This window comes from Chiloscyllium punctatum, chromosome 5, assembly GCF_047496795.1.
Source record: "Chiloscyllium punctatum isolate Juve2018m chromosome 5, sChiPun1.3, whole genome shotgun sequence".
In the NCBI taxonomy this organism is placed as follows: Eukaryota; Metazoa; Chordata; class Chondrichthyes; order Orectolobiformes; family Hemiscylliidae; genus Chiloscyllium; species Chiloscyllium punctatum.
Genome location: NC_092743.1, coordinates 129621227 through 129724450, shown reverse-complemented (window position 1 = coordinate 129724450; position 103224 = coordinate 129621227). Strand labels below are relative to the sequence as shown.

Below are 103224 nucleotides of genomic sequence, written 5' to 3'. Positions count from 1 at the left end.
AAATTATCTTTTTCAGCCTACTGTAGTAGTTAATGACAGGGAAAGTGGACAACACACAAGGCTAAATTGAAGCATGCAGACTCAAGTATTAGACCTGGAAGTCCCTCTTTTATTGTTAGTATTGTTGACACGAGAGGAAGCTTGACCATCCGTGAGGAGAAATGGAGGAGAAGGAGATAGAGGATAGCAGTTCTTAAGTAGATACAGCCTGCAAAGGACTTGAGAAGGAGGAGAGACATCAGCAGGAAGTAGGCAGAAATAATCAAAAGCACTATCCTGCTGACATAGTCTGGCCTTGACTGAGAGCCGCTAATAACCCTGATAAGCTTCTTACCTTTGTGGTTGTACGAAATAGTAAGGCAATACAGCTCTATGGAGCATGGTGCAAAAAAAGCAGGCCAAGGCAATGTGTTGCTGAAAAGTGCAGCAGGTCAGGCATCATCCAAGGAGCAGGAGAATCGACGTTTCGGGCATGAGCCCTTCTTCAGGATGCTCCTTGAATGCTGCCTGACCTGCTGCGCTTTTCCAGCAACACATTTTCAGCTCTGATCTCCAGCATCTGCAGTCCTCACTTTCTCCTCCAAGGCAAAGTGAGGCAAGGATGCTGTGAAATTGCCAGGTATCTGTTCTGATGCCTGTGTTGAAAATGTGCAATATTTAAGTTGTTCAAAGCAGGTGGTACAATAGAAAGTTGCAAATTAATGAGGCAAAATCTGTATTTAATATGGCCATTAACTAATGTCCATTAGTGAAGGAAATCTGCCATGCTTACCTGGCTTGGCCTACATGTGACTCCATCTCCACAGCATTGTGGTTGACTTTCAACTGCCTTCTGAGCAATTAGAGATGGGCAATAAATACTGGCCTGGCCTAAGGTGTGTACATCCCATGAGTGAATAAAAAAAAGCAGTAATCATCCGTAATAGACAATTGTCCACTACCAACTGAGAATCTCACCTTTGTGCTTAGAACCTGCTTAAAAGATGCAGAGAGTTTCTCTTGACATTGAGGTTGGTCTCTCACTGTTCTTCTTGCATGATTCTGCCACTTCTTTTGCCATTGCCCACTTTTTTTAGACCCCTAGAAGATTCCGCTCATTGGCTGTACACATTCAGACAATGTCTTGAAGAACACATGACACGACCGGGTCTGGTTCTAAAACAGTGCTGCTTTACTTGTTGTGTGCCATCTGTCATCATACCTGGATGTGAATCATTTGTCACAGATGCATCGTCTGACACAATACCTTCAGTAACATCCATATGCAGTTTTATGTTATCTGTTACTTCCCAGGATTTGACCACTGCTGCTTACAATGTCATATGACATAAGCTGGACACAGGGATGTGATATTTTTCCCAGAACTCATGTACTTGCATGGTCATTTTGAACCCCTATACACACCTTAGTTCAAGTTGGGATGACTCCCTATATGCTCATTGGTCATGCTCAGGTATCATTTTTCCCTTCTTTCCAACAATACGTCATGAACATATGGTTGGATAATGAGACAGTACTTGGAAAGAACTAAGTGTATTTCTCCCAAATTTAGGAACTGCTGATGAGGGTAAACTGTTGCCTAGAGGAATAACACATACATTTAAAATAGCCAACCAAAATCTTGGAAGTCACTCTACATTCAATGATCATGGATTTTACTGTATAGACAGTATACTTGTTGAGTCGAGAGTGTGGTGCTGAAATAGCACAGCGGGTTAGGCAACATCCAAGGCGCAGGAGAATTGATATTTCGGACATAAGCCCTTCATCAGGAAGGGCTTATATCCGAAATGTTGATTTTCCTGCTCCTTGGATGCTGACTGACCTGCTATGATTTTCCAGCACCGCAATCTCGACTCTGATCTCCAGCATCCGCAGTCCTCACGTTCTCCTAGTGTACTTTGTGAGATCATTTGAGTGAGGGTAGTGAGGAGAGGAAATATTGTATGTTGATCATCCCATTTTCATTCTTGGAAGGGACCATTGCCAGACACGATTGAATTGGACAGCCAATGTGTCAACACCATTGATTTAAACTTAAAGTGATTTTTAAAAACTGGAAAAATGTTGTCAGGAACTTTGTCGTCATTGTCAGAAATATCAGAGAATTTTATTCTCCTTCACCCTTCATTGCCAAAGTGGTTTTACTGCCTGTCATTCTTTTTTAGCATATCCACTGATCTATAAACTACAGTTTGAATATTCTGATAGAATGACAAAGGTACGCCAATCTGTGCTGAGCCACAGGTTTTCAATATTTGTTTTGGAGCCTTATGCTCTGTATATACGTCAGTATATGAACCTGTGTTGCAATGTCATACTTTTTCTAGTTTTTCTCTTGCCTTCTTGCTGTTGCTTCCTTAAAAGGTGCATATTTGTGCCAGTGTGACATACCTGTGTCTTTTCAAAACTATTTTGCACAACTTTGTCAAACAAAATGGTGAAATTAACTGACATCTGGACACAGATAAGGTCAAGCATTTTGGGAGGAATAACAACAAAATGGACTCTTATTTAAATGGTGAAAATTTGCAGCATGCTGCTGTGCAGAGGGATCTAGGTGTACTTGTGCAAGAATCACAAAAAGTTGGTTTGGAGGTGCAGCAGGTAATTAAGAAGGCAAACGGAATATTGTCCTTCATTACTGGAGGGATGGAGTTTAAAAACAAGGAGGTTATGCTGCAGCTGTATAGGGTGCTGATGAGATAACACCAGGTGTATTGTGTACGGTTTTAGTCTCCTTATTTGAGAAACGATGTACTGGCACTGGAGTAGGTGCAGAGGAGGTTCACTAGGTTGATTCCAGAGTTAAAGGGGTTGGTTTATGAGGAAGGATTGAGTAGAAATGGGACTATACTCATAGGAATTTAGAAAAATGAGGAGGGATCTTATAAAAACATATACAATTATGAAAGGAATAGATAAGATAGAAGCAAGGAGGTTGTTTCCACTGGAAGGTGAAACTAGAACTAGATAGAGGATATAGCCTCGAAATAAGGGGGAGCAGATTTATGACTGAGTTAAGGAGGAACTTCTTCACCCAAGGTGTTGTGAATCTGTGGAATTCCCTGCCCAGTGAAGTAGTTGAGGCTTTCTCATTGAATGTTTTTAAGGCAAAGATAAGTAGATTTTTGAACAGTAAAGAAATTAGGGTTGATGATGAGCTGGTGGGTAAGTGGAGCTGAGTCCATAAAAAGATCAGGCATTGGAGCAGCCTTGCCGGGTAAGATGGCCTAACCCTGCTTCTATTTCTTTTGATCTTATGTTCTTTAGCAGATAAAGTGATTTTTATCTGTATCTTATTCCAGCATCATTTTCTAAGATTAAGACTGCTCTTCAACTCTTTTAAATTGTCATTACATTTTTAAGTCAGAGCTCTGATGAGCTTTTTGCAAAACGCTTTTTTTTAAAGGAAGAGACAACTGTGATATTCATTCAGTGCAAGTTTGCAGCCTCCACGTTTAGCTTCACACTTCAATTTTGCAATTAATTACAGCTCCAGTTCTGAACCTTTGTGTTATGATCAGTATCTGGGTGAGTGTAGAGATTGGAACCAGATAGACCTTGCTGACTATGAGATCATTGTTAGGGGTTGTTAACCTGGACCACCCAGCTGATCAATACACCTTTCATTCTTCTAAATTCCAATAAATATAAACCCAACCTATTCAGTCTCTCTTCATAAGCCAACCCCCTCAATTCCAGAATCAACCTAGTGAACCTCCTCTGTAACCCCTCTAGTGCCAGTACATCCTTTCTCAAGTAAGGATGCAGTACTCTACAGCTCCCTATACAGCTGCAACATAACCTCCCTGCTTTCAAATTCAATCCCTTTAGCAGTGAAGGACAAAATTCCATTTGCCTTCCTAATTACCTGTTGTACCTGCAAACCAACCTTCTGTGATTCATGCACAAGGACACCCAGGTCCCTCTGCACAGCAGCAGATGCTGACTGACCTGCTATGATTTCCCAGCACTGCAATCTCGACTCTGATCTCCAGCATCTGCAGTCCTCACATTCTCCTAGTGTACTTTGTGAGATCATTTGAGTGAGGGTAGTGAGGAGAGGAAATATTGCATGTTGATCATCCCATTTTCATTCTTGGAAGGGACCATTGCCAGACACAATTGAATTGGACAGCCAATGTGTCAACACCATTGATTTAAACTTAAAGTGATTTTTAAAAACTGGAAAAATGTTGTCAGGAACTTTGTCGTCATTGTCAGAAATATCAGAGGATTTTATTCTCCTTCACCCTTCGTTGCCAAAGTAGTTTTACTGCCTGTCATTCTTTTTTACCACAGCAGATGATGGAACTTGAATTCAACAAATTCTAAAAATAAGTGTCTAAAGATGACCATTGCTGATTGTCAGGAAACCCCCATCTGGTTCACTAATATTCTTTAGGGATGGAAACTACCATCCTTACTTGATCTGGCCTGCATGTGACTCCAGACTCACAGGAATGTGGCTGAATCTTAACTGCCTTCTGGGCATTAAATCCTGGCCTAGCTAGTGATGCCCTCATTCTGTGACTGAATTAAGGTTAACATGCCAGTTCAGATGGCAGTTAGGAAGGCAAGTTAATGTTAGCATTCATGTCAAGAGGGCTAGAGTACAAGAACAGATGTTATAAAATAATGAGAGTCATCAACAGGGCAAAAAGACAATATCTTTTCCCTGGGTGGGGAGAGTCCAGAACTGGGGGCATAAGTTTAGGGTGAGAGGGAAAAGATTTAAAAGGGACCTAAGGGGCAACGTCTTCATGCAAAGGGTGGTGCTTGAATGGAATGAGCTGCCAGAGGAAGTGGTGGAGGCTAGTACAACTAATAGACATCTGGATAGATACATGAGTAGGAAGGGTTTATAAGGATATGGGCCAAGTGCTGGCAAATGGGAGTAGATTAATTTAGGATATCTGGTCAGCATGGATGAGTTGGACTGAAGGGTCTGTTTCCATGCTGTACATCTCTATAACTCTACGTACTGCTGAAGCTGTATAAGTCTCTGGCCAGACCGCATTTAGAACGCTATGAGTTGTTTTGGTCTCCATATCTAAGGAAGGATGTGCTGACAAAGAAGGGGGTCCAGAGGAGGTTGACAAGAATGATCTCAGAGATGAAGAGCTTGTCATGTAAGGGGCAGCTGAGGATTCTGACTCTGCACTCAATGGTGTTTAGTGCGATGAGGAGGAATCTGATTGAAACTCACTGAATGCTGTAAAGCCTGGATTGAGTGGACATGGAGAAGATGTTTGCATGAATAGGAGAGATTAGGACCCAAGGGAACAGCCTCAGAGTGAAGGGAGAAACATTTGGAACTGAGATAAGGAGGAATTTCTTCAGTCAGAGGTTGGAAAATCTGTGGAACGCGATGTCACTGAAGGCTTTGGATGCCAAATCACTGAATGTATTTAAGACAATGTTTGACATTTTCTTGATTACTAAGGTGATCAAGGGTTATAGTGAGAAATCAGGAGAATGGGTTTGAGAAACATGTTCCAATGGTGGAGCAGGCTCAATGAGCTGACTGGCCTAGGTGTGCTTCGATATTTTATGGTCTTCTGGCAGGGCAAGTCACAGATATGTCATTTGCCCATACCGCTTTCTGTCACCTCACATTATGCCCACCTTTAAGGGATGTAGTTTACTGAAATACTTCATGCTTTTGCATTATAATTCTTTCTTAAAAAGTCTCTTGATTCGTTGACACTCTTTCAGGTGTGACATTCCATGACCTCTCACTTGAGTTGGGTGAAATCCAAACAGTAATTTCCAAAACAGCCATTTAATTTTAGTCACAACCATATCTTGCTTGAATGCATTTTTATTTTATTAAAAAGCAGCTCATCCTATCCATAAACAAGTCAGGTCCAATTTTCTGAAGAAAAGACTTTTCAAAATTGCCACACTGCTGTCACCTTTGCAGCCATCAGCATCTATTTACTGCCACTGACTGTCACAACTTGCTTTTGATGCTCAGTTACTGTCAATATCACAGCCAACATGAGTACTTTAGGGTTTTCTATGTCAGTCCACATGAAATATGCCACAGAGAATAGGGACCTTGTTGAGACAGATTTTTTGAAATTTATTAATAACACTAACTATTTACACAACTACAGTATGATAGAGTTACACACATGGTCTGGATTCTGTGCTTACTGATGATATTGTGCATTACACATATATAGTTGACTCTCTGAAGACACTGCATTGACTCCAAGACACAGAAAGAGTGTCTGAAGGTGAGACATGATGTAGCATAACTGTTCGAAAGTTGCAGGCTTGTCTGGTTTAGAATCTTAGCACAATATTGTGCTCTTGTACTCTTAGATGAAAAATGTGTTGCTGGAAAAGCGCAGCAGGTCAGGCAGCATCCAAGGAGCAGGAGAATCGACGTTTCGGGCATAAGCCCTTTTTCAGGAATGAGGAAGGTGTGTCAAGCAGGCTAAGATAAAAGGTAGGGAGGAGGGACTTGGGGGAGGGGCGTTGGGAATGCGATAGGTGGAAGGAAATTAAGGTGAGGGTGATAGGCCAGAGAGGGGGTGGGGGCAGAGAGGTCGGGAAGAAGATTGCAAGTCAAGAAGGCGGTGCTGGGTTCGAGGGTTGGGACTGAGATAAGGTGGGGGGATGGGAAATGAGGAAGCTGGAGATATCTAGGTGGAAGATGAGGCACTCTTCCTCCAGGCATCGTGTTGCCAGGGTTTGGAAATGGAGGAGGCCAAGGACCTGCATGTCCTTGGCAGAGTGGGAGGGGGAGTTAAAGTGTTTAGCCACGGGCGGTTGGGTTGGTTGGTGCGGGTGTCCCAGAGGTGTTCTCTGAAACGTTCCGCAAGTAGGCAGCCTATCTCCCCAATGTAGAGGAAGCCACATCGGATGCAGCGGATGCAGTAAATGATGTGTGTGGAGGTGGAGGTGAATTTATGACGGATATGAAAGCATCCCTTGGAGCCTTGGAGGGAAGTGAAGGGGGAGGTGTGGGCGCAAGTTTTGCATTTCTTGTGGTTGCAGGGGAAGGTGCCGGAAGTGGAGGTTGGGTTGGTGGGGGGTGTGGACCTGACGAGGGAGTTGCAGAGGGAGTGGTCTTTCTGGAACATTGATAGGGGAGGGGAAGGAAATATATCCTTGGTGATGGGGTCTGTTTGGAGGTGGCAGAAATGACGAAGGATGATATGATGTACTGGAGGTTGGTGGGGTGGTAGCTGAGGACCAGTGGGGTTCTGTCCTGCTGGCGATTGGATGGGCAGGGTTCAAGGGCGGAGGAGTGGGAAGTGGAGGAGATGCGGCGGAGGGCATCGTCAACCACGTCTGAGGGGAAATTGCGGTCTTTGAAGAAAGAGGCCATCTGGATTGTTCAGCATTGTAATTGGTCCTCCTGGGAGCAGATACGGCGGAGGCGAAGGAATTGGGAATATGGGATGGCGTTTTTACGGGGGCAGGGTGGGAGGAGGTGTAATCTAGGTAGCTGTGGGAGTCGGTTGGTTTATAGTAAATGTCCGTGTTGAGTCGGTCGCCTGAGATAGAAATGGAGAGGTCTAGGAAGGGAGGGAGGAGTCTGAGATGGTCCAGCTAAATTTGTACTCTTAGTTTTGCAACTCATTCAAGAGTTTGTAATTATTTGCTGGTGGTTGTGAGTCCTTATTCTCTTAGAGAAGACAATGTTAGTGATATCAGAGTGGCATGGATAATTTGCCCAGTGGAAGTGCATGCCCCTCATGCTGATAATATATAAAAATACAGACTTTTGTCATGAACAATGCTCAAAGATAAGCAAAGAGGTATTGGATGAGAAAGGTACTTGAGTGTTTGTATTGGCACGTGTTGAAATGAATTCCCTTGTTACCCAGATGCTGCGAGTAAGATGTAGCATTGGTAAGAGTGTGAGTAATGACTCTGAGTGGTAGGGAATGTGTACTTCAAAAGCACCAAGGTATACCTTATAATAAAATCAAAGAATGGCAGATGCCGGGAGGCCTGAAATAAAAATAGGAAGTGCTGGCAAAACGCAGGAGGTCTGGCAGCATCTGTAAAGAGAGAAACAGAGTAAGCATTTTCAGTTCAATATGACTTTTGGGAAGATAAAACTTAGTTCCCTTTGTGTTGTCATTAAACCTCTTCCAGCAGTGTGACAGCGCTTGGGGGTGAAGGTAGTACCAGCTGTCTATGCCACCTCTCTCCAGTGTATAGGCAGCACTCCTTAGAGGCTAAGAGTCTTACCTTTTAAACACTTCAATAGAATCTAATTCCTGCTTCTCAGTGGCAGTACATTTTATGTGGTTTGCACAATTGATCCATATCAGTGCTACATTACAAAGGATAACTCCATGAAGAAACTGTAGCAAGTGGATTCATATTGGTAGGCATTATTCCCATTCCTAGACTAAGCTCATGGAAGGGAAATCTAGACTATAGGTGCGTTGGAACTGTATTTCCAATTTCCAAACCAAAAAAAGTTTGTGGAACATATAATATTTGAAAGTACTTTGACAACTTTTAATTAGGGTACAAATCTTATCATATTGAATTACTGTGAAAATGGCTGGATTTGAATCTGCAGCATTAGATTCTATTGGGATTGTGCTATTTTTGTAGGAAAAGCTGGGGATTGTGTAGTATTATGGAACAATTCACCACAGCAAGCCATTACAAGGCAGTTATGTAAGAGACAATGGAGTCCCATGTCTCCTGTTATACCAATGACAGTTTGCCTGGTCAATGATGTTGTTATGGTTCAACCCATAACAGTTAACGTTTGAATGGTGCCATTGTATTTGGCAGCTCCTTCTTCTATAATCTTCTGATGAGAATGACATTGGTACTGCTGTCAAGTCCTAAGGCATTGCTATATCTACTAATAAGTTCTTGCCTGTTGGTCTAACACATTGTCTAGTCAGATCCCTCCATGTGTTTCAGACATTCTGGTAAATTCAAGGTTTTTTCCATCCTTGAGTTGATACATCAGAAAGCTTTTTATTTTCCTCGTTCTTTTCAGCATTGCATTGTATTACCTCTCTGTTGTCTTCCCTCTCTATGGTCTGCTGACTGGGTTAGTCTGGAAATCTTTCACCTTGCTGCTCTATATTGCTGTTGGATCCCTCTTCACGCTTTTCCTACATTTCTGTGGCATGTCATGAGAGAACCTTAAGGAGCAATAACCAGGCACTTCCTCAGTACAGGTGTAACACATCTCGAATCATAACACCCTGTATGTGAAGCATACGCTGTTCAACTGTGTGGGATACAAGTCTGATCACAAGGAGTCATGACCATGCCATTGGTCGTCACAGATTAATGGTTGTCGTCTCCATGCATGCGAAGTAATCTTAGGTAACTTTAAAAGGCTCATCTGTGACAAGAAATCACAAAAACAATTCAAGATCCTGTAGGCTACAGAAGGACATGGAGCTGATTTCCTCTCATTTTGAACTGTAATGAAAATCACCAACATGTCTTATATACAAATTTGATTTTTTTGGTTGTTATGGAGCAAGGGGACAATCTCTTAGTCTGTTTGTGCTGCATACATTGGAGTAAGGTCTCCGATGTCAAAGGTTCTTGCAAAGGTATTCCATGGTCACCCTGATCAGTTTCCTCCATTTCCTATTCTTAGCGTTTATTATGACAGTTGGGTTCAGATCGAACTCTTATAGATCCTGGTTTTTGTGTCAAGAAAATCAAGGTGTTCTTGACATTATTTTGTCCAAAGGAAATGTGCTTACTTTCAGAAATTCTTGGGATAAAGGGTAGCAAATCTAAAACAGGGTTGAGGAGAAACTATTTCTTTCAAAGGGCTGTGAATCTGTGGAATTTGCTACTCCAAAGTGCAGTAGGTGCTGGGTCAGTAAGTAAATTTATGGAGGGGGTTAGACAGCTTTTTAATTGGTATTGGGTTGAAGGGATATGGAGAAAAGGCAGGAAGATGGAGGTGAGGAGAATATCAGCCATGATCGAATGGAGGAGAAGACTCGATGGGCCGAATGGCCGAATCCTGCTCCTATACCTTACAAACTTATGAAAATTCATGAAATGTCATCAACTGGTTCAGATGAAATAATCTGACTCATGCAAAAAAAATGTGAATTAGTTTCTGTATTACTTACTTCCTCAAAACTTACTAATTTGGAAATAACCTGAAACATCTAACATTTGTTTTGTTTAAAATTTGTTCATGGGATACTGGCATTGCTGCTGAGGCCATCGTTTATTAACAATCCATGGTGAAGCACAAGGCCAACCTAGCAGCTCAGCAATCCAACCCAAAGTGGCATGTTGGCTCCAAATGAATGGAAAGGCAGAAAGCAGAGGGTGTTAGGACCAGGCCGTTTCTGTGGAGAAAGTGAGGTCTGCAGATGCTGGAGATCAGAATCAAGAGTGTAGTGCTGGAAAAGCACAGCAGGTCAGGCAGATCTGAGGAGCAGGAGAATCGATGTTTCGAGCAGAAGCCCTTCATCATTCCAGGAATGATAAAGGCCTTATGCCTGAACCGTCGATTCTCCTGCTCCTCGGATGCTGCTTAACCTGCTGTGCTTTTCCAGCACCACACTCTTGGCTCAGGGCTGTTTCTGTGACTGGAAATGTTTCTAGTGGGAGTTTGGAGGGAATTAGTGCTGAGGACTTGGCTCTTTGTGATGTACATTTATGTTTTGGTCTTAAATATAGGGTGTATGATCAAGAAGTTTGCAGGTGACATGAAAATCTAAGTAGTGGTAGGTAGTGAAGAGGGTAGCCATAAACTGTAGGAGGATATCAATGGAGAGGAAACATAGTTAACACTCAAATCCAGTGATCCTTCTTCAAAACTGGAATAGCAGTCCTGAAGAAAGGTCACTGGATTCAAAATACTAACTCTGCTTCCTCTCCAAGGTGCTGCCAAACCTTTTGTGTTTCTCCAGCAATTTCTGTTTATGTTTCAAATTTTCAACATTTGCAGTTTTTATTATTTTGGAACATTTCAATGGACTGGTCAGATGAGGAGAGCAGTGGAAAATGGAATTTTTCCTGGAATAGTGTGATGTAATGCACTTGGGGAGGACCAACAAGGCAAGGGGTTATATTATCAATTGTAGAACTCTGAAAAATATTGAAGAGCAGAGGTACCTTGGTGTGCATTTCCATAGATCCCTAAAGATAGAATAGCAGGTAGATAATGTGGTACAGAAGCTATATTGGACACATGCCTTTATGAGCCAAGAACATAAGAGCAGGGAGGTTATGCTGGAACTCTATAAAACACTGGTTAGGTCACAACTGGAGTGCTGTATACAGTCTAGTCCTCATAGGAAGGATGTGATTGGATTGGAGAGGTTGTAGAGCTGACTTACCAGGATGCTGCGTGAGCTCAAGGATTAGATTAGATTAGATTAGATTAGATTAGATTAGATTACTTACAGTGTGGAAACAGGCCCTTTGGCCCAACAAGTCCACACCGCCCTGCCGAAGCGCAACCCACCCATACCCCTACATCCACCCCTTACCTAACACTACGGGCAATTTAGCATAGCCAATTCACCTGACCTGCACATCTTTGGACTGTGGGAGGAAACCGGAGCACCCGGAGGAAACCCACGCAGACATGGGGAGAACGTGCAAACTCCACACAGTCAGTCGCCTGAGGCGGGGAATTGAACCCAGGTCTCTGGCGCTGTGAGGCAGCAGTGCTAACCACTGTGCCACCGTGCCGCCCAAAGCTCTGAGATCTAAGCTCTGAGGAAAGATTGCACAGGCTGGTTGTTTGGGAGGAGACCCGATGAATGTGTAGAAGATCACAAAGGGCATAGATATTGATGAGGATGCTTTTCACCCAGAGGATGGTGGGACTCTGAAACTCACTATTTGAAAGAGTGATTGAGTCAGAAACTCTCATAATATTTAAGCAATAGTGTGGCAATCACTTGTGTTGCCATAGCCTCTGGACCAGTTGGCTGGAAATGTTAGAAAGTGGGATTAGTATAATCAGATCTTTGTTGACTTTGTGTGGGGACAATGTGCTGAATGGCCTCTTTCTGTGTTGTAAATGTCTATCAAACTGTGAGTTTACTTAATCACCAAACATGCAGTACTTCCACTTGTCCTGCTGCCCCCTTTCCTGTTTTATTGTTGGGAAAACATTCCTGTGCAGTATAGCCAGCCTGATATACTCAATCACAATAGTATCTGGTCTTGTTCCTGAAAACAATCATTTCAAGAAGTAAATTGAATACAAACTCAGCAGTGCTGTGAAACGTTTTGAAATCTTTTAATATTTAGCAGATAGGTCCTTCATTTCAATGTATTTTTCATTGATCAAAATAATTTACTCAAACCTTAATGACAGGAAATAAATTATGAAGATTAAGAACAAAAGAACAAAGAAAACTTACAGCCCAGGAACAGGTCCTTCGGCCCTCCAAGCGACCATAGTTAGGCACGGATTTTCACCACTTGTTACTTCCATCTTTCAGACTTGCCATGTAGGAATTATGGAGAATGGAGGGGGTTTTCCATTAGACCGCCACTCCTTGAGTTTGGGCTTTGGATATTTTAGTACAATGGAGCCATTCTCCCTCTATAGTATCCACACCAGCAGTAGGGATACTGACCTGCAACAAGTATCCATACTGCTGGTTCCAGGAATGTCAATGTCAATTTCCTGGGCTGGTCTTGTTCTGAGGTGGTAGGGGCCCGGCATGAAATTGGAAAAGCCACCTGACAGCACAGAACCAACAAGACCTTGAGTGCAGACAGTATCCCTGCAGAAGTCTAGAATATAGTGGAGAACCACTCTTGACTCAAATAAATGACATCAACTCCCTCATCTGGAAAGAGGAAAGTGTACCAGCAGATCTTTCAGGTGTCATAATTGTGAGTATCTTCAGGAAAGGAGGTAAGAGCGATTGTGATAACTACAGAGTCGGGTCCCTGCTCCCACCACAGCAAGGTCATTTCAAGAATCCTCATCAATCACTGCTTCCAACTGGCTCTTCCCACAGGTTCGATGCCAATTTTCTCCATCAGGAGGCACAATGGACATTATCTTCATAGAAAGACATCTTCCGAAACACAGCAGAGACCAGCAGCACCTTCCAGAGATTACTCTCTTTGACCCCACAAAGACCTTTGCCTCTGTCAACTGGGAAGCATTATACATTGTTCACTTCATATTTGGTTGGCTACAGAGATTCATTGCTATCCTCTACCTGTTACACAACACCGTAGACGGAGTGATCTTCACCAAAGGATTTAGCGTGAACCCAATATGTGTGCAAACCAGAGTCAAGTCAGGCTGTACCATTACACCAAAAGCCTTCTCCTGGCTGTCATACTCCACTCCGTATCCATGAAACTTTCTATTGGAGTGAAGCTTATTCACTGGACTAGCAGGAAACTGTTGAAACTGCATCGCACAGTCTAGAGTCAAGATGAGCTTAACCTGGGTCATCGAGTTGCAGGATGCAGATGCATTTCCACTTCTGCACATGAAGAGACCAAGCTTCAAACTGTTGACTATGCATCCACAAAGGCATATGAAAGAGTTGATTTAATTTTGATTTTATTGTCACATGCATTTTATGGTAAGAATACAATAAAATACAGTGAAAAGACACTGATCTTCAGGAGCCATGTTTGCTGCTGAGCCCAGCTCATTGCTGTTGCTGTGATGCTCTTCCACCTCCAGTGCTAGGCCCAACCAACAATGAAGTTACCGGTCCTCACGCACTGTCTTTTGCCATTGGGTATACCTCGCTGAAGTTGCCTCTGCCGATGTAGCAGTTGCTGATTCCAGATCCTGTAATTGCTCTGGAAAAGTAAGTAGGAATTCAATCCCCTCTGCGCTGGGTCTGCTTGAGATCCGCATCCTGGGAGTGCTCAAGGTCCATGTCCTGGCTCCACTCGAGATCCATACGCTGTGTCCACTCGAGGATCATGCCCTAGGTCCACTCACGTTCCATGCACTGGTTCCACTTGAGGTCCATTCTCCTGGGTCCACAGGGGTTCCACGCCCTGGGTCCACTCGAGATCCACATCCTTGTGTCTGCTCGAATTCCACGCCCTGGGTCCACCCGAGATCCATGTCCCTGTGTCCACTCAAGTTCCACGTCTCTGTGTCCACTCAAGTTCCACACCCTGGGTCCACTCGAGATCCACGTCCCTGGGTCCATTCGAAACCTGAGGCCTGGGTCCACTCAAGATCAACACTCTTGGTCCACTCAAGGTCCACACCCCTGGGCCCACTCGAGATATGCGCTCCTGGGTCCACCTGAAATCCATGCCTCTGTGTGCAGTTGAGGTCCACATCCCTGGGTCCACTCAAGATTTAAACCCTGGGCTCTCGTCACCCCTGTTACTGTCCAAGCTTCAGGACAAGGTAAGTGCCTGACGAATGACTTCTAAGTCAAGTTCCCTGATACTTCATCACAGCAAGTGGTTACCAGGAAGGCAGATGAAAAACATCCTCAAAGCCTCCCTGAGAAAATGCAATGTCCCCACTGATTTATGTGAATCTCCTACCCAGGACCCCCCAACTTGGATAAGATGCATCCAGCATGTCCTCCTCTTCCTGCTGAACACACACTGCATACACATTCGTATTGATAAGAAGTAGGACTAGGTCATTCAGCCCTTCAAACCTGCCCTGACATTCAAGGTCATGGCTGTTCTGTTCCAGGTCAAAACTGCTCTTTTGTAACACCTCTTTATGGCCCTCAACACCCTGATATTTCTAAAATTTATCTACCTCCTTTTTCAATGCTTTCAGAGACCTAGACTCCACACCTTTCTAGAATATAGAATTAGTACACTCACTATCTTCTGGCAGAAGAAATTCCTTCAACTATAAATGAGTATCCCTTTATTCTGTAAATATGTCCCCTATTTCAAGACTTTGTCACATCTTCTCAACATCTACCTTGTCAGAGTCCTCAGAATCTTGTATGTTTCAATAAAATCACCCCTCATTCATCCAAATTCTAATAAATAAAGGGTTAATCTTTTTAGCCGTTTTTGAAAGGTCAATGTCTTAATCCCAGGAATCAACCTAGTGAATCTCTTTTGAACAACCTGCAATGCCAGTATATCCTACTTAAAATTTGGGGACCAAAATTGTACTCAGTATTTCAGGTGCAGTCTCACCATCACCTTGCACAATTGTGACAAGATTTCCCGGTTTATAAATTTCAATCCCCTAGCACAACGGGATCTTGATCAAATGGACCAATGGGTAAAGAAGTGGCAGATGGAATTTAATTTAGATAAATGTGAGGTGTTGCATTTTGTTCAGGCAAATCGGGGCAGGACATACATAGTAAATGGTAGGGCCTTGGGATGCAGGTGCACAGTTCCTTGAACATGGTATCAAAGATAGACAGGGTGGTGAAAAAGGCATTTAGCACGCTTGACTTCATTGGTCAGAACATTGAGTGTAGGATTTGGGACGTTATGTTGCAGCTGTACAGGACATTGGTGAAGCCAATTTCAGAATATTGCATGCATTTCTGGTTGTCCTGCTTTAGGAGGGATGTTATTAAATTAGAAAGGGCGCAGAAAAGATTTACAAGATGTTGCCAGGACTGGAGTTGTAAAGAGAAACTTCTTCTTCACCCAGAGAGTGGTAGATATATGGATTGTTCTGCCCCAGAAGGCAGTGGAGGCTAAGTCTCTGGATACTTTCAAGAAAGAGATGGATAGAGCTCTTAAAGATAGTGCAATCAAAGGTTACGTGGAAAAGGCAGAACAGAATACCGATTGTGGATGATCAGCCATGGTCATAAGGAATGGCGGTGCTGGCTTGAAGAGCAAAATTGACTACTCCTACACCTTTTGTCTATTGTTTATGGTCTATTGAGAGGCTCAATATGCTAGGACATTTTTTTGTCCTGGAGCATCAGAACCTGAGGGGTGTCCTTAATAGAGTGCTTTATAAAATAACGAGGGGCATAGACAAAGTGAATAGCAAATGTATTTTTCCAAGGATAGCGGAGTCCAGCATGAGAGGGCAGAAGTCTAATGTGAGAAGAGAAACATTTAAAAGACACCCAAGGGGCTACGTTTTCAACAGGGTGGTGCATGCATGGAATTCCAGAGGAAGTGGTAGAGGTGGTGCAATGATCCAAAAGACACTTAGACAGGTGTGTGAATAGAAAAGGTTTAAAGGGATATGGGACAAATGCAGGCAAATGGGACTAGTTCAGTTTGGGCTACCTGGTTGGCATGGACAAATTGCACCAAAGGGTCTGTTTCTGTGCTATATGACTCTATAACTCTAGCAATAAAGACCAAGATTCATTTTGTCTTCTGAATTACTTGTTGCACATGTATGCTAACACCCAGATCCCTCTGCACTGCCCATTCACTCAATCTACCTAGGTCACCTTGCAGATTCCTTACATTCTCATCACAACATCCCCTCCCACTTATTTTTTGTATTCTCAGCAAATTTGATACATGACACTCTACCCTCTCCTCCAAGTCATGTATATCAATAATAAGTCTGACTTTTCTAAGTCTGATCCATGTGACAATCCACTAGTTATGTCTTCCAACCTGAAAAAGATCCATTAATCCCAATACTCTGTCTTCTGTGTTAACCAATCCTCAATCTATGCTAATACATACCCCTAATAGCACAAGCTCCTGTCTTTTGCAATAAACTTTTACTGACACCTTATCAGATACCTTCTGAAAGTCCAAGCCCAAATCTTTATCAATTCTGCTTGTTATGTCCTTAAAGAACTTTAGCAAATTTGTTAAACATAATTTCCCCTTTCTCAAAACCTCATTGACTCTGTTTCATTGTGCTGAGCTTTCCAAATATCCCACTTTTTCTTGGGGACTCCAGCATTCCCCAATGACAGATGTTAGGCGAACTTGTCTATAGTTTCTTATTTTCTGTCTCCTTTCTTGAACAGGGGTCTCACATTAGCAGTTTTCCCAACCCACTGGACCCTTACCAAAATCCAGTCACTTCTGGAATGTTTCAGTTAATGCCTCCACTAGTTCTGCAGCCACTTTCTTTAAAATCCTTGGAACAAAACTTTGTCCTTCCTGATGGAGACTGTTACAAGTCCTTCCCTCCCATTAACACCTTGCTTATTTAGCATCTTCAGGATGTTTATCATGGTTTCTATCATAAAGACTGATGCAAAATATTGATTTAAATCATCTGCTATTTCCTTACTTCCTATTATCAAATCCTCCAGGGGTTTCTAACTTACTTCAATTACCCTTTTTTCCTTTTTACATACCCATAGAATATCTTGTTGTTTATTTTAATATATTGCTTTCCAATTTACTTGCAGAATTAATTTTCTCCCGCTTCATTAGTTTTTTAGCCTTTGACTGCTGGTTCATAAACAAAAAAATGACTAATCCTCTGGCCTAGTATTAGTTTTCTTCACTTTGTATGTCTCAATTTTTGATAGGATACTCTCCTTAACCAGTTTTATTAACTATGGGTGTTTCAACCTTCTCATCAAGTCCTTGACTGGAATAATATCTGCTTAAATATCTTTGACAGCTCATCTACTGACTTACTTCTTAGTCTATTTTACCGACTCACTTTAGATAACTCTTTCTTTATAACTCCATAAATGCCCTTATTTAAGTTTGGGACACAGGATAGCAAACCAATTTGCTCTCCCTCAAACTGAGTTTGAAATTCTACTATATTGTGATCATTACCCCTTAATGGATCAGGGGTGGCATGGTGGCTCAGTGCTGCCTCACAGCACCAGGGACCTGGGTTCAATTCCCACCCCAGGCAACTGTCTGTGTGGAGTTTGCACATTCTCCCTGTGTCTGTGTGGGTTTCATCCCACAGTTCAAAGATGTGCAAGTTAGGTGAATTGGCCATGCTAAATTGCCTGTAGTGTTAGGTGCATTAGTCAGAGAGGAATGGGTCTGGGTGGGTTGCTCTTCAGAGGGTCAGTGCGGACTTGTTGGGCTGTAGGACCTGTTTCCACACTATTGGGAATCTAACCTAACCTTTAACTAGAAGATCTCTTATTGACCTTGTCTTATTGCACATTACTAGGTATGAATACAGAAACAGAAATTGCTGGAGGAACTCAACAAGTCTGGCAGCACGTGTGGAGTGAAAGCAGAGTTGACATTTTGAGTCCAGTGACTCTTCTTAACAACAGTTTTTTAAATTCATTTTGTTTCTGTTTCTGTTTCAGATTTCCAGTATCCACAGTTCTTTGTTTTATTTCACTACATCTAAAATAGCCAGTTCTTAGGTAGGCTCTGCAACATACTGCTGTAAGAGAGAATCCTAGTCACTCTAGAAGTGCACCTTCCATGTTAGCCTTGCCCATCTAATTTCTCCAGTTAATACACAGATTGACTCCTATTCTTTTTTTTCCTCATGTTTCTTCTTGCTATCTCAGGATTAGGGCAATTTAGAGTGGGTTTCCAAGGAATAGGGTTCACATGACACTTACTTTCAATACAATATTACAAAGATGTTTGTAAAACAAAACTGGAAAAGATCCTTTTGGTTACTATGCAATTTTTGCAATAACTTCACAATCCTTAATGACTCAATCTCCTGGATGAGGCAAATATTGCTGTGGTAAACTCAATAATACACTGGGAATTTCCCCCAAATTTCAGAAGTCTATTCACCAAGGCCCTGCCCTTTGTGGACTATGACTTATTACCATTAGCAGAAATCACAAAATCTTATGACATGGATAACTGGAAATCTTCTGTTCAATCAGCAAGTGGTCAAGTCCCTTTTGAGAAAAGCTGTTGGGAATTCATACCAGTGAAATGTTTTTACCCTTTGTCCTGGAGATTGGAGATTGGCCATTCAAAATATTTTTCTGTTTCCAAAACACTTTCATCACAACATTCCGTTCCATTCCAAATAATCTGGAGATAATCATCCCTTCATTACTTTAAAAGTTGGATCATTTCAAAATTACACTGCTCTAAAATCAATATTGTCTACTTCTGGCTTTTCCCTCAACAAAAATCTATATGTTTATGTATCAATCAAAATACCTTTTTGCCTCTCTTTGAAGCCCTGACATCCTTCACAATGCATTCAAGGAAATGCTTCAAGTGTTAATGTACCAAAGTATTCCAGGAGTTAGGTGAAGTGTTCTTCGTCTCATATCCACTGGTCCTAGTTCTAGATGCATAAACCTTACCTAACTTCTCCACAGCCACTTCGCATTGATGGTTCACTTCCACCAAGTTGTCAGCTGTTCCACTCAAGTTTTTCTTTTAGTCTTTGCACAAACCGAAAAGCAGTAGCGATGCATTTACAATTTATCTAAATCAACCATTAATTTGATCCAAATATCTTAGGAACAAAGGAATTTAGTAACAAGTAGATTAGTTAACAAGTTCGACTCAGTGTCATTTTATTAACAGTGACTGTTATTTTACTGACATCATCTTTGGTGAATATCAGTCCCACATTAGACAAACTTACATAAAATAAGGATAGGAACGGGCAAACAGAGTTACCTCACCAATAGAAGATAGTTGTGATGCATATTGCATAGTGCGTGGACACTCCTTATTCTCTAGGTGTCATGTTTCCTTCTGGAAGTAGCAAAAAAAATGATTTGGAAAACTCTGGGGTAATTAGGCGCAAGAACATTTCCGGAAAATTTCTCTCTAGTTTTTTCATACATTTACTTTTTATTATATGTTGGCCTTCCTGGGATAGGAGTTATTCCGTCTCAAATTAAACACTGTATTTTTGAATGCAAGCTTACCTTTTGAGAACCAATACAGTAATTAATTATCTTTGTTAATTATACTAATCCCCTGAAATATGTGCAATAACCTTGTCCCATGATGCTTCAGTTCAAAACAGTTACACACTGAATGTTGTTGTGGTTCTGTTTGCCAAGCTGGGAATTTGTGTTGCAGACGTTTCGTCCCTGTCTAGGTGACTTCCTCAGTGCTTGGGAACCTCCTGTGAAGCGCTTCTGTGATGTTTCCTCTGGCAGAGTACAGCCAGGGAATTCCTAGAGGCATGGCACTCATCCACTGATTCAATCAACAAGCACATCGACCTGGACCCAATATACCGGCCACTGCAGTGGACAGCTGGAACTGACAACCGGAAGCGGCAGATACAAATCACTATAAATGCCAGAGGAAACATCACAGAAGCGCTTCACAGGAGGCTCCCAAGCACTGAGGATGTCACCTAGACAGGGGACGAAACGCTTGCAAGACAAATTCCCAGCTCGGTGAACAGAACCACAACAACGAGCACCCGAGCTACAAATCTTCTCCCAAACTGAATGTTCTCAGTTTTCAGAATCAGAATATCCTCCTTCTCAACCTCTTCCCTCGCCTGAGGTCTGGTGGCCCTCAGGTTAAACCACCACCAGTCACTTATCTCTAATGAGAGTTCAGCCCCTATGATCTGGTAAGACTGATGACACAACAATAATATTGTCATGTGTACTCTATTGTAGAATTACAGTGAAAAGCTTTTACAATGTCTGCCTCTTACGGCACCATCTTAGGTACAAATATCTAAGTACAAATCTTGGATACAAAAGAGGAAGAAAAAGTAGTTGCATTACTTTACTGAGTTTAAAACTTAAGTTAGAAATAAGACATCGTTAAAGGATTTACATTACAGTCAGGTAAAAAATTTCAAATAAACATTCCATCGTAGTAGCTCAGTCCAGCGCCACGGCACCTGATCTGACTACCCATGCTAATCTTGCTAATTCTCCCAGCTTCCCAGGAATAAATCATGGCCTACATTTAACAACTTGGTGTCCTAATGTCAAAATGTTGTGAGTCTTAATATAGTAAGTAATGAAGCAGGCGATCAAGGTTAATTGACCAATATTTGACTAGGGGACAAAAAGGGGAAACAAGCCCCTTCCCCCCTTCCTCACTTCTGATAGCTCGGATTGCCCTGAATGAAGTTTGCATATGTATTGTTCAACTGGAAGCAAGAGATGTTTTAATGGAAACAGGAGATGTTTTAATGGAAACAGGAGATGTTTTACTGGAGATAGTCAATAGATAAAAAAAAACCACAGGTGATTGATGATGGGGGACAAAACCGTTTAGTTATAGTTTTAGATGCTTTAGTAAATGTAGCGGAACGGGTCTGGGTGGGTTACTCTTCAGAGGGTCCGTGTGGACTTGTTGAGCCGAAGGGCCTGTTTCCATACTGTAAGGAATCTAATCTAATCTAATCTAATCTGCTCCAGCAGAAGAAATGGCTTGCTTAAACCATGCGGTTTGACTGTTCGCTTTAGAGGTTGATTGTTTCACTTATTTTAAAACCCAGCATTTATTTGTGGGAAAAAGATATACTGTAAAATTATTAGCTACAAAAGCAAATCTTTTTGTTCACATCTATAAAAGGAACACATTCATCATTAGGTGGAAACAATCATTCAATTAGATTAAAGATATTTGCCATCCATTGACATTACCCGGTGAGACTTTTGATTTGTTAAAACAATTTGACTGGCAAATACAGCAAATGTCATGTAAACTGCAATTTCAAACCCTCAAAAAGTTTCAGTTTGCAGTTTAACTGAGTGTGAGTCACGAAGATAAGAAAGCTGACAACCTCAGACAAGGTTGAACAACTTCTGGTCCCTCCTAAATTTGACAATAATTGAACTGGCTTTAATTCCTGGAACTGCTTCTTATATGAAGACTGTTAATCTGCACATTGTCTCATTTTTGTCATAGCAAAATGGTTAATAAACTTCGTGGAACCCATATCTATTAAGTCACTTGAATTTTTTAGATCATAGAATTCCTAAATGGAAGCAAGTATGGAAGCAAGTAATTCCGCCCAACAAGTCCACACTGACCATCCATGGAGCATCCCACCCAGGTCCACCCCCTCAATAACCCTACATGTATCATGACTAATTCACCTAGCCTGCCATCTGTGGACATTACAGGGCAATTTAGCATGGCCAATCCACACCTTTGGACCTTGGGTTAGAAACCAGAGCATCCAGAAGAAACCAACGCAGACACGGGGAGAATGTGCAAACTCCAACAGTCACCCGAGGTTAGAATCAAACCCAGATCCCTGCTGCTGTGAAGCAGCAGTATTAACCACTAAGCCATTGTGCCACTGCTAGAGTAGGAAACAATACAAAATGTACATTTTAAAAATACTGATCTCAAATGGATTAATGTGTTTACGAAATGATTAGTTGCTTATTTCTGCTTTTGACTTGATACATTCCAAGACTACACCAGATTCCTTTAGGATTTTGAAATTAGCTCATGAGATCATATGACCATAACATATTATTTGGTGAAATAACACCCCGTGCCAGTCTGTCCCCCTGCCCTCGATCTCTTTATTTCCAACTGCCGCTGGGACATTGACTGCCTCAACCTGTCCACCCCCTCACCCACTCCTACCTCTCAACCCTCGCAACGCGCAGCCCTCCACTCCCTCCGCTCCAACCCCAACCTCACCATCAAACCAATGGACAAGGAGGGGGCCCTGGTAGTTTGGCGCATTGACTGAAGCCAGGTGCCAACTTGCAGACACTTCCTCCTCCTGCCCTCTTGACAATGACGTCCCACAGATACCTGAACTACACTTCCTTATAGCCTGCCTCCTGTAAAAACACTATCCCTTATTCCCAATTCCTCTGCCTCCGCCGCATCTGCTCCCAGCAGGACCAGCTCCACCACAGAATACACCAGATGACCTCCTTCTTCAAAGACCACAATTTCCCCTCCTATGTGGTCAGTATGACCTCCAGGGTATATCCTCCACTTCCCACACCTCCACCCTTGAACCCCACCCTTCCAACTGCAACAAAGACAGAACCCCACCCCCGGTTCTCACCTTCTACCCCACCAACCTCCGGATACATCCTATCATCCTCCGCCGTTTCCACCACCTATAACCGGACCCCACCACCAGAGATATATTTCCCTCCACACTCCTATCTGCATTCCGTAAAGACCATTACATCTAAGGCTCTCCTGTCACTGCATGAATTGCAAGATCTGCGCCCACACCTCCCCCTTCACCTCCGTCCAAGGCCCCAAAGAAGCCTTCCACATCTATCATAGATTTACTGGCACTTCCACACATGTCTTTTGCTGCATCCATTACTCACAATGTGCTCTCTTCTACATTTGGAAGACAAGACACTTACTTGCAGAACACTTCAGAGAACATCTCCGGGACACATGCACAAAGCAACCCCACCACCTTGTGGCCGAACACTTTAACTCCCTCTCCCACTCCACCATGGACATGCAGGTGCTGGGCCTCCTCCATCGCCAAACGCTAACCACCCAACACCTGGAGGAAGAACATCTTTTGGCTTGGGACCCTCCAACCACATGGGATTAATGTGGATTTCACCAGTTTCCTCATTTCCCCTCCCCCCATCTTATCTCAGATCCAACCTTCTAACTCATCACTGCCCTCATGACCTCTTCATCTTCCTTCCCACCTATCCGCTCCACCCTCCTCGCCGACCTATTACCATTACCTCCACTTCATACACCTATCGCAATCTGAGCTATCTTCCCCCCAGCCTCACCTGCACCCCCCCCCCCACCCCCCACCCCCTCTCCCCCATTTATCTCTCTACCTCCTTGGCTCACAAGCCTTATTCCTGATGAAGGGCTTACGTCTGAAACATAGTTTCTCCTGCTCCTCGGATGCTGCTGACCTGCTGTGCTTTTCCAGCACCACACTTTCAACTCTTGCATTATTGGGAGCTGACCTCTTGTGTTGTGTGATCTCTGCCCCAGCCAGCACATGGTCAAGCACACTTGAGGGGTGTACAGTGACTTAACACTCAATACAAGTTGTACTTGTCCCATAGATATGCTAATGTTTCAAAAAAGAACGGCCTTAAATCCGATCAAGTTATTAAATTGTGTAATTCATGCATCGGCTACCTTCCCCCACCCTATCTCCACGGCCTATCTAGTTGAACTAAGTTTTCAGAATGAGTATACACACGTATTTCTATCACATTACATACTTAAAGTCAAATATCATAGAATTCCTACAGTGCAGAAGCAGGCAATTTGGACCATCAAGTCCACACTTGAAGAGCATCCTACCTAGAGCCACCCCAATCCTGTAACCCTTCATTTCTCATGGCTAAGCCACCTAACCTTCACATCCCTAGAGACTACAGGCAATTCAGCAAGGCCAATCCACCAAACCCACCTACCTTTGAACTGTGGAGGAAACCAGAGCACCCAGAGGAAACCCACCAGACATGGGGAAAATATGCAAACTCCACACAGACAATAGCTCAAGGGTGGAATCAAACTCAGGTCTCTGGCACTGTGAGGCAGCAGTGCTAACCACTGAGCCACTGTGCTGCCCTATAATCTGAGTCTATGCCTATCTGTCACACATAAAAGTTAAAAATCACACAACACCAGGTTATAGTCCAACAGGTTTAATTGGAAGCACACTAGCTTTTGGAGTGCCGCTCCTTCATCAGGTGATTGTGGAGGACACAATTCTAAGGCACAGAATTTATAGCAAAAGTTTACAGTGTGATGTCACTGAAATTATACATTGAAAAATACCCTGATTGTCTGTTAAGTCTTTCAAGGTATTTTTCAATGTATAATTTCAGTGACATCACACTGTAAATTTCTGTTATAAAGTCTGTGCGTTAGAATTGTGTCCTCCACAATCACCTGACGAAGGAGCGGCACTCTGAAAGCTAGTGTGCATCTAATTAAACCTGTTGGACTATAACCTGGTGTGTGATTTTTAACTTTGTACACCCCAGTCCAACACTGGCACCTCCAAATCATGACTGTCATTGTCATGACTGTCACTTCATTAAATATTTGTCATGACTGTCACTTCGTTAAATATTTCTGGATAACTAAGGTACTTGAAATTGAGAATTGTTAGCCTGGTATTCTCTCTTGAACTTTTCTCAAACTTCAATATCACTCACTGTGAGGGGTTCAAAACTGCTCATAGTGTTTGAAACGATAGCTAATTGTGATCTTGTGCAAGAATGAATTGTTACAGCTTACTTTGAAATATGAATGCAGTATTTTTTTGATTGGTCGAATTCTTGCTCCTTGGTCATGAAAGTTTAAATACTTATAAGAAATGCTGCCACATTTTCCTTTTACAACAGGCTTCAGTTCCCTTCCTTTCATGCTTAGCATTTTTCCAGTCCATATTCATTTCGCTAATATGAGTATTATTTGTCAAACTGGGGCCCATTTCAGTTGTATTGTTGCAATCATACCTTTGTTCAACTGTAAACTACATTACATTTGTTTAAATTATTAATAAAAATAACAATCATGAATGGTCTCCACACAGAAATTTACGGAATGTGGTTTATAATCAGGCTCAAATTAACCTACTCCCACTAATGAAATCTGTATTGTTAAATGTTTTCAAAAAACATTGGAGTTTGTCAAAAACATTTTGGAAATCAAGGTATACAACAGCAACAAGTCTACTATCATCCATTACTTTACTCAGTAAGTAAAAACTCAATTGAGATATAAGATTTTAAAAAGGCTTTATAGGTGCAAGTTGATTCTGTTGAAATAATGCTAGCAATTGCTAATACTCTCTGCAGTCTCCAAATAAGTAAAAAGCACATGCAAATAAGGCCTTCCAGTAACTTACAACAGTTGTGAAACCAGTTGGCCAATAATTTCCATGATTTTACTTTTTTTCCTGCTTTCAAATCCTTCATTTGGCTCCCAACCAGGAATGTCAATGCATCATTGCAGAGGAAGTTGGAGGAACAGCAAGTGTGGTGAGTTGCCTGGTGCAGTTGACTTCCTTCTTCTTGAAGAAGAATTTTAAGAAATGCACTCTTAATTTCATGGGATGCAGTCAAACCCAGGTATAACATAACAAAGGGACATGAACCAAGGAATGAATATGTGAGGCTTTTAGTAGGATTGATGCACTACGCTGAGAATAAATAATCTCATGCACTTGAATGCTGAGGTATAAAGTGGTCTGGAAGGAGAAAGTGAAGACTGCAGATGCTGAAGATCAGAGTCGAGAGTGCGGTGCTGGAAAAGCACAGTAGGTCAAGCAGCATCTGAGGAGCAGGAGAATCAATGTTTTAGGCATAAGCCCTTCATTGATTCTCCTGCTCCTTGGATGCTGCCTGATCTGCTGTGCTTTTCCAGCACCACACTCTTGACTATAAAGTGGTCTGCAGTATCTGCATTGTATTAATGGTAAGCACTTGCAACCTAAGAAGGCCAGTATGGTGGTAAGTGGCAGGAAGACATCTTAGAATTCATTAATGTAAAATCTTGTCTTGTCCCTTTTACTTTTGCTTGATCTGGTGATATCATTAAACATGCTGCAGCATGTAGTAATGAGGTCAAACAGTTGACAGTGACAAACCAGACAACTCCTTTCATTGTTTTGAGAAGAGACACAAGCAAGGTGTGGGGAAAAATATTTGTATGCACTCAGTGGACATGAACTGAAACTCATTGATTATGAATGCACTGGAATCAGAGGCAATTCATGATTTCAAGAGGAAACTTGAAGTACACTCTTCACTGGCCTCTCTGAACTTGCTGTGGGGATCAACAACTGACTCATGACCATCCCCCGATGCTCAACAACAATTGAGCCAAAGCGTGCACCTGATAAAAACTGAAATGACAATGAAAATGATGACAAGTATAATGAGGCCCTGCAAGAGGACATTTGCTAAAAGATTGAACCATTCACCCATCCAGCTCCACAGATCCCAATGGGAGCTAGTGTCACGGAGCTCGGAGGCAGCCTTCCGAATGTGATCGGCAAGGTTGGTAATGTTCTCACTGCAGTTGGGAATATAGGTGCAGCATTTGACACCAATGAGGGCACAAGTGGTAGATAGGATAGTGAAGAAGGCGTTTGGTATGCTTTCCTTTATTGGTCAGAGTATCGAGTACAGAAGTTGGGAGGTAATGTTGCAGCTGTACAGGACATTGGTTAGGCCACTGTTGGAATATTGCGTGCAATTCTGGTCTCCTTCCTAACAGAAAGATGTTATGAAACTTGAAAGGGTTCAGAAAACATTTACAAGGATGTTGCCAGGGTTGGAGGATTTGAGCTATAGGGAGAGGCTGAACTAGCTGGAGCTATTTTCCCTGGAGCGTGGGAGGCTGAGGGGTGACCTTATAGAGGTTTACAAAATTATGAGGGGCATGGATAGGATAAATAGGCAAAGTCTTTTCCCTGGGGTCAGGGAGTCCAGAACTAGAGGACATAGGTTTAGGGTGAGAGGGGAAAGGTATAAAAGAGACCTAAAGGGCAACTTTTTGACTCAGAGGGTGATCGGCGTGGACGGGTTGGACCGACAGGTCTGTTTCCATGCTGTATATCTCTATGACTCTATGTTGTCAAACATTACCAAGGAGGACAAGGTAATTCTTCTTGGAGACTTCAATGCCAGGGTTGGTCAAGACCACAATGGCACTATAGGAAGGGTAACGTCAACTCCAGTAGAATCCTTCTTCTTACAAAATGCATGGAGTACAAACCTCACCCTCACAAACATACTCTTTCATCAGAAAAACAAATTCAAAGCATTTTGAAGGCATTTCATTTATTATGTCATTGTTTGCTCTAGGGACTGTTGGGATGTGAATGTCATGACAGCTGTGATCAGCTTTGAAGACTGTTGCAGTTGATCACTGCCTTATCCACTGAGCAATGTCCATCAGATTACACAAAAACAGAAGCAGACCAAGATAAGATTCAATACTGAGAGCCTGGATGACACGGTCACTACATAACATCTACAGGCCTCACTTGCTAAAAACCTACCTTGGGAATACCCAGAGGACGTCGGAGAATACTGGAGTCTACTTAAATTAACCATTCTCAGTGCCTGCAATAACACCCTTGGGTACAAATCCAGAAACCATCAGGACTAGTTTGATGAGGATGAAGCAGAAATTGAACAGCTTATTGACTAACAGGATGACATCAACTGCAAGGCCACAAGAATAGCCTATTCCAAAGCTGATGTCCAGAAGAGGGTAAGGGACCTCAAAAACAAATGGTAGACAGATAAGGCCTTGGAAATTCAGCAATTTGCAGAACTGAGCAGAGGCTTCTTCAGTGCCACTGAGGCAGTATACATTCTAAGCTATCATGTTTGAAACCCCCACATCTAAAGAGGGACAAAAACTGCTCAAGAACAATGAGGCAATAAACACCTGCTGGAGAGAACCTTTCGAAGAACTCCTCGACCATAATACCAAAGTCAACCTGGAAATCATCAACTAATTTCCAACTTCTCAGAGTTCCATGCAAGGTGACATGGGAGAAACTCCCAGTGCGACAGAGGTACTAGATGCCAGAAGGAGTTGAAGAAACAACAAGGTCCCTCGTCCTGATGGGATTTCTGCAGAGAACCTCAATGAAAGTGGCCCACAGCTCCATGAACATAGACATGCTTTGCTCTTGAACACTTGGCTCAAAGAAGAGCTCCCCTCAGACCTCAGGGATGCTCTGATTGTGACCATATTCGAAAGTGACAAGACTGACTATGGGAATTACACTGGCAAAAGTACTTGCACATGTCCTTGCCATTTGATGTCTGCTGTTCTAAGGAAATACTCCCCGAGTCACAGGGTGGCTTCCACCTGCACAGAGGAACAACAGGCTCGATCTTCACAGCACATCATTTACAAGAAAAGTGTCAGAAACAAAAACAACTGGTTAACAAGGCTTTATTGACCTAACGAAGGCCTTTGACCCAGTTAGCGGCCAGTCTCTGCAACAGTTACTGTCACAATGCTGCTGCTCTAATATGTACATCAGGAATGCTAAGGCTGCTGCATGATGTGGATTAGAGACTGAGCCTTTCACTGTGGAGATGGTGCTCATGCAGGGCTGTATCATCGCACCCACCATGTTCACTAACTTCATTGCTGCCACCCTCCATCTCACTGGCCAAAACCTGCCCAAGTGAATTCAAATCATTTACTGTATGGATAATAGACTGTTCAACCTTAATGGTAGGATGAAGAGCTTATTTTCAAAATGTCAATTCTCCTGCTCCTTAGATGCTGCCTGACCGACTCTGTTCAACCTTAACAAGTTCAAGGCCAAGGGCAAGGTCTCCACCAGCTCCATCTTGGATATGCTGATGACATCATCACAGCATACTCTGCAGAAGATCTGAAATGCATCTTGGATACGTTTGCTAAGGCATCAAAGTCCCTTAACATAAAAAAGACCTTTAGCATTCCATCAACCATCAGCTAACACTGATAACATAAAAAAAGACTCTAGTACTAGATCAACCATCATCCAACAATCCCTCCACATCGCTGACAATAAAGGTCAACAACCATCCCCTTGAAAACGTGGATCACTTCCCATACCTCGACAGCCTTCTCTCCTCCAAAGCCAGCATCAATGCAGAAATATAACATTGTCTGAGCTGTGTCAGTGGAGCCTATGCCCGACTCTGAAAAAGGGTGTTTGATATCCATGACCTACAAGTCCAGGCTAAACTTCTGATCTACAAAGCCATTGTCCTTCCCAGACTGCCAAGTGGAGCTGAAATGTGGACTACCATCAGTAGGCACCTGAAAGCACTGGAACACCACCACCGGACATCTCTACAAAAAAATCCTGTGGATGACCTGGGAAGAGAAGTGCACTAACACCAGCGTCTTGAAGGAGGCCAGTATCATCACCACCATAATTCATCTTACTGCCCAACTCATGCCTCCCAAAACAGATCATGTACTCCCAGCTGAAGGAAGGTCAATGTTTCACTGGTGGCCAAAAGAAAGACATAAAAGATAACATCTAGACCATCCTCAAGAAATTCCATATCAACATCAACAACAGGGAGGACATGGCTAGAAACTGGAATCACTGGAGAATCGTCATCCAGCAGAAAGTTATACGCCAGGAAAACAATCTCCACTGTAATACTGAACAGAAGTGACTCTTGCGTAAGATCAGACAGAACATCAGAAAGGTCCACCCACCACCACTTCCAACCACTACTGCTATCCACTAATGCCCACGCTGCAACAGAATCTATGGATGCCAGATTGGCCTCTTCAGCAAATAAAATTAAGACTCACAAATAGATACCCTTATGGAGTGACAAAGTACTTGCACATATCCTTGCAAATAGATGTCTGCTGCTAATTGAGTGATCACCATAAAATAAGGTCACAACTCAACAGACCAATCAGCTTCTTGTTGCCAAAATATAATCCTTCAACTTTAACTTGTGTCTAAACCACACTTTAATTACTGCTTGAAATGAGCAGCTATGTAAATAATGCTTGTAATGAATGTCAGGTTACTTGGCTTGTAAAATATGTGCAATCCTTGGCTTTAAAGCAGAACTTTTCTCATTTCAGTCTACAATTTAAAATGCAGAGAAACACAAAGGGATGGTCTTTACTACCTTCATAAAGGCATTTAGAGTTGAGCAATAGATTGTGATGCACATATATTATGAACAAGTAATGAAACAAATTTATGAATCCCAGATAAAAGCTCAGAATTTATAGCGATAGTATAGTTAATGAAACTTTAATATTTATCATGGTACAACAGAAGCAGCATTAAGACAGAAGTTCATTGGCATTATGCTTCAGGAAAGTAAAATTGTTTTGCAACACCACTAAGTGGCTAAAAGCTGAAACTGCACATTAAATTAATATTGAAAAAGGTTTAAATCATTCAATGATCTATGCAATTAAGTAATATTGGAAATCCTACTACAGTGCCACCTAATGATACAACAGCAAATGGATATAGGTAAATGGGAATATTTTGATCTGAAAAATGTCCATAATTCATTTCTAAGATTTTTCAATCCAACATATCACAGACATATCAGGTTTAATAAATTATTAGTTGATTTTTCAATGCATATGTGTACCAGACATCAGAACTAGGTTTGGACAATGGAGAGCAATATGACAAGGAATTGATGACTAAAAATTATTTTAAGATCATAGATTTGATTCAATTTTTATATTTAACCAAAATTCAATTTTATGCCATCATTTGTAATGGAAATCAAGGTATCAAAAAATTGTCATATATAAGGCAGTTCACTATCACCTTCTTGAGCTTAACTAGGGATGGGCAATAAATGCTGACCAGCCAGCAATGTCCACATCCCACAAGTGAATAAAGAATTCATATGCAGCTGTCCAATAAATAGATGCAGGATCAGTGGACTAGCATGAACTGAATGTACGATACCTACTCTGCATCGTTGGTTACTGTTGTCCATAGATGCATGATGGACAGCCCAGTGCTCTCCCACTCCAGGTGAAGATGTGCAGGTGGGCCATGAAGGAGCTGCTGGATACAGAAAGTTCCCTTTCTCCTGCCCTTCTGATGGAGCTGCACCTAATGCCTCAAAACTCTTCTGATTGAAGTTGAACCTGTATAGATGTAAGTGGCGCATACTGAGATAATATCCTCAAGGGCACCATAACTGAAAGGTAAGCATCAAGTTCATCTCAGATGCTGGGACGCATACTCAAGCAGCTGGTCTCTGCATCTGCCTCAGTTACAGAGGGCATACCTTGTGGAAACTCTCGGAAGAGGGCAGAAAAACAGGATTAGTATCAATCTGCAGTTCATTAAGTGCATCCTGTAAGGCTTGTCAATTGAACAACTGTTAATAGGCATTTTCCAACCCATACATATGTTATTCTAGTAGTATTAGGACATCGCAGCAGCCTTAGTGGGACAAGTGGCTTAGGCCATTGGAAATGCACTTTTTGATAATGACTGGACACCAGGAGATGTGAATGTGCTGATGAAATATAGACAGTAGACAAAGATGCTGAATGGATAAATCCAGCCCAGGATCTTACAGCCTCAGTGTTCCTGAATCAAGGTGCAATGAGCTTCCCTGCCATCTGGTCAGTGTGAGGACGCCTCTGCATGAGTTCCAATGGTTTTGCCACACACTCTGCTGATTCTCATCCTCTTCTGAGGAGGAAGCAGAGTTCTCTTCCACATGCTCCTTCAGCTCCATCTTTGTCTGTACAGCAATGCAGACCACCATGATGTATGATGCCCTTGCAGGTGTGCTGGAACTGCATTTTTAGAAGTTTAGTGCCTCTTGTGGTGAGTTTCTCTCTTGAATCTGTTGTTGAGTTGTGTAATAAAATCAATAGCCATGCAGAATTATTGAATAGCTTCAGCATCAGAAAAGGATATTCAGCCCATCTGTCCACGCTGGCAAAAGTAAACTGGCTAGGCCCACTTTCCAGCCGTTTCCAGAAACCTTGCAATTTTGTGTCTTCAAAGAATTACTCAATTCCCTTTTGAAAAGCAGCATTTAATCTGCCTCTGCTACTGTGTTTTACACAAACTTCACTATGGTACATTCATCTTCCTCATGTAAGGTTAATATGTTGTAAATAATTGTGGCCCCAGCACTAATCTCTATGGTACTCCAATAGTTACAATTTACCATCCTGAAAGCGCCTCCTTATCCCTCTCTTTTCTATTCACTAACAAAGTTCTATTAATTACCCAATCTTCTACCCATACTAATATACTACTGGAGCACCTAGGACTCGTAGCCTAATGTTTCATACATTATCAAATCCATCAGTTTTTCTACTTCTGTATTCACAACGTAGTAAAATTAAAGTGTCAAAGACTGCAATAGTTACTTCGATGGTTCCTAACCAAACCTTTGAATAACCAATCCCAGACTTCAAGAAAAATTAATTTCCAAACACAATTTAAACAAAAGACGCAACCATTTATTAAATATACAAGAAATTTAGCAGAAAATTAAACAACATGGTAATCTAACTAATGCCTATGTTTTTCGCCCAAAGTATTTCTTTTCAACCCCAATTCATACAAAAACAAGACAAACACAGTTAAGGGATAAAGAAAATAACAAAACTGGCCACATTACTCAAACGGTTTTCATGATACAATGTTTCACAGGTATAAATACGGAATTCTTGGCTGCTTTTCCAGAACCACCAATCCGGGTTAGCTTCTAAGTTCACCCAAAGACAGTTACTCTTTGGGCTCCTGGAAGTTGGTGTGGGAGATTTAGGCAGGCAGCCTTTGAATCTTCATGCAGTGTTGGGAGCAGCCAAGTTCATCTCCCCTAGAAAACACAGTTAAAAAAATAACATCAATTCCATTTCCATCCCAATGAACTGATCTTCTCACCCTGAGGCCTCAATTACCAGTCAACAACTGCCATCTGCTTGAACATGTGATCTCTTCTCGACTTACCAAAACCAGTTCCCATTAAAAGCCAACTTTGCCAACTTCTGTTATCTGTTTACGTACACTTCCAGGTGTCATTGCTTCCGTTGGAATTCTTTTAAAATAAGAACCAGCCTGCAATTAGCCTCCAGGCCTGGCCTTACAAACAAAAGTTTGTTTGTACTGTCCTTTTGTTTTAACCACAAACTGCCCACGAGTCCTCTTTTTAGCTGACAATTTCCAGTTTGCAACTCCAAATCAAAGCTAATAAGAGAGTAAAAATAAAAGTAGTGAAAAATCAGCGGGGGTTCGACCACCACCTCCCACCAAGTCTTATGCTCTACCACTCTCACAATAGCCTGCGACAACTTCCCTCACTTGCTGTCACCCACCTTAAACCCCAACACCACTGTACATGCTCTGCTCTGCTGACTTACCTGCTCAGGACACTTCTGAGAAAGTTAAAATGCCACAGTGGGGTCAGTTTCATCCTTTACTTCTCTTTCAGGACACATTGGGGACTCAAGGGTTAAACATTCCATTACCAAAGGACTTACAGCAGTATCAACTGAAAGCCTATACTCTTACAATACAGACAGAAGATCTCAGTAGGGGGGAGGCTGACTGTATCTCGGAAATGGAGCCACACATGTGGATTTCCCTGTAGCCTCAGACAGAGGTATTTGTCCTTCCCAGACAAGACTGATAGCCTTAGCCATAACCCTGTTAAACAGTCTCCTGCTCCCATTGTCTTACTTCCCCTCGACATTAGCATAGGTATATGAATCCCCCATTGAGAACAGGCAAAATCCTGCTGTTTTAATTTCTTCCCATCAAAACATGATCATGAAGAATACAATAATCAGTCCCTGAAATCCATTCACAAGTTACCACAGGACATCGACATTCATCAGGTTTTGTAAATTCATAATTACCTATCTTAAACTATGTAATGACAATTGACCATGTGACTGATAAACCTTTTGTTTAATCCCTAGAAAAAAAATACTGTCTTTGCGTGCAGGGCAGAGATTCATGGAAAAGTGTCACCACAAGTAGACTCACGGCTACTTTGGGGACATTTTGAATCTCTTGCCAGCTGTCCGATAGTAAAGCATCTATCATTGTACAGAAACTTGTGTCATCTGGATTTGTAGAACAAAATATACTTCAACAGTTCCACCACAACTAACAGCTATATCGCCCACTTGGATCTCCTGTAATACCTGCCCCTCTCTCATTCTAGCAGAAAATTGCCCAAAATAGGGCAGAAAGAGGGATGGTGGATAGTGAATTGCTTGACATTAGGCTTCTCACTCCTCACATGGTGAGCATCTTGATTCTGACTGTCAGATTGGCTGATTGACTGTGTCCAAGCCCACGGACTGGTATTGGAAGCTGTCCTTGTCTTACTTAGCTGGGTCACCCTGAGCGAAGTCTATCTCTCCTGACTTGACTGATGGTTGTTGACAATCATGACAAGATTTTGTCATTGTTTTTATGCAAATTGGCATGTCAAAACACAGGAACAGTGAGCCTGCAAGCTCTGGTTGGGACAGCAAAGCAAAAGGCAAGGCAAGGCAATGTAAGACATGCGTATAGTTCTGGTCACTACATTACCAGAAGGCTGTGGATGTTTTGGAGAGGGTAAAGAAAAGATTTACCGGGATGTTGACCGGTATGGGGTTTTAACTATGAAGAAAAGTTGAATAGACTAGGTTTGCTTCCACTGGAACACAGGAGCTTATGGGGTGATTTGATTCAAATTTATAAGATTGTGAATGGGCTGAATAGATGGAAAGTGTAAGGCTTTTTCCCCACTGTGGAGAGGAGGGGACACAGGTTCAGTATGCAGATGGGAAAGCTTAAAAGAAATACATGAGGCAAGTTTTTCACATAAAGGGTGGAGAGTGCCTGGAATGCACTGTCAGAGAAGGTGGTGGAAGCAGACACGAAAGCAGCATTCAAGAAACATCTGAATGAATAAATGAACAGGAAGGCAATAGAGGGATATGGATTCTGTAAGTGAAGACAGTTTTAGTGAGAAAGGCAATATGTGACAGCACAAGCTTGGAGGGCCAAAGAGCCTGTTCCTGTGCTGTATTATTCTTTGTTCTCAGCAGCATGGATCCTGGTTGTTCAGTGAGCAAACAGCCTGGAGACAACCTGGTCCAGTCTATGAACTGGTTGCATGTCCTAGCTGCAACATTATAATAATAGGTGCTGGTGTACCACAGATGTGTAAAGGCATCGTCTAAGTAAACCAGAGGTGTGCCACAAGGGTTCTTAGAGGCTGGCATATATTGGAATTCAATGTCCATGTATGTGGGGTACAGGTTGCCAGAATCCCTGGAATGTGTCCTGACATGTTGATATCTAGTGCTCAACATGGAGGTTCTTCGTAGCAAGCAGTGAGCTGATTTTTGCCAAGTATCTATTCCAATTTCTATTTTGGGACTTTGTGATATCTTGCTTGTTTGGCACCATAGGATCGCTACAGTGTGGAAATAGGACATTTAGCCCAAGTACAGACCAACCCTCCAAAGATCATCCCACCCAGACTCATCCTCTCACCTTGTCCCTGTAACGCTGCATTTCCCATGGCTAACCCACCTAACATGCACATCCCTGGACACTATGGGTAATTTAGCACGGCTAATCCACCTAACCTGCACATCTTTGGACTTTGGGTGGAAACCGGAGCCCTGAAGGAAACCCATGTAGACAGTGAGAATGTGCAAACTCCACACAGACAGTCACCCAAGGCTGGAATTGTTCCCTGGCGTTGTGAGGCAGCAGTACTAACTACAGAGCCGCATTTAATAGGATATAATTGCCCTTAACTGGCAACTCACCACTGCCTAGCCAGAAACTCACCTTGCCACTCAAAAACAAAGATAGTTGCAAGATGCTGCTGATATCAAGTCATGCAATGCTGCCATAAATTGTGCTATGGCCCACTTTTCTTGGATTTCTATTAGATTCAACCCTCTGTCTCTGTGTTTAATTCCCAATTTTTTAGTTCCCTTATGAAAAGTCTGGCAAAAAATGAGCACCTCTTTGCAGATTCCCCCTTTTCTTGAATATAATGGATTGAATAGCTTCAATGAAAGGTTGTGCAGCTATCTCAACCATTTAGAGGAAGTGCCAAATCAATGTGAGGGGCCCATACACCTATGTCATAATGCCCTTCAATTGCCTGTTATGATTTTGAACATGGTGAAATGGTACTGTCACTGAGACAGAATTCCCTACCTAAAGTTATAATGGCCTCTTATGGTGCAATAACAGAGTTTCTCTATTTTTGAGCGAGGCATGCCTTGGTTCAAGTACACCTAATCCAGAAGCGTGTGATAACAATTTGATTAACCATTATCTTCAATTACCTGTTTAATCACTTTAACTACCTGACTACCACTCTGAGCAGGTGGCTTTCACACTGGAACCTCAAGGGAAAGCCAAGACGACACAATATTGCTGGAATTACCATGAGGCCGTAACAACACCCATTTAATGCCATTTCTCAGGACTGCTCTGTTGAACATCTCCTGTTTCTCTTTCTTTCCCTCACATTATTTTCTATGTTTCTAAGGGAATTTAATGTGTAGGCCTTTTGGTCCTTCCAGTCTGCACCACTTTTTAAACATGATCACAGCTGATCATGCAACTCCAATATCCCACTCCTGCTTTCTCTCTATATTCCTTGATAACCTTTATCTGCAAGGGCCACATCCAGCTCCCACTTAAACATACCTACTTAACTGGCCCCAACAACTTCCTGTGGGAGAAAATTCCACAGGTTCACAACTCTAAGTGAAGAAATTCTTCATCTCAGTCCTGAATGGCTTATCTCTTAATACTCATAGAGTCATCGAGTTCCACAGTATCAAGATAGGCCCTTTGGCCCAAACTGGTCTATACCAACCAAAATGTCCATTCACGCTAACCCCATTTCCCTGCACATGGCCTACACCTTCTAATTCTTTTCTATCTAGTATTTATCAATATTTAAAAGGCATTTTGATAATGTACCCTCCTCAACCACTTCCGCTGGCAACTCATTCCGTACGTGTACCCCCCCCCCCCACTGTGTAAAAAGGTTGCCCCTCAGATTCCCTTTTATTCTTTCCCCCTAATTTTATGCACTCACCATACATGATGGATCGTGTCCTTTTCGAGCTTTTGACATCGCTTGTCGACGCGTGGATACCTCTATCCAGCGAAACCACAGCCGGATGATCTTAAGGGAACGGTAAAATACTTTGTGAATCAGAATCTCAGCGAGGCAAGGGATGAGCTGGGCTTATCAACCGTTATGGCTTTTGTCCGAAACGTCGATTTCAAAGCTTCCTGGATGCTGCCTGAACTGCTGTGCTCTTCCAGCACCACTAATCCAGAATCTGGTTTCCAGCATCTGCAGTCATTGTTTTTACCTTATCAACCGTTAGACTAGGCGACCGCTCATCACTTGTTGTGTGAAGCGTGCTCTTTAATTTTTAACACCCCAATCTACCCACCACCTTTTAACTAAGTGATCTAAAACTCTATACTTTTATTAATAAAACGGTTAAAAACTGTCAAAATCATTAATTAAAACTCTAAAATACCTAAAACGTATTTTAAAAATATTAAATAATGTCAATAGGAGGAATTAAGAGTCCATAAAAATCCGTAAAAGTTCAAGGGTCAAAGACAAAACAAGAGTTGTGATATTCTGTGCAAAAGATTTAAATTTCAAGAACCCGAGGGCTTTCATCAACTCAGAGTTCTTTTCGAACCACTTCCCTTGGGCACCTATCACAAAACTGTAAAAGGGCATTGTTCCTCCACCAATGAGGTCCATTATCTCTTTTCCAAGATGTTTATACTTGTTTATCTTTTCTTCCCATGCCAATTCAAGCAAGTTGATCTGAAGGTCAGTTCTAATAGTTACATCCACAACAATGACCTGGTGTTCTTTCTTAAAAATTAGTTCCGGTATCCAAAGTTTCCCGGCAACATCTTTAATTCTCGGTTCTATATATACTGTCCACCCGTTCTTCCTTACATACTTAACTAATTCTTCCGCAATTCTATTATGCCTCTTGATCCTCATGTTTTTAACATAAGGGCACCACCCCGAGATATGCGCAAACGTTTCTGACGTATCATTACACCTTCTGCAATTCTTGATATTTCATGGCCTTCCATACGACATTAACACTCTTGTTGGATATAAATTTGTTCTCAAAATCGAATTGATAACTTTAGATGTCTTCATATATTGTACTTTAATCAACCAACCATTGGATATACTATCATTCTTATAATAATGAACCCCAGCCCCTTGACAGGGGAGAGCCATCCATCTCTGTATCTCAATACTTCTCCAGTTAGCATAGTTGGTACTGCTAAACTCTTCCATCTTATCTTCACTATCTTCCCGACAGTATCCTCTTCACCCAATCACCGATTAATATTCGGGTTCCAGATGTTTTCCATCACTTTAAGTTTACTCAATTTATACATTTTTGCTGCCACACTGTCACCTTTGAACCGAAATAATGCATGCAAGATTTTGTCCTGAGATTTCTGTAGCATCCCGTACTTCCTCATTGTCGAGATTGGAATAAAGGTAGACAGTCTATTTAAAGCAAGGCCACTATCACGGGACTTGGCATATAATACTCCATCCGTGATTGATTGCGGGAGGTGTAAAATTTCTTTAACTGCGCTTTTTATTTTATTACCTAATTTATAAAGTTAGTTAATAGAAACTTCAGATAAAACTAAATAATAATATAGTCTAGGAATAAAATATGTTTTTAAAATTTCTACTTTTTGAACTGGTTTTAAGGGGGATCTTTTTAAATTTCCTAACCATATATCTAATTGGCTTTCCCAGTTTGATTGGCTTACGCCAATCCACGGATCAATCTTAGCACCTAAATATTTATCCGTACTACCTCGCTCTATAAACTGTATGCTTCCTTCATTTAACTTCCAGTTAATTTTATCATTATATATAATTGTCTTATTTTTATATGTAAAGTAAAATTCTTTTGTTTTCTTTATATTAACCTCCATTCCCATATTTTTACAAAGTTTTTCTACAAGTTTAAGATTATAAACCATACCATCATATGATTGACTAACGCTATATCATCTGCGAACGCTAATGATGCGTAGTGATAGCTGTTCCTATCTATCCCTAAAAATATTCCTTTCTTCTTCTCTTCGATGGTACTTATCAGATGGTTTATTACAATATTAAAAAGAACCAGTGACAATGCATCACCTTGTTTAACCCCTCCTAAAATTTTAATTTTTCTAGTTTTACTTTTAAAACCTTCCACTTGAGTAAAATTATCATATAAATTTGTAACCAAATTAATAAATATTGACGGAAGTTGGAGTCTTTTAAGAGCTGTTATAATTAATTTGTGGCCCACTGTGTCAAATGCTTTTGCTAAATCCACGAAAACTACCGCTAAATCTCTCTTGTTCTTTTTAGCCCCATTAATAATATTTTCCAGGATTTTAATGCTTTCCTTGCAACCTGCTACACTGGCCATAAAGCCCTTTTGTCTTTTATTCAGAGTTATTACTTTACTTAGTCTACTGGCTATAATTTTAGTAAATATTCTGAGCATAATTGGCCCTATAGTTATTGGCCTCCAATTATTAAATATCCTTTAACCCTTCTTCATCGCTCACTTTTGGAATCAATACAGTTCTGCTTATTTTCATTTGATCCAGTATTATACTTGATTTCATCCAAATAGTATGTATTCTAGGAAGTACTGTATTATCTTTATTGAATATCTTAACTATCTCCTTCGTGTTACCCTATCTGGCCCTGCAGCGGTTTTTACGTCCATCGCCTTAATGGCATGATTCACGTCCTCTACTGTCACAGGACCAGTCAGAGTCTCACTCACCGACTCCTCCCCTTGCCTTTTATATTTGGCAAAACCTCTCAAGTTATTTTTATCATTAGAGTTAGTTAATCTTTCTTTATAGTAATCTTCTAATTCTTTATTACTTAGGGGGCATTCACATCTAACTGGAGTCCCCATTAGGGTTCTTGCCAGGTATTGTCTCTTAGTTTTATATAAGACCTGCATTTCTTTAAATTTACCTTTCTTTTTACTATACCTTCTCTTAGCCTTATTTTCCTTCCTCTTCATTCTTGGTCCGCTATTCCTTTGCTTCAAACCTATTCATTTAGTATGAGTCTCTTTCTAACCATCTCACCTTCCTTATTCGTTCCCAATTTATCCATTATCATACCCATTATATTCTCAAATTCCTTACTAATACCTTTATTCCTTCCCATATCATCCTCTACTACTTTAATTAGTTCTGTTCGTGACTTACTCTTATAGTCTACTTTATCCATAATATTATTACTCTCTAGATCACTCTTTTCATTTAATCTTTCTTTCTCTACTTCCCTATCTATCTCCCGATCACTATTATCCATTTCATCACTATCTCTCATATTAAGAACCAGTTCTTGATCTATACCTTTATCGTCATTGTGACTTTTACCTTTCTTTAATAACCTCCTTTTGTCCGAGATTTGTTTCGCCGTTTTAGAACCTAATTTCTCAGCTATAAAACTTTATTAATATTTTTGCAGCCACTAAATTCTGCTTTTAATTGTTGCAACAATTCCATCTCCTCATAAGACCATATTTCCCTCTTACTACCCTCCTTATATTCCATCTTATTCCTATTCTCTACCTTTCCTCTTCTCATTTCTTAAAATGGGGTGAGCATGTCTTTCATGTTGCCCCAATCCTCTGGCGGTCTTAAATTTTAAAGGACATAATTCACATTGGTATGGTTTCTCTACCTCTCCTTCCTTATTATTATTACTACTGGTATCATTACTATTATCATTATTATCATTCTTAGAACACTTAGGATAGTGGCATGCTACTGCTTGGTAATTCCCTTCCCACTCACATTTACTACATCTAACTCTAACTGATTTAATTCCCTTACATATCTTTAAATGCTTCCTAAACCTCCCCTTAGTATTATAGATCTTATTACAATAATTACAGTTAAAATTATCTACCTGGTATTTAATTATTACCTCTATTTTATCAGTTTCCCTAATTATTGGATGGATAATCCTACCTTCATACCTCTCCTCGCCTCTCTGATTCTCCATATCGACTAAAATCAAATGACCCATTAAAATTCGAATTAAAAATTATCCGGCTATTAAATGAACCCGACTGCAGAGGGACCTTCTCTACTAGTCGTTCTCTTCGAATTGCGTCCTGATCATTCTGGACGATATTAATGACTTCCTCGTGCCTGCCTGTGGACAGCCTTGCTGGAATAATCCTTGTAGTCTCTTCCATCTGCGTCGAGATGGATTGTCCAGTCCATTTTTGGCTTACACATTTTGTGCATGGTGCCGCCAATACCAACCATGCGGGGCAGTTATTTACCCGGTCTCCCACCCAACTGGAATTTTTGGTATTGGCCAGAATCGCCGCTGCCAAATTTTGTTTCTAATTTAACCGAATGGTCACCAGCCGTCTCGTATCTTTTCTGAGGTCGTATTCGCCGGCCTGGTCAGAGTACTGCTCAAACGACAGAGAGAAACAATAAAACTGCCAGTGGCGTATAGTACTGGTAAAACCAAGGATAAAATTGATGGTAAAACCACTAATAAAACCAGACTAAACAATTTTAAATTGCCTCCCTGTCAAAAGCTTCCTCTTACAGGCCGTTACCAGGGGGAACCACGAGGAGGTTCGACCTTACTTTGTAATCGATAAAGTACATACAAACGATCACAAAGGTGACTACGCAGGCACCAGTCGGAGACCAACAACCTTAAAAACACTGTAGTCACATCCCCCCAGTCTTCTAGTCCTCGATTCCCCAACCCTGGGAAAAGGACTAAGAGCATTCATCCTATCCATGCCTCTCATGATCTTATACACCTCAATCTCCTATGGTCAAAAGACAAAATGTCCTAGCGTGAACAACCTCTCCCTAGAATTCAGACCATTGAGTCCAAGCAACACCCTTGTAAATTTCTGCTGCACTCTTTCCAGTTTAGTAACATACTTCGTATAACAAGGTGACCAAAGCTGCACACAATACTCCAAGTGCAGCCTCACCAACGTCCTGGACAACTGCAACATAACTTGCAACTTCGATACTTAATGCCCTGACCGATGAAGGACAGCGTGTCAAAAGGCTTCTTCATTACCCCGTCTACCCTGTGACTCCACTTTCAGAGAACTGTGAACCTGAACTCCAAGATCCTTCCACTACACTCCTTAAGGCCCTACCATTCATGAAACTCCTACCTTGGTTTGACTGTCCAAAATGCAAGACTTTGGCACTTGCCTATATTAAACACCATTTGCCATTTCTCAGCCCACGTCCTCAGCTGATCAAGGTCCCGCTGCAATTTCTGACAACCTTCCTCACTGCCCACAGTACCACCTATTTTAGTCTCATCAGCAAATTTACTAAACATACCTTGTACATTCTCATCCAAACCATTGTTATCGATAACAAACAACAATAGGCCCAGCACTGACCCCTAAAGCACACCACTAGTCACAGACCTCCAGTCTGACAAGCGTCCTTCCACCATTACCCTCTGCTTCATATCATCAAGCCAATTTTGTATCCAATTTGCCAGCTCGCACTAGACTCCATGTGAACTCACCTTCCAGAGCATCCTACCATGTGGAACCTTATCAAAGGTCTTACTGAAACGCTTATAGACTATATCTGTCACCCTGCCCTCATTAACCTTCCCAGTCACTTTATCAAAGAACTCTAACAAATTTGTGAAGCATCATCTCTCACTCACAAAGCTATGCTGACTACTTCTAATCAAACAATGTCTTTTCAAATGCATGTATATCTTATCCCTCAGAATCTTCTTAAGTGACTTACCCACTACAAATGTTAAGCTTACTGGTCTATATTTTCTAAACTTTTCTTTGCAGCCATTTTTGAATAATGGCACAACATTTGCTCCCCTCCAGTCTTCCAGGACTTCACCCGTGGCTAACAATGATGAAGAAATATCATTCAGGGCTCCACAATTTCTTCTCTGGCCTCTTGCAATGTTCTTGAATATATCTGGTTAGGACCATGAGATTTATCCACCTTCATACACTCTAATACATCTGACACCTTCTCTGCCGTGATATGGACTATCCTCAAGACATCACCATTAACTTCCTCAAGTCTTCATGTCTTTCTCCATGGTAAACACAGAGGTGAAACATTCATTGAGAACCTTGCCTATCTATCTCCTGTGGTTCTACACATACAAGTCCACTTTGGTCCTCGAGAGGCCCTAATCTCTCTCTACTTATTCTTTTAATATACTTAATTACCTCTTTGGATTCACCCTAATCTTCACATCCAAGGTTATTCCGTGCCCCTTTCTCGTCCTCCTAATTTCCTTCTTCAGTAAACTCATATATTCCCTATGTGTCTCCAGAGATTCCCTTGGTTAGAGAGATGCTAGAATCCAAAGTAGACAAACAGGAGGCTGGAAGCACACAGCAAGCCAGGCAGCATCAGGAGGCAGAGACATCAACATTTTGGGTGGAACCCTCTTGAAGAAAGGTTATACCCGAAACGTTGACTTCTCCACCTCCTGATGCGGAGTCGAAAAGTGTGACACTGGGAAAACACAGGTCAGGCAGTATCTGAGATGCAGGAATGTTGACTCTCCTGCTGCCTGACCTGCTTTGCTTTTCCAGCGCTACACCTTTTGACTCTGACTCTCCAGCATCTGCAGTCCTCACTTTCTACCACCTCCTGATGCAGCCTGAAGTTGCTGCGTTCTTCCAGCCACCTGTTTGCCTGCCCCCTTATTCTTCAGCTGCAACCCCCTAAATTCTGGTCTTCCCCCAACATCGGGGCCATTCTCCCTGTATTTAGACTGCCCAGTCCCATCAGGATGTTTCCGTGAGATCCCACCGCCTCCAATTCTTCTAAGTTCCAGCAAATTGAAGCCCAGTCGAACCAGCCTTTCCTCAGACTAGGAGACAGTAAGGAGTGCAGATGCTGGAAACCAGGTGAGTGAAGCTGGAAGAGCACAGCGTCCGAGGAGCAGGGAGGTCAATGTTTCCGGTTTTCTTCACACCCAAACCCCAGGCTCGACTCAGCGTGGGGGGGCCCGGGGCTCGGGTGAGTGTTGGGGGGGGGGGGAGGGGCCGGGGCGAGGGCCCGGTCTCAATTTTGCCGAACCCCACTCTCACAACCTCCATCTTACCCCCTCAGGGCTCAGTGGCCGGGCTTTCGGCGTTGCCCAGCCGGGGGGGGGGGGGTGGGGTGGGGGGAGTGAAGTTTAACCGTGACCCCCCGCCGGGGTCAGTCAGGCGACGAGGAGGAGCGTCCGTCTCCAACCGTCAAACCGCCCGATGGGCGGGGCGTGGAGGGGGTGGGGCGAGGCGAGGCTGGCAGCCAATCAGGACGCTCGATGTTGCTGGGTGCGGACGCAGTTGGCGTTGCTAATGAGACGAAGATGGAGGCGGTGCCGGGGCAACAAGGTGAGAGAGAGAGAGAACCTCACACGGGGTGAGAGATCGACTGGTCGCGGGAATCTGCCCTCACCCAGGTGTAGGATATTCTCCCCTCTCCCCCCCTTTATGGGGTGGGGGGCTGACAGCCGCATCTCTCAGGGAGGGTGGTGGGTGCTGGAGGAGGAGGATGATACAGAGTCCCAGGGAGGGGAAAGCTCTCCGCTGTTTGACAATGCTACCCCCCCCCGCCACACCCCTTATCCCCATCCCCATCCCCACGGCTGCACTATATATATGTATATATATAATATATTATTCCCACAAATTTTATCTATGATCACCGCCAACGAGAATTTCATTTAATTTTTAAAGAACTTGCAGCTCTCAACTGCGATGATGTTCTCTCCCACCCCACCCCACCCTCCTCCGTCTTTCTTGTTGCATCGATTCATTTGATGACAATTGTACGGTCCGTGCGGCTTGCTGTTGGTTTTACTGGTGTACCTTATGATAAAAGTAATTGCACGGCTTAACGATGTATAAATTCACAAAAGCTATTGTCATCCAAGTCAAATTCTGCTGAATAAGTTTGAGTTACCGCGATGTCGGTTTGAGCGCCCGCACACTAATATTTGCTCCATTCATGAATTGTTATTGTAGAGAAAAAAAAACTGTTGTACAAGTTTTAATGTAAATGTATTGTCTGATTCTGAGAAAATAAAAAGGATGCACATGCTAGCACGACCTGTTTGTGGTTGCATGTCAGTTGGATGATGATGAATGGGAAGCTTTTGCATTTCAAAAGACTGAATGCTGCCTGACGAATCTATTTGTATGGAGTTGCAAATATTACCGTTCTTTCTTTCCGTCTGTGAGTCTGTTGTCATAAGTGCCATTAAAATTGAGGGTAGTGAGCACTTCCACTGGCATAACTGCCCAGTCCAGTAAGCAGCGTGGCTTGGTGAAATGGAGCAATCTGCAATCAGCTCTCGACAGAGTGAGAATCCTGGAGTACTGCTCTGTAGGCCAAGAAATTTGAGCCTTTGTCTGTGTGGAGTCCTTGAAATCCAGTTTATAAACCAAACCGTGTTTGAATCATAACTGACAATCAATTGAAGGAGCACCTGTGAATGTTGCATATATTCATCAAGCCCCTGTGACATTCATCATACTGCTCAGTCAGGGCCTGTTCCTGCCAGGCATTCTCGAATGACTTTGTCTGTGAAATCCAGAACTGCACTGGTTAAAACTTGCATTCTGTCTTGCTTGCACAATTGAATCCTGACTTAGATATATTGTGGCTGTTAGAAGGGGAGTGACCATTTCCAATTTTATACTTTGCTACTGGTTCACTCCAAGAGGTTAAAATTGAAGCAATATTATCTGTAAATGTATTGTATAATTAGTCTTTAGACTAGTTTCTCTCTCCTCTGCATCCGAGAATGATTATTTCCTGTTATTTTTTAGTAATTATTTATTTACCAGATTATTGCTGATAAGTATGTTGCTCCCATCAGTTTAATATGTTGATTTTTTTTCAAGTAATGTAATTTAGCAGTATGTTGGCATATTGCTTTCTCTACGCAGCTCTCAATCAATCTGTATATGCATATCTAAATTCACACACAAGGTTCAGTTTTGTCAGAAAACGGATTAGACAATAGACAGTAGGTGCTGGAGTAGCCATTCGGCCCTTCGAACCAGCACCACCATTCATTATGATCATGGCTGATCATCCACGATCAGTATCCCGTTCCTGCCTTATCCTCATAACCCTTGATTCCACTATCTTTAAGAGCTCTATCCATCTCTTTCTTGAAAGTATCCAGAGACTTGGCCTCCACTGCCTTCTGGGGCAGAGCAGTTCATATATGTCCTCTAGTCCTGGACTCACCCATCAGCGAAAACATGCTTCCTGCCTTCAGAGTGTCCAATCCTTTAAAAGTCTTCTACATCTCAATCAGATCCACTCTCATCCTTCTAAACTCAAGTGTATACAAGCCCAGTCGCTCCAATTTTTCAACATATGATAGTCCCGCCATTCCGGGAATTGACCTCGTAAACCTACGCTTCTCTCCCTCAATAGCCAGAATGTCCTTCCTCAAACTTGGAGACCAAAACTGCACACAATATTCCAGTTGCTGTCTCACCAGGACCCTGTACAGCTGCAGAAGGAGTTCTTTGCTCCTATGTTCAATTCCTCTTGTTATGAAGGCCAGCATGCCATTAGCTTTCTTAACTGCCTGCTGTACCTACATGCTTGCTCTCATTAACTGATGTACAAGAACACCTAGATCTCGTTGTACTTCCCTTTTACTTAACACAATTCCATTTAGATAGTAATCTGCCTTTCTGTTCTTGCCACCAAAGTGGATAACCACATATTTATCCACATTAAACTGCATCTGCCATGTATCCGTCCACTCACCTGTCCAAGTCGCCCTGTATTCTCATATCATCCTTTTCACATTTCACCCTGCCACCCAGCTTTGTGTCATCAGCAAATTTGCTAATATTACTTTTAATATCTTCATCTATATCATTAATGTGTATTGTAAATAGCTGCAGTCCCAGCACCGAAACTTGTGGTACCCCACTGGTTACCTCCTGCCATTACAAAAGGGACCCGTCTATCACTACTTTTTGCTTCCTGTCAGCCAGCCAATTTTAAATCCAAGTCAGTATTTTGCCCCCAATACCATGTGCGCTAATTTTGCTCACTGATCTTCTTTGTGGGACTTTATCAAAGGCTTTTTGAAAGTCCAGGTACACTACATCCACTGGCTCTCCCTTGTCCATCTTCATAGTTACATCCTCAAAAAATTCCAGAAGATTAGTCAAGCACGATTTCCCCTTCGTAAATCCATGCTGACTCTGACCTATCCTGTTACTGCTATCCAAATGAGTCATAATTTCATCTTTTATTATTGACTCCAGCATTTTTCCCACCACTGACATCAGGCTAACCGGTCTATAATTCCCTGTTTTCTGCTTCCCTCCTTTCTTGAAAACTGGGACAACATTAGCCACCCTCCAATCTCAGGAACTGATCCTGAATCGATAGAACATTGGAAAATGATTAGCAATGTGTTCATGATTTCTAGAGCCACTTTCTTAAGTACCCTGGGATGCAGACCATCAGATCCCGAGGACTTATAAGCCTTCAGACCTAACAGTCGATCCATCACCATTTCCTACCTAATATAAGTTCCCTTCAGGTTCATCCATTATCCTAGGTCCTTCAGCCACTATTACATCTGGGAGATTGCTTGTGTCTTCCCTAGTGAAGACTGATCCAAAGTACCTATTCAATTCTTCTGCCATTTCCTTGTTCCCCATAATAAATTCACTAGTTTCTGTCTTCAAGTGCCAAATTTTAGTCTTAATCTTTTTCTTTCTTTTCACATACCTAAAAATGCTTTTACTATCCTCCTTTATATTTTTAGCCAGTTTGCCTTCGTACCTCATTTTTTTCTCCGCATATTGACTTTTTAGTTATCCTCTGATGCTCTTTAAAGGTTTCCCAGTCAACCGCGGTTGCCCCTGCCTCCCCTTAGGATCTATCTTCCTCTTTAGATTGAACTGATCCTGCACCTTCTGCGTTATACCTGCCAGAAATACCTGCCATTGTTGTTCCACTGCCATCCCTGCTAGAGTATTGAACTATTTGGCCAGCTCCTCCTTCATAGCTCTATAGTTCCTTTTGTTTAACTGCAGTACTGACACTTCGATTCTCCCTTCTCCCTCTCAAATTGCAGATTAAAACTTATCATTCTAAAAGGCAGATTTCCAGCAGACTTCTTGGATTATTTCTTAAGTACTAAGATTTTGGTTTTGTACTGGTGTTTATTTATAACCTCTAAAACCCATATTCCAAACTAGGGCTGGATATCATAGTGCACACTTTATGCTATGCTGCTCCTTACCTTAACCCCACTTTGGAGTAGTCTTAAGTGTGTAGCTCAATTGCCCTTTTACAGTCAAACTTAGTGGATCAGCTAATTGTATAATTCTCAACCACAAATATTAAATTGAGGTAAATAGCAAGGAGGAAATCCTGAGATGAAAGGATGGTTAGATGGACAGAATATTGGCAAATAGAATTTAGTCCTAAAACGTGAGGTGATGTATTTTGGGAAGATTGACAAAGCAAAGGAGTGCATGATAAATGGTAGGGCTTGAGAGTACAGAGAATGCACGTCAACAGATCCTCGAAAGCAACTGGACAGTTGGTCTGGTGTTGCTTTTCCTTAGAGCGGAGAAGACTGAGGGGTAACTTAATTCAGTGACTTAATAAAGTAGAAAGGAAGAAATTTTTTCCTTTAGTAACTGATTTGATAAACTGGATGCATAGATTAAAGGTAAAGGGCAGGAGTTTTAAAGGGGATTTAAGGGAGAAATGTTTCATCCAGAGCATGATGGGTATCTGGAACTTACTGCCTGAAAGGATGATAGAGGGCTGCAAATGTAATACAATTTTAGAAATATTTTGATAATCAGTTGAAACACCATTTTGTACAAGGCTGTGGGCAAAATGCTCGAAAATGAGAAATGCTTGTCTGCTGTTGTGTAGACAATGGCTAAAGGCCATAGAGTTCTAAAACACTGTGACCCTTATGCCAATACGAAATACAAACTATAATCAATATATTTCAGAATATGTTGGGGAGATAACTTGATTTGATTAACTAGCGTTAATTTGAAGAGTTAGATTATCACGAGTTTCCAACAAAAAAAGTAATGGAGCATGTTGATGACATTTCCTGACTGAGGTAGGAATGGTCCAAAATCTATCTCAGTGTGAATATTCTTCAAAACCTTAACATTTGTGCCTTGAATCCACAGTTTGGCTTTTGCGATTAGTGTCAAAGCAATGGTCCTCACTGCTGACTTCTAAGAATGCTGGTAACAAGGAGGACTCTAGACTTTTTGACAGTCTTGTCAGAGTAAAGAGCGTAGTGCTAGCAAAGCACGGTAGGCCAGGAAGCATCTGAGGAGCAAGAGAATTGATGTTTCGGGCATAAGCTTCTGCTCCTCGGAGGCTACCTGACCTACTGTGTGTTTCCAGCACCACAATCTTGACTCTGAGCTCCAGCATCTGATTAGATTAGATTAGGTTAGATTACTTACAGTGTGGAAACAGGCCCTTCGGCCCAATAAGTCCATACTGACCCTCCGAAGAGCAACCCACTCATACCCATTCCCTAACACTACGGGCAATCTAGTTAAAGGTTAGATTAGATTCCCTACAGTGTGGAAACAGGCCCTCCAGCCCAACAAGTCTGCACCGACCCTCCAAAGAGCAACCTGTCCAGACCCATTCCCCTACATTCATCCCTGACTAATGCACCTAACACTACGGGCAATTTAGCATGGCCAATTCACCTAACCTGCACATCTTTGGACTGTGGGAGGAAACCCACGCAGACACTGGGAGAATGTGCAAACTCCACACAAACAGTTGCCTGAGGCAGGAATTGAACCCGGGTCTCTGGCGTTGTGAGGCAGCAGTGCTAACCACTGTGCCGCCCCTCCCTTTCTCCTAGACTTGTCAGAGTATGATGAAATTAAGCATGAGATATTTATAGCAATCTGTGACATAGAACAACAGTGATGCTATCAAGAAGGCTTATTAGCCAATTATCTTGTAGCGTCTCAGCCAGCAAACTGCGAAGTGAAAAGTTTGGGTTATAATCCACAGAAAACAAAATAAACAACATGCTGGATGTACTGGCATCATTGGTTCAAAGATTCAGTAGCAATTTCAAATGCCTCATAAGGATTCAAATCTAATTATGATAAATGTGATTACAAATTGCAAGTAGGACTTGATACTGTATTATAGTAAGATGCATTAACATAGGTATAGTGATTTGTAAGGGGATTAGAAATTATTTGGCCAGTTCAACATGAACTGCATTAAAAATCCTACAGTTAGCAGATAGAGTCAAAGTAATACTTCAAATACAGGAAGGAAAAGATAATGGGCCAACTCATCTTGTCTTTGAATTATCTTGGAACAAATATGTGTGTCAGGACTTTGTGGATATCCTGCAGCGACCTACATGAGAATTGCCTTTACTGTTAAAGTACAGATTTGAGATGGCCCAGGGAATCCCTTGTGGACTCAGACCTGTAAAGCCTCTCTCTTGGTTCGTCCCAGAGGTCGTACTCTTTGGAAGTCTGGAATAAAAACCTCTTACAGACAGACTAGTTTAATTTTAGTCATCCCCTTTATTCACTAATAGCATCACTATTACAACATAACACTGATACCTATAAGCTAAACTAACTAGGTTCTAATAACCTAGGAGAGTAGAGTACCAGCTTTTCAAGTGCCCCAGCAGGCTACTTCCATGTACTGATACAAAGTGGCTTCCCTTATACAAAAGTTTACAAAACATTGCATGTTCTTAGTTAGACAGATAACAGTGAAAGACAATAATTCGTAAGGAAGACAGGTCTGTGTGCACTTGACTGATCACTCCTACAGGCCTTGAGCTATCCATCAGGTGGGAAAAAGAAATCCAGCCAAGTTAGGGCGTCTGCTGGTGAGATAGGTTCCTATAAAGAAGTACCAGTCTAAATTAAGTGGGAAATGTCATAAGGTAACCTTGGACAGCTCGCATGTCTGATATCACTGTTTTGTGAAATGGCTCCTTATCAAGGAGGGCAAACCTTTGACCAAAAAATGGCTTCCCTGACAGATTGTGTCAGAATCTCTTCAATGTTAGGTTTAGAATAATTTTAAGTGGGGAGCAGATTCTTGCTCTTTAACTTAAGCACAGAATCATTCTGTACCTGAGGCTGAAATGTTACTGCAAGGTTGTATTTAAAATGATTAATTAGTCTCGAATTAAACATGCCTTCTTTTTAAGTTTGTGATTCAAATTCAAATAAGACATAAGATCTGATTAATTAGAATTAACAAGCAGTCTGTAAGGTATGTAAAAACAGCAAGTAAGTGAAAGTTTTATCAATATTTCCTTTTACAGAGTTTGCATTTCATAACCAGTAATGGCTACTCAAAATCATCAAAAAGTCTCAAAATGCAATTAAATTCAATCCAAAGCAGATAAGCACTAAGAGTTAATTTTCTACTGGATTCAACAGCCTCAGCAGCAAAATGGTCTTTCTCTCTCTAGTATCCTTTTAAACTCTCAAGTCAGGGTTTTGTAACAACAAAGATTTCTTTTCTGTCTGTGACTGCCCCACGTGCAAGGGGTAATAAGAATCCATTATAATTAGCAGCATCTAACCGTTAATTACAAAGTTTTTGATAGTACTGAGTTTTGTTTCAGTGTCAGAATCAAACACTGTCATTAATTTCACACTGGAATTGCTGTGAATGTTATCACTTGATGTCCTGTTCACACAGATTCACTGATGCTAAGGCAAATGTTCTTAATTGTCTTACAGCATCCTGTTATCACTTGGTGAGCCCAAGTGTCCCTATCTTTTGCATTCTTGAAGTTGCCCCCTTTTCTGAGCCTTCCTTCCTGTCTATTTTCTAGTGCAGTAAATGTGTTCTATAATTCAGGATTATATTTTGGTCTAAATGTTTAAAGACAAGTTTTAAGGCTGTAGACTTTCTCATTACTACTGCCCAACCTGACCTGAAGGACTCTGTCTCTAACTACATACCTGACTTGCACCTCCCTCTGTGATCAGAGCTGACTCCCCTCCATCCCCAGGCCCCCCAAACAAAGTACCTGCCAGGCTGTACCTAACTGCTCACTTTAACCCCCCACCAACTCTCTCACTGAACACAGCTTTCTGATTTCAGTTGTCTAAAAGCACAAACATTACATCTAATATTGATATTTTGGAATGTCTTTTTGGATGACAACAGCTGTCCAATTGAAGAGGAATAGCTGGGTCACTAGTGTACTTGTAAATAAATAATCATTTAAAATATTTTCATGATATTCTGTTTGTGAAGGTGGAGCAGCAGAATGTGATCTAGCATCTTGCAAAATTTGTGGACGAACATTTTTACCAGCAGTGCGGGTAAGTGTATAGTATCAAATTCACTCTTCTCTTTCCACACACCCACCACAGTTATATTGCCGAGAGATTATTGATATTTTGTTGTTTATTCAGGATTAAGAAATGGATGCCATCATCAATAGTAGGGGCATTCAGCAAAAACTTGCAATATCTCCTTTTAATGTAAGGTAACATCCCAAGGACCATTATGAAACAAATCTTGGTGGATCAAAACAATGTAATGCATGCATTAAGCCTAATTTGAAGGCAAGTATTTCTAACAGGGTAATATTTTATATCTAAGCAAAACTCAATTGCTTAATTACAAAACATTTGAGTGGATACATTTATGAATTCAAATGTTGCTTAATTATGTTATTGCATGTCCTTAAATAGTGAATGGAATATTCAAGTATCAAATGCTGCTAATCACACAGTATTAGGAATTCTGTCCTTTGGACAATTCAGTGAAAGAGTATTTTCTTTAATCGTTATGGGATAGCAGCTTCTTTGCTTGACTCCATTTATTTCATATAAAATAAGCTGCCTACTTGAACTGTCACAGTTGATCTGCTATAGGTAGACCCACACAATGTTGGGCAGTGTTCCAGGATAGGGACATTGATGTAATAGCAAGTCAGGACAGTGAGTGGCTTGGAGGGGTGCCTACTGGCAGTGATATTTCCATGTTTCTGCTGCTTTCTCCTTCTGGATGGTAATCGTCATGGGTTTAGAAGATACTGTAAAGGATTCTTGGTGAATTTCTGAAGTGCATCTTGTAAATGATGCACTTGGTGGTTGCTGTGTATCAGTGATGGAGGAAATAGTTGTTTCTGGTTATGGTGCCAATCAAGTGTGCTACTTTGTTCTAGGTGGTGTCAAGCTTCTTCAGTGTTAATGGAAATGAATGTCAAGGGGCACTGGTTCAATTCTCTCTTGTTGGAGATAGTCATTGCCTTGCATTTGTTTGGTCTGAATTCACTTGCCACTTGTCAGCTCAAGTTATTGCTGCATTTGGCAGTGGACTTGCTTCATTATCTGAGTAGACATACGTCGTGTTGAACATTGCACAAACGTAGTGAACATAGCCACTTTTGACCTCATGTTGGAGTGAAGTTCATTGAAGAAGCAGGTGGGTTGGTGATGGTGTTATCTGAGACTTTGTATGCAAGATACAATTCCATGAATCTGACTTTCGGGTTAATGCCTGATTCATCGGTCGGACACCTGTCCTAATTTTGGCATAAGGGCCCAGATAATAGTGGACATTTGCAAGGTTGACGTGACTGAGTTTACCATTGTCATTTCCGTTGTCAAGTCAATGCAGGATGTTCTTCCCAGATTTCTTCCTTTAAACAACAGTTAAATGTAATATGTCTACATAAATTGCAACAACATACTCAAAACTCAACTCTGGCAGCATCATCGCTGGTGATTTGCAAACCAAGCTGCTCTTGGCTTCAGGCATATTTGCAAATAGAATTAGTATCATGCTCAACTAATTTGTAGGCAAAGCCACCTGAATAACATTTTTCATACTACATGTTCTATTGTATGTCTTGTTTAGCAATGTAAGTCCCCTGTCTATCTGGATTTGTGTGTATAATTTTTATAGAGCAATAAACATTCTTTGAAGTCTGTTAGTTTAGATATAGGATACAAGTTTCCCTGGATAATTTTTGAATACTCAACCCGGAATGCAATTGGAGCAGCTGGGCATTTTCTGCTGCAGTACACCTTGAAACTAAGTAAAACAATTAAAGTATCTTGGGATGTTATAAAAATGTATCTCTTAAAGTTCTCAGTCTCTAAAGCCCCATCAGTTTTGCATCATAAATTACGTGGAAACTTCTGCAAGAGCAACAGCCATCAGTTATGGCAGCTGGGGTTGACTCAAGCCCATCGAATGGGATGAATTCTGCAGGCTGTCCTGCACACATGAGTTTTGGACAGAGACGTGCCAATCCCTAGAGCACATGGGTCTCCTCAAGTAATTATCATTTGTCTAGTTCACTTTCATGTTGGATTGTTATTTTCATTGAGAAGACCTCATGTTGTTTGTTGTTAATGGGATACCTTCACACACCGATGCTACAGCAGATACTTTTCAGAGGTTAAGGCATGTTAGAGAAAGAATAACATTTTTGTTTAGGATATGTTCATTCTTGGTGCTCACAATCTATAGAATAAAACATGAAATCAACTCTATTATTAATACCACAATCCTGCATTTTAAATTTTTGCCAGTGAACTTAACAGACACTATTTTCTGATCAATCAACATGAATTGGATCCAAATGAAGCATGTTGAATGTATTTATTATATCCAGAAACTACAAACAAAATAGAAATGCAAAAGTGGAAAATGCATATGCGTTAACATTTAGGTGTCCGCTTACAAGTGTTTTATTTTGTTCAAATACTGACTGTTGTGTGATTCTGCATTTACTTTTACCTAAGAAATTAATTACTTTGGAGCAATTTGTTGGTATTTTATCACAATGAGCTTTAATATTAAACACTAAAGATGATGAAATGGAAAGATTTGATAAGATTTTACACATGGATGCAGCAAATCTAGAAATCCAGCAATAGATGGCTAAAAATCTAATGGCAGAAACTTTTGGGATTTTCTGTGTCCCCAGCTTCCTCAATGACTCCACCTGTTAGATTTTCCAGAAGCAAGGAAATTGTTGAACCTGAATTGCTTGAATCAATGAAATGTCATTTTTTTTTGCTGTAGATGAGCAGTAATTTCACATTCAATATTGCTCAGCTTTCCAATACAACTTTTAAGATTGCCTTTTTTTCCTTACAGTTAAAGCATGAGCCTATCTGCCAAAAAAATGTTAATAAGAAAAGGAAAACCTTTGACTCCAGTAGGCAGCGAGCTGAAGGAACTGACATTCCCACCTTAAAACCGCTGAAACCCAAGGTAGGTAAATAAAATTTTACAAGCGTTTTTGGTGTCTTTTCCATCTGATGACTGCACAGTAAACTGGATGAGTCAGATATCCTGGTGGTGTTGTACCTCTTAACAGGATTCCTTTGGATTTTATACACTCTTGGGATTTTGGGTATCCATTTTTATGAATTTCACTGCTTTTAATAATTACAAGGATAACAATTTGTTTTTATTTTGTGGGACTAGAAATGAGTTGCTGTATGGTTTGAATTTGAGTTTTACTCACACCTTTCTTTGTGATATTAGGAAATGTGCTCATCTGTCCCAGCTCAGTCTTTGCGCACTCAGAGCCTCTGGCATGTTGGTTCTAACTCCAAACTACATTGTTTTGCAATACATTGAATAGGTGACACTTAATTTAATTTACACCTTTATACAATAGTGAATAATAATATCTTTAAGTTTATGCTGAATGCCATAATCAAACTCTCAGTCTACATTAATCATACTGACTTGTTGTTTATGCCTGTTTGCCTTGAATTATGCATTATTGGTATTTTGACCTGTATTTTGATCACTGTGGTTTAAAAGATAAATTTATTGTATGATGTATTTTGAACTACTCCTCAATAAAGAGATCAGAATTTTTTTTTTCCCATTGATTCAGCTTTTCAATTATGAGACTCTGCCCTTTGTAAAGTCTTTCTGATTCCCTCGTGCTATCATCTTCTGCTTTGCATTTATGTAGTGGAGCAAGATCATTCAAATGTTGCTGAAATAAGAGATGTTGCACAAGCTTTTCGTGTTATACTCATTAGTGCAAAATGCAAGAATGCCAAATTCCAAAAAAAATCAAAGGAATATACTGCAGGAGTAAAGGGAACTGATTGTTGACCAGTCATCTCTGATTTATGGTGTTACCAAGGAGAAAGCAATGGGGAACTGTAGCTCCTGACTAGTTCAGAAACAGCAAATATTCCTTTTGTTTACATAATAAAAAATCTTGACTATTAGATGTAATTCTGCAATTGGTTAGCATTTGCAGAACAGTCTTGGGGGTTGCTAATTGTAACACTTACCTGGGCAGCCTTCAGTCAAATTGTCAAATGCTTAGGTCACTTTAAGAAGATTATGCAAATACATTGGTCAATATGCTTGGTTCCTGAAGAAGGGCTTATGCCCAAAACGATGATTCTCCTACTCATTGGATGCTGCCTGACCTGCTGCGCTTTTCCAGCAACACATTTTTCAACTCAGTATGCTTGATGGTAATAGAAGATAAACGTAGGGAAACCAACATTTCTACTCACTTGAAGTCTAATAATTACACACATGAAAACATGATTAGTACGTTTGCAGAAGTCACCAAGATTGATGGTATAGTGGACAGTAAAAAAAGGTTACCTAAGATTACAAAGAGATCTCGATCAATTAGGTCAATTGGCTAAAGAGTGGAGTTTAATTGAAGTAAATGCAAGGTATTGCCTTTTGGTAAAACAAACAAAGGCAAAACATACAATTAAAAGTAGGGCTTAAGGTAGTGTTGTGGAACAGAGAGACTGAGGGATTCAAGAATATAATTCTTTCAAGTTTTCGTCACATATCACATATATGGGGTGATTAAGAAGGCATTTAGCACACTAGCCTTCATTGCTCAGACCTTCGAGTATAAGAGTTGGGATGTTGTGTTGAGGTTGTACAGGACATTAGTGAGACCTCTTGTGGAGTATGTTCAGTTCTGGTCTTCCTGTTATAGGAAGGATATTATTACTAATAGTACTCCTATTATTATTAGGAGTACTAAGGAACAAAGAAATCTTGGTATACAAGTCCATAAATCCCTGAAAGTGTCAGCACAGGTAGACAAGGTGGTGAAAAAAATACAAAGATGCTTGCCTTTGTTAGCTGGGGCATAGAGAGTAGTAGCAACATTATAAAACATTGGTTAGGGCACAGGTAGAATACAGTGTTCAGTTCTTGTTATCACACTATCAGAAAGACATGATTGTAGAGGAGGTGTAGAGGAGATTCACCAGGATGTTGCCTGGGATGAAAAGTCTGTTATGAGGAGTGATTGGATAGGCTAGGTTTGTTTTCTTTAGAGGGCCAAGGGCTTAATCTCATAGAGGTATACAAAATTGAGAGGCATAGACAGAGTAGTTTGTGAGAATCTTTTCCTCATGGCAGACATGTCTAAGACCTGAGGACATAAGATTAAGGTGAGGAGCATATGGTTTAGAGGAAATCTGAAGAAAAGACTTTTTTACTTGATGGATGGTAGAAATATGGAATGTTCTGCTTGAGAAGTTGGTGGAGGCAGATGAAGTACTCTTGCAACATTTATGAAGCATCTGATGAGTACTTAAAATACCAGGGTATAGTAGGCTATGGACCAAATACAGGCTAAAAAGTGTTAGCCAGAGTAGCTAGGGTAGGCTGAAGAGCCTGTTGTATGACTCTGCTCTACTAATCTCTGTGGCAGGGAGTTCCAAAGACTCTCAACACTATGAGAAAAGAAATTCATCCTCATCTATCTTAAATCGAGGCCCATTTATTCTGAGACCATCCTTCTGTTCCTAGATTCTGCTATGAGGGGAAACATCCAGTCAGCACAACAATTTAAGAATCCTTTATGTTTCAATGAGATGACCTGACATTCTTCTGGAGAAACTTTTCTCACAGAAGTGGAGCTTTATCATAAAAAGCAATAAATACATGTTCAAATAATCATTTTAAACCTGAAAATAGAATTTATTAGTCAAGGACTTTGAGGGATATGGAGCAAAGATGAGTGATTGAAGCTGTGACAGATTAGTCATGATTTAATTGAATGGCAGAGTGGGCTCAAAAGGGTTGAATGGGTTCTTAATAAATCTACCAGAGGTTTTGTCGTTTCAGAAAGTGATGAAGTGTAGAATTCAATCTGCTTTTATTTGCTACTAACAGAATCGATCCTTTAGCATATGATAGGATGATAATTATGTGACTGAAACAAGTAATTAAGACTTGAAATCCTACCATGGAAATTTGAGAATCTGAATTCAATTAAGAAAAAAAATCACAATTTATTAAGTCTAGTCCCTCAATCATTTATTGTCTTATTACTTCAGTAAAAAACATCGTGATAAACCTTAAAACGTAAAATTATTTTCATGTTGGCATCTAATGAAGATCTTTGTACTGTGAAATCAGGATATGCATCTCATTTGCATTGTTTATATTTACAAATATTGTGAAATAATTCTGAAACTGATTAAAGTGTATGCTGTTATAACTCAATTTAAGCAATTTATAAACATAAACAAAAAACAGAAAGAACTGCAGACGCTGGAAACCATAAACAAAAAAAAAGAAATTGCTGGAAAAACTCAGCAGGTCTGCCAGCATCTGTGGAGTAAAGTCAGAGTTAGCATTTTGGGTCTCGTGATCTTCTTCAGAACCTGCAAGACCTGCTAAGTTTTTTTCAGCAATTTCTGTTTTTTTTATTTGACAGAATTTGTAGCAGGAAGATGGTTTAGTTCCTGTGTTTCAACAATGCATCTTTGATATTGCATTACTGCATTATGTCTTGAGTCTGAAGAACAAAGAAAGTTATTAGATTTCAAAATTAAAATTTGTTGTTTGTTGTGTATGTGACACCAAGGAAGTCACAATTGGGATAAAGAGGAAACTATGATTGAAAGTAACCGCGTGTAATCTTTGACATCATGTGGTTGAGCACAAGGAACAAACATCCTTTGGCTTAATTGATAACACAATCTCAAGTTACAATCCTAATTGATGTGAAAACCATGGTTCAGTTTGACGACAGGAACCCATCAACTATGAATAGGAGAATTACCATTCTCCTGTTTTAGTAGGTGGTAGCATTGGATATGCCATTTTAGCCACACATCCCCCACCTCCAATCATTAACACCCCCCTACACCTCAATTTTTAAGTTTTTCATCATGCTGACTTAAAGTCTTGGCTGTCTGGTTGAATCTGCAGGAATTGATTAATTAGATTGAACTTGTATGATTAAACAACTTGACTTGGAGATGCCGGTGTTGAACTGGGGTGTACAAAGTTAAAAATCACACAACACCAGATTATAATCCAACAGGCTTAATTGGAAGCACTAGCTTTCAGAGCGCTGCTCCTTCATCTGCACAACCGCAAAACCACCTGATGAAGGAGGGGCGCTCCAAAATCTAGTGCTTCCAATTAAACCTGTTGGATTATAACCTGGTGTTGTGTGATTTTTAACTTTAAACAACTTGACATTTGTGAAATTTGCAGCTGTGAAGTTATGTTGTTACATATACAGGTCTTCTTGGAATTCTGTTTTAATAACTGCTTCTGCATTATTTAGGTTTCACAATGTGAACATTCTAAAAGTATAGTTAATCTTACTGTTCATTTCTAGCTGTGAGGTTTCACTGGTATGCTTGGGTAGGACTAAGCCTGAAATACAACTGTTTAAATATTTTCATGTCTTAGTCTGCATGAGCAGGTTTACTAACGAAGTTCAGCATTTTGTGTGTATGAATAACCTTGTAATAAATATTCATTTAGTTTTTGAGACCTTGCAACAGAGTGGATAGGAACTTATTAAAATTGAAGAGGAGAGGAAGAAATCTTTACTAATTTGACAGGTTATTTATTCTTGGTGGGGTTTTGGTTGAAATGGTGGTTTGCCGGGCAGTTGAAGTTCTATGGGAGTGATGAAAATTTATGTCAAAGGCATATTCACCAGACACTCCCCAACCACCAAGTTACAGACCACCTGACAGAGCTGAAGCTCAAACCCAAACCCAAGGCTACCTGACGGCATCCCACCTGAGAGGTTGCCATACCTTCCAGGACCTGCTGGGATGGAGCCGCCCCTCCTGGCCAACAGGATATCAGCCACTTCCCAGCTCAGCACCCTCTTTCACTGACTCATGTGACATCAGCACTTCAAAGCTCGGCAGTCAGTAAATACTTGGGACCAAGTACTGGTTTGGTGAATTAAGGACTCCTGAAGAGTTGAATTGAATCAAGCCTGGGAGTACTTAAGAGGTATACATGTATATGAGTTGTCAAAGACTTTGATTAAGAATCTGCTGAGGAATGAGACAGAGGGAAGCAATTATTCCATATATGAGCACTTTCATTAAATGAAACTGAAAGTCGAAGAACAGAAAGGATTGATCGCGCATAACAAAATATAGAATTTAAAATTTTACTTGGGCAACATTTGGAATGGTGAAAAACAAAGTGTCTGGCAAACCTTATCAATAACTTTAATTATTAATAACCCAAGTGTTTAAATTTGATCTGTTGTTAGACAGTGGAAAATCCAATATAACCCTTTCGTATTCATGCCTGCAGATAACGCTAGTCTAAAAGGTCTTTCCAGAGAATTTCTCTGGTCATAGATCTATGTAGTTGTACTGTCTTTGAAAGTATATCTAAGTTACTTAAACTTTAACGACCAAATAATCATTTAGTTTATTTTTATTAATTTACTTACTGTCTGTATTCTTCTTTCACCCCATCAGTCATATTTTAACACTCGAACTAGCACAGTTTATGTACTCCTGACCACAGTTGCCTTCTTCCCCTGCTTATAAGCTTACAGTTTTTCATTTGTTACACATTTACAGTTGACTCTGATGTCAATTCACTCCATCTGGTTGTCATCTGTTGCTGCCTCCATGGCTTGCTACTTTGATCTCTAAAAGCTTGCTCACTTTCTGAGTTCTGCAGTCAGTTTAGAGCCTATTATTTGGTCTATCTGGATCCACTAGGAGAAAGTGAGGACTGCAGATGCTGGAGATCAGAGCTTAAAAATGTGTTGCTGGAAAAGCGCAGCAGGTCAGGCAGCATCCAAGGAGCAGGAGAATCGACGTTTCGGGCATAAGCCCTTTTTCAGGAATGAGGAGGGTGTGCCAAGCAGGCTAAGTTAAAAGGTAGGGAGGAGGGACTTGGGGGAGGGGCGTTGGGAATGCGATAGGTGGAAGGAGGTTAAGGTGAGGTTGATAGGCCGGAGAGGGGGTGGGGACGGAGAGGTCAGGAAGAAGATTGCTGGTCAAGAAGGCGGTGCTGAGTCTGAGGGCTGGGACTGAGAAAAGGTGGGGGGAGGGGAAATGAGGAAGCTGGAGAAATCCGCATTCATCCCCTGTGGCTGCAGGGTTCCTAGGCGGAAGATGAGTCGTTCTTCCTCCAGGCGTCGTGTTGCCATAGTCTGGCAATGGAGGAGGCCAAAGACCTGCATGTCCTCGGCGGAGTGGGAGGGGGAGTTAAAGTGTTCAGCCACGGGGCGGTTGGGTTGGTTGGTGCAGGTGTCCCAGAGGTGTTCTCTGAAACGTTCTGCAAGTAGGCAGCCTGTCTCCCCAATGTAGAGGAGGCCACATCGGGTGCAGCGGATGCAGTAAATGATGTGTGTGGAGGTGCAGGTGAATTTCTGATGGATATTGAAGGATCCCTTGGGGCCTTGGAGGGAAGTGAGGGGGGAGGTGTGGGCGCAAGTTTTGCATTTCTTGCGGTTGCAGGGGAAGGTGCCGGGAGTGGAGGTTGGGTTCGTGGAGGGTGTGGATCTGACAAGGGAGTCGCAGAGGGAGTGGTCTTTCCGGAACGCTGATAGGGGTGGGGAGGGAAATATATCCTTGGTGGTCGGGTCTGTTTGGAGGTGGCAGAAATGACGAAGGATGATCTGATGTATCTGGAGGTTGGTGGGGTGGTAGGTGAGGACTGGTGGGGTTCTGTCCTGGTGGCGATTGGAGGGGCAGGGTTCAAGGGCGGAGGAGCGGGAAGTGGAGGAGATGTGGTGGAGAGCATCATCAACCACGTCTGAGGGGAAATTGCGGTCTTTGAAGAAGGAGGCCATCTGGGTTGTTCGGTATTGGAATTGGTCCTCCTGGGAGCAGATGTGGCGAAGGAATTGGGAATATGGGATGGCGTTTTTACAGGGGGCAGAGTGGGAAGAGGTGTAATCTAGGTAGATGTGGGAGTCAGTCGGTTTATAGTATACATCCGTGTTGAGTCGGTTGTCCAAGATGGAGATGGAGAGGTCTAAGAAGGGGAGGGAGGAGTCTGAGACGGTCCAGGTAAATTTGAGGTCGGGGTGGAAGGTGTTAATAAAGTGGATGAACTGTTCAACCTCCTCGTGGGAGCACGAGGTAGCGCCGATACAGTCATCAATGTAGCGGAGGAAAAGGTGGGGGGGGTGCCAGTGTAGCTTCGGAAGATGGACTGTTCCACATATCCAATGAAGAGGCAGGCATAGCTGGGGCCCATGCGGGTCGGCGATGGTCTTCCTGGCGATCGTGGAGGCGGTTGTCTGGGCGGCGATCGCGGAGGCTGCATGGTCAGTGGGGGCGGAAGTGACATCATGGTTCGCGGCGGCGGTTGCTGCAGCGGCTGCGTGGTTAATGGCGCCTGAGCACTTCCGGAGGCCAATCAACTGACTGAACTGGTCCTCACTCTTAACAACTTCTCCTTTCAATCCTCCCATTTCCTCCAAACCAAAGGAGTAGCTATGGGCACCCACATGGTGTTAGCAAAATATTATATTAATAATCTAAATGCAACTAATATTTATTCTTAAAGTTTTGCACAATAATGTTTGTGCATTTTTGTGTCACTTGAGAGTCACAATGCTAATAGGAATATGATGTCCAACCATAGGCTTTTGGTCGATATTGATACTTTTGAAGTAAAACTTCAATGAATGTATTAAAGTACTTGAGGAATTTGTGGATAAATGTAATTGTGAGATTTGGATTTTAAAAAGATTTATTGACAACTTCGAAGACATTAGAAATGTGAGTGACCAAGTCTTTTTTTTTAATTCATTCATGGGATGTGGGCATCGCTGGCTGGCAGCATTTATTGCCCATCTGTAGTTGCCCTTGAGAAGATGGTGGTGAGGTGCCTTCTTGATCCACTGCAGTCCATGTGCTGTGGGTTGACCCACAATGCCATTAAGGCGGGATTTCCAGGGGTTTGATCCAACAACAGTAAGGGACGGCAGTATATTTCTAAGTCAGATGGTAACTAGCTTGGAGAAGAACTTACAAGTGATGGTGTTCCTATGTATCTACTGCCCTTGTCCTTCAAGATGAAAGTGGTCATGGTGTAGAAAAATGCTATTTAAGGATCTTTGGTGAATTTGTACAGTGCATTGCTGCTACTGAGTGTTGATGGTGGCTGGAGTGGATGTTTGTGAATGTGGTGCCAATCAAGTGGACTGTGCTGGATAGTGTCAAGGTTCTTGAATGTTGTTGGACCTGCACCCACCCAGGTAAGTGGTGAGTATTCCATTCATTCCAGGCTTGTCAATGATCAACAGGCTTTGGGAAGTCAGGAGGTGAGTTACTTGCCACAGTATTCCATGCCTCTGATCTGTTCTTGTATGGCAAATCTAGTTGAGTTTCTGGTCAGTGGTAATCCCAAAGATTTTGATAGAGTTGGATTCAGTGGTGGTAACACCATTAAAGGTAGTTAGATTACTTGTTATTCGGGATGGCCATTGCTGGCATTTGTGTGGCGCAAATGTTACTTGCCACCTGTCAGCCCAAACCTGGTGCATTTGCACATGGGCTGCTTCAGTACCTGAAAAGTCATGAACAGTGCTGCATGTCGAGCAGTTATTGGTAAGCATCCCCACTTCTGACTTTATGATGGGAAGGCTAATGAAGCAGCTGAAGATGGTTGAGTCTGGGACACTAACCCAAGGAATTCCTGCAGAGATGGCCTGAAGCTGAGATTACTGACCACCAACAATCACAACCATTTTCCTGTCTGCTAGGTTTGACTCCAAACAGTAGAGAGTTTTCTCCTGGTACCCATTTATCACAGTTTTGCCAGGGCTGCTTGACACCACACTTGGTTGAATGTAGCCTTACGGGCAGGAGCTGAGTATCCCTGGCGGAATCCAAACTGGGTATCAGCAAGCGGGTTATTACTGAGCAGGTGCTGCTTGATAGCTTTGTTGATGACACCTTCCATCCCTTTACTGATGACTGAGAGCAACTGGCTGGGTTGGATTTGTCCAACGTCTTTTGTAAAGGATACTCTCAGGCAATTTAACCCATTGTTGGGCAGATGCCAATGTTGCAATTGTACTGGAAGTGCTTGGCTAAGGGAGCAGCAGATTTTGGAGCACAAGTCTTCAGTAATGTTGCTGGGATGTTGTCACATCCTTTACGCTATCCAATGTCTCCAACTGTTTCTTGACATCATGTGGAGTGAATTGAATTGGCTGAAAACTGTATCTGGATGCTCGGGACCACTGGAGGAGGTCAAGATGGATCATCTACTTGGCACAGGCTGAAGATTGCTGCGAATGCTTCATCCTTATCTTTTGCTGTGAGGTATTGATGATGTGGATACTTGGCAGAAAATGACAGAAAAGAGTTGATTCTTTTCAAATTGGTTCATTAACAGTCTGTGTCAATTTTCCTTCATGAATTACTGATATTTCCATTAAGACAAAACATGAAATGAGGATGATGTATGTAGGATGCATGTACATAACATATATGTTACTTTAATTGCAATTCTGTTTCAATTCTTTAGCCTGAGCCTCCCAAAAAACCCTCAACCTGGAGATTAAAACATGAAAATTTTATTGCCACCATCAGGGCAGCTAAAAAGATGAGTAAAACCATGAGAGATGGAGGTTCCCTTCCACCACCACCTCCACCTTTATATGATCCAGGTATGGCATGCACAGAATACAAGTTTTACTGTTTTAATCTCGTGGAGATTTGGTCCATCATAATTTGAAAACAAAAATCTGGATGTTTAAATGTTTCATCTGCAATTTTAGTACTAATGCTTTTAAAAAGTTTAATGAGTTGGTGGATCCAATTGATGGAATGTTAGTGCTGTTTAAATATTTTTTTCTTCATCGATCTGCCTGATTTTGTTTTATTTCTGGTTTCAAAATTTACGATATTTTGCGATTGTTCCACTGTTTTATGCACTAAGGGAAGGTTAGTTAAGCATTTGAGGGTGAAGGGGATAGACCATTGTGGCATTTAAGTGCAATCAAGACTGAGACAGATTTCTGATTATGAAGCAAAACAAGATATGGTGATAGTGCATGAAAGTGGAGTTGAGGATTATCAAATCATCCATGATCTTATTGAATGGCAGAATAGAGTTAATAGGCTGAATGGCCTATTCTGCACCCTATGCCTTAGTCATAGTGTCATAAGCACAAAAATTCAGTCAGGCTTCTCAGACAGCATCTTTCAAACTTATGACCACAACCATCTAGAGCACTAAGGCACCATGTGCTTGGAAATACCATCACCTGGTCATCTCCAAATCACTCACCATCCTGACTTTGAAATATGTCATTGTTCCTTCAGTGTCAGTTGGACAAACTCCTGGGAACTCTTTTCCTAAAGGCATTGTTCATTTATGTGCAGAATGTGGACTGCTGCAGTTCAAGAAAGCAGCTCACCACTCCCTTCTCAAGGGAAACTTAGATGAACAATAAATGCTGGTCATATTTTATGAATGAACTTTTAAAAAGCTCCAATAGTCAGATATTTTGTTCAAAATGTGTGATCTGTATTAGATACAAGCATATGAGGAAAAGTAAAATATGATATTGGTTCTACAGTGTGGTGTTTGAGCAGTCAATGTATATAAGGAAGCTGTTATGTTGGTTAATTTCAAATTGAACTTAAAATTCCATTTGAACATTGCTATGCTCAATGTGATTTTAAAGTCAACAACTTGCAATTACTAACAGCTGCAATTAATTGATAAATATAGACCAGCTCTATACAATTGTTCTAGCAATTTAGTTTTCTAAATTAAAGATTACAGTTTAGTCAGTGATTCTGGCAACATCGTTCAGCTGTGTAACTAGCCAGTGTGTTCAAGAGGACGCAATAGAATTAAGCAACTTTCTTCAAACCATAAGCAATGCACAGATTACCTAAATGTGAGCTGCAATCAACAATCACTTTGGTTAGGAAATTTGATAACAAATAACTAGAACAGAACTTAATTCAATACAGGTAACTGCATATAGATTCAGTAAGGATTAAAAGGAAATTTTATGATGCAATGCCACAAGTCCCACCCTTTCCAGAGGTGTGTCATAACACAGTTGAACAGGCTGATTGAAAATATCCATTATAGGGATTATAAAGTTTAAACTATAGTTCATGATGCTGACACTAGATTTATGCATTGCAGCTTTAAGTATAAAGGGAATCTTTCTGCTTTGCTTTACAGTTTCACTACTGCCCCATTCCCAAATGCCCTGAGCTATTCCTTATGCATATTAGTTTGTTTCATGTGGCATTTAATGTTCCACGCTCCTGAATGTAAGTTGGATTGGTTCAAGTCCTTTATAAAAAGGTCAACGACTTGGTCCCTCCACAATTGTAGTTGCCAGATGTATCAGCAGTATTGTAATTTCCATGGTCCTGTAAAGAAGGAACATAGAGGGTGCCAGTCATCAACTGTTAGTCCTTTTTATTCTTTGTGTACCCATACACATTGATCTGTGTCCAGTGTTTCCACAGGCCTTTTCCTTCCATACACACAGAGTCGATGGTCATCACAACTTTATTAAGTCCTTGCCAGTGAAGTGCTAAGCCTGGTTTTGTAAGGAGGACCTGATTATTCCTTGATCCTCTTCAATCGAAATTTTAAATTTGCAAGTTCAATTAAAAATGGCATGCACACACAAGTAAGTCTGTTTGTTCCAAACAGACAGAAAAGAATTTGAAATAGAAACATAAAGAACTGTGGATGCTGTAAAGCAGTAACAAAAACAGAAATTGCTAGAAAAGCTCAGCATGTCTGGCAGCATCTATGCAGAGAAATCAAAGTTAACATTTTGGGTCCGGTTACACAACCTTAATATTGACTCTCTCCTACTCAACTTTGTTAAACTTCTGTTTCAATTATTTCCCATCTACCTCCCTCTTTTCCTATACCCTTGATATAGTTGCACAATATACCTTTAGGATCTCCCCTATCCCAGCCCATTGACATGGGTCTTCTGTAGGTTGCATTGTTCTGTACCTTATTTATCTCTTTTGTTCTCCACTCTTTGTCCAGTCAACTATGGCATACTTATCTTCCTTCCCTTTTCTTGATTTCCTCAATTCTAACTCCAACTGGCTTCCCTTTTCCTCCTGCTGCTCTCACTTCACCTGCCAGGCCAATAGCCACGCTACTTTTGTTTTTTGGCCTTATGTGTGGAGCCTTTCATCCACTGTTCTGTCTCATCAACAGGGTTGTACAATCCCGATTCACCCTAGAGATTCCTGGCCTAGAGGGCAGCACAGTGGCTCAGTGGATAGCACAGCTGCCTCAGAGCACCAGGGACCTGGGTTTGATTCCAGACTTGGGTGACTGTGTGGAGTTTGTACATTCACCCTGTCTGTGCGGGTTTCTTCCAGCTAGTCTGGATTCCTCCCGCAGTCCAAAGATGCACATACTTAAAATTTCGCCGTTGTGTCTATGGATGTTCAGGCTAAATGGGTTAGCCCAGGTAATTGTGGGGTTATGGAGACAGGGTCGGGTCTGGGTCGGATGTGCTTTGGAAAGTCAGTACAGACTTGATTGGCCGAATAGTCTTTTTCCGCACTGAGGAGATACTATGATTCCACTACCACCTAACAAAAGCATATTGAAAAGCAATGTTCTTTCATAACCTAAACTCTCATTTTTATCACAGCTTCTTCTGGTTATTGCTTCTTTTAGCTTACACCAATTTATTCCAGTTTTGTCCACAAACACACACATTCACTTTTACTATTCACCACATCTGAACACAAACAGACTAGACATCAACATTGACTCACATCAACTCGCATACAAGTTTTACTACTTTTGTCTTTTCACCAGCGTTCTGGACTATTGTGGTATTTCCAGTGTAATTTTTACCAATCTTTTCCCTGACTCCTGAACCAAGTTTATTTTGCCACTAATTCTATTATTAGTTTGGCATTGTTCTGGACTCATTTTCTCAGTCCCAAGAAAATGTTAATTAGAACCATCACCTTATCTCCCTTAATAAAAGCAAAATACTGCCAGATGTTGAAAATCTGAAATGAAAACAAAACACTGGAGAAGCTTATCAGGTCTGGCAGCATTTGAGTCCTTAACTGAGTTCCAAGTAAGTGAGTTAATATTCTGGATTCAAAATGTTAAATCTGCTTGTCTCTTCATAGGTACTTGTAGAGAGAGAAGGAGAACTTCTTCAAGGTCGGCACCCTTGGAAGAGGCTTCACAGTAAGGTTGAAATCAACTAGGAGAAAGCGAGGACTGCAGATGCTGGAGATCAGAGTCGAGGGTGTATGCTGGACAAGCACAGCAGGTCAGGCAGCATCCGAGGAGCAGAATAATCGATGATTCAGGCATAAGCCATTCATTAGGATTCCTGATGAAGGGCTTATGCCTGAAACATCGATTCTCCTGCTCCTTGAAAGCTGCCTGACCTGCTGTACTTTTCCAGCACCACACTCTCGACTCTCTGTAAGTACTGCCAGATCTGCAAAGTTTCTCCAGCATTTTCAGTTTTTATACCTCATTATCCCTGACCTTTTACTGGCCATCCTACCAAATTACCCCTTTTTCTTCATCTTACCTCATCTTGCATATGTTTTTGTTAACAGGAATTTATTGACCTCTGGGATCCACAGTTAAAGATATCATCTGGTGACGTGTTTCCACCAACTACCACTTGGGTTTTTTCACTCGTACATTTATGGTCATATTTCTCCCCCCCAGCCCCTGCTCTATGGTGATTCTGACCTCTGTCGTCCAATATCTTGGAATCTACCAAGCTCACCCCTTGATGATTTTGGCCTATATTTTGTTCAGTGCTTCTGATATACCCTGGCAGCTCTTGGATCTGTGGTATCACTTTACCCTAACGTACTTTGATCGTTCAGCAGTCGAGTTTCCAGGTGTTGATTCTGTAATAACCACTTAAATTACCAGTCCCATTCAATTATTAAGACTAATCTAACAATTGACTGATATGATTATTTATGTTTTTGTTGCCAACCTCATATCTCCTAAATCTACTATCAAGGCCAATTTAGCAATGAAGTATAAAATTACTCCCCTGTGTCCCATTCAATCCCAATTTAACAATTGATGAACATTATACCCTAACTATTTGGAACCAAACCTGACTTAAAAAATAACAGATTTCCCCTGCATATTAATTATGAGACCAAACTTATGATTAGCTGTAATCTTGCCCTTCTTTACACTGGTTATCAAGCCCAATTTAACAACTGACATATTTAATTAGACAGTATATTTGAATGCAATTGAAAAATAGCTATAATTTCATTCAATTGCTTAATTTTCATCAAGTTCAAATTCATTATTAGTTAGCATTATTTTCCTGTGTATTATCAAGCCCATTAAAAAAAGTACATTCTGCTTGTATATTATTCAGCAAACATAATTTAAGAATTAAATGTAACCTTTCACCCCTGTGAGTCATGTCGTAAGTCCAACTTTACAATTAACTTTAAAGTATTTCTCTTCAGTCGTTTTGTGTATTGCTACTAATTCCTAATTAGTAAGTAACTTAAAACAAATAGTCTAAGGAACCTTGGTAAATTTCTGTAGTGCATGTTGTAGTTAGTACACACTGCTGCCATTGAGTATCAGTGGTGCAGGGTGTGCCATGTTTGAGGATGTAATGTCAATCAAATGAGCTTCTTTGTCTTGGATGGTATTGAACTTTTTGAGTGTTGTTGCACTCATCTGAGCAAGTGGGAGTATTCCATCACACTCATGACTTGTGCTTTGTAAATGGTGGACAGGCTTTGGAGAGTCAGGAGCTGATTGTAGCTATACTGGAACAGTTTGGTTAGCAGTGCACTAGTTCTAATGCATGTCTTCAGTACTATTGCTGGGACACTGTCAGGGCCCGTAGCCACTACAGCTGATACAACAAATGCCTGGTGGGGCCATTTCAGAGAGTTGAGAACCACATTACCATGGGTCTGGAGTACATGGGCTAGACCAGGTAATTTGGCATTTCTCTTTACTAAAATTTCAATAGAGAGATTTTATGACTGTCAACAATAGTTTATGGTCATCAAACTTTTAATTCCATATTGTTTTAGTGAATTCAAATTCAGTGTGCTTTGTCAATCTGATTCCCCAGAACATTACTTGGGTCTTTGAATTACTCTCCCAGAGGCAATACTAGTTTGCCAGCACCTCCCTCTTACTTAGCATATCCAATTCAATAATTAACTGCAGTATTATTAAGATGTGTTGGTTTTGGAGCACAGCTTAATGATTTGCTGTAAAATTATCTGTCTACGCTTTGTTTATTGACCAATGTAACATTTAACAAATCATATACTGAGTACTAATAATATTTAAAATCACACCAGTTATACCTAGTAATTGTCTCTTAAGCATTTCAAGGATCTGTTTTGTCTATTAGTTTGGTTTAAACTTTGTGCTGTAATATCACATTTGCTAAAGGTACTTTCATCGTTATTCTGCTCATCTTTTAATCCTCCCGTTGCATTGATAACTGTGTCTGGTATCTGGACTATTTCAAAATGCGGCAGTCATTGAGTCATTCACAATGTAAAGTCTCAGTTGCTCCTTAAAGATTGAAGGAAAGTACAGTTTCTTTTAAGGCATCACACCCCTGATACAACAGTGTCTCTCTGAAAACCGAACACCAGTTAGAACCAGTTCTGTGTTCTATTTCATTCTTGAGTTTGCATTCCAGTTACTAATTTTGGGCACATTTTTTGCTCTACTGCAGACAGTTAGCTTCACTAAGCTGGCACTGCCTCAGGGTTTCTCTTGGCTCCAATATTTCTCAGTTGTACCAAGAAAATATGGCTCTGGGCTTCCTTTACCCCCATTCTCAGCTAATTAGATCTCATTGACACACAGAGGTTCCATATTAAGCCCTGATTTTCTCCAACACAATAGGTGACTTTGCGCCTCCTTCCCAGCTCCTTGAGGCTTATCCCTGACTGCCTGAAAACTGGTAACATCAGAATATCTGCTCCTGGAGCTTTTATGCCCTATATCTAAATATCTGATACACCAGCTGCGTGAAAGTGTTAACCGTCTGATGTGAGTGACTCTGGCCAACAAGGAGTCACCATGTCAGACTGTCTCCCTGACTAAAGTTACCTTAAAATGATCTGGGTAACCTATCAACACAGGAGTGTTCTGCCCTGTGACTAGAAAAGAACAAATGTTTCAAGCACTGGAATGCCTTGTGCTTAACTATTACAATCTTGACAAGCCATCAGTTGCACAGCATAAATAGATGAAAAAAAAATCAGATTTTAGCTCACTTGGCTGGACAGCCAGTTTGGAATGCAGAATTATGCCAACAGCGTGTTCAATTCCAGCATCAGCTGAGGTTACAAAAAGAGACTCCATTTGTCAACCTTTCCCCTCACCTGAGGTATGGTGACCCTCAGGTTTAAACCGCCACCAGTCATCTATCTCTCATGAGAGAGTAGCCCTTTTCACTCTGTCAAATGCTTTCATAATTTTAGCTCAGTTAATTCTCAGCCTCCTCTTTCAAGAGAAAAGAGACCTAACCTGTTCATCCTTTCCTAATGGATGTAAGCATATATTTCAAATATCATCCTTGTCAGTCTTTTATATGCTGTCCATTGTCTTTATATCCTTTTAATAGGATGACCAGAAGTATATGCAGTACTCCCAAGTGTGGTCTTATCAAGTTTCAATACAGGTTTAGCATTACCTCTATACTTTTCAGTTCTGTAGAGATTAGTCCTAGTTTTTGTTTGGCTTTTTCAAAACCTTAATAATCTGCAATGTTGGCTTGTGATTTGCATCTGTGTGTTCCAAAGTCCCATTGCCACTTTTATATTCCTACTTTTCAAGTTATATTTAATCTTGTTTTGCACATGAAAATACAGTATCACAATTGATTTGTTGAAGAAACTAAATCTTATGTTTTGGAGTAGAATTTTATCTAGTCTTGTGAAATTCACTTTCATTGCATCATATTCTTAATAATTAAATGTTTTTTTGATTGTATGATTTTTCTTGCAGATGCGTTGGTCCAGGTCATTCGAGCAGCAGCAATGATGGTCTGATTGCTGCTGCAATCGAAAGTTCTCCTGGCCTGACGTTGCTATACATTACTTCCGGGATCTTCCGATCCTGGTTTTCACAGAAATCACAACATAGTGTCCATTGGGGAGCTCCGTTGGAGTGGAATAGAGTCAGGGGAGTAAAGACACATCCCCTTTTTATTACTTGCCATATGGTAGGTTAAAAGTTTAGCCTTTGAATGTTTAGTGAATTAGTTGGTTGGGGTCAGTAGGATCTGATTAGGAGATCTGATTGGGTTGTTTGGTTGAGGGGAATTGTGGTAGTAGTTCTATTTATTTACTCACGCGACATGGACATGATTGGCTGAGCCAGTATTTATTGTCCATCCCTAGTTGCGCTTGAGAAGATAATCGTGAGCCCCCTTCTTTAAGTTGTGCTGTAGTTAGGTTAAGAGGGCTGTCATAGTTGGGTCAGATGGGTGTTCAGGTGGTATCTGTGTCGGAGGGTGGATAATTAGGGACTCATTTGTAAACCTACTAGGTACTGTCATAAATCTAACTCCAAGTTGGAGAGATTTGCAGATGTCTCGGTGAATAAGAAAATTGCCATTAAATGTTGAGGCAACCCAGGTTAATTCACGCAAGGCCTACAAGTGGAATTTCCAGTGGGTCGCAATAGTCACCTTGAGGTCTCGAACGTTCCAGAGCCTCGAAGATTTGGCCCATGACTATTCTAGCAGTAGCAATTCTGATAAAATTCTGACTTGAAATATTAAATTTGTTTCTCTTGAAGCAATTTCTCTCAGAACTTCTGTGTATTCTCAGTATTTTCTGTTTCTATTAAATTAATGTGTTCAAGAAAATTTTCTTTTTCAATATGTAAATGTGCCTACTGGAGAAAAGCTTGACCTTCTCTTGGGAAATAAGGCAGGCAAGTGACTGAATGTTAGTAGAGGAGCTTTTGGGACCAGTGATCATAATTTTATTAGTTTTACAATAGTTCTGGAAAAGGTTAGGTTTAGTGTAAAAGTTAAAGTTCTTAGCTGGAGTAAGGTCAATTTTGACAGTATGAGACAGGAACTTTCAAAAGTTGATTGGGGTGGAATATTCACAACTAAAGAGATGACTGGAAGTGGGAAGCTTTCAAAAGTGAGATATCTAGAGTTCAGAGCTAGTACATTCCAGTTAGACTGTAGGGTAAGGCTGGTAGGAGTAGGGAACAGTGGCTGATAGAGATATTGAGGCTTTGGCCAAGAATAAGAAAGAATCATATATTAGACATATACAACTGGGATCAAATGAATTTCTTTAATATAAAGAGTTTAGGGACATTTTTAAGAGGGAAATCAGGAGGACAAAGAGGTGATAGCCTTGGCAGATAAGGTTAAGGATAATCCAAAGAGATTCTATAAATACCTTAAGAACAAAAGAGCAACGAGAGAGAAAATCAGGTCCCATAAAGGTCAATGAGGTCGTCTATATTTTGAACCTCAGGTAATGAGAGAGATACTAAATGAATATTTCACATCATTTTTCACTGTGGAGAAAGAAATGGAAGCTAAAGAACCTGGGCAAATGTTGACGTTTCAAAAACAGTTCACAATGCAGAAGTGCTAGAGGTCTCAGAAAACATAAAGGTAGATAAAACTCCAGGACATAATCAAGTGTAACCCAGAATGGTGTGGGAAACAAGGGAAGAAATTCCAGGGCCCCTAGCAGTATTGCTTGCATAATCTATAACCAAGGATGACTGCCAGATAACTGGAAGGTGTCTAATGTTGTGCCTTTATTTAAGAAAGGCTGTAAGGAGGTGAATAGCAAGGGTCTTTTCCCTAGGGTGGGGGAGTTGAGGAGAAAGTTTTAAAAAGGTCATGAAGGACAGTTTTTTTCACACAGAAAGTGAGGTTCATGTATGGAATGAACTGCCAGAGTTGGATGCAAGTATGGGTGCAACATTTGAGAGACATTTGGACAGGTACATGAATAAAAACAATTTACAAGGATATGGGCCAAACATAGCAAATGGGAGTAGTTTAGTTTAGGAAACTTGTTAGGCCTGAACAAGTTATACTGAAAGGTCTGTTTCTGTATGGTATGATTCCATAATATTTTAAGTTAACTTTTTTTAATAGAGTCACAGAGTCATTCAGGACGGAATCAAACCCTTCGGTCCAACCAGTCTATATGAAACACAATATCAAACTAAACTACTCCCACTGCCTGCTCCTGGCTCATATCTCTCCAAACCTTGTACTTGTACCCACATCCACCATTTCCTCAGGAAGTTCATTCCACATATGAACCACCTGCTGTGTAGAAAATTTGTCCCTCATATCTTTTTTAATTCTCTCTCCTCTCACCTTAAAAATCTGCCCCATAGTCTTGAAACCTTCCATCATAGGGAGAAGACAACCACCATTTACTCAAACTATACCGCTCATTATTTTACAAACTTCTATCAGGTCAACTCTCAACCTTTTACGTTCCAGTGAAAAACATCCCAACCTGTCCAACCTTTCTTTATAACTCAAACCTTCCATATCTGACTACATTTTGGTAAATCTCTTCTGAACCCTCACCAGCTTAATAATGTCCTTTCTATAACTGGGTGGCCTGAACTAGATAGAAGAGGCCTCACGAATGCATGGATATCAGCATTTTTCAGAGCATTGAATAGTGAAAGGATGTTGGGCTTGAAGGAGTCGGATTAAGATCTTTAAAATAAAGCATGTTTAGTGGAATGGATATTGATGAGGCTTTTGAAAATGGGAAAGGAGGTGATAAAGCTGAGGTATTGATGGTGGCAATTCCAAATGATAGTTATTTTATGGGAAGGGAGGTAAGTTCAACTCTTTCCTGTTCATCTATCTCTCATCCATAAGCAGGTTCTTTCTCCTTTTTTGAAACAGGTGTGGTGTGTTCCATTGAGCCCTCTATCATGAAGTCCAATTTTCAAAGTGACCCACAACAAACTGTCTTTTAAGGTTAAGTCAGAAGTTTTGTTGTTCAATGCATTCAAACACAGGGAATGATTTTACAACACATATTTGCACTCTAGCATATAGGGAAGAAAATAGAAATGAAAGAGTTTGCAATTAAGAGCAATTGTTACAAAAATGAAGTTGATAAAGGTGCTATAATATAAACTTGGCATATGCAGAGACTTGATCCACATTTTAGTCAAATGCAAGATTTTTTTCAAAACTGGGTTTTGAGGAGGCTTAGACTTAAGACATGTGTAGCTATACTTGTAGCCTGGCCATGGTGTTACCAGATCTTGCTGGGGAGGCATATTTTTTACTGCTCATCTGTGTTTGCTGTCATGGATACATTGGAAATGCTTCCTCATATCTATGCTAATGATTTGCCAGATGCTGTATTGTTTTATGTATTTCAGTACTTTTTTTCCCACAGTTTAGAGAAAAGTAAAACACTTTGCCAAACATCTCAGTTATATTTGCTGCCACTGAGATTGTTCTGTTGCAATGTTTTGTCAAGATTCTATTTCAATTGATTGTTAATTATGTTTCAACCTTTGAATTATCCTTAATAAAAGCATCACTCGCAACTGAAAATGGATAAATCTGTGCAAGCATATTTTGATGTCATATCCTCATTTTTAACTTGGAAATAATATATAAGCCTTGTTTTATTTTACTTCACTAAGCATATTAATCTTCTAATGTGGCACATACTTTTCATGCAGAATGTCCATTATATTTGATTTCATTCCAGAGATGTTAATAAAATCCCTACATTGAATAATAAGAATCTGTTATATTAATGTATTTGTCAAATTTTATTTTTTAAGATTACATCCAGTGCCCATACTGTCAGAGAAGATTTAATGAGAGTGCTGCAGACAGACACATTTCTTTCTGCAAAGAACAAGCTGCTCGCATTACCAAGCCTAAACATGCTGCGAGCAAAGGGAAACAAAGCACTCCAACTCAGGTAAAACACATAAGTGTCTTATTTACAGGTGATACTGTGCATCATAGTAGACCTTAGCAACATTGAAAACACTTTTTTGGACAGTACATATACAGGTGCCAAGCACCCATATTTTGCAGTCAGTACTCACTGTTCATTCCACTAGTAAATACTTGCCCAGAAAATTTCTGTGGGCCATTACACTGCAGTTTGCTGTTATCAGATAGTCACAGCACTATGGCATTGTCAACAGGTAACCAGGGATCTATGTGAATAAAGCAAGCAACAGCATGTTTCTTCAGCAAACCAGACTGGAGAATCCTTATTAATACATAGAGTCTGGATCACAAGTATAAATCAAAATATTTAACTCGCTGAAAGCTCATGCTAAAAGCACAATAGAGGGAAGGAAAGATCAGATTCAGAGAGGTCAGTGAGAAAAAAAATCTTCAAAAGTCCTCAGCTGTGGGAGAATGTTGTTGTGCAGTGAAGAGTGCAGGACAGCACGACAGTAGCAACATCAGGCATACCTCAGAACTGGTGAAGCTACAACACAGGACTACTTGCATGCCAAACAGCAGAAGTCACATGCATAAACAACAGTAAATGGTCCCACAACCCATGTGTCAGATGTCAGCATGCAGTCTTTCCCCATCGGTCATTAATGATGATGAACAATTAGCTAAGTGGAGGAGGAGGTTCCACAAATATCCCCTTCCTCAACAATGGGGAAGCCCAGCATATCAGTGCAGAAGTATTTGGGACCAGCTTCACTTTCAAATGCCAAGTAGATGATCTATCTCTGCATCCTTTTGAAGTTCCCAGGAACACAGATGGCAGTCTCCAGTCAACTTGATTCACTTTTTATGCTTTCAAGAAATGACTGTAGGCACTGGATACTGCTGAGGGTATGGGTCCTTTCAAAGTTCCAGCAGTACTGATGACTTGTCCTCTTGACCTGCAGAACCAGCCACACCACAGCCAAGGTATTCCAGTACATTCCTACAAGGCTGGCATCTACCCCACAATATCTCTTGAACAAAAAGGACAAATTTAACCTGGCTGGTTACTGCCCTGAGTCTGTTTGAAATCATCATCAAACTGGAAGGTATAATTGACAGTGGTATCATGAGACTAACCAGCTCACTGATTTTCAATTTGAATTTGGCCAGGACAACTGATCTCCAATTGTGACCTCATTACAGACTTGGCCCAAGCATAACAAAAAGGCTGAGCTTAAGAGATGAGGTGAGACTGATTGCACTGAACATCAGGGCAACATTTGACGGAGGTGTAGCAATAGTGGTCCCTAGAGTCAATGGGAATCAGCAAAAACTCACCACTAGTTGTAATTGTACCGAGAATAAAGGAAGATGAATGTGCATGTTTGAGGTTAGTCATCTCAGATCCAGGACATCACAACAGAAATCTGCGTTGGTCCTCTAATATTTTGGCCAATGTCTCCAATACTTCTACAGACACTTCCTTTGAAATGCTTAGATGTAGATCAATCAGGGATTGGCAACATCAGTCTCGTTGGTTTGTCAAATACTTTAAGACCTTCCCTTCCATTAGCATCTTACATATCTGGTATCTTTGGGATATTTACAGTGTCCACCTTGAAGACCAATGTAAAATGTTAGATTACATTATCTGCCATTTTCCTGCTTCTCTCTATCCATTCCCTAGTCGAGTTCTCCAAGGATCCCATACTCTTCCTATATTGTTACAACCCATTTAGAAAGTGTCTCTGAGAAAGTGAGGACTGCAGATGCTGGAGATCAGAGTCAAAAAGTATGGTGCTGGAAAGCACAGCAGGTCATCTCTCCTGCTCCTCAAATGCTGCCTGACCTGCTGTGCTTTTCCAGCACCACACTTTTCGACTTTGGAAAGTGTGCTGATGTTCAAGCCCCACTACTCTCAGGGTCACTACAAAATGATTAATCAAAGCACTCAAAGTGCCCAGTTTACCCCTCTGTTGGATTCAAGTTAACAGAAAACATTGATCAGGTTCCTGTGCCTACTATATTTGCTAAAAATAAGTAAATTCTAATCACAAATAAATAGCTTTGAACTATCAAATTTACAGCTTTGTTACTTATAACACCATTTAGTCCACCTACACACATACAAACAAAAAAAAATGGTGTTGTGGTTGGAGGATTGTTAAAAAAACAAATAAACTGGGAAACGCAGTTCAATAGCATCACTCCACAGAATTTGTTGAAACATTCCTTTTGCTTGTCAGGACTTCCTGTTCTTCATCTCCTTTCTCCACGTCTTTGCAGGAGGTAAAGGGCGATTGGTACAATAAGAGCAAAGTCTGTTAGCTACTGGTCTAAAGCCACAGATTACAGTCACTGGTAGGAGAAGATAACTGGTCTCTTCAGGCTTTGGTGTTTTAACAGCAGAGAAAAAGTGAGAGAGACACACACACAATTCTTACTACTTATTCTTCCTAGTCTGCTTCGCAGTGATGCTGACTTGCTGTATAGTTCTCCCATTTGACAGAAGTTGAAAAGCTTAGAAGTTGACAGGGCAAGTGGAAAAGTATTAAAAGGTTTATACAGGATTTGTTTTAATAATTAAAGGCATAGAACATAATAGCAAGATGTTTTGCTGAATCTTTAGTCAACATTGGTGGACCCAAGCTAGTGTATTGGATTTAGTTCTGGGTACCTCACCTTCAGAAGGATGTTAAGCCTTGGGGAAGGTGCAGGAGAATCTTACAGGGAATAAAAGACTTCAACTACAAGTGAGATCAGATAAACTGGGAGGTTCTCCTTTACAGCGAAGGTTAAGGGAAGATTGAATAGGAGTATTTAAAATCTTGAAGCCTTTCATAGAATGAGAGAAAAGTGGTTGCAGTGGATGAAAGATCGATAACCAGAGATAATTGATGAAAGAACTGTAATTTTTATGCAGCAAGTTAATTAAAATGTGTTGTCTGAAAGTGTGAAAGAAGTAGATTTGGTAATATGCAGCAAACTTTGTTTTAACTGGCACCTTAAGAACAGACTTTCTTAATAAAGCGGCAAAAAAATTATGAACCAGAAATACTGCAAGTTTATTATATTATTGTGATCTCCTCAATGGCCGAGTAGTTTGAATGCGTGAGTGGGCAGTCTGTCTGCTCATACATTTTATTTAAGGCAAAGTTGCATTATTATGTAAGTGATTTATGCTGTAAGAAAAGCACAACAGTGATGTGCATTTCCTCTGCATTGCATTTCTACTACTTAGTGTGTGCTTTTACATTGATTATGTGGACCTCTTGGTCAACTGGTACACGCCTGGTCGCATTGGTGCCCATTAATAAAACAATAGCTGTACTTCTAAATGGGATTGACTAAATACATGAAAAGTAACATATACGAATATGTATTTGATACAGACATGATTAGCCAAATGGCTGCCTTCTATGCTTTTTCATTATATGGCTTGTGGCTAAATTTGTTCTTTGGTATGTCTTTATTAATGTATAGCATCGGTCTCCAGTGCTTAAGAAGACTAATTCACCAGTCTCAACACCTGGTGCATCAACAAGGATTCCCCAGCCTTCTGTTGGTGGGAAAAGTGGTATGTGGATTTTCTTTTCATTTTGTGTATTTAGTTTTTTTCCCTATTGCTGTATTTTTGTATGTATGTTACAATCAGTCCCCAGGTGAGGGTCTCCAATTTATTTTATGATTTTGGGTGAAGAAGGATGAACGGACTCCCCTTCTTGATTCAGACTATCTCTGAATTAGTGGCAACAAGATTAATTTAGAAAGATTATTTCTGAGTAAAACAAAGGGTGAGATTATTAGCTACCAAATGTGACACAAGATGAGTAAAATGTGAAGTACGTACACATGGATAACAAGTGTGAATTGAGTTAAAAGGTAACAGTTAAAAAGATAGATGTATCAGTCTCTGGGTTCCTTAATAAGTAGATATTAGAACATTGCATCCATTAAGTTGGATGATGCCAATATTGCTGACATTGGTAGTTAATTTTAAGATTTTGTAGTCTGCAAGATAGCTGACAAGCTTTTGTCCTGTTTTTTGATGGTGACTTCACTGGCTTGCTTAGTTTTCACAACTCAGTGAGTGAGTATATTTCTCTACCTGCAGTGCAGAGTATCTTATCAGCTGTCCATAAGCTGTGAATCTCACAACACAACTAGTCCACACTAACACATCAGCCAAATAACACACAAACCAGAATATTGTTTTAACCCCTTTATCTATTCCTGGAAGGATAAAACACAAACACATCTGCAGTTTAAGACATAAACCAGCTGTATAATCTGGGTTTATGGTCTATTGTCATGACAGAGATTAAGTGCTTTAATGACACTGAAGCAGATTGAGGCTATGGAATGCTAATAGTCTGCACATCTTAGCTGTTGCAATTTTTATCTAAAGTCTCTACATTTGAATACTGATGCTTCAATGTGCAGCAAACTCTGTGAATATCATGATTGAAATTAAGTAGTTTACGACACACAAAGCTCCTGTGTGGGACTTTTTCCTATCTTAACCAGTTAGCCTAATTGTGAAAGTAAAACAATGTCACGAAAGTGTCCAGTTGAAAGTGTGATTTTACTTTCTTAAAATATAAACAATATCAGTGAGTTGTGAAAGTCATAACCAATTTGTAAATTCTGTTAATCTTCAAGTGAATTGAATTTTTTTCTGCACGTAAAATCTTATGCCTTGTATGTAACCTATTTTGAATTCTATATTTGGCACATCCACTTTGCTTCTAAAGCCCATGTGATATCAAATTCCATAGACCATGAGTCATTAGTTGCTTGTGTATACCTGCTTTACATTATTTATTATTCATATTCACACTTACTACTATTAACTGTTCCCTTCATACAAATCTTGCTGAACGGGCGTACTGATCTATTTACCAAAAATGGACATACTGGCAGAGAAATTTTAAATAATATACTGGTTTTCTTTGAATGCAGTTTGCAAAGTACTGGTTAAATCATAATCATTTACAGGACATTTTAATTGTACTTACAATAATGTGATGCAATGTCTCATTACTATGTATGAGTTGTAAAGTTATTTTGCCGTGATTTAGGTGTGTATTTTTCAATCATTCAGCCATTTCTCCGAGTACATTTTCAGATTAAAAAAATTATTTGTGGTCATCTCTTCATGGTGCTTCAATTCTGAGAATAATGGCTTTTCAGCTAAGCTATATGCAAATTTCATGTCAAAGATTGAGATTTATACCAATCCCTTATGAACTGTCCCACATCGATTATGAAAATGTCATCTTCAGTCTGAATCTTGTACTAATGTAGGGAAAACATTGTTGTCCTTCAATGTAAGTTATTCATTATACTTCTTTGACTTGATTGAAATCGTAATAATTTAGTAAAAGCCGACATTCAGTGTTCTGTCGACAGGACTTCCTACCACCAAAAGTAACCTAACAGCAGCCTATGAAAATAAACTTCGAGATGGATCACCTGCAAAACGGAGTTCATCTGGTGTTGGTAATGTGGCTGGAGCATTAACTCAACCAACTGGGTGAGGATTAATAAGGATCCATATGTACCAATATGGAAGTCACTGAATTTGCGGATTTATTTTAAATTGAATACAATGAGATGAAACAGCGGGCTGCATCATTGCCCTTTTGCTTTGGGATCGTAGGTTTGAATTTGGCAGACTTCACAGAAATTGACTTCAAAATAAACCATACCAAAATATTTTAAAACTGAAAGAACTGTGGATGCTGTAAATCAGAAACAAAGACAGAGGTTGCTGGAAAAGCACAGCAAGTCTGGATGCACCTGTGAAGAGAAATCAAAGTTAACCTTTCAGGTCCGGTGACCCTTTGGTATACCAAAATATTTACCAGTTTCATTAGTATGCAATGGTTAGGTTTCTTTTTTCTGTGCTTAATTTTAAGACCTACCATAAAAGCTGTCAAAGGATAAAGTCAATCTGGCATCATGGTCAGTTTTTTTAAAAAACTAGTTTGAAAGATTTACATTGGAAAAATCTAGCACAATCTGGTAAAAGCTTTACTGAACAATATATTATGATTGAAACATGAATTGTTGGTTTAATTAAATTTTTACTGCTTTGGAGGATAAACAATTGCATACCTTACGAGCACAGTTAACTTCCCATAATGCAAGTATTTATTTTGGGCATTTTGACCATTGCCTGTCTTCATTAAGGCTGAATAAGATCTTAAAAATTGTCTATAGCTTTACACTTCCAGTTGAGTAATCTTGTATATGAGACAAGAAGTGTTTTATATTAACCCTCCACCACCAATGCTCAGTAGCAGCAGTGTGTGTTATTTATAAGATGACTGCAGAAATTCATCAAAGGCCCCCAGACAGCACCTTCCAAATCCACTTCCATCTAGAAGGACAAGAGCAGCAGATATCTGGAAACACCACCACCTTCAATTCCCCTCCAAGCCACTCACCATCCTGACTTGGAAGTATATCACCATTCCTTCACTGTTGCTGACTAGGGACAGGCAACAAATGCTGGCCATCCATTGACGCCCACATCCCACAAATGATTTTCCAGTGTCAATCTCGTGAATTGTTTAAAAAAAACTGACCGCAATGCCAGATTAAAATGGTGGGTCTCCTTTAAGAGTTTTTGTGGCAGCCCTTAAAAGTTCTAACTACGTTCGAGGAACGTAACCTGAACACTTATATGGGTTTCTATGGGACTGCGTATTTCACAAAATGCGGTTTCACTTAATGCAGTGATTTTCAAGAATATAACTACCATAGTTGTAGAGGAATACTTGCGTCTTAAGGCATTTCATTTTTTTAAATAGTTGATGTCTTGAAATAAAAACTGGACTTCGTGACTAGTCTTTTTTTTAATTTTTATGATAAGCAACAATTTACAAATTGGAAATTTATTCTGAATTAGTGAATTCAAATTTAGCAATGTTTACTTGTTTTCTTTTAAAGTTTGTTCCTAAGTATTCAGAATCAATCCATCATTGGTGTCATTGCAAATTAATCAACAATATCAACTGCATTATTTTCTGTTCACTTTTTGAGCTTTTGAGATAAATGATGTTAATACTGGGGAATAAAACACTTCCATTCCAGACATCCAGTGTGAACAAGATCATATCCAAGAATAATTCGGAGAACCTTATCTACCAAATTGCAATTCTCAAAGGAGAACCTTTGGTTGTGGCAACTCTTTGGAAAAAATGAGGACTGCAGATGCTAAAGATCAGAGTTGAGTGTGTGGTGCTGGAAAAGGACAGCAGGTCAGGCAGCATCCGAGGAGCAGGAGAATTGACATTTCGGGCATAAGCCTTGCATCAGAGTTCCTGATGAAGGGCTTATGCCTGAAATGTTAATTCTCCTGCTCCTTGGATGCTGCCTGGTCTGCTGTGCTTTTCCAGCACCACACACTCAACTGTGGCAACTCTTTCTTGACACCAGTTCTCCTAATTCTCTTGCCCTCTTCATGCTGCTTTTATTATCCATCCTTGACCACTAAATATGCATCTTCTCTATAAAATACTTCTGTTAATTCAGCAAGTGAAGCAGTCCATGTTATACTTTTTTTCTGCTTTATATTTTCAATAGTTTACCCTATCTCCCTCCAATTAGGAAAAGTTAGAAATGTAATAAATCTTTCACAAACAAAGATTTTGTAATTAGTGTGTTTAGTGGTGCAACTGCCATTTGGGACTCTGGTTGCCAAACCATGAACACAAACCCTTTTGTCTGTCTCTGCTCCTGACTTGCCTTTGTATAAGTAAGCAAAAATACTGGCTTTACTGGTTTTATTTCAAGACATCAACTATTTTTAAAAAAATGAAATACCATAAGACGCAAGTATTCCTCTACTGATGTGGCATTGTCAAAAAGTGTGGTGCTGGAAAAGCACAGCCAGTCAGGCAGCATCGTCAACATTTCAAACATAAGGTCTTCATCAGGAATGGGCATTGTATATCTGGGCATTGTATAACTGGCCTGAAAATACTTGATACAAAAACTGTAACCGTGATTTTAATAAAATTTTATTGTAAAAAAATCATATTACAGTTAATTTTAATCCATAAATTATTATGAATTTACCTTTTTGATAATTTCATTTTCATTTTCAGGGGTTTACCCAGTAACATCAGATCTCGAACGCAAACACTACCAAGTGGAATGAGAAATGTTGCTGGAACAAGCTCAGTGAACAAAAAGACCTACAATGCTGAAAATTACATAAGGTGATATAGTGTTTAATACTCCATAACTGGAAAGGAAAGAAACTGCCTTGTTTAAGCTATTTTAATGTTATTATTATGGCCAGAATAGTGAGGATTCACTTTTATTTGGAATTCAGTTTAAAGTTCAAAGTGTTTCACTTTTCTCATGTCATCTTAAATATATTGACAACATGAATCAAGTGTTTATCTTTTACGGAGTAGACCATTTAGGACAGAGATGAGGAGAAACTTCTTCACCCAGAGAGTGGTGGCTGTGTGAAATGCTCTGCTCCAGAGGGCAGTGGAGGCCCAGTCTCTGGATTCATTTAAGAAAGAGTTGGATAGAGCTCTCAAGAATAGTGGAATCAAGGGTTATGGAGATAAGGCAGGGACAGGATACTGATTAAGGATGATCAGCCATGATCATATTGAATGGTGGTGCAGGCTCGAAGGGCAGAATGGCCTACTCCTGCACCTATTGTGTATTGTCTATTTTCTTAATCATTTATATACTCAGAAGGATGTTACAGTGTGTTGCAGCTGAACATTTGTAAGATTTTGTTTTCCATTTGTTGATTTGAGAGACATGAACTGCTCTGATCATATTATAGTTAACTTTACAGCTTGGCGACACGGTGGCTCAGTGGTTAGCACTGCTGCCTCACAGCACCAGGGACCCGTGCTCAATTCCCACCTCGGACAACTGTCTGTGTGGAGTTTGCACATTCTCCCTATGTCTGCGTGAGTTTCCTCTGGATGCTCCAGTTTCCTCCCACAATCCAATGATGTGCAGGTCAGGTGAATTGGCCATGCTAAATTGCCCATACTGTTGGGTGCATTAGTCAGGGGTAAATATAGGTCTGGATGGGTTACGCTTCGGAAGGTCAGTGTGGACTGAATGGGCCAAAGGGCCTCTTTCCATACAGTAGGGATTCTAATCTAATCAAGTTGGCATTTATCCCTTGACAGGTTATCCTGGAAGAGTGGTGCAGAATCTTTTAGAATTGGTGCTTCCCCACAGTGTTACTACATGATTTTAAGCATTGGTAATAGGTATGGAAATCTAGAATTTGTACCCAGCATCAATTTTTTAAAAAAGGAGCATCATATATACAAGACAGGTTGGCTTGGAGATAACTTTTTGTTAAGTATAACATTTTAAGAATTAGTATTTATTTGTTTCAAAACTTGCGTATCTGATTTGGAATAGTGTGCAGTCTCACCGGTATTTGGACACACCCGGGAAATGATGAACCAGACTCCCAGCTATAAGCAAATAACTCCAATGTCTGGTGAATACATTTGGAGAACTAAAGGTTAAGAAAGTAAATTCTTGACAAAGAAAACGTCTGGAGATGAGTCCAAAGACAGATTGAGATCTAAATATCAATCTGGCAACGTCTGTAACGAAGCTGATGCTAAATGCACTGCTTTCGATATGTTGTGCTCACCTAGGGAGGTCAATAGGGGCATCCTGAGGTTGGGAAACTCTGGACCTCTTTGCTCAGGCTGGTGCCTGGAGAGAACACTGCAATTTCACTGTGAATCAGTAACACTATTGTGGGAGACATCCATTATGAATTAAAAGTCTAACTTGATTGTTGTGAAGAACAGGTGCTAAAGTTGCTGAGCCTTGATTGTCTAAGATCCAAGACAAAAGTGCACTTGGTCGTCATCCAAGCATAGGTGTCAGCTGATAGCACTGTGATGGCATGCCATTCAGAGAAATAATTTCAGCTTGAAACTAACTCATGCCCATACAGAACTTGTTTTTGCTGTCAACCTTGGATAAAGGAATGGCCATATCCTTGATGCTGAATTTTGTATTCCTATCAGCATCAAGAATGGATGCTGGATAACTTCATATATGTAGACTCCACAATCGCCAGCAATCTGCCACTTTTTGCTAAAATAAACTCCCAGAATAAAAGTTGCAGCTGTTGTATCCAAGCTGAATTTTGTGGAATAATGTCAACTTAATTGAAAACACCTAACTGTGAGCTGCCAGGCCTGTGTCCTCAAAGCGTCTTCTCCACTGGTGGAACCTGGATAACATATGCTAGGCAGGAGAAAATGTTGGCCATTTTCCACTTTCACTGTCTCACACGAACATGTAAGCATACAAATTAGGAGCAGATGTAGGCTGTTTAACTCCTTGTGGTTGCTCCACCATTTAATAAGATCATGATTAATCTCATTGTAGTCTCAATTCCACATTCCTATCTACCCTTCAACCTTGTACTCCCTTGTCAAAAATCTATCCACCTCTGCCTTATAAATATTCAAACTCTGACTTCCCCAATTTGTTGACAAAGTGTGTTCCAAAGAGCCGTGACCTTTTTCAACGAAAAATAATTTGCCTCAGCTGTCCTAAGTGGGTGACACTTTATTTTTTAAACAATGACCACTAGTTCCAGACTCTCCCAAAAGAAGAATCATCCTTTCTACACCCACACTGTCAGGACCCCTCAGGATCATGTCACCTCTTACTCTCTGAAAATCCAACACATACAAACCTAGTCTGTCCAACCCTTGACTTTTTTTAAATGAACCCTTAACCTGTACCTGAAAAGCAGATATCTGCAAGACTAGCAACCAGCTGCCAGAAAATAAGATCCAGTTTATTCAGTTGGCACAGACATGGGGCTGAATGGTCTCTTTCTGTGTTGTAATGTTTCTATAATTCCAGCTCTTCCCTTGTAAGGCAACCATGTAATCCAGGTAACAGTCCAGTCATTCTCTGAATTACTTGCAATGCACTTAAAGTCAGGAGACCACATTACACTCTATTTGCTTGATTTTTAACCCACTTTTTCACTTGACTTATTTATATTGTTTTGTAATCTCTATGCAATTTACTTTTCTATCTTTCTTTGTGTCATCTGCAACTTTAGCAACCACACCTTCATCCAAGTCATTTATACAAAACAGTTTTTGTATTTAAATCAAAAAGGTTTTAATTTATATTTTTAAAAAATATTAAAATTCTTTATTAAAGTGAACAGGAACAAAAAGCTCAGTTGGCCAAGAGAGCCCAATGAATCATGCACCTTCTCTACCCACTCTAGTTCTCTGTAGCAAATGTGCCAGAGACTGCCATTCCCAGAGTGGAGATCCTGAGCCACATCAGGCAATATTTAACATTGAGTTAACCACCATAGTTCAAGCCATCATCTTACAAGATGAAAGCTAGCTAACCATCTCTGATTTTAAAAAAAACATTTTGGGTGGTGTTCTTCCAGAAGGATAAAGGAGAACATTTTAATGTCATTTATAAAATGGTTTCTAACCACAGCCACACCACAAATAAGATCAACTACTTCCATCCAAACAGCATCATTCAATTCATAACTTCCCTAAATTCACCTAATGCTGAAACTCTTCATAACTCTCTGGACTTAACAATTCCACTGCAATTCTGGCTGGCCTGTCATGTTCTACTCTCTCTTTAGATTAGATTAGATTAGATTAGATTAGATTACTGACAGTGTGGAAACAGGCCCTTCGGCCCAACAAGTCCACACCGCCCCGCCGAAGTGTAACCCACCCATACCCCTACATCTACCCCTTACCTAACACTACGGGCAATTTAGCAAGGCCAATTCACCTGACCTGCACATCTTTGGAGTGTGGGAGGAAACCGGAGCACCCGGAGGAAACCCACGCAGACACGGGGAGAACGTGCAAACTCCACACAGTCAGTCGCCTGAGGCGGGAATTGAACCCGGGTCTCTGGCGCTGTGAGGCAGCAGTGCTAACCACTGTGCCACCGTGCCACCCACTTCAGATGATACAAAACTCTGTGTCTGTGTCCTATCACCTGTGCTTACTTGCATTATGCAGTACTTCAATTTTTAAATTCTCATGTGTTTTAAATTTCTCCATAGCCTAACCCTTTCCCTATTCTGAGTGTCTCCACCCCACAGCCCTGACAAGATATGTATTCCTCTAATGCCAACCTAGTGGCTATTCTGTCACTTGTCTGGGCCCTAGGTTCTAGAGTTCCCTTCCCTCTGTATGAAGCTGCATTAAATCTATCTCTTTGACAAGGCCTCTCATCTACTTTAACATATTATGTGGCTATGTGTCAATCATTTTCCTGTGAAGTATCAGTTGAGTTTATTATGTTAAAGGCATCAAGGGCAATTAGGAATGGGCAATTAATGCCCATGAGTGAATTTTAAAAAAATACAAATAAAGTTGCATCTACTACCAGTGAAATTGCCCAATGTTGGAAAGTGTTTATACTTGTGAAAGATAAGGATGCAAATTTTTGAAATATAAATATATTAATTCAGAAGCATCTGAAATAAGAACAGAAGATACTGTAAATACTCGACAGGCTAGACAGCATGGAGAGAAACAGTTTTAAAGTGAAGGCCTAGATCTTTCAATCTCTGGGTCACCAGATGTATGACTCAAGATTTGCATCAGAACCCCATACAAAGTCTAACATGTTGACTTGAACTTGTGATGGATAATCCCGCAGTCCCTGGAACCTTCTTAAAAAAAATTCTAACTTTGAGAAGTGTTCGAACTTCAGGTAGTTTTCTTTTAAATTCAAACTATATTCATAAAAAATCTTCACATACATAGTCACTAGAGCACTTCAATTCTATGCAATCTTTGCATATTGAGAACAAACAAAAACCCAGGCATTTCGTTCTTGTGGAAAGAAATGTTTACATGCATTTGAGGCACCAGAAGGGTCCGATAACTGAACAGATCCCTATTTAACTTTGGCTGATGGTGATCCTTCCCTATTGCTCCTTGCAGACAGCTGCCACAAGCTTTAGTGCTTTAACCCTCAGTGTGTAGTCCTGGATCTTGGAATGTGCCAGTCTGCAACACCCGTTGAGGTCAGCTCCTTGGTCTGGAAGGCCAACAAGTTTCGGGCTGACCAAGAGCATCTTTCACTGAGTTGATGATCCACCAGGCTCAAGTCAATGTGTATCTCAGCATGCATCCCGGGGAACAGCCAGTAGAGCACAGAGTCCTGCATCAAGGAGCTGCTCAGGACAAGCCTCAACAAAAGCCACTGCATCTGTCTCCAGATTTGGAAAAGCACACACCTGAAGGAGATGTGTAAGAGTCTCTACTCCCCCGCAGCCACTTCAAGAGCAATGTGAAGTGGCACAGAGTCCAGACATACATGAAAGACCTCACAGGTAGTGCCCTTCTCAGTACCAGCCAAACTATGTCATCGTGCTTTTGGAAAGTTCTGGTGATGAGCCATTCTACCAGGTTACTTGACGGATTTGTAGTCAAAGATGTTTTCCTTTGCAAATTTCTCCACGAAGGACAGATGATACAGAACGATCCAACTTTGGATAGTTCCTCAGGAAATGTTTGACAAATCCTAGTCTAATGCCTGGGTAACATCAAAACTCACCCCCAGTCACTCACACTGACTCCCCACCTGACTCGACTATCCCCTACCATCCAACTATCCATCCCCACTTACAACCTATCCTGACAACCCTGACCCCATCATACCTAATTATGCCTTCAATCCACTCACCCACGTGACACCCAGTGTCCCCATTACTACTGGACAATTAAACTTATGGCAGCCAGACCAATGGAAGTGGGTAATCCCATCTTCACTGATTCTATTTGCTGCCCTCTTTATGGATTCCTGAGCTGACAGAGTTCTTCCACATGGGTGGATCAGAAAAGATGGATCTCCACACAGTAAGCATTTTTTAAAAATCAGTGCCAGATACAACGGTCCCAGAACTGATCTAACATTTGGGCCCAAAGTGTTTCTCTCTCCAGATGCCTCTGACCTGCTCTGTATTTGCAGCATTTATTATTTTTATTTCAGATTAGCACTTGGCTATTTTCAAGTTTTGAAATCTTGCTACTTGTTGAAGCTTAAATCCTTCCCATTTCATTAAGATAAGTCAAACGTTTCTTTTACAGGAATAATGTGAAATCTAGTTCAGACACCAGGGATAATTCCCTGAATTTCAATGATGGAATCATGAAAGCCAGTGTTCGAAGTTCACCTGGACAGCAATTGCCAAGATTTTGTCACGAATGTGGAACCAAGTATCCTATCGAGTGCGCAAAGTTCTGTTGTGAATGTGGAGTGAGAAGGATGACCCTTTGATCATGCAGAATAATTACATTCAAGGAAAACATGCTGATGCAATTTTCAAAGCTCATCACTCCTAAGCTTTGCACTGCTCAATGATACACTACCAGGTTTAAGCAACTGTTGTGAACATTTACATAAATGTATCGTGTAATGGCAAAGTACGTTAATCTTTGAATTCTGTGCTGTGCAAAGTAGAAAATGTGAAATAGTAAGAATCACTGATTTGGATATGAATCCTTAATTTCTGTGTTGTTTACAAACGGCAATCAGATTATAGCAGAGCTCTTGAATTTCTTTTCACTTGACTGCACTAGAATTGCGGTCAGACTGGTGCCTTCACCATGAATCTTAAGGTGGGAGAAGGATAGCATGTAGTCAATGGGTGTTCACTGTGTTTTGTAGAGAAGCTTTCTCTAGTCAGGTAAAAGAACATTCAACATCTTTTGTGTCAAGTAATCTGCATAATAATAGTTAAATGAAGAAATTAAACAATTTAGCTGGGGTGAGAAGGAAGAAAACTTACCCTTGCTTTTACTTGTGGCTCAGTGTTGAGTTGTCATCCAAATATAATAACAAACCTGCCACTCATCAAATTCATTATAAATTGGGCAAACCGAATGGAAACATTCTGGGTTGAATAATAAAACAATTAAAGCTAAACATGTGATATGCTGAACATAACAGCTCACAAGAGTTAGATAAGAGTTGTGAGCTTGCTCAGCAGTTATGTGTAAAATCAAGTTAAAGCTTTACCTCATTTATCTATTTAAATTGACGAGTCACATTACTGTACAAAATTATTTTAAAAACAGCAGATTATGCAAATACAAAATAACCGGAGTTTGAAGTGTTTGTGGATGTCTTCAGTATAAAACATATTATGTTGGTGATTGTATATAGCTGTTAGGCTGATACACTACAAAATGATAAAATGTTTGTTTATTTCAACTACTGACTTTTGAATAATCTGAAATAATTAAAGAAATAAGCGGTTATACTATTAATGAAACTACTTATTGACAGATTATTGTGACAATGCAAGACAATTGTGACAATTGAAGAGCTCACCTCTTCTCCAAAGACAAATCTACACCACATGTACAGGCTACATACTGCTTATAAATTGGCATAAACCAGTGTGATGCTGTTGAATTACAATTCTTCTGTCTTGCCATTTTATTTGAAGCTGCTGAGTTATTGTGAATGGTCTATAGTACCAATGAACATGTGTTTTTCATGTATCAAGGGTGTTTCATGTGAATAATTTGTTTCTAATGAGAAAAATGAATCCAATGTTAATGTTAAAATGTTTAAATTTAATACACCAAAATCATCCGTGTTGCTCAAAAGGGAGGGCTAGTTGATACTTTTACATTTATTAAAGTACCAGATTTGGTAGCACTCATCTCTGAACACAAAAGTTGAGGATTTGAGATTGTAATCTGCATTGGCAAGTCAATGCGGTCCTTAAAATCATAAGATGGCGAAGCAGATGTAGGCCATTCAGCCCATCAAATCCAAGAAGTGTTCCACTGTCAGAGGTACGATGCATAAGACATGTAACGGGACGTTTTTGGGTGAACTAATTTCCAACTATCCTGATACTGGAAGATATAGATTGGTATATCAAAGATCAATCTCCCTTCTCAGGTGAAGTTAAAAGATCTCAATGCTATTTGAGAAAGCACAGGGAAGTTCTGCTGATATCCTGCTGAATAGCTATCTCCCAGCCAAACTAATTTTGGGGGGAAAACCTCTTATTTGGTTATTTATCTCATTGCCACTTTGGGGATCTGGCTATTTCCCATAGTTTCTTATAAAATGACTGCATCAAAAAAATACTGGATCCTCTTTGAAGTTTGTGGGAATTGGTGTAGAAATAAAGTTCTTTTGATCATTAAAATGAAAGTATGTAAAAATATCACTAGTACGACACATAGTAATTGCAGTTCTGAGGAAGGGTCACTGGACCCAAAACATTAACTCTGATTTCTGTTCACAGGTGCTGCCAGATCTGTTGTGCTTTTCCAGCAACTTCTGACTTTGTTTCTGATTTACAGCACCTGCAGTTCTTTTGGTTTTTATGTTACACAGTAATTGCTGACAGTTGTTGGAAATAGTACAATGAAGTAATACTGTTTTAGAACATTCCCTCCTTCATTTTAAAAATGTTAACATCCTTTTAAAAAGTGCCGAGGAAAGAGTTTTCAGTTTGAATGTTGGTATCACATGGAGTAATCTTGATGTCTCTAAAGCAGAGGCAGAAATTGAAACATGATAAAGCTATTTACTCAAAAGTATCTTTGCAGTTTCATGTTTGTAAGTCGAAAATAAAGGCTCCAATATGCAAATACTAAATGTTGATTAGATTTGAAAGCAATTGTAAACTGCTAATGTTATTATCTGTTAATTAACACTGTTGTTTCTCACTGTAAGTTGTACACTAGCATGTTTTGAAAAATGTGAATCAATATGAGAATGGGTTTTAAATTCCTATCATACTGCTTTGTCAGTTATTTCACCATTTACTGGTAAGACATCTGACCATAAACAAAGTTCTTACATTAAAAGATGTGTTTAACACTCAAAACTAGATGTAACTCAAAAAGAGGTGGGTTACGTTTAACTCATATTGAAATTTTAAAATCTGAAACATCCCAGGAGACATATTAGCAATTTTAATATTTCAGTGAGGTGGGCAGATGCTGTCAAAAGCTCAAGGCAGCTTAAATAATCCAGATCTTCTGGTGTCAGGGTAGTTGGAACCTAGTATACGCCCAAAATGTGGGAGGGAGATGAAGAAATGTTCAGGGAGAAGTGACTTTACTGCATGTCTTTTGGCCAAGAGACGCAGGAGTGCTGATTCTCAGTATCTCCACCCCATCTGCAGAAATTGGATATCTCGCACTCCAGTTTATTTGTAAAAAGGAAGCCTTCATTTAAATTTGTGGTTGCATTAGTGAAAATCACACCTTAAATGAATGGAATTTTAAGTGTACCTCGTTTCCCGTTGGAATCCATGTTAAAGCTAAACTCTCCTGAAGAAGTTTTAATTGACCAGGCTCCAGCTAGTGGCAGACGTTTGACTAACCTCTGCCACTAGGTGGAGCCGAGGACGTAGCAAACAGGTGAAAGTGGACACTGACAAAAAGGGAAAAGCAGAGGGCAGGAATAGGAGGTAAAAACAATGACTGCAGATGCTGGAAACCAGATTCTGGATTAGTGGTGCTGGAAGAGCACAGCAGTTCAGGCAACATCCAAGTAGCTTCGAAATCGACGTTTCGGGCAAAAGCTCTTCATCAGGAATAGGAGCCAAGGTGGTGTTAGGGGATGGGTAAAGTCAAGAAAGTCTGAGGACCGAAGAAAGCCAGGGAAACCAAGTGCATCATAGGGGAAATGTTTTGAGTGCAGTCAGACCACTCAAAGTCTGTCATACAACTTTAAACTGAAATTCGCCAATAAACAAATATGTTGTCAAGTTTATTAATGATTTTAAGCAAAATAACCTAAACTGGATCAACCTTAAACAGACACTGTATGCAAATATCTCACACACAGGTCAGTGCCTTTGCTATCTAACTTGCTTGAGTATGTGTGGGTGTATATTAATAAAGATCCAAAGTAGAATACCAATAGCGTTGTTAGTTTGTCAACTATATTTTCCACTTTCCATCCGAAATACATTGCTTTTAACTCATTTTCTGGTGAAGTGTTTGTTTTGTCATAACTATAAGTTAAGGCAAATTAATTATCACATACTTCTACTGATTTTAACATATGTTTCAAACTAATTAACCTCCAGGAAAAAAAATGTCCATTCTGCTGGTTAGTATTTTGGCACATCTTGTTAATTTTTTAATTAGCTGCATATTGATTGTCTTGGAATGAAATAATCAGGCTTACATACAAAAATATGAAGTCTGTCATCAAAGTTGCACCGAAGGCATCTTTAGAATGAACATGTTTACATATCCATCTGGGTAAAGGATAAGTGAAATATTTGGTTTGAGAACATAGGTACTTAGGGGAAAAACAAAATTAGGGCACCTTTTTTAAAAACTGTTTTGGTCGATGATATTCCTTAAGGCTTAACATTTTCTTCAGACTGCTATTTGTGCCTAAATTTGTTTTCGCTCTAAAATTTAGATTAAATGTAATAATTTTCAAATCCAAAATATAACAAAAACACTTCAGCAGTTGGAGCATAAATTTGTTTTGTTTAGAGGATGTGAAGACGAGCTTTAATTAATCCTTTGAAGACTCTGGAATCCTTTCAGTCTCAAAATGGAAGTGACATTGAATAAACCAGGAATTATTTGAAGTGTGTATTGAGTTTTAGTTGTGTGTATATGCCTCAAACTTGCACCGTAATAGTCATTAGGAACATTTTTAAATTCAGTCACATGAGAAGCTGCACACCAAATCCAATTTATGTTATTGCTTAGTGCTATGTATGTTACGCAATGTAATTTCAGTACAAATAAATAAGGTGATGTTTTAAAATTCTGTAGAAACTATGCATGATCACATATCAGGAGGGAGTGAGGACTGCAAATGCTGGAGATCAGTCGAGACTGTGGTACTGGAAAAGCACAGTAGCATCGAAGGAGCAGGCGAATCAACATTTCGGGCATAAGCCCTTCATCAGAAATCATCCTGCCTGACCTGCTGTGCTTTTCTAGCACCACACTCTCAACCATGTTCACATATCAGCTTGCTATTCCTGAAATATTAGACACTATAGTAATTAATTACATAATGAATTAGTTTTGGTAATCATTGGTATAACCTACAACCTAGAGGAATATATTATTTCCTACGTGCAAGTATCTTGCAACCTCATTCTTAAGCTTGGTTGCGATTTATAGAAGTTAGGCCAGTGTATTTTCTCTTCTAAACCGATTTTGTGTCCAGCACAGTTTTCCTGAAACCATCTCACCTTTATTTTAAAATGTGCTTTTAGATGATTGCAGTTCATCTTCAGTACCAATAATCTGAAATAACCCTATGCTCCTCACTTAATGGACGTCTCATCTTACTCCATGCTTTTCCTGTTAGAGTACCAGCTAAATACTTTGGGATTCCTGGATTTATCTTTCTCATCTGACTGTAAGCATGGGTTAAGCTCACTACGATTTCATTTACAATGTGCAGTATAGACTTCCAAGTTTGCGAGAGCAGCATCAGCTCCCTGAGTGCAAAAATGGGCATTTATATATAACAGTGTAATTCTTTTAATATTTATATGAGCAGAATTCTGCCTTCCATTAATTGGCAGAGTGACACAAATTGTAATTGCAGAACATGGAAGGTCAGTCCAATAGACTGATTTACTGCCAATCAACTTGTTATATGAAGAATTTAAAGCGAATAAATGAACAAGGTATACAGGTCATTAATAGTCGCAGTGTAACAAGATGCACTGTAACAAGAACATGGAATCCTTAGTTTCATATATAGAGGTACAAAGTAGAAGAATAATGCTGAGGTTGTGCAACACTATACCTGTTGTTTAACAATTTTGGGCTCTGCTTTACAAGCGTTATTAAAGCCAAAGGGGACAGTGATGGCACAATGGTAATGTACCTAGACTAATAATTCAGAGGCCAGCATTCTGAAGACATTGGGTACGATTCCACCACAATAGCTGGAAATTGAATTCAATTCATTTTATAAAAGGGACCAGAAGATTACTTGAGCAAAGAGAAATATTAAAGGGTTTGGGGTGGGGGGAAGAGAATAGGAAACGAGGTAATCAATGGAAAACTATGCTGTAATTGAAACATGTGAAAGACCCTTGTTTCTATAACCTAGAATTCTTTGGCCAGCAAGCAGTTTTATGTTTTAAGTAATATTTAAGTTATATAATATTCTTACTGGACGTGTAGGCACTTGTTCCTCAATAGTGATTTAAGTCACCAGAACAGGTATTGCAAAAAGTAAAATACGGGAAAAAGCCTGCCTTAACTTGAGAAAAAGATGTCACAACTATCACTGATATTTACCATTCCTAGCCTTTCCATTCTGTGCTAAGTGTGAGCTCAGCTCTCAATGATTAAACTAAGCCCATTTTGCACAGAACCCTTCAGAGTGAACAATGAAATTTTATATCTGGATACTGGGCTGCCTCATTTTATGCTGTTCCTAATTTAAAGATGATTCTACAACTTGCAACCTAATATCTTATATTCAAACATACATATGTATATGTTGAAAATAACTGATTTAGATAAAACAATGGATTTTTTGTGATCAATCCTACTGATTTATGGTTATTTCCCTCAGAAAACTAAAAAGGCTGTGTGACCAAATAAATATTAGGTATGAATGCAACCGAAGTGAAAAGTTATTTACATGGAGTTAACCTCACTTTTTTTTCATTATGAACACTGTAGGTGCAAAGGCAATGGAGCCAGAGTTCCTAGAATCCCTGCAGTGTGGAAGCAGGCTATTTGGCCCATTAAGTCCACACTCACCCTCCAAAGAGCATCCCACCCAAGCCCACCACATTACCTTATCCCTGCCATACCTAAGGTTAACCCACCTAGCCTGCACTTCCCTGGACAATTTAGCATGGCCAATCCACCTAAACTGCATATCTTTGGACTATGGGAGGAAACCTGAGCACCCAGAGGAAACACATATAGACATGGTGAGAATGTGCAAAACCCCACCCAGACAGTCACCCAAGAGTGAACCCAGGTCCCTGGCACTGTGAGGCAGCAGTGCTAACTGCTGAGCCACTGTGCTAAGTTGAAGGAATTAGAGAAAAAACAAAGATTAAGAGTAATAAGAGTCTTTAGAAGGTAACCTTTGGAAAACAGAATCTAGTCGACCAAATATTGACACCATGTAACAGCAGTCACTTGGTGCTGAGAAGTCAACCTATTGTTGAAAATGTAAGACAAAAGAAAATTCAAGCCTAATCAAAGCACTTCAGAAAACCCTAAGAAACACAATTGCAATGAAGATACAAAATGTTCAAATGCACAACTGTACAGAAATGTTGGCATATGATTCCATGTATTGCTGTTATGAATGTACAGCAGTCTTTGGGAATGCTTATTAGCCAGTCACCTATTACTGTTGAACAGTATAAGAGCTAATTATGGGCAATTTAACTATTTAAAAAAGTCTACATCTGGAATTTTAATATAATAGAATATTACTATTTAATGAGGGTTTGACTCCAATGACAGCTGCCCCAAGCCAGTTCTGTTGAGATGAAATGTAGAATAATATTGGGGCAGTTGTATTCCATCTTTGGTTTTATTTCACTCATTTCATATCCCAAAAACACTATACAATGCAAAACAGAGAAATGTAGGAAAACCCATACAACATTTGGATTTAATAAGTGTCAGATTTCTATTTTTTGCGCCTTGGAAATTCTATCATTCTTGAGATATTGCAAATTGCATCTATTGCTCATTAACTCTTTCAGTTTGTTGAGTGGTCTCCCTAACACCTCGCACTTTTATGCAAAAACTAATTATTTGAATAAACTTATTCAAACATGTTTTTAGATAATATTCAGTGTTAATTTGCAGTAAAATATACATTTCTTCTGAAATGGTACACACATCTCAAAGAGTTAATTTTTTTCAATATTTGTGCTTTATGTTAATGCATTATTTGAAGTAAACTGAAGTATTATTGCATGTATTTGTATTTTGTAGGATCAGGTTTGTCCTAGTAATGTGATGTATTTGATTCTTGTTGTAAACTACCTGATAAGAGATTAGAATTTATTCTAATGAGATTTAAACTGAAGTGAGAATTGCGAAACCTTCTGTAAATTGAAAATCAGAAGCCAGGAATCAGATGAAAGTTTGCTAATAAGTTAATGTTTTAACTGAGCTTTATATTACAAAAAGACAGTGTAACAGAAACATTACTATGTTAAAAGTATTTCCATCCATTTCCTAAAACAACATTTTCAGTGATTTTAATGTTTTATTTAATAGTTATGTACTATACATAGTTTTACTCATGCAAACATTTTGGTGAATAGAGATCATGTTTAATTTGTAAGCTTCAACTGAGTCATATTAGCATTCCACCATTTAACTGTTTTCAAACCAAGCCAAATTCAAAGCAAATGTATTTAATTGTAATGGGGTCATGAAAAATATATTTCAAAACAAACCTTAAAAAAGTATTTTCATCTCAAGTGTATCTCAAATTAAAATGTGAGATAATGTACAACAATCAGGAATAAAGTGCATGCACTACATCGATATGTGTCCACTTTATTTTGTCATAAAGGAAGCTTGCCAAGTAAATCAAAGTAAATAGTACGTCCTTCTTGCCAAAGTGGATACTAATTATACATAGGTCACTATTTACTGAAACTTAAAATTGTCAAATGCACTTTTAATATTTTGTATTTAATTGTCGTTTTGAAATATCAGCAATGTATTTAGCATTTAATTCTAGTGTTCCTCAAGTATCTACTATTGGACCTCTTCTATTTCTCATCTACATATTAATGTTACCAAAGGGTAACGAAAAACGTAGCATTAGTTTCCAAATGCACACTGATATACTCAGGCCTCCTAGTCACTCTGTTGTCACTACATTTTTAGACTGCTTATATGACACATAGTACTGGGTGAACAGAAAAGACTTCCAGGTAAATATTGGAAAAATTGTCTTTGGGCCTAACCACAAGCTCCAATGTTGATTCTGCTCCTCTCAGCAACAATAATTTTTAGACTGAACAAGATTGTAAGCAACTTTGGTATGCTATCTGACCCCAAGATGAGCTTTCAAACACCTATTTGTGTTGTTTATTTTCATCTCATTAACACTGCCAATCTCCACTCCCACCTACTATTCATATCTTTATTGCCTTTACACTTGCCCCTTGTAAATTATTAGCCTGCTCCCATGCTTTACCCTTAAAGCCATCCAAGTTCTACTGCCTGGTGCTAACTTGCAAAGATTCATAAATCATACCTGAGCTTGCTAACCTACAGTGCCTTCCCATAAGCAATGTCTCAATTTTGAAATTCTCTCAACCTTGTTTTAAAATCCTGCCATGACCTGGCTTCTTCTAGAATCTGGCCTTTCCCATCTCCGGCCCTATAACAATCTGTGCTTTTTTAATTACTGTCTCTTGAGTATGACTTGGATTTTAATTGCTGGGGCTTTTGTGGCTGTATTCAGCTGCCTACAGGCCCTAATCTCTGGAATTCTCTCCCTCTCTAATCTCAGATGAGCTGAATATTATTTAAATGGAGAGAGACTGTAGAAAGTTGCAGCACAGAGGGAATTAGATTTCTAATGCATGAATTACAAAAAAAAACTAATGCCTAGGTTCATTAGGTAATAGAAAAGGCCTTTATTTCAAAGGCAATTGAGTATAAAAATAGTGAGGGCTTGCTAACCTATATAAGGTACTAGTGAAAACACACCTAATTTACTGTGAAGTGCTTTGATTGTGACATTCTAAGGAAAGATAAACTTGCATTAGATATAATCCAGACAAGGTTAACTAGGTTGTTTGTAGAAGGGAGGGACTTCGGTGTATGAAAAGGTTAGGTAAATTGAGCTTGAAGTTTAGAAGAATGGGAGGAGACCTCACAGAAACATGAAAAGATTGTTAGAAACATTGCTTCCCCTGGGGGAGAGGCTAAAACCAGAGGGTATAATCTCAGAATAAGAGGTTACCCATTAAAACCGAAATGAGTAACAAGTTCTTTTGTCTCAGGGAACTGTGGATCTGTGGAATTGTTGATCACAGAGAGCATTCGAGGCTGTGTTGCTCAGTAAAGTCAAGGCTGAGATAGACAAATTTTTAATCATTAAGCGAATAAAGGATTATGGAGATAAAACAAGAAAGTATAGATGAGGATTAGCAGATCAACCATAGTCTCACTGAATGGAGGAGCAGAGTCAATGGGCTAAAATGGCCTACTTCTGTTATAGAGTCATAGTCATACAACATGGAAACAGATCCTTCGATCCAACCAGTCCACGCTGAACATAATCCCAAACTAAACTAGTCCCATCTTCTTGCTCCTGGCCCATAGCTCTCCAAACATTTCCCATTCATATAGTTATCAAAATGTCTTTTAAACTTTTTAACTGTGCCCGCATCCACCACTTCCTCAGGAAATTCCTTGCACATGCAATCCACCCTCTGAGTACAAAATTTACCCCTCATGACTTTTTTAAATCACTCCTCTCACCTTTAAAATATTCCCCCTACTCTTGAAATCCCCCATTATAGGGAAAAGACGCATGCCATTAAACCATATCCATACCCCTCATGATTCTTACATCTTATGGTCTTAAGAGCAGATGGGTTAGAATGGAACTGCACAAGGGCTTTAGTTAGGCTACAATTGAAGCATTATGTGCGATTCTTGTCACCACACTAAGAAAGGATGTGATTACTCTCAAGAGAAGATTAACCAGGATGTTATCTGCTCTGGAGTGTTTCAGCTATGCAGAGAGACTGTGATTATTTTCCTTAGAGCCGAGAAAACTGAGGGGGATCCCAACTGGGATATCCGAAATTATGAGTGACATAGATTGGAAGGAACCTTTCCCCTGAGACAGTAGTATGGAAAATAAAGAATATGAAAGCATGGGAAGGGTTAAAGCATGAAGACCACTGGCAGCCTGTGTTCTGTGGAATGCAGGATGGCATAACCATAGTGGAACATTCTTACACCAATTAGCAGAATAAGGTTAAGGTTGAAAGGTCACTATGGCGAGATGAGATAACACAAATAATAAACCAAGCTTCCTGTTAATTGTTATTATGACAGGATTGGGACAATAAATATATGGGACATGACATTAAAATATCTAATTAATCGTTAGTGGAGTCAGCTTGAGACAGGAGACTATTGTAACAGATGGAATAGCTAAATATCTGTCATGACAGGTTAGTCAGGAATGGAAGATCACTGTCGCAGAGTTAGTAATAAATATCTAACCGTGACATTAGAATGACATTAAGTAGAATGTACAACTAAAGAGATAATGGGAACTAACATCACTGGTTTATTGTGTAGCTAGAGTGAGGTACTTTGATTAATATAGTTGGACATGCTGATAAGCTAACAGAAACATGATAAAAAAAGATATAAAAATCCACAGATCCTGAGGTCCATGGGCATTCGAGAATCTGCTTTCTCAGTGTCACGGTTTTTTGTTTGCAAATAAAAGACCTACTTGTTGAAGAACTCTCTGCATCTCCTGGTGGTTCTCTATATTTTCTCCACAACAAATCTGGCGCTGCGGGCGGGGTCGTGCAGAGACCCACCTGGTCAGAGGGTGGCAGTAACAGGGCACTTCTTGGTCCACCAGGGGCACTCCCGAGACTGACAGAATAAGGGTACCCAACAAAAAAAGGTTAGCATTTTTGCTGTGAATTCGGACTATATTTTGTTGACTTCGAGTGGTCCTTGGGGACTCAGTGTGCGGGAACCTGCCGAAGGGTCTCTCCGATCCAAGATCCAAAGGCGAGGGGTAAATTGCTGCTCAAGGAGACGTGGAGAATTGGTCAAGAAAATTGCGCAGTGGGGTAAGGGGTGAGTAAGAATAAAAAGTAGCAAAAATTCCACATGGTGTATGTAAGACCCTATAGATAGGGCAGAAATATAAGACCCTATAAATAGATAGGGCAGAAATATAGGACCCTATACATAGATAGGGCAGAAATATACCTATAGATAGATAGGGCAGAATAAAGAAGGGGAAATTGTTTTACTGAAAGTGCTGATAGACCTGTTTAGAACGCCAGCAAATTGGTAGTGGTGATTAAAAGTAAAATAGCAGAGAATAGTTATAGTGTTATAGTGATACTAGACTATTAAATGTTTTAAATAAGACCTGTAGGATAATAGAATTTTTGGAAATGAACAAAGGGTCTGTTTAAGTAAGGCTCTGGCTGAGAGAGATTGATTTATGGCCGAGTTCTTGTGTGTGTGTGAGAGAGAGAGAGAGAGAGCACACGAGCAGCTGCAGCTTGCAGAACGTTTCTGTGTGTGTATGTGTGTGTGTGTGTGTGTGTCTGTGTGTGAGAGAGAGTTTATAGTTTGATCATTGTGATCTGATTTGTATGCACAATTGTTTGATGGTGGTTAAATGTTTGTGTTTTGTTTCCCTGGAGCTCGAGATCCAGGGGTATTTTGATTTTATTTTGCACTGTAAGAATTTAAGATAGTTTTTTTTTGAGAGAGAAATTTCTTAAGAAATCATTAGTAATTAGTGCATTTTGAAGGTGCAGTGTTAGTTTGGTTTAGGCTGAATGAATGAGAATAGGTTGTTTGTATTAACTAGCTGCAATTGAGGACATTTAGAAATTAATAGATTGATAAGGGACAATTGCAAG

The 103224-nt window shown here is 40.2% G+C and overlaps 1 protein-coding gene and 1 long non-coding RNA gene across 2 annotated transcripts; one reads left to right on the top strand and one right to left on the bottom strand.

The window, feature by feature from the left end:
- Nucleotides 1–32690: 32690 nt before the first annotated feature.
- On the bottom strand, nt 32691–44228 carry LOC140477436 (uncharacterized). The gene is made up of 2 exons (XR_011960726.1): nt 37329–44228; nt 32691–33074 (listed from the first exon to the last, which is right to left on the bottom strand). It is a non-coding gene; the product is annotated as an uncharacterized lncRNA (long non-coding RNA).
- A 417-nt stretch (nt 44229–44645) lies between these two features.
- On the top strand, nt 44646–93366 carry zc2hc1a (zinc finger, C2HC-type containing 1A). The gene is made up of 9 exons (XM_072571337.1): nt 44646–44715; nt 52631–52698; nt 55496–55612; nt 65129–65270; nt 76436–76578; nt 80043–80136; nt 81972–82095; nt 84677–84790; nt 90695–93366. The coding sequence occupies exons 1-9, from the start codon at nt 44646–44648 to the stop codon at nt 90882–90884; spliced, it is 1062 nt and encodes a 353-aa protein (XP_072427438.1). The 3' UTR covers nt 90885–93366.
- The last annotated feature ends 9858 nt before the right edge of the window (nt 93367–103224 follow it).

Coding starts and splice junctions, on each gene's coding strand:
- zc2hc1a (XM_072571337.1), top strand. CDS start 44,646: ATGTTGCTGGGTGCGGACGCAGTTGGCGTTGCTAATGAGACGAAGATG. Junction 44,716..52,630: donor GGCGGTGCCGGGGCAACAAG/GTGAGAGAGAGA, acceptor CTGTTTGTGAAG/GTGGAGCAGCAGAATGTGAT. Junction 84,791..90,694: donor AATGCTGAAAATTACATAAG/GTGATATAGTGT, acceptor TTTCTTTTACAG/GAATAATGTGAAATCTAGTT.